Source organism: Pelmatolapia mariae, linkage group LG16_19 (genome assembly GCF_036321145.2).
Source record: "Pelmatolapia mariae isolate MD_Pm_ZW linkage group LG16_19, Pm_UMD_F_2, whole genome shotgun sequence".
Taxonomy (NCBI): domain Eukaryota; kingdom Metazoa; phylum Chordata; class Actinopteri; order Cichliformes; family Cichlidae; genus Pelmatolapia; species Pelmatolapia mariae.
In genome coordinates this window covers 23165995-23289622 of record NC_086241.1, presented here as the reverse complement: position 1 = coordinate 23289622, position 123628 = coordinate 23165995, and the positions used below count along the sequence as shown (strand labels likewise).

At 42.1% G+C, this 123628-nt stretch overlaps 1 protein-coding gene across 1 annotated transcript; it reads right to left on the bottom strand.

Moving 5' to 3' along the window:
- Window positions 1-13805: 13805 nt before the first annotated feature.
- Window positions 13806-104725, bottom strand: dachd (dachshund d). The gene is made up of 11 exons (XM_063499789.1): window positions 103952-104725; window positions 57916-58031; window positions 51308-51460; window positions 37817-37989; window positions 37536-37671; window positions 37249-37380; window positions 22700-22845; window positions 20390-20537; window positions 19545-19688; window positions 18360-18428; window positions 13806-14348 (listed from the first exon to the last, which is right to left on the bottom strand). The coding sequence occupies exons 1-11, from the start codon at window positions 104506-104508 to the stop codon at window positions 14311-14313; spliced, it is 1812 nt and encodes a 603-aa protein (XP_063355859.1). The 5' UTR covers window positions 104509-104725; the 3' UTR covers window positions 13806-14310.
- Between the last annotated feature and the right edge of the window lie 18903 nt (window positions 104726-123628).

Genomic DNA, 123628 nt, shown 5'->3' with positions numbered 1-123628 from the left:
GAACTGCAGTTCATCATATGGTGATAGGTTTATTGGCTGGTGGACTACAAGTGGATTTATAAGGGAGAGGTCAAAGGTCAAATGAAACATCAGAGGGTTGTCTATGTGTCCCACCTGTTAGACATCAAAGACAAACCAGCCACAGTGCTCACAGCAACTGGCATTTAAAACAATTAAGTTTCCTGTCAAGTCCCTGTGATGAATTATCCGGAAGCTTTACCCGCTGTAATTCTAAATCTTCCCAACAAGTGCCTTTGTTGTAGAGAAATTAATGAAAACAAGATTGTCTTTCATAGGAGCTGATCTAACAGCGCAACAGCCAGCTGCTCTTCTTTGGGAATAAAAACAGTCAGCATTAAACACAGCTCGCACAAAATACTTTTTTTTTCCTTTCTCTTTTTTTTTTCCCACCACTCGTGTGGAAAACAAATCAGGCAGCAGGCGCAGTGGCCATCTGTTTTGTTATTTGATATGTGTGAATACATGTTGTAATGACTTTGTTTGTGAATCACTCTGCGCGGCAGAACACACGAGAGCTCTCGAAGTGCTGGAGTGTTCAAAGCTAATCATATAATTGGACACAATAGTCGATGACAAATGGAGACGCTTGGAGCCAGCCAGCTGGGGAAGTGAATATGTAATCATTGTAAAATCATATCATTTTTGCATATTTGAAGACAGCTTAATAGAGTTTGCGTGTCAGCACACTATCAAATGATGATCAGAGACAGTGTTGCTGCATTTGTTTTTCAGATTGTGCTTTTTTTATATATTTATCTGTGCTGTGATTAAAAGTGTTTCTAAAGAGCTGGTTTCTGACGCTGCGTGTTCATGTGTGTTCCATTAAATCCTGAAAGTCAAAGCAGATCTGGGAGAAAATACTCCTCTGAATTAGGAGAAAAGAAGGAGTAGTTAGAGCTACAGTTGTACCGTAGCCTGGGGGGATGCATGGAAAGATTGTGCATTTAAAAGATTAACAAAATTCCAATATAGCTAAAATATATTCACACCGAGACACCTGCACGCTATCTGCTGTAAAGGAAAACATGAGAAATGGACAAACTGCTGACTAGAAGTATTGCTCAATTGTGGAAATGCGCTTTTTCTGCCACTCCATTTATTAGTAGTTAAAATAAAAGCCACCAAACCAAACTAAACACTTTGGTTTTGTTTGGTTTTTTTAACTGTCTGACAAATAATGTAAAATAAAATGTTGACTGAGTTCAAATTAATGCCGAAACGAAGGCGCGGAGTGGATTTTGTAACAGTTTTGTTTGAAGCAATGTTTTCCACAGTTTTACTATATACCATCAGTCTTCATATTGTTCCCATTAGAGAGCACAAGGACATGAAAGAGGACCTATAATGTTATATAGATACTGTACACATCCAGCCTCAGCTGGGCCTCCTCATCTACTGTATGGCATTAGCAGCCAGCAGCTGCCTGCATTTACATCGTTTAGCGTTTCTCTCAGGGCACTTTAATACACTGAACCTCTCCCCTGGTAAACTTTACAATAGGATGTTGAAGGATACTTCTGGACTGCCATAGGAAATGAGAGGCACATGTGCGTGGATGTAGCGGTGCAACGGCGGATTCCCCCCTGCGATGCTGAGCTTAAGGGCTGCACAATGAGACTAATGGATTCCTTTTGTGGACAAAACTAGGTTAAGCACATGAGCTATTGTTTTTATCTGTATTTGGATATGCAATCATATCTTATGAAGAGCAGGAACTGTGTGAGGTATGCACATTAGCAAGGATAGCCTCTCAGAGGTAATCTTTTCCTCTGGCAACTGCAGTCTACTTCTGCATTGTCTTTCGTCTCCATTAAAAGGAGATAATCTAGTGCAAGAGTTTCAAATGCTGCTAAACTGCCTCCAATTGACCCTGTATTTAGCACAAGAAGGAGAGGAAATGTATGGCCTTGATTACAGCTGTGTGTCTATTTTAGCAGACTGTTCTATTGCTGATTCACACACACGGCCAGCCACCATTAAGAACTATAAATAATGTAAGGCCCTCATCTGTGTGTGTGTGTGTGTGTGTATTTTCCAACTCCCAGCTCAGCTAAGTGGTTGAATGGAAACCTTGGCCTCCTTCTTGTCAGGTTCTCCGTAGATCTATATAAGATTTGTTCAAAGTCATTGTAAAGAATAACATTCACAACACTGTTCTGCTCCATGCACATGGCAAAGTTTTTTAATTCTATTAGGTGAAGTGGAATAGGAGCTCCAGTGGGGACCGTGTCAGGTTGTGTTAATATTTAATCCGGTCTCACTTCAGGTTCCGCATGATCCACGGTATTGTCAAAGAAGAATGAGAAAGCAACATTACAAGGCGGATAAAAAGACATGGATAAAGACACCGTAGCTCCAGGACACGGCCTCACTCAGGATGTAGTGTTGTGAAATGCTTGTTGAAGACACTATTATGAGATGCCACTTGCATCTCTCCTCTCTGCAGAGCTCCTTGCCCATAGTGCAGGGCTCTCTGAACAGAAAGCAATATTATGGCAGCTAATGCTAATGCACTTATTTCAGCTGATGTGCATCTAAAGAGAGCTGACTGACAAATTGAATGCACAAGCAGGTAAAGAGGAAGAGAAGAATAAATGTGCATAAAAGTAGGATGCAGCATTAGTCTATAGTGTGTGTGTGTGTGTGTGTGTGTGTGTAGGAAAGAGGGAGAAACAGAGGGAGGGATGAAGGAATGGAATCAAGAGCGAGGGAGGCCTTTCACTTCCTCTGTGTGCACATCACGTCTCCTCTCCCTGAGCTCAATTACAGGATTGATACTCAGAGAGGAAACTTCATCATGTCGTACAGATGTCTTCACTGGGAAAAAGAGGGAGACGATGCATGTTGTCATTTAACGTGACATGGCCTGCGCTCATTGAAAACAAACAAAATGAGAAACAGTCGGACTATAGATTTCATTAAAGGCTAATAATAAATATGGAGCACTGGTGTAGAGAGGGAGCCCGCGGAAGGAAGACTGGAGGCTACTTACTGACAGAAGAAGGAACTGGAGGTTGGCATGCCTGTTGGATAGAGAATTTAACAATTCTGCTGAGTGAATTAATCGAAAACAATAACTTGTAAACAATAATACTCTTTCAGCGAGCCATTCCGCTCCATCATAGTAAACATTTTTTATAACCCAGACAGCTCTATAAAGTGCTTTAGGCATCATTGGGCACAACCATCATTAGTCAGTGCCTGTGTGTAAATCTGAATAAAGCCACTGCGCTGGTGATGCAGCGCAGACACAAGCCCATATCTATTTTACACTGTTTCATTTCAAACGTGACACAAGCAGAGAACACACTCCACAACAATGGCCATGTTTTGCTTTAATTTGATTAGGTTTTGTCTCAGCAAATGCCAAGTCCTGTTTTGCCTCAAGAACATATCTCTTAATCACGTTCCATCCAGGCTGTGTCTTTCATCTAAATCTCACAGCCGTGGCTCACACCCAACTTTATTTCGCTGAAAGGTAGGGGGAAAAAAAAGCACATACACACACATATATACACAAACGTACCAGCAGGCACACGCACACATCCAACAAGGGGGAATACAATGACAAAAGCCTAGCTCTCATCTCTGTCATATAAAGTGATGTTTTGTGTTTAGCTGTGTGCAATAGAGGTGTGTGCGTGTGTCTGTGTGTGTGCTTGCCTCTCTCTGTGTGTGTGTGTGTGTGTGTGTGTGTGTGTGTGTGTGTGTCTGTCTGCAGGGCTCAGATCCATGTTGTTTGGTTTGCTTCTCCATTAAGAGAGCTGTAAAGGAGAGGGAACAGATGGCTGCTGGCCCGCTCTGTCCTGCATCCTCTCACAACTGCCACACTTCCTGTGCGTCCATTAATCTTCTCTCACTAGTCCTGCAGCACAACTTTATTAAAACAACTCAGGAGAGAGCGAACAACAAGCCCGCACAGCTGTCAGGAGCAAAAGACAGAACCATTCGTCCACAGAAGAACGGCCTCGGATTTCGAGACGCATCTGTAAAACAGCTCAAGTAGAATCTGGTTCGCTTTGAAGCAGGCTCTGCAAAGCGAGCGCTGCTGTAGAGGCACAATAAATGCTCATTAGAACGCAGCTGGAACTGCTGTTGTTGCAGAGTTCATTGGCATAGTTTGTCAAACTTAAACGTGTACGGCTCTAGCTCCCTGTCTGGAACAGACTACTGTTTTACTCCACTCTAGAAGCTTGTGGGAAATGTGGTGTACTGGGCACATTTTGGCCTGAGCTAAAGCTTTTCGAGCACTAATAGAATGCCTGTTAAACATTACAGTAAATTATACATCCGAACTTCTTAATGTGATCGTGCGCGCTAATTTGGAACAAAAATGTGAGTCGTTTTTACAGTAACCTTTCCACATAAATGCGTAAATTCTATAATCACACAAGGCCTAAATTTGTTGTCTTCCCTGATTGTTTTCTTGGAAGGAAACAAATGTGCAAATTTGCATGTTTGGCTCTGTCATGGCAAATTCTAACAACGTAGCTCTATTTGGCCCTATGCTCTGTGTCCATAACAGTCAGTGGGTAAATTGAAAAATCAATTCCAATTTAAATTATTGGAATAAAGGACTCCAGGAGCTGAGGATATAAAAAAAGAAAGAAAAAAAACGTTCTTCTTCTAGATCCCCTTTAATTGGAAAGTCATTTCTTCAGGGTATTCTAATGGTTCTGAGGGAAGATTGCAAAATAAAGTTGATGAGCTGGGGGGAGGTTAATAGTGTGTGCTTGTGTTTGTGTGTGTTCGACTGACCCTGTGTGTTTTCTTTGCTCTGCCAGCCAACGTTCAGTCTTCCCCTCCCTTATGACAGAGGCATCAAATGAAGACTAATCCAGTGGGCTCACACACACTCAGACACACACTCCCTTATGCCTGTGGTCACTCGTCTCATCCATCTGTTATCTGGGGGAGTGTCGGTGGCTCTTGGGTCAAACTAAATTAACCATCCCTCGCTCACAATTGTAAAAATGTAATTGACTTAATATAACCAACCCTGGTGATTTGGATACTGTGTCTGTGAGTAATTTTGCAAGAGCCTGCAGATGCCACTTCAGATATGAATCACTATTGTATTGATATTTCAGGAAAAACAGTGGCCGTTTAAAAAATGTATCTGTTACAGGGCCAAAAACTCATTATTCCACAGTAACAAATGATACTGGTTCAATGTCCTGAAAACACAGGTGAAAAAGTCAGACAAGATAAGACGTGAATCATTTACATCACTTTCCGAATTTCTAATTTATTCATAAACTTGAAATGGATCTACAAAAATTCCCTTGTGCAAATATATCTTCTTATTTCTAAGCCCATTGTTTGCTTTACTTGCTCTATGTCATTGACAGATGTTACTCATGTTAAGTTTTAGACTGCATAAATAAACCAAATCATCAATGATATGAATGCAGGAGCATGAAAACTAATAGGTATTAAGGCTTCAGCCACACCAAACAATTGAATGAGTTAGAAAATCTTTCTCTCACTTAAAGACATAAATCACCAACTGGAGCTACTTTGGTAACCTACTACTTTTCTCATCTGAGAATATTAACCACATCACAAAGGGAATGTTGATGAATTTAGAATACCAATTTAGAATCACGTTTTAACCCTTAACTCAGTGTATTTACAGAATTAAACCTTTTTAAACATATATATTACCATTTTAGCAACAGAAACACCAACATATGATACATGTTTCAAGTTTTCAGGGCCCCAGTATTGAAACTAAATATTGAGTTTTATGACACTTAGAAAAAAAACATTGTTCGTGACACAGTTCCCGCCTTTTTTTCTTTATGATGCCACAGAAACAAACTAAAGTAAAAGGAATGACTGTGTCCATCATACACTACTGTGGTGGTGGTGGTGCTAAAAGGCTAGCAGAGGCTGATTTTTGTGTAGTTCCACAGTGTACTAATCTGAAACACAGGTGAAAAAGTCAGACAACAGAAGACATGAACCACTTACGTCAATTCCCGTATTTCCTCTGAGGGCAGGACGGGGTCCCTCACCTTAGGACGCCTAGGAGCAACACCTGAGAGTACACTGATTCCACTCGGTTGAGTCCACTCTCCATTTACATCATTAATTAGAAATAAAATAACCTTCTGTTGTCGCCACAGGTGTAATTAATTATTTTGGCAATTTCCTTCAATACCAAAATATTTTCTTTGTCATGGCGTACAAAAATTAAATAAATGCTTAAAATATAAACTATCAAACCATTTAATGTGTGCCACATATTCAATAATTTATTCATGTTTACTGAGGTAACATAAGATTTAATGAATATTAGGTTTATGTACTGAATAGATTTAAATCTTCACATTTCTCTGTATGAATAACAATAATGATCCTTGTGGCAGAAATCAAATTTCCTATTGACTATGGATCATGTGACAGCTGGTACTCCTACTGGCTTTAACTAAAGAACCCACCTCTGTCCATCTCTTTCAAAGACTGAGGATCCCCACAGTTCTAATGATTCTTTGCATTTCAGAATTTTCTTTCTTCTTCCATCCATTCTTCCATCCAATGTAACTCATTCACATTCACACCTACATCCAAATGTATAATCACCAGTTAACCTAACATGCATGTCTTTGGACAGCCTGAGTACTTGATAACAGCTCACAAAGACATGGGGAGAACATGCAAAGTCCACAAAGAAAGGCAGAATCCTGTATTTAAACCCAGGACTTTGAAGCAACAGTATTAACCACCACATCACTGTACCACCCCCAAAACAGAGGTAATACTGGACTTTGCATCATTGTGGCTCATGATATAAACTTAATAGAGTGCTAATGATGCTGATGTTGATGCTAATTAGTGCTACATAACATAACTATAATTTTACTTAACAAAAAAATGACTTCTTGGACAAACTGTTTGTACTTTTTTTTGATAATAATACATCTTATTTGGCAGAAAATTATGTTATGAAAGGCACCAACACCACAAACACAGTCAGGAAGTTTAATTCAGTGATTTGAATTAACCAAAGTGAAACCCAGTCAGCATCTACCTGTAGTGTAGTGCATCCACAAATTAATAAAATTGAAATGGGGAAATAAAAACCCATAGCTATCATAAAGAGATAAATCAGTTATAGAAACCGAGGCTAGGCCTGTGCTAGATCATACTATCCAAGATAACAGTGATATAAATATTAAAATGATATAAAAATGTCATATCATGATATCGTTGCTATAGCAATGCCATGTTTTTATGTTCCCATGTCTACACAACAAGACAACAATGAGCCCAGGCATGTCTGACAGTGAGTAAGGATTTACTAACTAAACAGGGAGCCACTCCAACAAGCTCCAACAAAGCAGAATATACAAGTAAACTGTTCCTGATAAAGGTGGAAAACATTAACTTGTTGAGGAAAAAACAAACCATTGAGTACAACCAGGCTAAGAAAGAGATACTAGCGGCTGGTGATGTGCAACCCAAGTAAGTAAACAAACCCAGTAAACTCTGCATCACCCCAGCATTGCTAGCTGCATTCGCTAGCTGCACTCCATATAACAGGATGAGCTGATGGTAGATGGGAATTACTGATGTGGTCATATGGTGGAAAACATCGCTTTAGGCAGGTGGTTTAAAAGCTCTATATCTTTAAGATTCATTATGTGGCAATACTGATTTGTTAGTAGGCTAAGTTGCTTTAGTTATTGTTAAACTAAAGTATTAAGCAGTTGTTTTGTGTACTACTCAAAGAAAAATTAAAGGAACACTTCTTAATTACAAAATAGCATCAAGAGGGCATTGTCTCCATGCATACAAGCTCGTGGAGCCCATCCAAACTGCTAAGTACCATTTTGAGTTGCTGCAATAAAATTTTGGCAAAATGGACTAACCTGCTGCATTATTTTTTCACTTCGTTTTCTGGAGTCTCTTTGAATTCAGCCCTCTGTAGGTTAATAATTTTCATTTGCACTAATTGATGTGGCATCCTTTTGTTCCTAACACATTAGCAGGTCAATATAAGGATAGCTATCCAGCACGATTGTTGTGATCTGGTGTGATTTTATAATGTTCCTTAAATTTTTTTAAGGAGGGTACCTATATTAAAATTTCAGAACACTAACTAGGCTATGCTGTCTCACAGCTATTGCATTATAATGCTGTGCTTGTGTCAATAGATTCACGCTTTGAATTAGGTAGTGTGTCATCAGTGACAGGAGCTCATTGAAAAAGAAGGACGGATAAGGCCCTTCATTTACTTATACTTAAACATCGATACACTACATCATCATAAATATCATCATCATCATAGATTTTTTGGAAATATCGTGATATAATTTTGAAACCGCTCCTATATCTGGTTGTAAACACAAACTCTAAAGTCAGTCATGTTAACATTAGTGTCTGTGGAAACTGACTGAACCAGCCTCAAGTGGCCATTTCAGAAAATGTAGTTTATGGCAGTTTTGCACTGACTTAATTTTTCAGCCCAGGAGTTTTAATATGGTGCACATTGTCTGTAACTGCCTGTATCCAGTTAAGTTGAATACCATAAGAAATTTTAGCTAGTGATGTATTATGACTTCCTTTAAAAGAAAAAAAAGTAACTGCAGTCATTAAATGTTGGACTTGAATATCTGTTCCTGTGTTTAGAACATCAGAGTGTTTTTCATCATACATACACATGTTTAAGCAAAAACCCTTATTAATTTTTCCAGGTGTTAACCCATTATCTCACCAGTACAAAATATGTCTTAAATTGGCCCTCCGCAATCCTTTAGTAAAAAATAAAATAAAAAAATACTCCATACAATCTTGTGCACATCACCCTTTTTTACCAACCTGGTCTGAGACCTTTCTCCATCGCCTCACTGACATTAAGGTGGTGCTGTGTAGAGACATTTCCATTCAACAAACTTGTTGACATAGTTATCAGACATCAAAGAGCCTTGTGTCATTTTGAAAAGGCCTTATGAGAGTAATGGAGATGTTAAAGGCCGCGTTGGCCCCAAATATCACAAAAGGATGAGAGGATATGAGCACGCTTTGACTGAAGACTCAAAGGAAGGCATGATAGAAACATAGTTTTAAAAAAAATCTGAAATGCATTCACTAGAGAGAGGGGGGGAAGAGCTCGGCTTCATTTCCGCCTAAGAAGCGCAGAGTTAAAAGGTGGCCCCTGTACAAATGAAACTCAATTTCACGCCACATTATCCCTCCCTGTTCTCTTTCCTGGCTTTCATTTTCATTAAGACCAGAGACAATCATAAATTAATAATTACTGCCGAATGTCTAAGCACAGGCCGCCGTCCTATAGCCCTCCTCTCGCTTCTGCCGTCTTCCATGTTCATGCTTGCAAAATGTTAATTTAGGTAATGTGGCCTGGCTCTTGTCAGATAAAACTGTTTTGTAGTTTCACTAATGCATAATGGTCTATCTGATTAGGTGACATTAGTCCCATCTTTCAGATGATCAGCCTGCACCTTCCTAATGCCTCTCCACAGACTCCAGGTCACCACTGAGTTATCAAGAGACATGCAATATTACTGCCTTCACTAAATGGTCATCGCATGGCTGGGATGATGAGCGTGGAATTAGTTGGGGTTAACAATGCAGTTGACACGACGTTGAAGCATAAATAAAGCTTCATTTCTCACTTGTGCAACTTTTCATCCTTTAAGTGCAAAAAAATCTGTTGCCGATCTTAAGCTGACCATGCAAGCACAAAACATCAACCAAGTACGCATTGTGACATTGGATGAACCAAAAGGATCATGCAGAATAATCATGTGTTCATGATGTCTTCATGAGCACATTGACACATCGAGCCAAGTAAGTAAAACACACAGCTCACAAGGCTTTCAGTGCTTTGAATATGCAATCAGCAGTGTGCTTTCCGCACTACGTTGAAGCAAAAAAAAAAAGGCAACAACACATCTATAATGCACATTTGGTATTTAAAGTCTTTGTGCCTCATGGTCATATTTGTACTGAATTGAATTTATTACAAAATGTGCAGTGATATGAAACATGTAGCTGCAGGGCCTTTTCTCTCACATGCAAGTGCAGGAAAATGCATCAGATAGAGAAATAAACAGAATATCTGAGTAATAGCTGAGAACAGCCCACATCTCAGAAGCTCACTGGAGGTGAGCAGAGTGAATCTTTCACTGCAGCGCAAAGAAGGAACCTTGGAGTCATTTGATGGATCAAGTGGACGTTATGCCAGTTTCTTTCACTCGATAGTGAACTTAAGTTTGTACTGAGTGGAGCGTTGACAGCCAGTGTGAGTCTGAACTCCACGAGAAGCATGGTTTCATGATTGATTGCCCACTGTGTGTCATATTGTTCTTTCAAGGTTGATTGAAACTTTAACCTCATTTTTAATAAAAAGAAGAAAAGCTTGAAATATTTTAGGCCTTGAATTTTTACAATGCAGGACTGAATTATGCAGCAATCAGTCAATTATTCATCTCTGTGGCTGTGTTATGGCCATGCTTTAAAAAGCATGCAAAATGGGAATGGGCCAAGCATGCTGTGTCAACACATTTCACTCAGAATTGCTTACTAGAGAAATTTGTCTTTCAATGTCGATTTTATATTTTTTATGTGCTTTAAAAGCTGTACCTGTTACAGTTACTTGAAAATAATCCCTGTGGATAGGTGTTGTGAATCAAAAACAAAAGCAATAAATCAAGAAAAGCTTGTACAAGCATCTACCTATTAATTTTTTTATTCTGAACAAGTCCCATGGAATTTTTGTTCGTACAACTAAAAAACTAAATGTAGTTCAGAATGTGTCAGGACATCCAGCTCCACATAAAAAAAAGAAATATCAACCAGGGTTGCTGCCTTCCTCTTGGCATTTTTAATTAAACAAGTCCCTTATTTAATGCTTTCAATTTTATATTTGGTTCTTCAAAATCCCCCCCCCCCCCCAAAAAAAAAAACAAAAAACAAAAACAAAACAAACAAAAACAAAAACCATCAAAAAAGAGTGGTCCACCTATGACTTGTATAAAGCCACGGTTCCCTTTTGGTATTGTAGGCATGTACTTGTGTGTGTGTGTGTGCTTAAAATTGGAACAGATGACAGGACAGGACAGATTCAAACCTACACCCCTACAGTATTTCAATATATGGTTACAAGATGAGCTATGGCGGCAACTCAGGTGAAGCACTTTAAATAAAGAATTACAGGAACCTGTATTTCCTTATGTGTTTCATGTGAAAAATCTGAAAATATATAATCTGTTGTGACTAAGACCTACGTATTTTCTGTTATATTATATAAAAAAGGCATTTAATTAATATTTTCAATTTTGTTTTTGTTTCCTAAAAAAAAGTGGTCCACTCATGAGCTGTGTAAAACAACGGTCCCCTTTTGGTACAGTAGGAGTGTACACTGTGTGTGTGTGTGTGTGTGTGTGTGTGTGTGTGTGTGTGTGTGTGTGTGTGTGTGTGTGTGTGTATGTGCAGCTACTTTGTTTCTCCTTCCAAGTGCATGGTCATTAGGTTTATTTTTATATTTATTTTTAAGGACAGTGGAGAGTAGACAGAAAAGAGCAAGCGGAGGATGGCACGCAGAAAACAGCCCAGTGCAGACTCAAGCCTCGCAGGCATCTGCGATGTTTCAGGATATGGATAACCTACTCAACCAGGTGAGCTATAATGGCAACACAGGTGAAGTGCTTCTGTTAAATAATTACAGGAACCTATATTTCCTCTAGTTTTCGTGTGAAAAATGATCAAATGAGTAACCGATTGTGACTAATGACTAAAACCTGCGTCGCAGTCTCACGATTTGACAGCTTTCAAAAACTTTTAATGAATTTGTGCTTACCTCAGCTAGTACTTTAAGTGTGCAAAGGAAATTATTCCACTGTGGACACGAACGGGTCAGAAAACATGCACACAAGGAAAACATATTATGCTGCCGAAACGTTGCCAATATCACACTCACAAAACAAAAAGGGAGCACGACTATAACAGCTTTATGATTTCTCAACAGCTCAGCGAGACCCCAAGTGCTTTTTAATGCAGATATTACGAAGCATGGCCATTCATCGTGCAGGGCTGGTTAAGGGGAGTGTTTTTGTTTATCATTTTAGGACAATATATTGTGAATTAGCGTCATACACACGAAAGTACACATGAAGTAATTTATTTACAGTGAGCTTGGTCACACCCTCATTTGCGTCTTTTATCTAAGATCGGCCTATGCATTAAACACACACACAAGTGAAAGGGCACACTCGCACTTGCATCTGGAGTCAGTGAAAAGAAAGGAAATTGTACACAAGTTATTCCCATCATCTGATTATACACATTTTTTTACTGCTATATAAAGCAAAGAACAATATTTTCATTCATTCTTAATACATAGAAAAGAGTTAAAAGTCTGAAGGCTGATTGTAAATGTCCCTAAAATGAACACAACTATATGACTTAGAAACTCAAAGAAAGCAGATGCCCCCATGTTTGCACAAAATCATGTTTGGGTATCGCAGTGGTAAAGATCTGTGTGTTTATGTTTAGCAATATCAATGTGCAATCTGGAAATGTTACATCAGCATATTGTGGGGCAACCGCTTGAAACACCTCAATGGCACAGAACCGTGTCACAAACATTGGGTTTATCATCAACATGTTAACTTTATTTGAATTTGAAATACAATGAAGAGATGATTCAAGAAGTTATATAAGTTATCAGTGACAACAGACCTAGACACTCCATTGAGAACAAAAAAGAACAAACATTGTGAACATGGGACACTCTCCCTCCTCCTCCTTCTTCTTCTCCTGATTATAACACAAAAGGTCTAAACTGTTTTGCAGTTAAAGGACTGACATCAGCTTATGTCTTGAGAATATACACAGGTGTTTCAGCACCAAAACTCCAAAAGTCTTTAGGGAAAGTAACAGTAAAATTATAACTTTTTTTTTCTTTTCTTATCGGGATATCGTGAAACACTATAAAAAAAACTAAAATAAAAAAAGTGTATTTGTATAGGTCAAACAGGGATTAGAGCAATGTAATCAAATAGCGTTTAGATTTGAAAGGTTGCATCATGACTGATTGTTTTTCAAGCTGACACGACAATAATTCATATTTTTTCTTCTTTTTTTTTAAAAAAAAAAGCATCGAGAGGTGCTGATTTCTGAGTGTGCCTCATGACAAAAATGTACAGTAAATTCCAAGAAATATTACCTCTGTTACAAAGATTACAGTAGTATTGACAGCAAAAAAAACAAAACAAAAAAACTTCATTTTTGAAAGTGAAATGTTTGTTAATTATGTTTTTAAAATCATCCGGGCTTGAGTGAGTCAACCCTAGTATTTGTTCAGCACAATATAGGATTTATTAAATATCATAATTCCAGGACAAACATTTACATGCCTGCATGCTTTCTCACCAAAATGGCAGCTATAGGAAAAGATGACGGCTCAGAGATAGAACGAAACAAAACGGAAAAAAAACGAACAAAAAAAAAAACAAAAACTGAAGGTTTATATAAATGGCGGTATTGTTTGCCTAATAGTTCTACTGCATACACAATACCTCTTAACATTATATACACATACCTTATCAATCCACTCGGGTTCGACTGGAGTGAGTTTTTCCTATCAGCATCATCGGATCTCGTATGTACAACAAATGTAAAAAGGAAACTTGATTGTATTATCATCTAATTTAGAAAACATGAAAATCAAACATCAGTCGTCTTCTTCTTCTTTTGATGAACACATGGATAAACTCACGTTTCCCCTCCCTCCCCCTTCCCACCCACCCCCACACACAAAGGTTCATCTCTTTAGCTTCTCAAAATTCAATTTGAAATACAAAACAGAACTTCAGTCGGATTTCTTCTTCTTCTTCTTTTTTTTTTGAAGCTTTCTCGCTGGCTGAGATACAGTATAAAAATCTTCAGTGCTGTGAATTTATGAGTTATTACCAACCATGTACCATGGGTACATTTTTACTGTGCTCAATATATATGTTTATCCTTCACGTTGGCCAAGCTGTTGTGTCAAAACCTGCTTCGTCAAACTATTTGATAGTTGGCCTCTGCGATGAAAAAAAGACTCCTTATTCTACATTCAAACTCAACCTTGTCCAGCATTGGGGTGAACACAGCATGTCCATTGAACTCCTACAAGCAGCTTGACTTCCTTCCACTACTAAATCTGCCTGGATAAGGGCTCTCGAAAGTCTTCGTGAGTTTTCTTTTCTTTCTTTCTCCCCCCCGCCCCCATTTTTTTCTTCTTTTTTTTTTAAATTCCTCCAGCTCCTCGTGGCCTTATCAGTACATCACTGTGGTTTTCAAGAAAAGTCTTCCATCTGCAACAGAGAACACACAGAAGCCAAAGATTAGCCAACAGCTAACATCCCGCTGACGTAAAAAGCACTACTCAGGATGCGATTGTTGATGAAACCTAACTTTGAAATGTTGCCCTGTAGTCTTTCAATTTCAGCGGCACCGCTATGAATTCATAAACTGATTTGAGGATAAGATTAAGTTAGCAGCCATGACAAATATGATTAAATATCATGCTGACTTTTTACTTTATTACTTCCAACCACTACAAGAAACTTGGTGATATCTGAGGGAAAACACCAATACAAAGTGTGGCACGCTACATCAGCATAGATATATAAACATAGAGCGTACATGCATATTTTAAGGCCAACAGTGTAAAAGCAGTTATAACAATGACGCACGAGACTCATCACACATATTTAACACATCTAAACTGATATCCTTGTTGAACATAATCCTGCACTTACGACGTAAGGCGCTCGCTAAGTGACATTTCCTGCATGGGAATGGTGTTTATTAGAAATGGCAGACATTCCATTGCTACGTTATCTCCAGACACCTCCAACCTAACGAGCTTTGTCCATTTCAGGCAAACACTCTTGTCTGAGTGTTCGCCTGAGCGAGCAGCGCTGCTCCGACACTGAGCTGGTAAAAGCATCTGTTAGGCACAGCTCAGGAGCATGTTTGACGTTTATTACCTTCACATTTCCTCTGCCGGAGAGTGCCACGGTAATGCCTTTAAGAAGCACACCTCTCCATGGCAGTGCGCCTAAATAATTCAATGTTAAAGAGAAACGCGCACAAAGGCGTTTAGCGGCGCGCGTTGTCGGACATGACACAAGCCGTGCAGGACATCAGAGACGGCGCTTGACTACTATTCCGCCGAGCCGCAGAGGATGCACCTGATTACGATGTCTTGGAAACAGAAGAGACAGCATTCACCTCCGCTAATTGAAAACATCCTATTGCTGTTATTTTAACACAAATTTTTGGGGTGCTTTATTATCATCTATATGCTCATTACATTATCAATATTTTATCAATTAGTCCTGCCCTCCCTTTTAGGCTGTGTTTTATGAATTGTGCACAGACGGGGGAGACAACAAAAGCTTGTTGTGTGTATGAGTGTGTGTGTGTATATGTACTGTGTGTTTGGGGGGGGAAGGATGAGGGGTGTACAAACACACAGGCTAATTACCCAGCACTGCTGTAGGTCTCAAAGGCATTGCACTCTGGCTGCCTCTATTCAAGCAACAACCACTGAGTTCTGTGTAAAAGTCATTACAGCATGAATGCAGCAGTAGCAAGAACAGAAAGCCAAAGATGGAGGGGGGTGGGGGTGTTTGAATTTGTGCGAGTGTGTGTGCGGGGGGGTGTGGGTTAGGTATGCACAACTCGACGCACACATGCACACACGCCCACAACAGCAGATCAAGCATCACCTCGCAGTCTGTCTGCCTGCCTGCCCAGCTTCACAGTTGGAGCAATTTATAGGGGTGTTAATGAAAACAAAGAGAATGCGATTATTTGATAGAGGATGACATTTAATACACTGTCGAGAGAGGCTTAAACATCGCGGCGTTTTGCTCCTGACAGATGAAATGATCACGAAAGCGAGGGGGGGGAGGGGGGAGGTGGGAACTCGACAAACAAATCTCCCCGATTCAAATACTTCCTGAAATCGGCGCGCGATATTAGCGCAAATGTTGAAACATCTGCTTTACACACGCGACGGGGGGAAAAAAAAGAGAAAAAAAAATGGCGACGTCTTGACACGTTGTTTTATGAAAGGCTGTCTCATTAAAATATGTTAAAACTTTTCGTATTTTTATATTCAAATCAAGATGAAAAGTTCATTAAAGAGAATAAATATTTCATTAGATGCTAAATAAAACAAAGGGAATTTTTGGCTTCTCTCAGCATAAAATTCCTTTGAAAGATTAATTAATACATGTAAATTATGCAAATTATGCCCATGCAAATATTTTATGAAGACAATTAAGGGATCCATTAATTACAGTCTTTTTTGCTTCAGTGACATTCATTCATTTAATTTTAATTTCACTTTAACTGTTTTGATGTTTAATCTTGCAACAAAGAACTTTATCTCCGCGCGCAGGGTCGTGTAAACTTGCCGAACACGTCGAGTGGGGAAGCGGCAGGGAACCAGAGAAGATACTGGGGGAAGATATTCGCGTGTGCACCGTTGCCAGGCAGTACTGGCGAGGTACAGTCCCAGTAGCTCGCCTGCCTGTGAAAAGAGCCACGCTCCCTCTTGGACCCGATTCAAAACACTGTAAAAGCAATTAATAAACACAGACTGTGTTAATATCGCAGAATTAGAGAAGTGTGACAAAAGACAAATAGAAATAATTAGTTCTCTAAAATTATGCCCTCATTATTTTTTTTTTCCACCCCTCTCTCTCTCTCCCTCTCCCTCCCCGTTCGCCTCCCTGAGTTTGGAGTTGAGAATATACCCACACATTTCTCTCGGCTTTCATGCGAGTGATAGGCTTGTTTTTTTCCCCCTTCTGCTTGTGTAATTTATCAACATCATTTTTTGCCATTTGAGGTTAATTATACGGCGAGGCTTGCAGAGTAGAGTAGAGGAGACATGGGTGGCAGACAAATGCTTCTCTAATTGAACAAAACACAAAGTGCAGCCTGTTATTCGGTTTCCGCCTTCATTCCACTCTTCGAGGCAATGATCAGAGTGATTGAGAGACCACAAAAATTATATGCTCTACGCTCCCATCATGGTGTTTCGAACCGGGATTAGATGAGGAAAAATAATCATTTCGACCCCGACTTTACATCGGAGCAGGACAATGGCTGCTGTCACTTTAAGTGCAAAAGCTTTAACACATTGAATCTGACACAATTACATCACAAAGAGGCAGGCTCTTGACGAAAGTGTGAAATATTAGAAATTAAAGGGGGCTAAATATACTAATTTGGTATGAAATAGAGAGCTATAATTGCGCTGTATCTGGAAGTTATCTTTTAAATGATGACATATGGATTTCCCTTTTTTTTCCTCTTTCTTTTTTTTGGGGTGGGGGGGGTGGGTGGGGGCATCAAACTGTTTCAGATCCCCGCAGTGACTGAATGACATTTAATTAAGGAGGAGTCATTATTTCTCTTGCTACATTTCTCTTATTTTTGCCCTTTCACAAAATAGCAGTTCAAGTTGACTAATCATACATTAAAGAGTTAAAGGGACCTAACTTATTCACAAAGATGAACATTCCCCCACTTTTCACAGCAAATTACATGCAGCATTTTCCTGGATAAATTGGGACCTCTCCCACTGATAAGGGCGGTTCTGAGCAGACGCAGCTGAGGCGTATTAAAGCATTACGTTCGAGTAATAATGAGGATATTCAACCTCTGTGAGGTGTCTTGTATCTGGGTAAACACAGATAGCAGACAGTCTACAGAGGTTATCGCTGGAGCGCCCTTCCCCAAACACATACTGCACCCCCAAGGCTAACAAACAAACAAACCATTAAAAATGTACAAGGCTTATTCATAAAATGGATTGATTTGCCCCGTTTATGACTATCAAAGGAGGGATTCCACTGCTTTTTGTGGTTTTATGACTCATTAATGCCGCCTGAGTTGTAAATAAACAACTTTTTTTTAAAGTCTTTTTTTTTTTTCCACGACCTTACAGCTTAGCTATTTCTCTATTTTCCAGCTCTATCCCACGCGAGTTTTACCTCTTTTCCTAAAAGCATCACACCCACTAAAAGTCAAGAGAAAGAACAATATTATTTCTACAGAAAACCAATGATCTTGACCTAGTGCTGTGGCCCAGATGGTGAGCTGTATGTCTGAACAGCAGGCACAGAAACACTAATGTTCATAAACTGAAGCAGCGTGTGTGTGTGTGTGTGTGTGTGTGGGTGTGTGTGTGTGTGCAAAGGAGGGTGAGAGAGAAAGGGAGTGGGGGGACAACAGAGGAAGAGAGCAAAAGTGAGAGCCAGAGAAAGAGAGGGAGATTTATTGTCTCATCTGAGCCCCTGTACCTTGTATTGTCCTTTCAGCATCTGTTCTCCCACTGCTGCGGTCACTCTCCATCTCAGGGGTCAGAGAGTCTGAGAGAAGAGAGGGATCACCGCCGTTAAACATCCCTGACATCCACCTATCACAATGCCAGTTTCACAGCATCATTCATTCAAAACAAGAGACTAAGATGTCAATCTGTATCTAAGCCGCATGTGCGTCCCGTTTCTCGCTTTAATTACCAACAGTGTTTGGGAGGGTGGGAGAGAAAGAAAGAAATCCTTGATTTAACACTTTGAAATAACAATCTTTTAAACTAAAAACCCCAGCGTGGCTTGATGAAATAAAGCTAGCAAAGCAACGTTACACCTGCACCTAATATGAACAGTCGTGTTTTGATTTTTTTTTCTAATTGCCTTAATAACTCCATACTGCGCACCGCTAGTGGCAGACCAGTGAACTAATGATAAAAGAATGCCACTTTGATACAGCTGAGCTTGTGCATTAATGACTGACGCATTAAAGTGAACGTTTCTTTTACAAATGGAGCTGGGCTTCTGCCAGCTTAGAGCTGTCAGATAAACACAGTGATCAATAATTGAGGAAATGTACTTGTACCTCAAAGGTGCTGGAAAGGTGTGCTTGTCTGTGTGCTTACACTGGGATACATCCCTGTGTAGAGTACTCGTTAGAGCTGAAAACGTCAGCCAATCGGCTTGCAGACAGAGAGCAAAATAAATCATTTGGAACTATTTTGTTCATCAATTAATGCTGATGTTGTCTGTTCCAGCCTTCTACACGCGTATCATAGTCAACTTAATGTATTTTGGCTCTGACAGAACAAAGGTAATCATGTAAAGATATGTCACCATGGATATTTTAGACATGTTAAATGACTAATCAATTAATCAAGAGGCAGATTAAATGATAATTGAAATGACTGGGTGCTGTAATAGTAGTAGAAGGACATAATGAGAACAGAAAGCAAATGTATAAGTTGACTGTGGGAAAGTTGCAGTTGAAATGAGATATGCACAATTTGAAGCAACTAAAAAATGTTTGATGTGGATTAATAATAGATCATTGTTGTTTTGTTTTATCACTCGGGAAGAATTCCAGCATTTGATTTCTTTTCCTTATTCGTCCCTCTAAATTCCACACTTAAGTAGTCATGTACAGCAACACTGTCTCACTGTGGAGTGTCTGACCGTTGAGTGAGCGCATGCTGTCAGAGGGCGAGGGCTGCTTCAGGGTTTGCTCGGCCTGCTCTCTCCTTTTGGATTCATACTCCAGAGCTTCTTGGAGTTTCCTCTTGGCCTTCTTCTCCTTCTTCAGACGCTTCTGAATGATGGCTAAGACGAGGAAAAGACCACAGCGGGAAAATAAAATGAGCTCTGGGGCAAATTAGTGGAGCCTTATTTTCAAATGAAATGTGATTATCACCATACTCTAGCAGAAAGATGGTAATCTTTTTTTTTAGTCAGTGTAGCACACTATTATGGAAAAAGGAAACTCAATTAATCCTAAATATTTTATTATATATAAAGATATTTCCTTAAAGAAGAGATTCTAAGTAAATACTCACTGTGACTTAGTAAACTGCTAGAGGGAATTAAAGCTAATTGAAAAATTTATTGGGATATTTTTCACGAGTTTCTCTCATTAAACATAAACGATACAGTTAGCGTATGACTGTGATGCATTTTACATGAGACTGAGAGTAAATTTGTATCGAGTGTGTATTTCCAATTATGTTAACAGACTAAGAGCGGGAAAACCAGAGCTATGCTATCACATTATGTGCAGCCACAGAAGCACACAGAAGCTTATGTCTGCTTTAATCAGAGGCATTAAACATACATGGAGAATTGCTTATATACATTCAGGAGCGATCATATCTACATAAGCACAGGCCTGTGAAGTCTGAACATGAGAACACTGTACACAGTTGTGCACAAGCCCACCCACCTGCTCTCACTCTCTCTTACACACACACGCACACGCACACGCACACACACACGGCTGACAGTGCCAGGCAGTCGTCAGGCAGTACCTCTGTTCTTCTGCTCCATGGCGAGCTGCTTCTCCAGAGTCTCCCTGAGCTCCCTCTCTCTGAACAGCTCCATTTTCAGCTCTGTCTTCTCCAGCTGCACCTGCTTCTCCTGAGCCCGCGCATTGTCAATTGCCACTTTGAGCAGGCCCTGCACACACGCACACACATACAGAAACACACACCAATGAATATCTACACAGCGAGATATACAGGAAAAAAGAGCTGAGTGGGGGGGCAGAGAGAGAATGATGTGGTCTATTTAAGAGCTTCAAGATGAAGTGACAGCAAACCACACTGAAAGTATGTCACAGCAGCTCTTTGTACTGCCCACAGCACTGAAGCAGAACACAGGGCCAAAAGCTGACTGCTTCTACACGTTTCCTTTCAGTCAGACTGTCACCTGAACTAGCCTTTTACCCATGACGGTGCCTTTTAGTGCAACCTCTTGCTCCACAGCTCTGGATACAGATCTACAAGAGTTTGGGGTAGTTTTTTTTGTTCTTCTTCTTCTTTGTTTTGTTTTTTTTAGATACAGAATACTGATGCGAGTGCTGCATATGTCTGACCCCTTTTGGTCAAAACTGTGAAATACAACTGTTGACAGCTTTAACAAGTTAGAGCTAAAGGAAGCAAATGGTGAAGAAAAGGGAAGTTTGTCAGAAAAAAAAAGAAAAACAGGAAACACTTGAGATTAATTTGGTTAAGTAGAGGGTAAACGATTACTATGGACAACACCAGCTTCTTCTCTCTCTGCAGTAACTTTACAGACTTACACGGCACAGCGGGGGTTCATAATACGAACAAAAATGACAAGCAACTCATCATATACTCCTGACGGTCCTGAATTACATGTTGCACAGTTCTGTGCACGTATAGAAGTGGCATTTTCATCACAATTAGTCCCCATCCACATGCAATTATATCCAATGCACTGGGCTATAGCGTACTAATTGTTGATTCCTCTAACCCCAATTTATTCTAAGTTGCTTTATCTTAATTTTCTGCTTGGTTTCATTTTGTTGATTTGTATATAAATATTCAATGCGAAGATCATTATCAAAGATGACTTAGAGGAGTGTTGGGAGCTCGCAGTGGGTTTACTTGTGCCTTTCTAATTACCACGCAGAGCCAAAAGAGAAGCAGGACTCTGGTGCCAACGGTACAAGTGCAACGAGAAGGGCAGCAGCGTACACACATCATTACACTCAGACAGAAGGCAAATACATTCATCTTTCTGACTGAGGGTGTTTGAGCTGCAGCCTAAATGGAGTTCTGAGCAGATAGTGGTTAAGGTCTGCAAACTGTCCATTCAAATCTTCGTGTCATGAAGTTTTCTCGGACAAAGAAATTAGCTCTTACTCTCTAACACTGACTTATACCAGCTAGCATCAGAAGCCTTAATATTGCAGAGAAACTTAAACAGTAGAATATACTGACAGAGATTTTATGAAGAGCTTTAAAGGTACAATAAGAAATCTTTTGAGGTTATTTATGTACATCGCCTTTCTGCCTGTAGCTAGACCTGCCACATACATAGTACACTTTACAAGTTACTTTTAATTTAAAGATGACAAATTGCTCTTTCAAACTATATATGACCACTTAACATTTTTACATTTGTATTTTCACCATTTCTTTTTTAATTTGTTCTCACTTCTTTACATCTTCACTTCATAATCATTCTTCGCCTCATCTCCTGAACTAAAGTCAGGGCTCTACCATGAAAATGTAGATAAACATGCTCATTTTTTCCCAATATTGTTGCACTTATTACTGTCCCGAGACCCTCCTGTCTCCGGACACCTGACAACGAGCCGGCTAAACAACAACATAAGCTAACATTGTGTTACGGCGGTCACTGTAGCTAGGATTATGAACTTGAATTGGGAGGAATATAACAATATTCAGTTGACTGCAATCTGCTGACATCTAGTGGTGACGTTTTACACACTGTACCTTTAAAAAATCTATAAGAATTTCACATCCTTAATAGGCTTGTCTCAGGCGCATAGCTCTAGCTGTAAGCATAGAAGCTCCACGCACCTACTGTTCAGTTTGCAATGGCCAGCCAATCAGAAAAACTTGATTAAAGGCAGTGAGGGTGAACTGTGGAATTAAACCAAGGTGCGGAACGAGATACAGTAAGTAAGGCTTAAAAAAAAAACCTATGAATCCTGCAAAGCTGATCTAGTAGGGTGCAGCTGGAAACCTTTCCAGACTTTTTAAAGTCTGACCACGTAGAGGCCCTCATATCTGAGGTCAAAGGTTCAACGCAAAGTTTACTACAAGAACACGAGTGAGCAACAATACCTGTATGTTGGTAAGGAGAGTCTCTATTGATGACAGGCCGTCTGGGAAGAGAAAAGGTGAAGGGAATCCCGGAGGCAGGGTCTGTCCAGCCAGTGACAACCGCTCGTAGCTATCTCTTGCTGTTGGGGTGCACATTGGGTTGTCCTCTGCAAAGAAAAACAGTAACAACAAAGACTGATTGATGATTCCTAAAACTAAAAGTTGCTCCATTTGAAAGTAAGTGGTCAGATATGTAAGCAGCTTTTTTGTTGCTAAGCTAATACATATTGATCCTGAATCAAGTTGACCAGCAGCAATGGCTGGGCCTGTATTGATCTCTAGGAGCCAATCCCAGCTATCCTCTCCACTCAGAAATATAGTGGACAGATTGCTCCCTTGGACATTCCTTCATATTTTTTTGCCTCTTCTCTCGACCTGAATGGTGGGGTTGAACAATATCAACCAGGACATAAATCCAGCTTCCCCCATTTAAGAGATGTCATGTGGACTCCAAAAAATCAGAAGCAGGCCAGCAGTTTGACCCCAGCGGCTTGGGCTTCCTTTATGTATGCACGCATGGGTGACTGTCAAACCTAAGATGACATCATCCTCCATTCATCACCGGCAGAAGGGTAGGGCCCTGCCATCTGCTGTCCAGCCTCTCCACCGGGCCTCAGAGGAGGAAGGAGGAGCATTAGAGGGAGGGGAGAGAAAGCAGGAGGCAGAGCGGCAGAAACACGTACAGCCTGGTCAAACTAAAACAGTATGTCAGACAGTGCCGTTTGCTGCCCCATCAGATCTGACACATGTTTTTGCCCAGTGAGCTTTTTATCAAGCCAGGAATTTCTAAGTGTTACCATCTTGCGGAGAGACACTTTATTAAACACATCCAAGTCTAAAAAGGTCTCCACAGGAAGCCTGCGCCATCAGCTGTTTAATTGTTAATTTAATGAAAGGGGGGAAAAGTTTTATTTGTAATGTGGAACCCTGGCTGTGTTGTGCACAGCACCTCTCTGCTCTCATCCAGTATTCATATCTGTTTATGTGGCAGGCTGAATCTTGAACAAACAGCGAGCGGAGCTGAACAGCCCTGCCTCTCCCTCCCATCAATATTCACCAACGCCAGCCAAGTGCTGGGAACAGCTGGTCTTACATTAATTAGTTTAAAGTATTTATTTCACCCATCCTCAGAGCAGATTGAGCAAAAACATTGGAGATTATTTCAAGCATCTGCAAATGCCCTGGAAACATCTCACCGCCAAAAGTCGAGTGTTAGGATTCACAGTTTAGGTTTGTAATTTGGAGATCTTTTTTTTCCCTTCTCCCCCCTTCTCTTCCTGAGTGGGGAAGATGGTGAAATATGCACCGCTGGTCCGTGGAGAGAGTAAACAACCTTTCTCCTTTTTCAGATGGAGTTCACTCCTGTTGATTAATTAGAATGGATGGTTGCCTAATGGATTAAAATTTGTTTATAATTTGACTTCATAAAAATAATGAATTGCCTACTTTTAAGAAGCCACTCCTGCGGTAATTTATTTTGTTTGGTGCAATCCTGTCTGCATTCCGAGGTGGGCGTCTGGGTGGAGATATAAAATGCACCCTCCCTTATACAGTGGCACAACATGAAAGTCCCATTTTATCTCAATAAAGTAACTAATCAAAGATCAAAAGCATTACAGTTGGCTCCAGCTCAGGTTGATATAGATGTATTGCGTGCATTATATGCATGCATCACCCACCTCCAATAAAATCTCCATAACAACTAGAGACGTTAGTAGACCTCGGGGAAAGGTCTGCTGTTGTAGCTTTGTAATTGATTTGTACTGTAGGCACTTTGTCCCTTATTTAGTGTTGGCATTAATCATAAATCATTGCTTTAACAAACTCCGGCTTCCCACTCAGCAGGCCTCCCCTCCAACACAATGTTGGATCACAGAGAATATTTGATGGCTTTGTTGCAGGGGAAACAACCTGTCATGCTCTGGGAAAAGCAAACAGCGTGTTTTGTTCGACAGACTCAAACTACCGTACGGCACCTCTTGTCAAATAACATTTCCACCAGGAGCTGCACATAAATAGTGGCATTTTCACAAAAAAAAAAAAAAAAAAAAGGTGGGGGATTTGGGGGAGCTAATAAGTGGCTAATTTCATCAATATAATCAAAAGTGGCTTAATGAAACTCAAATGTAAATTCCAATGAACACGATGTAAATCCGCTGGTTTCCTCTGCTTCCAGTGTTAAAGCGCCCCCAACTCCCCCACCCACCCACACACCCACCCAACATTTCTCTCTGTGCCTGGCTGCAAATGCTGGCACGTGTTTGCATGTTTATTTCTCACCATCGCTCCAGAATCATTGACTTCAACTTAATTACAGCGACAGGCGTTGGAGTGATGGGGGCCGGTGGAATGGAGTACTCTGTTTCCAGGTGATATTTCTGCACTAGCAAGGCTGCCAACAGCAGCTGTGACAGCCTCTTGTGCTTACCGTACGGTAAAGGTACAGTTAAGGCCCCCCGACTATGAAATACTGTGTGGAAAAACACTCGCAGGTCACCCCTGTCACAAATAACATTTCATGCACAACTGTTTCGGTGGATAATAGGAGCCACAAATAAAAATGGGACGCTGTAAATACAATGCATTCTGAATGAAATGCCATAATTTAAAACAACGTGTCCCCCCCCACCACCGCCGCTGCCACCCTCCTCCCCTCTCCATCCTCCTCCTCCACCCTGTTCTCAATAGCTGCAGAGGGAGTCCTTGACAGTGTGCTAGCAATGATGAATCACCTATCCAGTTAATTTTCTCACTCCTCATGTGTTGTGCTGCTAAAACAGGGGCCCAGGAATTGACTTGACAAACTATGAATGTAAAAAATATCACTTGGAGGGATCTGGGCTTATCTCCAATTTACATGTTATTAGATTTGTGTTGCAAGCGGCACTTGGACCTCGCAAAACTGAAGCAAAAAAGATGGGGCACATGATAACCAGAGATAAAACATGTCTAAAACTCACTTGAAAGCCTTTGAAACATTTGATGGAAAGTCGCAGGGAGTGGAGGGAAGCAGAGGAAACTGGCCTGATTTAAAATGTGACAGACACACATTGCAATCTGTGGTAAATCTAGAAGAAACCTTGGGAAATTTAGCTGCAATCTCTGGATAAATAGCTGTAATTGACCTTGGGAGTTGAAAATGTGCCATATGTTTCTGGTTCCTGTGTTTGAAACTGGGTCCCTCAGGACATTTCAGCTGAGTACTCACACGAAGGCAAGCGTGAGCAGGAGGAGAGGAAGATATGGGGGGGAAAAAAGACACACAAAAAGAGGGAGCGAGAAAGAGGACAGAAGGATGCCGGCAACAGAGAGATAGATGTTTGAAGACGGAAGACGGATGGATAGATAGGTGAGGCACGGTCTGAGGTAGAGGAGGCTGCAACAGAAGAATGAAAGAGTGACAGAGACGTAGAGAGATAGTAGAGAGAGGGAAAGAGAGAGGGAGAGCAGAGGTACATTTGGCTGGCCAGTCAGTGTGATATATTGACAGGTGAAGCCTTTGTCCTTGCAAACCTGTGTTCCTCCCAGCAGGAGAACTGAATGCTAAACCTGGAGGTTGTCAGCACAGGAAACACAAAGCAAGGCAATGCTTTTTCACTGCACAATTACATTTGATTTGACCTGCCAGGGCTGCGGAGAAAACCAGCCTCCTTCAAATGGAGTAGTTATGACCTCTCGGACAGCCATTAGCAGCAAACACAGCATTATTCAAGCTGCACTTAAAGCGCTAGGTTCGGAAAAATCTTGTCAAGGGAAATATCTGTCTTCTCGTACGAACGTGGCGATGCAGAGCTGGGCAAAAAAAAAAAGAAAAAAGAAAAAAAAAGAAGTTGCATGCAATTTGAGCACTTGAAAAAAACATGAGCCTTAGCTGATCTTGCACATGATGTCTGCACTCTGGAGGAAAGGAAAAAAGAAGAAAAGTCAGCTGTAACTGCGAGAGAGTTTTAAACAGGTAGCATAGCATGTCGTATGCTGATTCTAACAACTGAAACCTCTGCAAATGCGATAAAAGCAGGTTTCATTTCCTCGCAGAATAAAATATGTACATGATAGCTTGCGATCAGGAGGATTTGGATGGCTCGCAAGCATGCTCGTCCTAAGCAAAGTGTTTGACGATCCATACAGGACAAATTCTTTCAGAATGACTATCCCTTGCATATGCCGTGCGTATGTACGCTGCGAGGGAAGAGGAAAGGCTCACGTGCTCGGATGTATGCAAAACTCTCAAGCGGACATACACATTCATTACACGCACGCACGGCACACACACTTAATGTGCCCTCATCACATTTAAGCTAATTTCCTTTTCATCACGGAGAGAGGAAAATGAGTGTTTGCCCCATCCCTGCTGGGGGACAAAGTCAAGAGCCCCGGTCGGTTTGGGCTAGATTAACAGGTAACATTTGGCTCCCACTCTCTTATCACAGCATGAAAATCAAACCGCGTGTTTTTCCTCCGTCGCTCTCTCTTTCCCCCCTCCCTAATGTTCCCTTCACTTAGAGATGAAATCGCTTGCTGCACAAACCCATTTGGAGAGAGGAGAGAAGGTGAGTGGGATAATCAGGCTGGCCACTGGGCCGTGTTTCCTAAATGCTCTCCAAAACATTACTGTGCACAGGCATAAAATTAGCACCGGGACCTTAAAATGTTGACATTTAGCATGACTTTTTGGAGAGTGACACCCTCATATTTTCTTGTAGGATATCATTAAATTTCAACTGCCCTATGGCTGTGCCTTTCCATTAATAACCAATTCAGTGTGTCACTTCTCCCTCTCTCGCTTTCTCTCCCCCCTCTCTCTCTCTCCCGCTCGCTCGTGCCACCTTTTTAAAGTAATGAGTCCATTGCTTTGCTTTAATAAATTGAATCGTATTCTCAAGGCCATATGAAGATAGAGCCACAGATGGACAGGCTGCATGGAGGAAATAACCATAAATCCTTTACTGTCACAGAGGCGGTCTGAGGTGACAAAACCTCGATTGGGATCGCGCCGAGATTACAAAAGACACAGTCAAAGGTTGATTCTGTCTGTTAAAACTGTGTTCTCCTAGCAGGGACAAATATACTCAATGATGCTCTCGTCGCTGACGCCGGCTTGTGGTCAAACGTAAGAAACAACACAAGGATCAGAATACTGACAGGTGCTTGTCCCAAAATGTTTTGGAGGGTACGCTATGCATAATGGCACAGATTACACTGTTATGGTGCAGTTAAGAGAGATTTTGTCCTTTGTTTAACTGTTAGCTTGGAGAAGGAAGGGGAGGGGAAAAAAACAGGGAGAGAGAGAAATGGAAACAGCGAGAGCAAGAGGCAAGGGAGCAGGATCCGTGTTGACTTCCATTCAGGAGGAAGATATCTTGTCTTTTTATGCGGCCCATGTCATATTTATTGCATAAAGGTCAGAGTGTTCATTTGTTCAAAGTCAGCGTTTTCCCTCTCTCCTCTCCTCCATGTAATAAATGCAGGGGCTATGTCATTATCGGACCTCTGAGGATTACAGGCTTGGCTGACTGTGATGACTGCATAAAAGCATACAGGACTTTTGTTTCTGCCAGCGCACAGCTTCAAATGAGCTCTTAAAGAGAACAGTAGCGGAGGCAAAATGGCATTTTGTAGAGAGAGACGATCGCAGTTGGGATGGACGAAAGGGGAAAGGAGCGAGTTGGTTAAGGCTAAAGATTGAGGGGCTAAAATCCTCGCTCTTGGTTTTAAGTCAGGCCAGTGGTGGCGGAGCAAAATAAACTTGTGGCTCAGAAAGGGAAATGACAGGAGGGGGGCTGACTTGAGACTTGAATAGATTTCTGTAATTCACCTATCGACTCTGAGCCCAAACTGTCAAGAAGATAATGCTTGGAGAAGGACATCACTGCGAGGAGCTTTGAAGGTGTTTAAACTGTCTTTGCATATTGACCTCTATTGTCCGGGCCCATTTATTAACAGAAGAATCCCAGAGATTAAACTGGCCTCAGCTATCGATTGGCTATTTTGCCCGAATCATTCACATTTCAGAGGGGGGATCATTTGTACTGTACACCCCGCTAAGCTGCCTGACCCACTAATCATCAAGCCATTTATTTCTCTCACTCTTTGTTTAGTTCTCCTTTGTTTGGCATTTATTAATTCATTAGAGCAACTTCTCATGCAGCTTAACTTAGACGGTGACTGGGGAGTCCTGTTTCCAGCCGATAGCAACTTACATTCCAGCAAAATATGCCACCGAATATGCGCCCGACATCACAATACAGATGCCAATTACATATTGATAATTAAGCATTCAAACAAACAAACAGAGAGGAAATCCCCCATAATCACCAGGTTTTAATAGAACAAGTATTAGCTTGGTGTGGTTGGCCAGATAGCCTGCTGCTAGATCAGAGCTTTGCTGGGTTTGGGAGGAAGGGGTGGGGTAGGGTGGGGAAGCGGAGGAGGGGTGGTGGGAGGGGGGAGACACATTGGTGTCATTGCCTGGCATTGCAATCCTACAGGGAGAGGCTCTGCCGTTCTGCCGCTACTGCTGAATGACTGTCGACGACAGCTGGCACTAATCCAGACTGGATACACTGAGCTGCTTTTCTTTTCTTTTTCTTTTTTTTTTCCTTCTCTTTTTAAATGAAGATGAAAGAACAAAAGAGAAAATGGGAAAATGTAAACTTTTAAAGAGGGCCTAGCTTAGGAGCACTTGCTCCGTGGCTGCCTGGTGAGGAAGCGGCAAAAAACTGATGCAAATCCATTAGCGGTCCTGTTTTCACAGTAATAAAAATACTTAAGGGGTTTTAATAGGAGCGACGTGTTAAACGTGTGGAAATCTGTTTTGATAACATTATTCATAACAGTGGCTTTGCGCTGTGTGAATTAATAACACTTCATTTACAGACGGAAGAAAGCTGGCATGGTATTTCCAGTTAAAGAGATTAATTTTTAAAGACCTAATTGACAGGCTGGGGTTAGGCAGGATAAGCAACAGACTATAAGGCTGCAGCTGCAAAGTCAAGGTGACTGGAATACTCAGAGAAAGGCTTTCAAAAAGCAGAATAGAGAGGGAGGGAGTGAAGAGAATTAGTCCTCGAGCACTTTTCCCTCCGCCCCCCATTCTTCCTCTCTTTATTAGGAATGATTTACTTTCTCAGTGAAAGGATATAAAAGCTCAAGTATAGCGGCGTAATTATCGCCGAGTGAAAATTTAAAGGTTTGACTCACAATGTCCTCAAGTCAGCGAGCAGACTGCCAGACGATAAGAGTGACTGTGTTGAACACTCGGCATCCAATCGGTTGTGCTTTATGGGCTTTGCCAAGGAAGAGCACACAAACAGCACTCAGCTCTGCAAGTCTGTAAACATGATGGACTGTGGCAAACTACTAGGGCTGGTGTTTACCTTGGCAGAGCCTGGCCTTGGCATGTTGGTAGCATCGCTTAATTACTGTTTACATGTAAATATTAAATTATACAAACAACCCCACAGAATGTCTCCGAAAGCGCAGAAACACACATTCAGGGTCAACCTTATCTGTCTGCAACAGTTGCCACCGCTACGATAGGCATTGTTTTGAATCGCAAATTTTCTGCATTGTACATAATCTTCATAATTGTTTAGTGCTGTTGTCCAAGGGCATTCAGGTAAATATGTTCCCATAATCTGCATAATAGCAGATGCTCAGATATGTAAAACGCACCTTGTGTTCTCAGAATGAAAAAAAAAACGGGGTTATTGTTCAACAACAACAGTTTCATCAGGATAAAGGAGCGTGAGCATTAACGTCTCCAGTCAAGACAGATAGATGATTGCTTTGATTACGGGGCCCTGCTTTCCTGACGGTCCTGAGCAGCATATATAGTAAAGCACTGGTGCCTACTGTGCATCTCTAGTATGGCTGAGTAAAGCACTTGTTCATTTGCAGTGAAGGGTAACATGAAACAGGCCTGAGCCTTCTGATGGACAGGGAGATTTCACCTTCGCCAGTGAATGATAATGCATTATTAAATTTGCCTCTCTGCTCACTAGATACACTTAGCTGACCACAGCATATTTATCTCCCCATCCGAGGCTCACGTCTTGGCAGGAGAAAGCATTCTGTCACTTTTGAGGCATTTCAAAGATTAAAAAGAACCTCTCTCTTTTCAACGTTCCTAAAAGCATCCCCCCACCCACCCACCCTTTTTTCAGTGAAATGTGATTAGCAGGAGATGGTGTCACGCAATGGAACATTCATGAGAGGGGAGAACAAATATCCAAATGAACTCCCATGTCCTCGAGGAATAGCCCCTCTCTGCACCATCAGCAATCTCTCTCTCACACGGGCTGAGGAAATTTGATTGATCCTCTATTGAATTATTTTTTTGCACTCTTTCATTTCAACAGGACGCACTGACAAGTTGTTTGATCATAAAGCATTATTGTCTGCCAAGTCACATTTCAGGGCTGTGATGGCTAATGATCTTGCCTCCTGACTTAGGGAAAGTCAGGTAGTCAGCATGTGTTTGAAGCTCGCGATTCCAAGGACATCGGGAGGTACTGAGCAAAACACTATACATTAAAAGTCAGGGAGATGAGAGGGAAGGAGCTCGAACTTTTAATGATACTGTACGGCGATACCATCGATGTCAGTGGAATATTTACGAAAAGAGCACAAAACTGACGGCGAAACTTTTGCCTGACCCAGAGTCCCCCGCCTGCCTTTTTATCATTGCAAATGCTTATGCAAAGAAGGAGCAGAACAAAGACTACAAAGGCTAGAAATCACTCTTTTGTCTTTTTTCATCTTTTTTTTTTTCCAAACTATGTTCCCCTTTCTCTCTCTCTCACTCTCTCTACCAAAACCCATGAGCGTCCACAGGTCCTTGGCCAAAGTAGCTGTATGGAAACAGACTGTGATGCTCGTACCTGCTCAGTTTCATCTTTGAGAGTGCAAGCTGGGGCTGCGGACAGTGCGCCTTTGTTTGTCCGGACAAACAAAAGGCGAGACAAATCAACTTTGTCCATTGTGGTCACACCAGTGCACGGTGCATCGCCGACTGCTCGGCTGATAGCAGGTATAGGAGAGGATGCACCACCTAGGTGACATAACGCACCACAGGCTTCCATTTATGCTTGAGAGGAGATTAGGAGCGCATCTCCTGTTGTGTCAACAAGTATACATAACATTCACCAGCGAAGTGCCAATATCATATTACTAATGATTCAGCCGCTTTTAAAATATGGTTTACAGAATCGGCTTACATACTGTACTTGCCTCTGCACGTCTTGTCAGGCATTTTAGCTCGGTGCAAAAGAGATGTGGCATGTTTACCTGCACTTGGGGGTGGGGTGGGGGTTAGAGCTGTTGATGGGAAATTGCTTAAACTGCCACATGTTTTTTTCTTCTTTTCTTTTCTTTTCTTCTTTCTTTTTTTTTTTAAACAGAAAACTCTTCAACATACATACTGTACATATGGCTTGTGTTTCAAACACCTTTTCCCCAAGGAAATAAAATGATAGCCAGTGTTTGATGTCCAAAGTAAGTTTACAGCCAAAAGGCTTCTGTACCTTTCAAATTTCCCCTTGTTTGTCAGCTACCTGCTGTTTCACGAGACAGAGGCTTGTCGGAAGCTATCGCCGCAGACTTTCTGTTTGAAGCAATTCAATTAGTCACATGTGAGATAACACTTCGCTTTCTACTAGCCTTTTTATTTTTTCTCCCCCCAACATATCGACTAATCTCTCTCTCTTTTTTTTCTCTTCTTTGGCAAAATTTGGACAAAAAATAATCAAGTTCAAACAACAGCAAAAAAAGCCCTACCATCTGGTTGCGCTGCACTTGGTGACACAACTTTGGGAAGTGTCTGTTTTATACGACAACAAACAGCCTTTGTCCTTCATCACCAGAGATGACATGAAAAAGATGAGGCACGTTCATAGGATGTGAGTGCTGAGGCATTATAGGGGCTGTCTCTGAGGCGTCTGACTGTTTAAATAGTCTCCATATGAGCCGGGGCACTGCATCCGTCCTCTGCAGCCAACCTGCTCCCCTTCTTAGAGTGCATTGCAAGAGATTAATTTAATGCTCTGCCAGGATCATAAAGATCAAACAAGTGGAGAGATATCATTAAACCATTGGAATGTTATCTCATTTATCTAAACAAACTGATGCGATGAACGGCCTAATTAAAAAGCTCGCCATAAACAAAGCTTCGGATGGGGAGGCCTCTCCCCTCTTTAACAATGGAACACATTTATTTTATTAATCCAATGCATCGTGTATCATATCATTACAGTTCAATATATCTATCATTAATTTTATTCCCTTCACTTAAAGCTTTTATTGGAATTACTTTGGTTATTAGTTGGTTCTAATGTATTGGTTACCTCTGTATTTGGCTGCTACAATCTCTCTTATCTCGCTGCATAAACCTGTGCATGTTATTCAAATTGCCTCATTTATTATGATAGCTTCCTCATGTAAATTGTGCTGACTGCTCGCCCTTGCACAGTCCTCATTAGACTAATGAAAACCTTCAAACGAAAAAACTAAACAACCTGCCAAATAAAGGTCTGGGGTTATTATGAAAATTACAACTGTGGGAGCCGGGAGAAGCTCTCTTCATTAATTCATGCTCAGCAAATTGGTAACTAATTTAGTTGCACTCCTCTGCATTAATGGGTTATTTTATAAAAATGTTTTCCACAGCCCGAGACCTCTGGTGCACACACTGAAGAGCTCAGAATCCTAATCAAGTCCAGTGACATATTAGGAATTGACAATCTCAAAGATAATACAGCGTGTGTTTGCGAGTAGATGTGCGCGGGTCAACTAGTTAGAACTGGCGCGGATTGCTCGGTCATTTGCTTTCTCCTCTAATATTGTGAAGAAATTAGAGTCATTTGTGTTGATTATCTGAGTGTGGAGGAGGCACTTCAGCTGAGAAGGAAGATTTCTGCTGCTGAGGAAACATTCAGTTGATTTATGTGTGCGGATCCTCGGTTAAACCCTCGTTCTTTGTTTGCGTTACCCCGTTAGTGCAAATCTCTCCTTGTTTCGCATACGAACACGCACGGACACACACACACACACACACATATGCTCGCACACGTGCAGTTAGACGGTCTGTGACCCATAAATTCAGCTCATGATCCTGCTAATTATTACTATTCACTGCTTCACACCCTGTGAGTGAAGGTCTAACACTGATCTTCACGTCAGCCTAGCCAACAGGGAACATACAGCCGAATGATTTCCATAGTGGTTTTATTATCATTATCAACCTCACCCCACCCTGCATCACCCAGCACAGCTCCGCTAAAACCAACAGAGAATACTGAAATCTATTATTTGCTTCATTTTGTATTTAATCTGCCATGCTTAGTAGATTTCTATCTGCTTCTTTTCTCATTTTCCTCTTCTTCGTAATTCTCATCAACAACATCGTAATAAAAAGCAATTAATAGCGTAAAGGCTAATCGGCTAATTCTGCATTTTATTTTGGTAGGAAAGATTAAAAACAATTGGTATGTGTGGCAACAAATATCATATCTAAAAATAAATAATTAAGTAAAATAACTGAGATGCAAAATCTGTGTGGAAATCAGACAAAGCTGACATTTAGTTGCACTATTAAATGTTTTTGTAGTTAATTAAGAGAACTCCAGGGGTGTTATTAAATCGCAGCATGTGCATTACAGGGGGCTGATATGATGTTGCAAATGTAAAACGTCCAAAGCCAGGTAAAGACACTTTCAAAGAGATCCAACAAGCAAAACACATGTGTGCAGTTAACCTATTTCTATGTGCCTGTGCAACAATGCGCACTAAACAGAGACATGAAGCCATAGAAGCAGCAGCACAGTCTGACATCACGACAAATTAAGGGCAGGAACAATCTTTAAATTAAAGGTTTAATATTTCTCAATTTTATTGCCAATATTCAAGGACTCAAATGGACTTTTAGGGCCCTTTTCATAAAGCTCTAGAAATATAACATTTTTTCTTTTGATAATGACATGCAGACTTTTCCCTTGTGGATTGTAAGTTTCTTTCAAAATCCGCGCAACGATGACAGTTGTAATGCTGGCAAATGTTGCTGCTGGTACAAAAAGTAAATCTGAGTTTATGAAACTTTTTGCTGCTCTTGACAAATTACACAAACTAGTGTATGACCTATTTAAAACAAGCCAATGCAGCAGAGTGAGCAGAGTGACTTCAGTCATTCATGTCAGGGGGAAAAGGGTTGGTCAGCAAAATACTGTACACACCTGATCTGCAACAGTTCCGCAAGTCTGGTCTCAAACTGCTATGCAGATATATGATATAGCCTCGAAAGACTTAACTTTACTTTTCACAGTTGTGTATGCATGTCACAGCATTAAATTACTGCTAAGATGAGCAATGTAAGTACTGATTTTATAAAAGGACAGCTCTAATGATGCATTCACTCAATGCAAAATACCCAACATTAGCCTGATTGTGCAACAAGAGCTTGATTTTTATTAATGGCTTTATTTTGCATACTTTACCTACGCTGATAAACTGCACATCCCAAGCATTCCAAAAACAACCCAACATCGTGTTGAATTAAGCTTTCATACAGATTGAGTTTTGAGCTGCAGTGAGAGAATGAGCTCAGCCTGCAGCTCACTAAAGATGCCATAGCTAGAAGGAGGCCTTCTGGATAGGTTTCCTATTGAAACGTCAGTGCAAATCCTCAACTGCTTGTTTAAGGGGGAGTAGGTTGCGGTCACTGCGGTTGCCACATTTTGAGAGATTGCTGTGGAGTAAAGTTTGTCAGCCCTCAGGGGTTCCCTAATGGCCTTGGGCCCAATGCCCATTGCCTGTCTTGCCTGTTCTCCAGCTGCCTGTCTGACTGCTGTAAAACTCTAACAGAAAATAACTTTTACTCAAAATGCGAGGAGCGCTCATCCCAACGACTTAAAAGTCCACACAGCACTGCCTCAACCCCCACAATTACACACCTGCCAAGTGTGAAGAGAATCTGATGAACAGTTGATGAAAAATGCAAAGAACCAAAAGCCGCACAACACACACATACAGAGATTTCTTCATTTATTAGTGAGACTAGTGAATGGTCTGTTTAGTAAGAGTGTTAATGAAGCCCATCCACGGAGAATCTCTTCACTTTTTGCTGACACTGTTTCATAGAAATTAGTTGCATCTCAGTAAATAAGAATGGATGGAGCTAAAGGGAAGGTAATTTTGCCTAGCATTATATTATAATTAAGTATTGTGTATATATTGTATGTATGTATGAATGTATGTTTTGAATGTTCTCCTACTGGATGAGTGGACTGATCTTGGTGAAACTTTGGATAAACATTGTCTAGCCCACTGTGAGTGCCACATATGTATGTATGTGTATGTATGTAGTTTGCTAGTTCTTCTAATGTATGCTGATATCAGACTTGAAGATTTACAGGTCCACACTAACTTGATGGCACCAATCTTTAAATATTATCAGTAAAGGTTGCTTAATTTTGCTGGCTGTTCATGCAACTTTCTTCAGACTTATCACTGCAATTCCTTCAGTCCCCAGTAATGCACCTGCATTGTGTGAAGTAAATTTTAAAAAATGGCTGTCAAGAAGTTTGAAAAACACACTGAAATACCAGAGATTGTGGCCATTCAAACTGTAACTGTTCAGCTTTCTCGAGAATTTAAATTACATAATTGAGGAACTGAAGTAATTTGTCATGGTTTCCAACACCAAAACAAACCAAACAGAAAACAAATATGTAAAAAAACAACAAATAACATAAGAATTTTGTGTTTCTACTTACTTTATGTGCTCTTGACTCATTTCAACTATACTACTTTTACTGTAATTTGTGGCCACACTATAGTTTCTCTCCTGTCGTCTGATCTGTTTCCTCAGATATGGGCATGTTTCACTAGCTCTAAGTTCCTTCCCCTACCTCCAAAACATTCTGTCAGGCTAGAAGAAACACTTATAACGAAAAACTGGATAGCCAAGATATCCCTCATCTAAACAACACTTGCTCGAATGCCTGGACTGAAGCCCTTCAAGTCTAAAGTATATTAGAAAAACAGTTGTTCAGACACATGTAGAGCATGTAGTTGTAGACTAACTTTCTCCCAAAAAATCTTTCTAACAAGAAATCTTAGAATGGGAGGCAGAGTCTTCAGCTCTCAGGCCCCTCTCCTGTTGAACCAGCTCTCAAGCTCCTGGTGGACTAGTTTTCTCCACTCACCTCTTTTCTCTCCTCCCCTGTTTATACGCCACTACTGCACTACTGTACGACTATAGTGTGTGTTTGGTCTTGTCTCCCATGGTCATGGCAGATGGCTTCCCCTCCCTGATCCTAATTCTGCTGGAGCTCTCTTCCTGTTAAAAGGGAGGTTTTCCTTCCCACTGTTGCTAAGTGCCTCTCATAGGGGGATTGTCTGATTGTTGGGGTTGTCCTTTTAATTGTGTACAATATAAAGTGCCTTGAAGCAACTGTTGTTATGAATCGGCAGTACATACATAGAACTGAACAGAACGGGGCTCAGACTTGACTCACCTTTATCAGCGTGCATCCTCTTTGCTTCATGGCTCATGTCATGGGCCAGGTCTCCCTCTTTAGGTCCCGGTGCGATGTTAGGTGACAGGCCAAGCAAGGCTTGGTTCATGGAGAGACCATTGTGGTGTAAGGCTGCATAAAAAAATCAGAAAAAAAACATTATTAGCTAGACAGGAGCTTAAATCTTCCATCTGTACAATCTGTAAAGCCCTTTAGAGGGTTTTTTTCCTTTATTTTTTCTTTATTTGTGTTAATAAATGTGCTGTGAAGCAATATATAATACGTACGTATCCTGTCTGAGGAGCTTTCTGTGTGGGCTGGGGAGCTGGACACACTGCTGCTGCGGTGGGACGATGGGTGACTGCCTGGCCTCCTGTTGTCTTCTAAGGAAGGAGCAGGGGAGGGACTGTCCGGCACACGTTCCTGCAACCCCAACAGCCACAAAACCACACATGCAAAATAAATATCCAGCGCAGGCTCGAGTGTTACGCCACGAGAAGGAGGGAACTGTGTTTACAGCAGCCAGCTGTTATTATGACATTGCTTGCTTTCTCTTTTAAAAATTTACCTTTATAACAGAGGTGACCATTCTGGAGGGCAGACTTTGGCCCTGTGCTGCGGCGGCCATATTTGCAATGGTGCTGAGGTGGTTCATCTGGCTCATCGCCATAGTGACAGAGGCTGGGGGCAGGCTGACTGGGATCAGAGGGTGTGGCATCATCATGAAGGGGAGTTCCAGGCCTGAGACACACGAAGAGGTCGTTGGTTACTCAATGATGCATATTATGAGTGAGCTACCCACAGGGGAAACTTGGCTGAAAACTCAAAACCTGCTGGTGTTAATTCAGCAATCAGTAATTCCCACCACTGAGATCCCCTTTAAAATTGGTGTCCAATAACACTAAAGCTTTACAGAGCCAACCGCCAGGAAAAGAAAGGAATAATTCAGATTAATCACGTCTCGGGTATCTTTCCATGTTAACATAATACACATAAATGTTTTACAGCACGTGTTAATAATAGATACTACTGCAATAATAATAAAGAAAATGGGGACGATAACTATACACACAGTCATTCAAAGACCAAAGTTTACACTGCAATAAATATGCATCAATTATTCTATGATGAATAAAAAGGGGCACATTATGGAAATTCTCTCAATATTTACATATAAAAAAATATCTCAGTAAAAACAAGGGCAATCTTGAAAGTCATTACCCAAATGACTAGTTAAACGCGCTAATGACAAACAAGTAGCGCTAGGCTACAGTACGGCAATGACTTTAGGCTAATTATAGCCGTCGACAGTGCAGACCAAGAGACAAAGAGAAGAAGAGAATGAGACTAAAAAAAAAAAGAGTAGGTCGCATTCAGCTCACCCAATAATGTGATTTTCAGGGTTTTTTTCTCTATACGAACACACAAATTATTCCATTACAACATCAGAGATATCTTACAAATGTTCTAAATTATTCAATTGCTGTCTGGCAGTAGACGCCTAATTGGGGAAATTGAAGACATTAGCAGCGAGAAAACGTAAAGAAAGTCTAATAAAGATACTGCGGGTGGGGTGCGGTGGAGGGGGGGTAGTAGCTAGTCAAATAGTGGCCCTGAACTGCGCTTCTGAATGGCTTAATGAAAACAAGCCAACTTTCAAAGGACATGAGCACAGACAGAGGGTCAAAGCTAGGTGTCTGTATCCCCCTCCCCTCCCCAGCCGTGGCACCCCCCTCCTTTCCCCCGCCCGCGCTCTACAGGGACTTTGAACTGGCAGGATCAAAAGTGACTGGGAACAGTTTGGTCTCATTCCTCCGCCACTCAGATGCTTTTCCTCAAATGCTTTAAAGAAAACCTCATAGACACTATTGGATCTGATTGAGCCTCTCTGTAGATTTTTTTTTTAACTCCTTTTTTTTCTGTCTTTCTTGGCAGCCCGGTTCAAGGTAAAAAAGAAAAAAAAGAAAGCTGTGTAGAGAAAAAGGAGGGGAAGAAAAAAAGATAGCGCACTACAGAAAGCTATCCACAAAACAACTCCACTCTTCTTTTTCTGACAAAACATCAGTAGCCAAAGGGCAAGGAGATCTGCATGGCGAAGCCTCTAAAGAGAAGGACACTGGTTGAAAATGAAAGGACATGAGAAGTACTCCTCTCTGTCATTCCCCTCCTTCCAAAAGAAGCATTGATTTCCATAAGAAAGATGGCATGCAGTTTCTCAGTGGCAAGTATTCCCAAACAATATAAAGCAGGGGAGATTAAAGAAAGGCGGAAGCCAAGCAGCACCTTGTATCAGCGCCTCTGCTGAAGCTCAGACTGAATCAATTACCACTCAGCAGGCTAAGCTCAATTAAAAAACACCACAGAGGGCCTGATTGCGGGGGTACTTACTGTAGGACAACATGGAGAGGTCTAGGCTACCTATCAGCCTTTCAAGGCCACTCAAGGGCCAGAGTGAAGAGACTTATTCTGCCTTTGAGGTGTCTCTATTACGCCCATTCAATCAAACGCAGCTACACACACATAAAGGTAGATTTTCACCATATCAATAAAGTATGAAAAAGAGGTGAAAAGTCACTTAAAACAACGCAGGTCTGCTCTTTGTTAGTAACATACCGCCATTTATCTCCCTGTCATATCTTTCTCTTGATGGTATGTGAATTTCATTGATGTGTCTCCACCTGACTGACAGGCTGGCGCGGAAACACAGGACCTCTGTTCGCTCTAAGGGGGTATTAGTCTCGCTTTCAGTGACCGTCCAGCCCCTTTCTTGTCACCCCATCCTAAAGCGATGTTTCTCCCATAAAGACCCATTCAGGCCACTGTAGGGGAATGTGCCACGGGCCAACAAGGGTGCACCAAATCCTTTTATTTATGGCTGAAAGGAGCCAGGTGAGGAGGATATGCATTTATTCAAGGAATCTGGCATTTTCACAAGACAGTTAGAGTGTTTTCATCGCATTCATATGCAATTTCTTCTCATTTTCTTGATTTTTATTCTCATTTAAATGAAACGACTATGAATAATTGCTACAATTTTTTTACGTAGGTAATAATAAACAGAGATTTTTGCTTCTTTTTTTGTCCTTTTCAAAAACCAGAATGAAGAGACTCATTAATCGCTGTGATATTGTGAAGATATTCCAGTGGGCAAACTGTTAGAAACATATTTGTCAGTTTTCTGTTTATCTCTGATATAGAAGTTCAGACCTGATGAGAGGTGAATTCCCACAAGCCCCCCTCCCAACCACCACCTCTCTCTTTCCTGAAGGGCAGACAATGCATTTGGAGTAATTTACCTGAAGTAAGCCTGAGGGACCTGCAAAGGTGAACTCCTATTTACCATCATTAAAACTACAAATCACTTAATACCAATATAAACAGCTCAGCTATTATGTCGTGCAGTGCTTGGGAGTTCACGCATGGATAAGCAAAGATCTGAATCGCGGAGGATGAATTGAATGAATTAAAACAGCCCTTGGTAGCAACATGATTAAAAAGCTGTTACATCAGAATCAAACCTCACGGCTAATGGCAGGTTTGTTACTTATTAAAAAAAAAGATTTGAAAAAAAGTGGGAAAAAATGGATTGACTGACTGTTGAACGGTTTAAAAAAAATGATTAAAACGCCAGCAGTGATTTATTTTGGTGATTCGTGCCGCAGTTAATCCTCATCGACACAGAACTTCAGCCTTTTTGGCCATCTAACCCTACGGAGGAAAATAAGAGGAGAGGAACTAAGCCATTGTCATTGAAAATGGGATGAGAAAGCAGCCGGGCCCCTTACCCTTAACTCTGTTGTGGACAGATTTCCCCTGACAAAAATTAAACTAGCTCCTACTTGGCACTTTATTATCTCTTCAACTGAATGATTTATTGTTTGTGGAGCGAAAGAACCAAAGAGAGGGGGAAGATTACATTTCCAGCCAAAGCTCAGGCCTGATCTCGTTTTTTACTCCCTCTGTCCAGGAAAAAAGCTCCCGACAAACAATAATGTCAGCTGTAATTGATCGGAGGTCGCTGGCTGGGCCTGCAGTAAAAGCGCACTATTTAAGCGACAATCGGCCCCGCGCTCTTCAGACGCTGGCTAATGAAGCTGTCTGTCTGGGCTATTTACCTTCTCTTAAATGGAAGGGGAGAGATGTACTGTAAGAGACAGGGCTGGAGAGGATCTGCCTCTCACTCCCGTGAAATAGGACCTGCACATGCCTCAGGAATGTATAATTGGTTGGCGCAGCCAAAGCTGGGGATCCGGTGCTAATTAAATGACTTGTTTAAAGCCTATCTGTCTTTGTTTGGGAGGCTCTGGGCTTCAGAACAATGCATTGTAAATGCTGTTGTCAAACAAACATTCCTGGTTATCCTTTGATTTGAATTGAACAAGACAAAGGGCTGATTTGCTCACTGCTAAGCCTTTGGTTTTCATGGTGTTGAGATATTTTTTCCTCCCCTCTTCTGATCTGTCAAACTGAACAGGGCCATTCCAGTCAAAGCTGCTAAATGGACTGACTCAGTGCACAATCCATACGCAGCCCGCTGCCACAAAAACAATCTCCGTTTTCCCTCTTAATTGCGCTTGTAAAAATGCCCCCATGTTGTGTATGCATTTCTCCGACAAAGGTAAAGACGGTGGCGCGCACAAGGAGAGTCTTTGTTGTGGTCGTATCAAGGATTTGCACACCGGTCCCAAAAGGAAATGAATGGCTCATGAAAAAGTGTCTGTCACGCGGCGAGACATTTAGAGGTCTCCATAGCACTAATCAGCTAGTCGTCTTTACTATAACTGTTAATCTCCTTTTTTTAAAAAGGGGGGGAAAAGGAAGTCCTGCCACAGAGGAGGTGGACCAAGGGGGTGTGTATGCATCAGATCAAACATAAGACACGGCCTCCATAAATAAGTCGTCTAGAATTGTGGTGCCACTTTAGACTACACAAGTGCATGCTTCCATGTGCTTGCTAGTCCCACATTCATATACACACAGGCAAACAAGAAAACACACACACACACACACAGATGGCAGGTTCAGTCAAGGCTGGTGAGTCCTGTTTCTCATTAAAATGGGGGGAGAGGGGAAGGTTTCGAGCTTTGATGTAGCCACCCACAGCCCTTCAGTGTCATTGAATGAAACTTTGAAGCTTTTTGTGTTTACGCAGTTAATGCTGATAATAAAGCAAACATCTTGTCTTTGTTAAATACCTGCTGTCCACTCACGTATGCCTACACACACGCACGCACACTGCAAACGGGGACATAAAACGAATACATCTTGCAGCAACAAAGAGAGGTAAACATGAAAACACACGGCCGCACGCTCAGACAATGATGCAGTATGGATAATTGTGTAAAGTTACGCGCCGGCGCAAAGCCAGCCAAACATATAAACACATGCGGAAAAAAAAATGCTTTACATTCCAAGAGCTGTAACGATTGGATGAATAACAAGCTATTAACGCATCAGCAGACAAAATATGCTCGACGTGCCAAGGCAAAGACGCGCAACTCAGGTGGGCATAGATTTCTTGATGAACTCCATCACGAAATGTAACAAAAAAAAAGAAGAAAACATGATAAGAAAACATTTCTGCTTTCATGAGGTAACATAATTGCTTTCCAAACCCAAACCGCTGGAGTGTAACATGTGGTAGAAATTATCAAGGAGACAGACAGAGGTGTTTGTCCATTAAGCGCATAAAAATCTAAGGCAGGCAACTTTTATAGGATAATTTAAATCCTCGGCTCTAATAGTGCGCATTCCTTATGAAAATTGGAAGATCAATCATCTCCGTGACAGATCTGTTGTAGAAGAAGTTCTCGCTATCTTTTAGGTGGTGGTGGTGGGGGGTGCTAAACACTTTTCGCCACCGCCCCACCTGTGCTAGTCCCCCCCCCCCCCCCATTTTAGCTGTCTATTTGTCTCTTTGCTGAAAATGTTAACGAACAGGGCAATAATCAAGCCATATGCTTGCATGTGGCAAATCTCATTACAGTAAATGACCTTTACCAACCAATGCCAACATCCTTGTGCTTGATAACACAGAGCTTGCGGGGTGGGCGACACAATGGTGGGTTTTAGTTAACACAGTCATGCGCGGGAGTATGTGTGTGTGTGTGTGCGCGTGTGTGTGCGGTTGGCCAAGACAGCCAGGCCTTCAGGACACATTAGGACACGGGAGGCATTCTCTAATTTGGGTCGGAACCAGGCTCACTTCGCATTTGCCACACGTCACTCCGAGGATCGCCGCAGAATCGGCGCAGGAGCTCCGACGCTGGATCACTCACAATAAGCGGTGGCACGGAAAGTGCTGCGAGCAGAAGAGGAGAGGCGAAGGAGAGGAGAGATATTACTAGCAGCTGTTACTACTGCGGCTGCAATATATTCAAGCCCAATCAATAAAGCTCCTACAGACAGTGACACCCAAGCAGACAGAGGAATCATTTTCATCTGATACTTAGCAAAGGCTCCCCCTTTTAAAAAGATTGCTTTCAGTCAATGACAACCAGTTGTCATTTGACTAAGGCTTCTGAAATGAAATATATTGACGAGTGTTATCAATCACGACCCACTCTGCCATCATATCAATTTAGCCGGGATGGGGGTTGAGGGGTGGAGGGGTGGATGGTGGTGGTGGTAGGGAGGGATCGGTTTGCATGTGGTCATCGGATCATCTGTTTTAATTACAAAATTAGCATCACTACCTCCTGCGCTCTCACTTCCTCCATGACAAGCACCTCTCTCGAGAGAGAAAATCAGTAACGCTCAACCTTTGTCAGCGCGAGGTGAATTTTCCTGGAAATGCAGTTCAGTGTGGACTTCAACTGAGGCAGAGGACAACATGTTAAAATATACATAGATATATATTTGTTTGATTATTTGTCTAGAGATTCTAAATATCATTTATCAAGAAATGCCTTCCTTTGTTTGTTCACCCTGTGAAGGGCGTGCTGATTGTGAAATTCCTTTACGTTGTTTGAACTTGCTCACGCGCTCCGTCTTTATCTTGGTCCCAGAGGAGAGGCTTTGTGATGGTGAAGATGTCTGGGCTCAGGAAGGCTGATAGCTCTATTTGGATGAGGGTTCCCATATCATAATTGAGAGAAGAAGAAGAAGAAAAAGGGGAAAAAAAAGTGCTTTTGCGGAACACGAACAACTTTCTTTTCTGTCACGAAACGCTTTCTGAATCCTTCCCGGGCAATGCTACATTTTTACAGTGCAATCACAGTTAAAAGAAAACGCCATTTCGCTGTTGTCATCACCGCGCTGCCATTACTGTTATTGTGTACACACAGTAATATCATTACTCTATGCTAATGTTTCCTCTTAGACATAATCACGGGGAAATGAGAGCGCATGATATCCAGGCTCTAACGCTGCGCCATCTTAACTGTGCGTGTGAAAACGGCTCCGCATCCGACGCAATCACACACCACGTATATTTCACATCGCTCCGACCTGCGAAAGCTCATCATCACCGAAAGGTTGAATGTCATTTATTACACGTATCACATTTACAGCAAGTGACATTGTCTTTTCAAATTGTGTTGATCTCTTCACTTTCAAAGGTCAGCCCCTTCCCTGGCTAAATTCAACCTGACAGAGAATAGTGAGGAGGGGACAGCCGAACACATGCATCACCCCGGCATCAAAGCGCTCCAAATTAATCTATCCAATTAATGAGGAATGAGGCCTAATGTTGATGAGGGATGACAACTCGACTGGTCAGTTGTTTTTTTATAGCTCTGCTCCTGCTATTGTGAGCTAACCGCAAGAGACAATCAAACAAATATTTCCATGACGCTTTGTCGAGCGCCGCCGCCTCTTCCTCTCCGTAGCGCTGCAACTCCGCTGCCACTCAAAGATGATAGAACTTGATATGGATCATTACGGAAATAATGTTTAATCAATTCCCCCTGTTATTGTAATCTATTTCTGCCGTTGTCTGCGTTTGTGTGTTTTGTAGCTACATCGGTGCGCCTCACAATTTCCCAATCATGCATATTCAAGTGTTACGCTGATGCTTAACAGCCGACGCAACCGGAATTAGAACGAGGACATTAGACTTCATTAAAAAGAGAAATGATTATCAGGTTTATCTTTTGAAATGTCTATTAAAATGTGTGTGTCGTTCTTCACTTATCTGTCACCTGGCTCCCATGAGCCTGGCAGCCTAATAGAGAGATGGTGAGGGCCAAAGCCCAAGAGAGCGACGGAGACCCATCAAGCTCTTCACTCAGACTGGAAGGCTGTCTGTCTGCTCTGCCACTCTCTGTCTCGCTCACTTACCACCACTAGCCCCCGTTTGCCCAGTGCTGGCAGCTCAAAGAAATCCTGTTTTGTCCGGAGAAGGACCCTTGATATAAGAAGATGGGGAGAAAACCCAAATAAAATGTTGAGTTGCATAAATTAGTCAAGACAATAACCTGCCGCTGTAAAAAGAGGTGTTATGATATGTTCGGGAAATGAATTCCATTCAGCCTATGGCTACAATCTAGTCTCTCCAAAGAGCTTTGGCTGACAAAGGCTCCCACAAGAGAGCTAGAGAGGAAGATGGATGAAGTTGCCCCTAGACACTCATATCAGGTCAGTATGTGCTTTATCCCCTAATGGTTAAGGTTAGGATTGAGTAGGGGGTGATACTAGATCTGAGCCTGAGGGCCACTGTTCTAGAGGAGAGGTGCAGGAAGTTGCCACCATCCTCCATCATGGCCCACATTCAGCTGCGCTGGGCCACCAGCACTACTGCAGCTAGCAGGTTGGAGCGCGTAGTTAGCTAGTTGGATGTGTCCTTCCACCCAGAGAGCTTTATTATTAGAAAGGACATAAACAGACTAATTAAATCGCAGCAGTGGAGCTGGGCTGACAGCTGGCACAGAGAATGTGACCAAACAGATCCCTATCAAAGTGCAAGAGCAGTGTCTCTCTATATGGGTCCTGCTTTTGTGTGCGTGGCTTTGTCTGTGTGTGGTGACACGCATGCCTGTATGTCCAGTAAATATACGCCCGGGTGCACGTCACCTCTACCCATTTTAGCCCCGTGTTCGGCTCACATTCGACGACTATCATTTCTCCACTCACACGCGCTGTCATCTTAATGTCTTATTTAGCGGCTTATCGCAAAGCGCACTGACTCTCTTATATGTTCCAAAATTGCACAAATGCTATCCAACAGAGCAGTGAACACTCCAGTAATTAGTGCATGGTCTCAAGCCTGACTCCACTCAGCTCTGCAACATGGCCAAGCACGGACCCCATATAGAGAGGAGTCTAGTTATGCATTGATCTCAGAAAATTAAGGCTAACTGCCCCAGATTGTGGCGTCTTGATGTACCTTCTGGATGAGCAATGTACTATACTTTGTGTTGTTTGTGGCGTAAACACGGTGATTTTTTTTTCTCACTCGCCGCGCTTTAAAATAAATACATGCTAAATAATTAATGACCCCGCCCACCCTAAAAGCGCTGTTATCCGTGCATGCAAAAGGTAAAACCACTGATGATGAGAAAATATGGCCTTAACAAGTCAATAATGGCGAGTGCAACAAGAACAGCCTAATCAATGCGGCTGCAACGTTTGCAAACAAGGACTTGAATTATAACGCCAATAATTGATCCCTTCCATTTTTTTCTCCCCACCCCCTTTCCCCTTCATGTGATGTCATTGTTTATTGACTGCTTCTCACCCGTAAGGGATGATGGGAAGTTTCGGAGTTTGTTTTTTGCTGCGACTTTTGCCCCTCCCACCCCCCCCAACCACATCCAAATACACCACCCACCAACCCACCCTTCCTCCATTTGAAATTTGCAAGCTGTAGCACCAGCTTAACCAAAAAGGATTAAGTCCCATACCCAACTGAGAACACAGATAATGCTCAGTAATTGGTAAAAAATGAAGATGAATGGGACAGCTAGATAAGGACCAATTAGCTGCTGGGAGTGTACAGCTGTGGTCTCCTCACAGAGCGCTCTCAGGGGCCAAGGCCCCCTCTTCCTCTCTCTCTCTCTCACACACACACATACACACGCAGGCACACGCGCGCGCACGCATGCAAACATGCAAGCGTGAGGGTAGGGCTTGCAGAAATTAGCCTGATGACCCTGGAAAGAGAGAATGATGCTTCCTCATCATCTCACCCAGAACCTCTTTCCCTCAACTCCTCACTCAGTCAGGCAAGACTCCAGGTACCTGTCACCACCCGTCCAAACTTCAGACTAGCATGAGGCTTTCCACTCCCCCACCCGCCCTGTTGGGCGCAGGCAGCCTGGACCGAAGCCACAGATGTTGAGACAAAGGGTTTTCAGGTTTTCATGCATCGCTCCTTTTAAAGCTTCGCTGCGATGTTACAGTGTGGACTCGGAAGAGATTTTTTTTTATTGTAGATTATGTTAGCAGTGACAGTTGTGTCTTCTCCTTCTACCGCCGCGCTGTTGTTTAGCCGGCATGTCGTGGCATCATCTGGCTGATGACAGTGGAATTCCCATATCTAATTACAAACAGGATTTCAGCTCCATTAGAGTTGTGTGGTGAGGAGTCAGATGAGTGGCAGGGCAGCACCCAGTGGCCAAAGAGAGACAGAGGGTGAAAGACAGAAAAGTAAGTGAGACAGAGAAAAGAGGACAAAGGGTGAAACCCCCGCCTTATCGTCTCAACCTGTTTTTTTGTTGGTTCTTTTTGAAGCTCCGAGAAACACTTTTTTTTCCCTTTCTGTAACTGGAAAAAAAAAACCCAATTCCTTCTCTTGGAATTGGCAGGTGTTTGTTAGTGGGCAGCTGACAATATTTTTTCTCCCAGTAATGAAGGTTGTGGCTGGGGTCAATGCACTGGGAGGGAATGGCGGGCTGTTTATCCCCCTCAAGGCCAAGCGCCACACGTGTTTTGCTTGGTCTGTGATCTGTAATTGTGGCATTTCCTGAGAGGCGCAGGAACAATCCACATTGTGCTTTGAGAGCTCTCCCTCTGCCCAACTAAAGAGTGCGAGGGAAAATCAAAGAAAGACCCCACACACGCACACACACACACACACCATCCTGCCTCTCTTTACATTTTGATGTCATTCCATCTCCGTATCTTTTTTACCCTTCTCTCCTGCCTCCTCTTCTTCATATATATCTATTTCCTTCTCTCCATCTCTCACTCAGGATGTTTGGTTATTTTGGCAGAGAGTTGAACTGGCTGTTTTTTTCCTTATAATTAATAACATTGATGCAAACAGGAAGGTCTAATTGTGATGAATATTTAATGTGAGGGAGAAACATTAGCCTGTTCAATTTACATCAACACAAAGACAGCGGCAGGCAATCCAACTCTACAAACAGTACAGAGTGTCCTTCACTGGCTGGCTCTGCTGTGCTTTGCTTTAAGCGCTTCACAATACAAGAACTGCTTCAGACAAACACTGAGATGAGGCACCTGTATTCTGTATTTTAGCCCGAGGAGGCTTTTTTTCTTTTTCTTTTCCCCTCCACGGGTTGATGTAGTGGCTCTTTTCTGATTAAATGGATCTATGTCCTTAGTGGTATTATCAGAAGGATGCTCATTATCATATCAATTCCTATCGTGGCTGGTAGCATAATTTGTGTAAGTAAACACATCCGTTTGTGTGGGTCTTAGTTTAAGCCGGTTGATTATAAAACGCCAGTCCATTTCCTCAGAGCAGCTGTGGTCTGAGTCTGTTTAAAAACAGCATGAAGTCATTCCCCAGTCAGCACTCTGAACAACAGTCAGTCCAGTCCCAACAAAAGCCACAGCCAAATGCATTTCCCCTTCTGCTATATCAGTCAACTGATTTATACGTCTCGATTGCTATTGGATAATAGGCTCAAGAGCTGAATATATTAGGGATTCGCACTTCAAAAAAAAAAAAGCAAAAAAAAAAAAAAAAAAAAAGCTCATAAATCAAACCAGAGCGAGCCACTTTATGGAATCTGAAGTAAAATCTGTAATCAGGCTTCCTTGTTAAGTCTCACAACTGTGGAATCCCAAAATGCCTTCATTAAAAATAAAACATGTGAAGCAAAGTCTGGGGCTAGATGAAGAAGACAACATGCTGCTAGCTTGTGTTTCATGGCTCTGCAGTGCAGAGCGGGCCATATATCTCCAGCGTATTATCAGGATGACTCCTGCTGGCCACCCTGTCACAGGAGAGTGCTTGATATAAACAAGAGATTGCTGCGACACCCAGTAATCAATATTAGGATGGTTTCAGTACCAAACATCATTTGTCTCTGCGACCATTCCTTTGACCAAACGAAGCATTAATTCAAATCATAAATCTGAGCTGATTTAAATCCGAGGAGAGTGAGGGAGAGAGAGGGGCCCCTGTCTGACTGCCTGCCCCTAATGATTTATTTTCTACATTTCTGCGAGCGAGAGATTTGTCCATACTCACTGACAGGTCACCTTCAAACGCCAGTGGCAGACTGTTCATCACCATGCAGACGAGCATCTCATCGCTGCGAGTAAATATTAAAGGAAAAGAATCCAATTGATTGTGGATGGGGCCGAGAGGCGTCACTGCCATATATTTCACTCAGAGAGCTAATGCTGTGGCCCATGCACCCACACCTAGAACTGCTCCCCCTTGCCAGAATTATGATTCTACCGGGAGCCTGTGTGGCTGGCTGTGGGCTCAAGGTTACAATTTAAATTGTAAAAAGATAAAACAGTTTCTTATTAGCTCCATTGCCACAGCCTTGCTGTTAGTACTCACATTTATCTTTATTTCCGTGACCTCGCAGGCTCGTATTCTCTCTCTTTTTTTTTTTTTTCTTCTTTTTTTTTTTACACACTCCATTCTCTCGGAGTGATGACCTCACACTTTATGCATTTCGCATTGTTAAATCTGCTTAGAAACACATCCTGTTTTCATCTCGCACGCCACAAGCTCCATGGTGTCAAGTATTATTGTCGAAATGTGTTCAGGAGTCAAGCCATTTATTACAGTAAGTGAATCAAAACCTCAATTTAGCGAGCAAAGCTACGGGGATTACACTTGGTTTATAATTCGGAACGGGCTCATGAATCCGCGCTAACATACATTATCATTCTCTTTAATACACTAAGTGCTCGTGTGTGATATTGCAAAAAATCCTTCTGCATTTTAGGGCTAATAATTAATTGAAATGGCACATAGTGAAAAACCAGAGCTCTCACAGCAATTCAATTAGACCTTGTTAAAAGCTGATAGCTTTGGGAAACTGTGTTCACAGTTTCACTTAGCTATTAGGAGTTGTTTTTTTTTTCTTTCAACATAAAACACTTTCGGAAAAACATGACTTACATTACTAAAGCGGGTATTCCCAGTGCATACAAAATAACTAAAATCAATAGTTTATTGCTTTATAAACTTTAAGAAGGCAGCAGCACAGTGGAAAGAGCATCTCATGAAAGAACACCGTGCGAGTCTTCAGTTTAAGGCAGGCTGTGTGTCTGTGTGTGCCTCTGTGTGTGTATAACCTTTTTATTACTTTTGACAAAGCTCCATTGACACAAGGAACAGTGTGTCTGCTTTAATGACGAGGTGTAGAAACGACCTTCTTCTTTGACATATTTCAGTCTAAACCTGTTCTGGAATTATTGTTATTTTGGACTTTTTAGCCTCGGCTGGAAAGAAAGGAGGCAGGATACATGTAAAGAGAGAATGAAGGGTTTGACTGCCAGCATTGTTTTTTTGCCTGCTGGGGTACCTTTGGAACAATGCATGGAACCGCATAAGCTTTCACTCCTGCAAATCAAAGCAAATTTGCTCAAAATTACTGACAACCCTGACAAAAATGGAACTTGTTTAATAACCAGTCTGCATTTTTTCCCCCTAATATGTGTTGATTCTCGTTTTATACGGCTGAGGATTGAGATGTGTATAATACCCTGCCTCTCTGGACATTTTCTGTCTATTTTTAAACAGATAATTGTGCAGTCTTGGAACAGATATGAGTTCTGTGAGCGTGTGCTGAAACGGTGGCAAGTGTGCAGGTCTTCGCATGTGTTTGTGTGCGGCTTGCATTTTTTTTCCACTAATGCGAGATGTATTTGTGACAGTGTGTGCGTGTATGAAGGGCATCCTCACCGACACTGGAGCTGAGGTCTCCATTCTCTCCGTCGGCCCCGTGGTGGTTGGCGTTGCCGTGGTAGCTGCTCATTGCCTCCAGCTTGATCTTCTTGACCTTCATGGCCTCTGCGATGGCTGCGTTGGCAGCTGCTGCCGCCGCTGCTGTCAGGCCTGGAGAGAAGAGGCAGAGGAGACAGTGCGCTTACAGACCGCTACATGTCTGCTGTGGCTGAGCCACTGCACCTGCGAAACCTTTCAAAAAGCCTCCTTGGCAAATAAAAAAATGAAGGAAAAAAAAAAAACAGGGGGGAGACTTTTGAAATAATAAAACAATGAATAATTTTATACACTATGGGGAATAAGCTCCTGCGAGATCACGACTTTGTTTTTCATCTTCTGACAGGGGATATCTTCACAGCGGGTTATCATGCTGATGAGATGGATCCCCGTGTGTGTGGCAGCATATGATTTTTATGAATGTTTCAGAGACTCTGGCATTCCTCGCCGCTGTGTATTGATGTATTTGTACCTTGATGGAAAAAGATGCAGTCAAGATAACAGCGCATGATGCAAGCACTTTGTGTGTACAACTTATAATAGTGAATGAGGAATAGTGATGCAGTGTGACACAGCGGCAGAGGAGGGGGGGCAGGCATTAAACATTAAGTAAAGCAGGTTAAACGTGAACAGATATAGGTGCTGAGCTGTGTCTTCTGAACCTTATTGTGGAGGGTACTTCAGTGATACCGTCTAATGCATTCATCAGAGCTAATCGACCTGAATAATACCTCACAGTGCTGCTCGCGTTTCTTACAGCAATACATTGTCGTGCCTCATAATAAGAGGGCTCTTCTCACTGTCAAGGCGAGTCATCGGGCACAATGGAATCCTATAGACAGACCAGCAAGTTTAATAGTTAGAGGGCCATGAGTGAAAATTAACTAAGGAATAAAGAAGGAAGCAATATGTGAACTTTTGTATCATCTCTTATTTCAAAATGTTCTGTGGTCTGCAGAAGTATGAAACTGATGAGGCAACAGGTCCAAAGTGGCAGTGAGCTTGGCTCAAATATACTCAAATATTCATACTGGTTTTTTGTACGGAGATGATATGGGTTATTTCATACTCTTCTCAAGAGAGAACCAGCCAACCAGTTGTGGTAGATGGCTGCCACTCTGTGAGCCTGGTTCTGCATGAGGTTCCTTCCTGTTTTTTCCTTGCCACTGTCACCAAGTGCTTGCTCATAGAGGGTCATCTGATTGTTGGGGTTTCTCTGTATTATTGTAGTCTTTACCTTGCAATATAAAGCTCTTTAAGAGGTGACTGTTGTTGTGATTTGGCGCTAAATAAATAAACCTGGACTGAATTGAATTGAACTGAATTTGAATGAATTTGAGAATTTTACATTGATTTACTTGAGGCCAAAGTTAGCTGCTTCGTTAAACTACATGAATACTGACATCACTGAATCCCCTCTGCGATCTCAAAATACATCCCGAAATAGCAAGTTTAGACGTGGTCATCTACTTTAATGAAAATGAACTTGATGTGATTGACATAGTAGGTCTAATATTACAGCCATACGTATGCTGAGCACACTGCAGAGATCATAAAGCACTGGTCTGTCATTGTGGTAGTTCCGGGGTTCTGGTGTATTGAACGTGACTGAAATCTTTATTCATGAGGCTGGTCTCAAACAGCAGGGACAGATAGTGCTAAAGCTCCTCTAGGCTTGGCGTGTCTCAGGAGAGTCCCACGACTCTTCTCGCCAGCCCCAGCAACAAAATCAAAGATGCATGGCGAGAAAAAGATATGTACCTATTACTGGAATCACTCATATCCACAATACGGTATATCACCTGCCCTTTCACTGGGTGCTGCTTGTACTTGATATGCAGGTTTGCCTTACGTTTGACGCAGAACAAAGCGGCGTCTCCGTTTATCATCGCTAAGCTGTCACGTCTCCGTGATGGGACTCAAAGCAGCTATTAGCCATGCATTTGAGAGGAGACACAAGTACAAGGAGCGGTAGAAATCAAACACGTGGCTCTAATAGATACATGCCAGCACATGCAAGCGCAAACAGACACACACACACTGACAAACATGCGCACAAGAGCATACCGGCCTGGACACCCTTTCCTCTCATCCCCAGCTGATAGGCAGATGGCGAGAGTCACTCTGAGCCTCTGACATGGAGGTGCATATAATTTAAAGCCTTGTTTGCATCTTAAAATACATCAGTACCATATTGACGTACAGTATACATCATGTCAGCGAGGGCCCTCTCGTTTGCAGTGGGCCCTGGCTGCTGTTCCATATGCATAGGCTGGGCAGGAGGAGGGAAAAAAAAAGCCATTGCCTCATAAGAAGGTGATACTTCTCCACATAATGAATGTGGCCTCTGCCCAGTCTGAAGGTCAGCCTTCATTTGTGTATAATGGGCAAGAGTCAACTGTTTTCCAAATGAGACGTATGCAGAACAGACTGCCGAGTAAATATTGAAATCACCTCTGGGCTGTTTGTGTGATAAATTCCCCCCACAAATCAGGTGCTGCTAAAAGGAGTGCAGCAATGGAGCTTTTTGATGCTCTCTAACTTGTAGGAATACGGTGGTTTATTGCACTGCAGCCTATCTGTCCTCAACACATATATATAATATAATTTTTTTCTTTAGTCGACTAAACTGTAGAGCCACTAAAGCAAAAAGGAAACGGAAAGAAGGAGGTGATGAGTTTTGATCAAACGTTTAGCGAGAAAATAAAGGCTAGGAAATTGATTCGTACCATTGTGAAACGGATGAAATGATCACTTTTCCATTTTTCATTTATCATTCGCCCGCAACATCCACCCCTGTCTTTGACTAAGTGACACACTCCATAAATCGAAATCTTTGTTCTGATAATTGCTTCATTTCGCCGGATCAATTGTCATATCCACACAACGCACACCTCAATACAGCGCGTGTAATAAGGAAGCCAGGGAGATGTTGGCGCCCAACAACAAGTCTATTAAGCCACTAGAAGTCTAAACGTCAACAGGACCAATCCCACTCGGTGCTAATCTGCATTCATTACTATGCAAACAAAACAATCCAGCCTCATATAGTCCTTCAAAGTCACCTTTAGATTCAGACACTTTTCTCGTATAGACGCGCCGGCGAGTCCGAATCCTCCAGAGCACAAAACTAACAGCGCATCACGGTCGCATGTTGAGAGTCACACCAGCGAGGAAACAGAAAGGGGGGAACATTTCAACAAATAGAGAATAGCATGGTACTGTCACATGGGGAGCACAAAACAGCAAATAACAGAGACAAGGTCTGATGGTAGCCCTTGGAGCAGCTGTCATATTAAATAATAATGAAGGATCTATTAATATGCAAAGGAAGCAGCAGCCGACTGGCTTAACGCTGTCATGCCTCTGCATATTGTCAGGATCTTCATCATTAATTAACATGCTAGCTGCCCCATACCTGCGCCAATGTCAGAACATTCTTACAACAAACACCCCAATGCCTGTGCCCTCCGCAACTAACTCTTATAATTAAATTAAAATCAGATTAACTTCACATCAGTACACAAAAGACCGACTTTTACGACTTTCTCTAGCAGTGATTGCACCCCCCCCCCCCCCCCCCTCCAAAAAAAAAACAAAAACAAAAAGCAAGAGCTTATCTGCTGTGTTTCTGTTCTCCTCTCTGTTAGGGACTGCACCATGGGCAACAATGAAAACACCGGTTATTTATCGGGCAAGCAGGATAAATAGAGAAGAGACACTCCATGTCAATGAGCATGGCCGCCTAATTTTATGCATGGACTGGTGGCAGCACAGCAATGACAAACTGGGGATGGGAACAACGCGACTCTTAGGTACACTAAACCACTTGAACTGTGCTATCCACATCATGACAAATTTAGTATCAATTACAGAGCGTGCTAACCTTATGACAAGCGGCGGACTCAAAGAGGAGGGGCAGAGGCACAAAGAACTGACACTAAATTACCTGGCGCATACTGGATCTATTTTAAAGCAGCTTGAAGTGGCGATGGATTAGATGATCCACTCTGCAGCAGGGGATGACGTGCTAATTGTACACTGAAAGAGGATAAATATTACTGTATGTTTCCACTTACAGCACTCGTGAGAAGAAGGAGCAACTCTCTGTGTCGCTCTTAAAGCGAGGCAAAGCCAGGAGGCATTAGAAAATATTGCTGTTGTTGTTGTTTTTATCGGCAAAGTACAGGATGCACCTCGGTAAGATGTAGGTGACATTCATTTCTCTAATGGTAAATGCAGTACTCTTGCGTTATTCAAAAGATTGAAGCCATATCCAGGACATAAATGAATTATATTGAAGCTGCTGCTTAAGTAGTGGCCAGAGTGTGAGTGGAGGCCACCTCTCCACTTTAAAGGAGATGTCATCTCAGTGTGGTGTCAGTCCACAGCAAATAATCCGATTTGGGGGCCAATCTGCCTGTAATGCATCAGCAACTGGAAAGGCTCCAGCGTAAACCCCCGCCCCACACCCCCTTCCTCGGGGCATGAAGTATGCACACGTTCAGGCACTCACACAGACACACGTGTGCCTTCACACATGTACGAGGGTATTTCCTTAAGTGTAAAACTAAGCACTAACTCAGCACATTAAAACGTCCATTTCTAAATGGAACTGGTGTATGTTAACAATGTGTCTCACATCCACTCTCTGGTCCTGCTGAGTGAAGATGACATTTGTTCTCATGCACTTCTCACGTGTGACCGATACAGCCACCGAACTTAAAGCTATGACCTTAAGTCTGACGCTTTAAAAGAGCTGCACCAAACAAAAAAGGAAAAAAAGAAATAAAGAAATAAAATAAAAAAGAAAACTGTAAAATGGTTAAGTAAGTGAAGAAAGCTGCACGCCTGTCATGCCGCTCTTTAAAGCTGGGAGATGAGATAATTGAACAACTTCCTGCTTCGATCTCAAGATGAAACTTTTTTGCCAGTTTGAGCAATAGTTAACCACTATTACCATATTTGTTAATGCTGCTTATCTCCTTGGAACATCAGCAGAGGGATGACATGTTACTGTGAACCAAACACTTGATTTCAGTACTGTGTGCTCTTCATCCGCAGCCCAAATGAAAAAGGGCGCAGCTATTTTGTGGGCGGCTCGAAGAATTGGTGAAGCCTCGGGAAGAGCTGTCGGCGAGTATTCTGTCTTTCTGTGCAGGCGCTAACTCATCTGAAAAATGAACTAATGTGACATGACACGATGGTGTAACTATTTAAGACAGTCTCTCAATGTCGTTTTTTATCATCAATCAGAACATTTGGACATGACAGGGAGATCAATTAGTCGCCTACTTAGATGCTAACTTATGTGTGGTCAATTATACTTAATTACTAATCTGTCAAAGTCTGTAACTTCCTTGACGTTTAATGCTTAATACTATCATCAAAACAATAAATGGTTTAATTACGACACAGAAACTGGTGCAAAAAGTTCCATCTCGCCACAGTTAGGAAGCTTAAGGCAGTTATGAGAAGACCAAAAAAAAAAAAAAAACCTCAATTACTTTATCTCTGCCCCCTGAATACCCTGACTAAATGTCAAGATCATAGAGTCCCTCTGGGCTTAAAGGGGATGATATCAAAAGGCTTTTCTGTTGCTTTATGTTCCACTAAATAACATGGGTCTTTCTCATCATTGTCCCTCTCTGTGTTCACTTCAGCCTTTAAGTTTGCCTTCTATACTGCTGCGCAGATAGCCAGTGACCTCACCCTATTCCCACAGTTCAAAGCACTGGCCTGCACTGAACCGGCACCCGCGTTTTGTAGTGAATTTCAAAGTGGGTGGCTCTTAAACTAATACGAAAACAAACAGAATTAAAATGTGTTCAGTAGGATCATTAAAAGTGTTCAAGTTCACTATGGAAAATCTGCTGCGGTGCTTTATCTCTTTGCAAAAGTGCAAAAAAAAAAAGAATAGTCGGTTAAATAGAATGCGCAAAGCTCCTTTCGACAGCGTAATATCATTAAAGACGTATCACTAAGGAGAGCAGAATATGCAAAGCAGAGCACTTACAGCCACCAACATCAAAGCAGTCACAATGAAGCCAGCCACAAATAGAACAAAAGCATTAGTTGCAATAAGACTTGGCCCGGGGGTAAGTTAGGGCACAAACGGTTGTTGTTGATTCTTGTGGCGATAAGCTTGCTTTAGCATCACCACTGCCTATGTACATATACCAGTGGAGTGGATTTAATCGCACTAATTAGAATGCACTCAAGGCAAAATGCAACATCTACTGGAATAATCTGAGAGAAAAGATCTCCACTCCAATCTATTCTCCTCCTCTTTGTTTCCGGCGGGGGTGGGGGGTGGGGGTGGGGGGGGGGGGGGGGGGGGGGCAGCAGAGGATCTGTTTTTGGTAAACGAGTGAGCGGCTGGTGTCTGGTGGTTGGATGCATGTGTCACTTTGGACTGGTTGCCATTTCGAGGACAAGCTGCGGGGAGGCCACTCGTAGGGAGGCTGAGCGTGCATGTGCGTGCGTGCGCTTGTGTGTGTGGTAGAGACCTAGACAGAGTGAATCAGAGCCTTAGCAACAGTGACAGAGAGATACAGACCAAACCATACCTGTGGGCGGGATCATGCCGGGGGACATGAGGCCGGGGACTGAGTGGGGCATGATGTGGGGGTTCTCCGGTGATGTCACGCTCTGGGTTCTCTTCGGAGGCCGGCCGGGTCTGGAGCTGAAACACCGGGCAGAAAGAGGGAAGAAGTCGGGTGAGAAATGAGGAGGAGGGGCCGTGTGGGTAGTGCTGGTCTGGTGCTTCGTGGTGGTGGCGGTGGTGGGGGAGTGTTAACATTTGGAGCACTCCAGAATGCAATTCCATTCCAAAGAGCTAACATGTACTGTAAATAAATTTCTTTTCAAGGACAGTTGCTTTCTGCAGCTCAACATAATAGACTTCCATAACTAATTAGATTACACGGTGAATTCATTTCCTTTATTGAAGATCAACCACTTTTTGATGCATTATTCATAACCCGTACCTCGTTACCTGTTCCTCCGTATTAATATCCCCACACTATTTGAATTGCCTCGTTTGCATATGCTAAAATCCAGCGCGCGGCCCTCGGCCTGGAAATTACATGTTAACTTGTTATAATTATTGCAGTCAGGCCACTATTGATTTATGAGACTTTTAAAAACCAAATATGTGTAGTTCTGGTAATGAATGATATTTTAAGGTTCTTCAGGAAATTAAAAGGCAATGGCTGCCTTAGGAAATGTTCTGCTTGCTTGATTTAATGCGTGCCTTAGCTGGAAGGTGGTGTGACAGAGTGATTCAGACCTGTTGGACGGTTCTGATGGGGGAGTTTTATTACACCAAACGAGGGGCACAGATCCAGCCGTGATAAATGACTGTGCCACCTTACTGTGGAGGAGAAAAGGCCTTCAAAGCAGATACACCCCTGACTTTCCACACATCTTACTCATTCACTTATTAATACAGCTTCGAGTTTCAATCAATACCTACTTTGCTGGCTTATAGTTACAAAGAAAAGCCTACAGGCTGAAAAAAACAACAACACAATGAGCATGTAATGGGCCGAGATTCTATAGAGGTATATTCTTTATGAACAAGGGGCTGGATGTCTCAGCTGAAGATGAATTATGGTGACGTGACACAGGTGACATATTGGCTTCATACATTATTTCACATACAATAGTCCATTTCAAGCTTTACCGGGATACCGAGCGCTCTCTATCAAGAAGTGAGTTTGACTCGTTTTTAAAACACCAAAAGGTTTCCAGAGTGTTCTGAAACTACAGGAGAAAAGCTGGATGGATAGTGATATGTATATATCAGTTTTACATACATATATATATATTTTTCTTTTGAGGTACAAGACATTTCTTTGTTCATTCATCTCCTGCAGGTAAAGTTAGTTCACACTTAAACAGTCATAATTAATATGAAGACTGAATTACACCATTTTTTAAAAAGAAAAAAAGGTGTTTGCAAGAACAATCTAGATTCAATCAATGTAACAATAATGTCTTTCTCTAGACTTTATCAACCACTAGGCTGTTTGTGTTACAGTACATTTCACTGTATTTCCCAAAGGCGGTATCTGTAGAATGACGCAGTGTGTTTTAGTTCAGACGCCAGTCGAAATTTATTCAGCCATATCTTGCGAGGTTTATTTACCTCACTCCTGCTAATAGAGTGCACTCACTCTATCTGTCTGAATGTGCTGACTCTCTCATATAGTGGCGCTGGAGGTTTTAGGACTAAAAGCAGACCTTCACCCAACTGTGTCCCTTTGGAGGGGAAGTACGAGAGTGATAGAAAGAAGTAACAAGAGGGAGAGCGAACGGCAGAAAGCGAGAGGAGGGAGAGGGAGAAAAGAGGGAGGCGGAAAGAGAAACGAGTGCCCGCTCAACCTAGGAACGTCTGGAAACGTAATTCCTATTTCTATAGAAGCACCTCTTTGATCTTATGAGAGGGAGAGATCGCAGACAGTTTTGCTGTCATCACTTTCACTTGTACTCTGGCTGAATTATTTATGAAAGACCTCAATAGAGGGTATGTGATGGGTAAAAGGCTTTTTACTAACAATACTAAAAGCAAAAGAGGACCCTCAAATGGACAAAAAAATGTCACATCAACCTTAGATCATGTCAAAGGATGTGAACTCGGGTACAAAGGCCCAGTTAAGTAAAGGTAATGTTTGGATAGGCTGCGAGAGATTCTGTCCCGTGTGTTTAAAGGGATAGCATTTCATCTACAGCCTGCACACAAATAACACCAGCGAGCCATGAAAGCAATACACCAGCTGAAAATGGAGCTTTGAACTGAGGAACCTCCGAGCAACAGGAAAGCCTCTCAGAAAATTAATGCTACTGTCTCCTTTCCTTATGGCTTAGTAGACGTCTACATTTGCAGAAATGGCAAACACTTTATTAAAGAGGGGGTGAAGTGGCTCCTCTGCTCAACGTTTCCAAAGACTGCACGTGTATAATGTTCCCGAACGATTTGCGCCACATTTTTCCAGGCATACGGATCTGTGATGGTCAGAACCATCCAGGCTAATAAGCCGGGTCCAGGGAGGAACTCAACCTGGCCTCAAACAAAAGAGCCAGGCTATTTATCAAGCAGCAGATGCTGATTCCCTAAATAGCCTGGCACAGAAACGGCTCCAAACTAGGCCATTATTGCAGAAAAAAAGATAGCACAACTGGATTTATGATTGGAATTTGTGTACCTTTGCTACATTTCTTATCCGCTGTTGTCTTTTCTAATCTTTTATTTTTTAATTTTCTCTCTCTCTGCTTAAAAAAATAGAAACGTTTCAGGAAATAAGAGCCTCTGAGTTCCAAATTGGGGCTTGTTTGGACAACTTTATTTCTGTTCTAGAGGTCAATCGTGAAAGAATTTTATTTCATGCTTTATTTATATTTATGCTTAAGATATTCAGACCCCCTTATATCTCTCTGGCTTCAATTAAGGAAGCAAAATAGGCCCCACCAGCTTTGGGCTGGGGCCACAAATATGTTACACATCTATTCTCTCCCTTTTTCTTGTTTTGCTGCTATGGTGAAAAGAAAATACTGGTGAACTTTCCCTGAACCAGACTTCCTTTAATGGCCCGGCCGTGTGTTGACCCAGCAGAGTCGGCTGGAACCTGATACTATCCAACACACTACGCTGCGCAGGCAATCAGATTACACGGGGCCCAACAATACACTCCACACGAGTCCAATTTCAGCACTACAATGCAATAAAAGCACAATAATTAAATTCACGTTCTCACCCCGTTTACAGGAAGCCAACACGAGGTGATAGGTATAATAAGAGGCATAATATCGAATGAGATATCAGGATGCTTTTTGATCTCACGGCAAAATTCTGACATCTCGCTATCAGTCTCGTTTCTGACAACGGAAGCAGTGACTGAGATCTTATTACCCAGAACACTGTTAATGCAGTGATTACGATCTGTTATAAATCAATTGAAACCACAAATGTAATGTTTAGCCCAAGTGAGCACACTCCCTTAGTGGATTCAGTTACACACAGAAGTCATCCGCTCCTCCCATCTTCGGATATCTTTAGGAATTCAACCTGATTATGTCAATAGTGGCTCGAGTTTGCAGAGAAAGAGCATAATATTATTTCCTGGTGGTTATGATTGAGCCATTAACCTTTTATCGCAGTCTTTTGTTTGACGTTTCTAAAAGCTAAGGATGAAGATATTTATTCCATTTCCGCCCGGTTGGCCAAAACAAGCGAGTGAATCATTCGTCTGGGGCTTGTGTAAACAAAAGGCCTCTCCAGGTCTCTGCCAATCAGGTCTTATAAAATATTAACCCAATGTCATTGCCCTTTTAAAATCTCTCACCTAGAATTCCCTAATTGTTCCTTTTCTTTATCTCTCCAGTGCAGAGAGTAAATAAATTAACAAAATAGCTTTTATCGCCCTGAGTAACCTTTTAACTGAAGGATTATCTGGGGTTTATTTTTCATTTCTCTCACAGCGATAGCAGAGCATGCCCCATTGATTGGTTTGCTGGGGTGGTGACCAGCCATGAAAACAAGGTCTTATTGATAAAACAAAGCAGTTTCTTACCTTTTAAGTGCCAGGTCAGGCAGAAATTCAGACGCCCTGAACCCATCAGGGGCCTGAATATGCTGAGTGCATTGGTTTTTTTGGAGTTTTTTTTTTTTTTTAATTCAGTTCAATCAAATGGTTTAAAAATATGCGCACAACTCCCCTGAGAGGTTAACTATGTTTTAAAAAAAAGATAGGAATAACATGTCTGTGCTGTCTTACTGCCAATTTAAAATCCCCACAGGTCAGATAACATTGTTGTCTGGAAAAAAAAATAGTGTGATGCTTAACTTTAGTTTGAGAAATGAGTTGTGTTAAAAAAAAAGAGAAGTGTAATGCTAGCAAACGCAGAAGGAACAGGAAGTTGTGCTCTTTAATTTTACATTTGTTTGTTGATTAAACTTTAAGAGTAATAAAGAATTTTACATTTGATCATCGAAATCACTGTTTGAGCAAAAGTGTCGACCGTCCTCTTAAACCGAGTATCTCTGGATGAATAAACAGCATAGCATTTCTCGAGATTTTCTTAAAATCTACAATCAAATTAGCTGAGAATCGAGCGTGCGTGTATCAAAGAAAGCTTAGCAACTTGACAAAATGAAAACCAGCGAGAATGACAGGGCTATATGTTGCTTTCAACAAAACAGGGAAAAAGAAGGAAAAAAAAAAAGATGATTTATATTTCCTGCTGACCTTGGCAGTCTATTCGTTGTGATGATCATAATCTCAGAGTCACCGTGTGATACATGGGAATGCATTCGCTCATCCATCTTTTTCATGCATCCATCTATCCTTACCCTCATCTTGTATCTGTATTTGCATTGAACCTATTCTTGGATTATCTCAATCAGCTTCCCCCTTGCACCTGTCAAACAACGCCTCGCACAGGTAGCCACACGGCACTTATCTGATCTAGATAGCTGGATTACAGCGAGTTTGAGTGCGAGCAGAGAGAAGAGGAAAGAGAAAAAAAAAAGAAAGAAAAACAGACTTTTATTTATTAGGGTTAGGAACAGCTGCATCCGCCTGCAAACTGTGAACCTTTGTTACGGAACAATATATCACAGATCAAATGGTGTGAAATCAAAGGCGGGAGAGAGTTAGCATCAATCCCACTAAAACCCCTTTTAAAGTGCTGTCTGTGCTCTGATCCCTGTGTGGACTAATGTGCGGGGTTGAGATCAGTGGTAGTTGGGAGAGTGGGTGCCTTCCTGATGCCTTTGTCTGGGCTCAGGCCTGATTAGGACCACGCTGGGTGAGACGATCGCAGCGTCTGACGGTACGGGGGAACTCGGAGTCGGTTTTGCTCCTTCCGCTGTCCTCGAGCCCGTGTAATGAAACAAGCAGACTTTGAGAGAAGACCGATGTTACGGCAGCTATAAAGAGCTTAGTCCTGTAATCGCTCTCTATTAGAGCCGTTTGAAGTCTTTCGGTTGTGAAACCGAATCTAAAAAAGATCTGAAATGCGATAAACTGCTGATTATTCCCATGCATCATTAATGTTAAAAGCTGATTTCATAATTGTATGTCCCATAACTACAGAGTCTAAGATTGCTTAGCACCACATGAACAGACTCTGATAATGAGTAAGCAGACTTCCTACATCACGGGAACTGATGAGGAAAGCCTAATTGGTTGACTTTTCCATGCCTAATGGATGATTCTCTTAATTAAAAAGATACTGTACCAAATGTTAGAAATCAGATAGCGCTTAAAGTAAATGCAGTTAATCAAATGTATGAGAATGAGCAGTTCCAGGAAAGCCTAAATGAGATTGGTAGATATGATTTGGCTCCAATATTTATTAATTGCAAGTGCCTTTGGTTAGCAAAACAGAACAGGTCTTATCTTCAAACTGCTAGGAAATTTCATCTAACCGCTCTCACTGATCTCTCTTTTTCATGAACTGCGATGCATATGAAACAAGTCTTCAAAACAAGGCTTTTAAAACTTACCCAGTCAGGGTGCCTTTGAGGATATTTAATTAAAATCTAATCCTGCATTCATTAAGGCTCACATAAATTAAGCTGTCATTCATAAGATTTATGGATTCTCATTTGCATATTGCATACAATTCATCAATTACTCAAGTATGAAAGGAGCGCATTTCCCTTGGAGCTGCCTGCTAGCCTGCCAACATTTGAAATGAGAGAAAGAGCACGACTGTCAGGCATTCACTGCAAACTTTTCCCCACAATGTCTGTGCACTGATTAATCTCATTTTCTAGGCATCCCTTACAAGATTGTACACAGTCCAGCTGCACTTTTCAATTATTTCTCCTGTCCTCTCAACTAACTTTGAAAGCAGGATGGGCTAAATGTGGACTGGGGGCTACTTTGGTCTTTATGTATATAACATGTCTTTTTGCCAGGGTAATCATAAATTAAAGAGAGGGGTTTTAAAGATCCTAATGGAAAGGAAATGTAGTAATTTTATTGCAAATCCCATCAGGCAAATATTCTGCATGCTATAATAGCATATTTCCTGTCACATTTAGAGAAGAATACATCCAGCAGGCATTCTGACAGAGGGAGAAAGCGCAAGAAAAAACAAAAAAAGATAGAGGGGGAGGGTGGACCAATGAGAAAGAGAGTTGCAGTGAGAAAACAAAAGGGGGGGGGGGGGGGAATCTTAGTGCTAAACACATAAAAACTCCCTTTTTGGACATGAGGCTATGGGAAACGCAGTATGGAGTAAGTGCTTAAACCAAGCGGAGCGTGAACGCATCTAAGATAAAAGGTCAGGCAAAAACAAACAGGCCACTCGCGAGGACGAATGGAATTAATTGACTCATTAATATGCATGGCTAATAAAGCTCAAAATCCTAAAACAAAAATCATTGTCAACCATTCCCTTTTAATGGCTCTTATTTTCAGCTTGAGAAGAGCTAGTCTACAGGGTGTATCAATCTTAGGAGGGGTGGAGTTCCTCCACCAAACAGGCTTGGGGTAACCTCGGTGTTGTATGCTCATGTCCTCCCCAGCAGACAAAGGCAGAGTTGTTCTGGTGGAGGGATTAATTGAGAATTAATCCCAGTTTCTGGCAGTGGAACAGACCAGCAGTTAGAAGTGAAAGTCATCCTGAAGGGTAGTTAATTGGTTCCCCATAGCAAAAGCTTTGGAGAACAGAAATCAAGCTGCATTTTCATTAATCCTCCCCATTGTTTTGTGAAATTGTTGTGGAGAGTGACTTCAGATAGAGTCAATAGTTAAGGCTTTTAATTTGCTTTTAATTCTGCCAGTGGGGTGACAATTAACAAACCCCAAAGAACAATAGCTGTGAAAATTATGCGTTCGATTGACTCTAAATGACTCTGAAATCAAAAACCGATAAGCAATTAATATACTGTACTCTACAAATGGTAAGCACCTCCAACATACTTGATGCGCTCCATCTAACTCTCTCACTCTATCTCTACATATACATACATATATATAAGGCTTTTAAGCTTTGGGAATAGGACCGTCGGATTGTCGGATGTGATTAATTACCGGTCCAAATGGACACAATAGACAGAAAGGGTGATGTAATCATAACACGAGGAGACACGGTGGCTAACGGCAGAGATGGAGGAGGAAAAAAGGCACAGAGAAAACGAGAGACGGAGCACAAGAGACAGCGGCGGCTCACAAACACATTCCACGTTCAAGCTAAACAGGAAGACCGTGGTGATTAGCATTAATTGCACTGAGGATTGGAATCCTGTGTGAAACATTAAACAAAAATTATCTACTGTTTATTCTGTTTTTTTCCCCTCATTTTTTTTTCAATAATTAATGAAAAGTAAATACTTTGGAGGAGTCCAAAAATGATCTGGGGAGGAAAAGAAATGTTTACATAATCAGGAAAAATGTTCCTGTCCTCTTTTTCCTCTGTGTGCGTGCGCGCGCGTGTGTGTGTGTGCACACATGGAAAGGTTAGGGCTCAGGCCTGGTTCTCACTGTTCCTCAGTGTTTCTCCATTAGAAGTAACAGTGTCTGTTCCCCTGAGTGCCGACTGCTGGGAGAGTGTTTGCATATTTAGATACAAGCAGCCCTGTTTATGCAGCCCCACTCTTGGCTGCTCAAGTTCACTCCAACGCAAGCCCTGATCAATTTGGCCAGCTGTGCTTTAAATGCTGTTTACAACAATAACATTGTGGCTAACAGAGCACAGCCTAGCCTGCACACACACACACACGCACACACACATCCTTACCAGTGAGAGACAGACAGACAGAGAGAGAGAGAGAGAAGCAACTTCAGAGCGAGTCCCCAGCCTGCACATCCCCAGACGAGCATTTGTACTGAGTTAAAGACGAATCAAAGCCTGACTCCTCTGCAAGACACGGAAGAATTGGATTCCGTCTGTATACATCTGTGTGATCCTTCCGGAAGAATCACTGACTGCGAGCAAAGAGAGAGGAAATAACAAGAACTCAAACCCGGAGTCCCACCCTGACGTGTGGGCCAAGCTGAAGGTGGCACGTTCCAAGTTACAGGCGTCGTTCCTGACGAGTGATTGGCACGGAGCACAAAATAAAACGTCAGGCTCGCTGAAATTCCCACACACACATGACAACTGCTTTCGACAAGGTGCCGCGCACCTCACAAATAACTCTGTTTGGGCGAGACGCTACATTCCTCGAGACTTCGGGGGTTTCTCTTGAAAGCTAAAACTCCATTTAAGCCTGGCAGGAGAGCAAATAGGCCTACTCAGCAGATAGCAGTGAAGCTGCTACTGCTGCTGCTGCCGGTGTGCTCTCGCTTGATGATATAATTCTTAATGTACAGCTTGACGAGACATAAATCTTACCCGAGAACCACCTCACCTGAATTCTTTTCCCGCTCTCCTTCTCTCCCTCTCTCATGATGAATTGTTTGCTACATCTCGGAGACTAAAACCCTTCAACCTCTTCAAACCCGGGTTTCTAATAACGCGTAGGTGCTGGGGAGAGGTGACAGCATGATGAATATCACAACAGACAGCTCCAATATGGGACAATTTTACCAGATCGATATCTCACTGCAATATCACAGAAAAGGAGCTGATATTAGTCTACACAGTGTATTACAGATGGGGTACATTTCTTCTCTCTGCACTCCCAGTGAACCTGGGCTATATTTCATCCACGTCGGCAATGGTTTACACACTCACAAACGCTCTGGAAACTAATCATAGCGTGGTAGCCACACCAGATGCATCTGCTTAAAATTATCCATATGTGTGACGCGCCTCTAACCCCCTTGTTCAACACGGCGATGGACTTGCAAATAAACTGTGAATCACATTAGAGGATGTTACAGGCCATTATTTCTAGCGAGAACAAATGTTTTGTCACATTCTAATAGAGAGATCACAGGCATCATGTGCGCAGCTTTTTAGAGCAAAGCCGAGGCAAAAGAAAGAGGCTTTGTCACGTTTGAAAAGAAGCACGAGAACCTCACAATTAGGCGACAAAACTCTAAAGTTTGTTTGCCAATAAGCTGAAATTATTATTATTTTTTTTAATCTCTTCAACACGTTTTTTTTGTTTTGTTTTTTTCACCTGAAATCAATAAGTCCAAATAAACAATTCCTTTCTAATTAAATGGCGCATACATGTTTGTAGGCATGTGTGCGATCACAGGTCTGACTTTAATTTGCGCTAAGAGTAAATTATGGTTCGGGGAATTCATCACAGTACAAACATTTGTTGAGCCCTAGATGAATAAATCAATCACAAATGCTCTCTGACAAATTAACTGACACTGTTCTCTTTGTCAAGCTCGCCGCTAAACACCGTGGTCAAGTAACGTGTGCCTGAAGAAATGGAATGAGACACCTTTTACTTCCAAGGGAGACAGATGCATATAGGAGAGAGGGAGAGAGAGGGAGAGAAATGAAAAGGAGACTGAAGGAGGGAGCGCAGACGCTGCTAACGCTTAATATCTTCTCTCTCCAGGGGGCCGGGGCTGAGGGCCCCACTGCTGTCAGCTGCAATAGGACCAGTCTTTTCGTGAGTGCCCAAGGTTCGTTAAGGGCTATTAATGGAACACAGTATCCCTTGTGTAGGGAACTTGTCAGTGTTTCATTAGAGACTGATAAACATATAATACATAAGTGTCAAACACAGTGTGCGCGCAGTGTGACGTGGTGGCGGGAGGCGAAAGGGATTTTGGGATTGGAGTGTTATAGTCATTCCCATGCTCTGCGCTGACAATATTTGGGATTTCATAAAGAGGGAGGAGCGCAGTGGACACACGCCGGGACCTGTTGAGCAAAGTGTTTGGCTTTACGGAGAGGAAGTCCACAGTCGGCGGTGCCGCTTCGGCAAACACCGAACTGTATTATATTCTTCAACGGTTATCTGAGAAAAGAGGAGCGCCTTTCTGCACGCGCGTAACTGGTGAAGATGAGCTGGCACATCTCTTCTTACTGCTTAGGCCCAAAAGTACAAGCAAAAGAAATACATCGTATTCAATTAAAGTTCTTTTTTTCACCACTACTGAAACAAAGCAGCCCACAGCTGGGACTCTGGGTCTAGTTCACAAAGTCCTTTTGATCATTTTGTAGCAGTAAGAGAGTTTGGAGTCCCGTGGAGTATGGGACCAAGCCGATCTTATTATGATAATTGGGATACATCAACTTCAGATAGCACTAATGGAGTGAGATTTCAGTGATCAAGAGTGCGTATTCGACTGTAGAAGCAAGTTCACTTTTTTAGAAGGAGGCATTATGCAACGCTCCGGTTGTGTTCCCAGTAGGCAGCTACTGAAACTCCCAGAGCAACCCAGAGTACGCTTTTAGCTTTGGTGTTGGAAGCAGCGCTGCACTCTGACGTTTGCCACCGAAGACAAGTGTTGCTCCGGTGAAGTTAAATCTATTTCCTCACGAGTGAGTAATTGGTCACTATGACTATTAATCAGTTAATCTTCTCCCTTTCTTTTTTTTTTTTACACCCTCTCTCTTCAACAGAGAAATATCAGAGGTTCAATAATTAAAAACGTGTCAGGTGAAAGTCCAACGCGCTTCCTCACACTGTATGTTCTCACATTCCCTGCTTTGTTCATCTTATTAACCTCCTCTCCGCTCGCCGCGCCTTTAAATGAAATCTTTAGCCCCTTACATGTGAAATTAAAACTGCCCTCCCTTGAGCGCTTTTAATTATTCTTCTTCAGGAGAAACTTCCACTTCTACTTTTTGTCAAGGCGGCCTTCTTCCCCCCCCCCCCCTTTTTTTTCCACACTCCTACTCACTGCCCAGGTCTGTCATGCTTCACTCCTCCCCTCCAGCCCGTTGCTCTTTCCCATTTTTTTTCTTCTTTTTCTCTTCTTCTGCAGGTCTGTTTAATTCTCACCTTGCTCTGCCCTTGTCATCAAGCCGTTGAAGCACAAAGCCAGGAGCAAGGGAGTGTTTACTCATTTCCCCACTACATTACCTCTCCTATTAATCACTGCATGGAAACTTCTGGACACTGAAGCATCTCTGCAGTCGCTGCCCCAGCTGCCCCTCTATGCTAACAGGGCAAACTTTACATAAATGCCATTCTGGATATAAAAAAATAAAAATAAAAAACAGAGTGCAGAGCGCACGCTTGCACTTGTTTCTTCAAGTAGGCACCCTTAAGCCAAGACTGCATTACTTCAAAGAGTTAAATATGTTAAATACCGGGGTAATATTTTAATGCCCTTGTGTAAAAGGAAACATAACTACGGCTCTCGATAAAAAAAAAAGAAAAAAAGAAGAAGTTTTGAAGCAAACATGAGCTGGTTGACATTGAAATGCATGATACATTATGAGCACACAGGACAGGCAGAGGTTAGTGTGTCTAATTAATCAAATTTAATTGCATGTAAATTGTACTTTAAATGCAGATGAGGAAGAAAAGCTGTTTTTATTTTTTATTTTTTCCGTCAGAGAACACACCCCCCTGTTACTCTTCACTTATTCTATTTGTGAGATCAGAGAGATGAAAAATGAACTGTTTGCTAAAGCAAAGCTACGTCTCTAATTCCTAGTGTTAAGGTTTATTTAGAGAAACACTTGTTTTTTTTGTTGTTGTTTTGTTTTGGGGGTTTTTTTGCTATTAGTACTAGGGGGAAAAAAATGTTTAGCGTGAAAATTCAATTTGAGTCCTGTGTGTCCACGCTGCCCCATGAACAAGGCAAAGCTGCTGCTGCGAAAGGATTCTTATGAAATTCAATTAACACACCAACAGCTTTCCTTTTCTCTCCTGCCCTAATTCCCACATTCCCGCTGAAATGACTGCATTCCCGGCAATTATGCTAACCGCTCGGAGTGCACCATAAATTTACAGGTCTGGGAAAGGCTGTAACGAGAGCTCCTTAAATATGGGAAGGAGACGTTTGAGAAGATGGATCGCCGTGGGCTAGTGGTCGGCCGGCAGTGGGCAGGGGGAACTTGTTTGTGAAACGCATACTACTAGCTGCTCTGCTTCTTCTAATGAGGCTATGGACATAAGGAACATTATCATTAATGAATGAACCCCTCCTTTTTCCGGCTTTTTCTTCATGTGTGTTTTTTTTCTTCTTCTTCTGCTTCTTTTCTTGCCACAGCCCCCCTGTCCTTTTTTTACTGTTTCACTGGGTAGCCCAAGGCGGCGGGCGGCATGTGCGTCGGCTATATATGGGAAAGAGAAAGAACCCAAAATATTTGAAATGCAAATAAATGAGTAATGTAAATAGTTTTGAGAGAGTTTACCCAGTGAACAATGGCCCCTTATGAGACACAAGTGCGACAGAGGGAGAGAGAACAGGACTGCTGGTGTGGGGGATCGGAGCGGTGGGGGTTGGAGGGATCATCCAACACAATGTGGCCCTTCTCCTAAAGCAACTTGTTATCAGGCGCTACGCAGAGCCCCCCATTCAATCTGCATTTAAATACATTTCAGTCCACTCACTCATTTGCATTCATTTCTCCCATTATATTTGAAAATGGCTAAATGTCTAGCCAGCACAATGTGGGAGCCTATCACCGGCCAGGGGAAGCCCACACCTGACGCCAATTTAGCCTGCTCGGATCTATTCATTGCCGTGGCCTGATCTGACAACTCCAGCTCTTCCCCATCCAGGAGACTTTTCAATTGGATCTGCTCGCGGTGACAAAATTGTTTTTGCTCATTGAGTTTTTTTTCTCCTCTTCTTCTTCTTTTCTTTTTCTGTCCCACCCCCGCCTTTCCATCTTTCTCTCCCTTCTCTCATCGTCACTCCCTCCGTCTGTGCGTCTGGGTGTCTGTTTGGGAGCCATGGGAAAAGGAGAGGCAAATGATTCTCAGTGGCTTCTGATTTCCACTATTTGTTCAGCATTAGGCCCACTTATCTCTGAAAGAAAAAGCAACATGTGGAGAGAAAGTGACAGGCAGAAATTCAGCCTCACTAACAGGCCTATTGTGCCCTCAAGATCTGCATTCAAACACGAGGGGCCCTCCAACTCTTTCTCCCCTCTCTCTCTTTCTCCCGCTCCCTCTCCCTGTCGCTATAAAATGTGCACATACTTGTGCATAGACCTCTGTCACAGTCAATTACTGCTGCTAATCTGTACTGCAATGGAGAGTAAATATTTCATTACTTTTTCAAATAAACAGTTGGTCTGAGCTCATGGAGTGTCATCTATTCTGTGAAAGGAGCTGTGACGTTCACATTCAATTACACCATAAAAAGCCGCCAAAGCTTCTGAAGTAGACTTTTTGTGCTGAGAGCACACTACCAAAATCATTAAGACTTGGTGGCAACATCTTGAGATGAAAAGCTGAGTGGAGAGCCCCAGCATTTACACTACAGCACCTTTTCTTCGGCCCGAAAAATCATCCTGGGAGCGCTGCCCTTGCCTCCCCCTTTCCTCCCCCTTTCCTCGTTCTCTGTTCATCGGCCGGTGTCTACGCGGCTCAGCAGAGACACACAACGTTGTTTTCTCTGCAACGTACTAAGTAGTGTTGTGTGAGATTAGCAGATGAAATAATGCAAGGAGCGGGGAGGGCAGGGCGGGAGGGGGGGGGGGGGGGGGGACTGGCGGGGGGTTGACAGAGAGATCCCAGAGTCTACTGCTCATTAATCACTGCAGCGTCTTTGACCTTTCATTTGCCAAGGGCACTAAGAGAGGAGGAGGAGGGTGGCCGCGGCTGCTAACGCTGCCCAGGAAAGAGGCCGAAGAGAGGAGAGCAAAGGGATAGACGGTGAGGGGGGGGGGGTTGGAGAAGAATCAAAAATATGACCGCGAGATTCTGCCGTGTCGAGTCCAGACGAGATGTGTTCTTAAGGAAGAGTGAAATTAATCAGCTTCGCCAACCGTTAGATGAATCAGGCATTTCCCAGCCCCTAGGAGGTATCAGCTGCTCTGCTCCACTCACCGGGCCTGATAGAGACCGATAGGCCCCCTTTCCCATTTACACATGTTATTAAAAGAATTACCAAGACGTCTGCTCAGCTCCCTCCCCTCACACCAGTGTGGGCTTTGGGAACCGGGTGCTGGAAGTGGCAAGAGGGTGTGACATTAGCGTCAGGCGTATTTTTAGCGTGCGGATGCTCCGCTCTCGGTTTACCAGGTGGGATGACTGAAGGCAGCCAGGCAGCGGTGGTGGTGGTGAGAAAAGCTTGACACACTCCAGCTATTGCAGAGAAGTGCTTGTATATGTGAGAATATGCGTGTGAAAAGAGAGGAGAGTGAGCGATAGAAGTCGTGATTGTGGCCCTGCTTTGGAGACTTGGAGCGCTGATTGATTCGTAGGATGATGCCTGTTATACATCATTACATCTCCATTGTCTGTTGTAACTTGGAAACACACTCCTGTAATTAGATAATGAAGTCTCAATGTTTCGCAACAAGAGCACTATAAAAAAAAATTTAAATAAATAAATAAAGATTCCGGTCTAAATAATTAAGCTACAAATAAGCACGAGAGGAAATGAATGAGAATGATAGCTAATCAAGTGAAAACAACGCCACTTACTGAATCAATACAGGGGAGATGAGTGATGCAAGTGCAGTATAGTTTATCACTGGATATGGTGGACAGTTATTAATATGCATTTAAGCTTATTTTTAACCCTAATTGATGTTCAAGGTTAATCTAATCAGACCAATTGTACCTCTGAAGAGGCTGCTCCAATTTAATTGGCTATTTTTATTGCCTCAGCGAGATTTTAATTGAAACCAAAGGGGATCTAACAACAACTGTGACATGTTGATGTCTGGGGGATAGTTATAAATATGTGACAAAATATGTGCATTATTAATGTGACTTCTTAATGCATTATTGTAATGCGTCCCCAGAAACGTAGATATTACTTTACGCAACACGGGTTTAAGAGTTGGGGGGGTGGAATCAGCTCATCCTGAATATGTCAACAAAATAATACAGTGATGCTTTAATCTGACTCCAGGCAAATCAGATTTAAATTGTTAACATTCAAAAGGAAAAAAAAGGATAACTTCCGTAAGTGTAATGGGAAAAAAAGCTGGCCTCTATTGAGTCCTCACAGTTGAAATGCTGATAAAAAACTGTCAGCGTATTCAGAGCCTTTTGCGCGCCACAGATAATGTGGTTCAAGAATAGTGTTACTACCTACACAAGGAAAGCGATGAGACCATAAAAAAAATGCCATTGATCCCAAAAGAAGAGATTACATTGTGTCTGACACAGGCGTGAACATTAGCATTAGACTCCTGGATCAAATTCTGCACGGCAGCAGTAGCCATTGATGATATCGATCAGAATCGTGGCTACTACGATTATACATGAGCCATCAGCTGGCACTTTTAAAAAATGGACTTCCTCTCCTTCCTGGCTTTTGTAGAAAATTTCTCTTTATCTGTATGAATAGCCCCCCCCCCCTTTCTTTTTGGGCAGATCAGTGATTTTAGACCTAAACGGCTTATTAATTGCAGGCCTGCTTCCTGCTGAAAGATCCACTGAGAATTCAAGGGGACACGGGATTTAGTGCTGTTGGAGTGTTGCTATTTGTCCTCCAAGGGATGACAGTCAGTGTCAGTGCTTTAAATATCAGGCCTATTTCCAGACCTGGAATGACAGAGGTTGAGATAAGTAAACATACAAGGCGGGCCAAACAAGGCGGAGTGAGGGAAAGAGTGAGAAAAGGTAAAAACTCAGGACTGCTCTGTCATCTATGAATAAAATGAGAGTCTAAGCGGGGCCCATAGACCAACAGTAAGAGTGGAAAACACCACCTACTCAAGCCTGACATCTGTATAAAAACAAAAAATAATCTGCTGTCAGCAGAATGTTCAATGACTCCTATCACCCGGCTGCTGATAAAGACTCTGGCCGCTGTAAGGATTGGGCTGTTATGCGAGGGGCTCAGTGGATCGGAATGCATGCTAATTGCCATCAGAAATATGTGGCGAGCCTTACAATTTCTGGCACTGCTCCGCACCTTGGCGAAGGACATGCCAGACGGACTCTAGCAAAACAAAGATTAATGAACAGCGTTGAATCGCTGTAATGCCATGTCAACAGTACCATACATTTCATTACAGAGGTCACCAGTGCGCCGGTGTTAATGCCATGCGAAAAATGTACACTGCACAAGTCTCAGCCCTTTCAGCAAGCTGAAAACAAGAGATAAATATTTTACTTGTTGGATTATAGTATTCCACTGATGTGATTACAAAAAGCCCATTACAGTGGCCAAATGCACATTTACTCAGCCAAAGGTATATATATATATATGTATATATATATATATATATATATATATATATATATATATATATATATATATATATATATATATATATATATACATATATATAAAAACAAGGGGTTTTGTAAATGGAAAAGTTCACAGCACCATCAGAGTGACAGCAGAAGAATATATTCAACGTGTCAGTGTAATTCAGTGTGTCAGTAAAACCTGATGCTCTAAACAGGAGCAAACCTCCCCTTTTAAATAATTGATATTTTCTGATTAAATGTGGCAGTTTGGAGATAATGAATTCTTTATAGTGTGCCTTGAGCAACTCAACAGCTTTGCCCTGTGTGACAGCTTTATGGGGCGTCTTTTTACCCAAATTTTGAAAGTTTAACCTATGTAGATCAATGTGCTTCCTTAAAAGAGTTTAATAAATTAAAGTGCAGGGGGCTTTTTTTTTTCTTTTTTCTTTTTTTTTTTTCCTCAGCGAGCAGAAAAAGCTGATGAGACAGGTTTAGTTTAATCTCAGGCAATAGAAGTCATTAACCATTCTCCCAGGAATTAAAATATAGCTTGCCCTTTTCTTCTCTCACTTATCATTAGCATCACTTTAATCTCCCCGCGTTTCACACTGCTATTTTAATCATTACTTACTGCCTTTTGACAACTGAAGAACATGGCTTCTCCCCCGCTCAGGCAATATCCTGATTTTAGCTGACAAAATGTAGGACATCATTTAAAAATATCTAAATTTCCTCTTCTCTTTTTTTTTTTTTAATTCTTCTAACTTCCACTCTTTAGACCCCTGAATGTCTGCCTATTTATATCAAAGAAAGCACAAAAGACGAGGGGAGATTGAGTGGACGACATTCAAAATGTAATTTGAGTTAGCTGCAAGGGTAAGAAAATGTGTAATACGGTTTATTTGTGCCTGTAGTGTTATTCAAATAATTCCACATATTGCTCTATGTGGGTCATGTAGGGGATTGGGGTTATATTTGTCTGCCCTTGAATCAATGAACATTTACAACAGTATCTCTGGAGCAGAGTATAAATAAAGCATTATGGCCAGTCTCTCAGTGACAATGACAGATGTAGGGCAAGGAATTTTCTTCAACTTTTGTTTCTTTATTGTTACTGGTAACAGTAAAATCGAACAATAGTAGAGGATCTGGAGCATGGTTAATTTGTAAATGATGAAGAATGGCTGAACAGGTGATAGTTTGTTTTTAAAAAATGTGTATTTCTTTTGGGGGGGGTCAAGCTTCACAAAGCTTCATTTTTTTGGAAGCGGACCCACATGACTTGTTTTTTTTTACGCTGCTAATTTCTGTCGTGCAAACGCATCTATGCAAATAGGTGCGTTCTTGCGTCATTACATTTCATTTCACTGATTTAACAATAATCCATCTAAGCTAGTGTCGTTCTCCCCTAAAACACATGAAATTGAACTAATCTGCTTTTCCCTAAGTGACTCACTACTTCACTGCCTTCCTTAAACTGTGCCAAGATTAAAGGCATTACCAAAGAACAGAAACCTCGAGTCCTTTAGATTAGTGTTCAATTACTTAATCCTTTAATAGAATTTGAGTTTTGTCCAAAACAACAAAGTACCTCAAATGCGCATTATTATTGCTGTCAAAAGCGACAAGAAGATTAAGTATAACTGCTACAGGAAGGTTTAAGACTTCAAATTCAGCGCACGTGCAACTCTTTCACAAGTGGGAGAACTGATATAATGATCATTTAGAGAAACATATGGATGGCATATTGTCCTAATGAGCCACACAAGCAAAGGCAGAGCTTGAGAATTCGGAGTTGCTCGAAGACCGCCTCTAAGAACTCCACATTGCGTTAAAGGGGAATAAAAGCAGTTGTTTTTCTTTCCTTGCCATTGGGTGCACGTAAACACGAAACCGGCACCCTCCCTCCCTCCCTTTCCTCTCTCCAAAAAAACCCCCCCGTGCCTCCCCTCCCCTCCCCTCCTGCCGCAATTTAAAAATCAACACTGAACTTGTTCGCTAAACGGTTGGAAGCAGTTTATGAACATTTCAACAATAAAATCCCCTCCTCTTACATCAAAAAGAATCTCGATTCATTTCTGATCTCTATCCAAGTTCAAAGGCTAAGTTAAAGTGATACTTCAAAGAAGCGTGTAATCAAAGACATGCAGCTGTTAAAACAATCTTTTGTTAGTTCATTGTCTTCAAACCAGACTCTTCACAAAATCCCCAAATGAAGGGGAAGCAGAATCAAATAAGTTACATTCAATCATTTTGAGTGGGAGGCTTTGGTGTCATGCTAGAATAACTGCAACACTGAAGATTTACCACTATTTACAGCAGCTGAAGCAGTACAATAAGGCTGGTATCCTGCCGCAGGAAAAACTACCAGGGTCCTCTTAAATATGCCAAGGGCTCGAGGCGCACTAAAATACGCCCCGCACAAAAAAAAGTGAGGCATTTTGACAAATTAAGCACCTAGTTATGAAGGCTGCATTGTTATATTTGATGTTGTAGCCTTGCTTCTCGACTGCAAGGCTCTGCGGCTGTGTGTAAAAGCTGTATAATGTCCTCTCAGTCTTTCCTCCGTGGCCTGCTGCACTGTGTCATTTGATTTCCTGCACAAGGGCAAGTTGCAGCTGTATTAACAAGTCCCTATCACTACTTGATGCCATTGAATTTTAATGCCAGGCCAACCAAAAGGAGGGACAATGAAAAAAAAGGGGGAGCTTTGCCAGTCCACTGGCTTGGCTTAATTTTTTAATATGCGTTAGCACCTTGCTTTAATCCGACTCTAATGTACATCATCAGGGGTTACTGTTGAGATAGAGAAAGGGGCTGTCAATCAAGGCTTGGTCAAATTATACCCAGACTCCATTAGGTTTAAAATAGAGCGATGAGGTCTAGCGTGAGTCAATCAAATCATTTAAGGATGGCTGTTACAGTTATTACGTTCTCCTTGTTATGGAACCTGCTCTTACCTTTATTACCATCGCTGGCGGAGGAGAAAGCGAACGATCGCTGAAATGCACCTGTTGTTTTCACATTACATGTTACAGTAAATTTTCCTGGCATCCTGCTTTATGGTGACCATCATGCAGAAACTAAAAGTGCACACTATCAAGCTACAGACAGGTGATAAATTAAAGGAAAATCCAAAAAAAAAGAAGAAGAAAAGTGTCTTGATAGGATGTTGGAAAACCGGGACAGCTGTAGTGCGTCTCGGTTTCGACTCTACACGTTCTTGGGCATCTGTTGAATGGATGGGACGTAATTCTTCAAAAAATATTCCTTCATTTGGTGTTTTGAGGATTGCAATGGAGAGCTCTGACAAGTCAGTCCAATATCTCCCCATAGGTGTTCAATTAGGTTGAGATCTGGTGACTGTGAAGGGCAGAATCATTTTCCCAATTGCTCTACATGGTCATCCAGGAAGAGACCAATCGGGACAGAAACATTTCATCAAAGCATGAAGGTGATCATAACTTTATCAAGTGATTTACAGTGAAGTGGACAAGTGGACCTTAAGCATGGAAGCAAAATACAGCCCCCGCCCCCTTTTCCCAGACAAAGGATAACCAGGCCACCCAATGCTCTCAGGTTTTTCCTTTAATTTGTCACCCATCTGTATAAACGAGACATTTCAGAGAATACAAGTATTGCATTACAAAGTGATCTTTTTTTTTTAATTACAGCAATCATTAAGGGAGTAGCTTGAGATAAAGTAGAAAGTATGGGAAAGGTAGCTTTAAAAAAATAAAATAAAAAAGACAAAATAATTTTTAAGTTCTTTTAAAATATACAAAGACCAAGTGGTATTACAACAGGAGACAGTTTGGGTTAGATTCAAATTTTGCATTTTTGGTAATATAAAAATTACCAACCTGTAGATGAGAAGATCCAAACAGGAAGCGAGCAAGGTCACCACATGTGAAAAGAGAGAAAAGGGAGGGAAACAAAGTCAGAACAATGAGAAAAGAAACAGATTTTTCTGTCAGGCCTGTAACTTAATAACGCTATTTAGCAAATCAATGAAAGGAACCACAACGTGTTTTATCTCCGCCATAAAGACTTTCACATTGTGTTCTGCTTTTGTTGGCCCAGTCCTCACCAGATCAGTGCAATAGCAAAATAAGATGAGTCTGACGCATCTGTTCTGCGACGCGTTCCACGAACTCGGAGCCAAACGGACAATATGCGGAAAAATTCAGAATACTGTTGCAAAATATTTTCATTTTGGAATGTTTGCAAACACGCCATGAGCCGCGTGACTGCCAGACAGCTCTTAACCACCGCGTTACCAACTAACAGAAAAGTACAGGAAAGACAGAAAAGAAATGGCATCATCATCTCCGTATATGTCACAAGCCAAGAAGATCTATGTCAACCACCAAAAAAAAAAAAAGAAAGTGTGTGAACCTGCCCGCGAGCACGCGCCTGCACGTATGTGTGTACATCCTTGTGTATGTAAGCGAGTCTGTGTGTGTCTGACCTGCTCCATCTGGAGGATTCGAGCACTCGGGGGCTGTCACACAATAGGGAGACGAAAGCCCGCTGAAGGATAACAAATGACTTCATGGCAAAACAGCCATTGAAATTCTTTCAGTATGTGGCATTAAAAACAACTGAACAAATAGAGATAAGAAGGTGGGTAGGATTTGAAATGAGATTTTTCTTTACTCTCCCCTCTCCCTTCCTCTCTCCCTCAGCTTAAAAGCTAAACAAAACAAATGGAGCTTATTACTGCAGATTACCTTACACTGGACAGATTCACCACATGAGGCCTAGCGTAAACAATGTCTTTCTCTCCGCGCACTAACTATGTGCCATTTATAACAGTGAGCAATCATATCCACCGTACCCATAGATAAAAGCAAAATATATCCTGGCCAGCAGTTTAAAAATATAATTGTTTAAGGGCCTGTTTCCATGGGGGTTGCCATAGCAAACACTGATAAACCAATTAGGGTCTGTTGTATTACTGCTTATTTTACCTCTGCATAAACGGCGGCTGCCACAGGAGACCGACTGGATGTGTGTGAGTCAAGGGAAAAGCTGAGCCTTCCGTCTTCCTAACGGTGTCACTCACAAAGTGTTCGGACACGCAGTTAGCACTGCCAAGACCTGAACCATCGTTTCTATTTCCATTTAATAAATCATTTTATTTGAAGGAGGGGTGGAAAAAAAGCTAATCGCGTTAAATGTACTGCGCTGTCCTCTTTAACCCAAAGTTTTCTTGCGCCTGCAGCCAAAGATCCATCCAAATATAGTGTGCACACTTCATGAGAATCAACCAGGGAAAATTTTGGTTAATGCAGCTTTCTGTTGGATGGATGCACTGAATCAGCAGCACCGGAAGTGGCAATTCGATTAAATAAAGCAGGCACATTAACATTAAAATGGGAGAATATTTACATTTTAATTATGCTTGCTTTATTTTTTCCAAAAATGACTTTAAGTATGATTTTTTTTTTCACCATGGGGATGAGAGTGCGTCCTCATAGAGGGTCATCTGATTGCTGTAGGGTCTCTACCTTAAAATATACAACATTTACAAGTATCTCAATCCTACTGTTGAATTGAATTTTGTTTGCATGTCTTCTTTTTTACATTTTTTCCCCTAAAATAGTCCCAATAACATATCAACACTGGCCGGAAAACCTGTGCTTTACCATATGTAGCACAGCATATGTTTTAAGATACAGTTCATCTAGTGGGCCTGGCCTCTCCAAATCTTTTTTTGGTAGGGAGGGGGTTGCATTTTTGGGTGCCCAAAGTTTTGAAATTAATCTAGCAGCCTTGTACCAACTAAACACCTGTGGGTGCTAATTCTCCAGTCAAGTGGTTTTACTCATGCAGAAGAAGATGGTAACACATACTGAAGTGGTCCAGAGTCTCAATCAAACCTCAAATGAAACACAAACTGTGGAAAACAACATGGAACGTGTCAATTTGCACTGTAATAACTTGGGAAGCGTTTGAGTCTTCTTATCGGTCCACAATCCACAATTTTCTGTCTCTTCTGTGTAGTGGAAGTTTCAGTGTATGATTAAGTCACACGGTTCTTCTGTGTTATGATTAGCTAAAAACTGAAGGCTTGTCTCATTGCTCTTTGTCACGGGTCTCTTTCTTTTAAACACTTGTATCCATTTTTCACCATTTCCAGGCATTCTTTTACGAAGCAGATACATACTTGGCTGATCGACAGCAAGCACCGTCATCTTTTCCAGAGATGGACAGTGTCTCAATATTGATTTTAAAGAAGTGGGTTTTGTGAAGTAATTTCCTTTACACCTTTTCAGTGAAATAATTATGTTCAGTGTGTGTAAATGATCAAAAGAGTTGCGTTTAACAGGCAGCATGATCCGCATTAGGTACAGGGGGCAGCAAACACACAGCTATTGCACAGAAACAACCTGCTCAAAATTTATCATGCGACCTAGTCGGCCTAACAATCAGGCGTTAAAGAGAACAAAAGCCCATTCCAAATAAATTCCCACTGTATTTGTGCTGGGATTTGATTTACTGGCCTGTGGGGAGGCACCATTTGGTAGCACAAGAAGAGGCGGGGAGAGGTAGGTGGTGTCTGAGAGGAGAGCGTACGAGTGTGTGAGTGTGTGCGCGCCTTGTGTGTGCGTGTGCGAGGGGGCTGGGCACCAGGGGATGGTGGGTAGGGGGGGTGCTCATGTGCCAGAAGTGTTTATTGTGTCATGGTGATTTATTGAGTGAGCTTCATTTCACTGAATGTTCTCAGATATTTATTTCCCTAAAGGCCCCACAAAGATATGAACAGGCCTGCATCCACATATGTCATCATTGCCCATTTTACAGCGTCAGGAGATTTCTCTCAAACTAAGAGGGGGGAAGGAAAAAAAAAAGAGAGAGGTAGAGAAACAGCTAGTGGCGATCAGGGCACCTCTCCATCAAAGCCCTGTAAACAATGGTACCTCAGCAACACGGAAATGGCATTTTGGAATATGGCTGACGACTTTTCAGCGTTCATCCCTCCTCCTCCTCCTCTCCTCTCACTCATTCCTGCCAAATACATACTTACAGAGCATACATAATTTAAATCGCGACTTTGAAGGCCCACTCAGCAAGACCTCACTTTGAGTGTTCGCCGCGCCACGTCACAGTTTCGAGAATTTCTTAAGCAGAACTTGAGAGGAATCACCGAAGACTCGGGCAGACATTTCCGTCTCCTCGTGCGACATTAAGGGATTGCTGAGGCAGGCGTAGCATAAGATGCTAACTGAGATGCTAGGTTGTATCAAGACTGATGCATGGTTCGAGTTTTATCCTGCTTTGATTCTTCGTTGCAAAAGCACTATGGTGATCTTAAACAGTGCTGCTCTAAAACTTTTCTATGCATATTCCAGAAAATGAGCCTGACAGGACACGTGAGACAAAGCTGGAATTAGTGAACATCAGGTTTGGCAGGAGGATGAACTTGTGTTCATTTTCAGGTCAGATATTAAGACATGAAGGCTTGAAGAAGGAAGGTTAGGTCTAGCTTTTTCTTCTTTTTTTTTTTTTACTTAAATGCACTTTTACCCGACTTTTTCTTTTTTTCTTCTTCTTTTTTTTTTTTTTTTTACCAATAGGCCAATGAGTGTTATGGCAATGTAGTATCTGGTTGATTCTTATTCTGTGGGGGTAGAGAGTGGGTGAGGCAGCCAGATGGTAGGAGTCTTTGATTCTCCAGATGGCTGTTCTGTGTGGTGCTCAGTGACACTGGGCAGGCTCATTGACATGCTGCCTCCCTCCCCTCCATCTCTTCGCCTCCTCTTCCTTCACCTACTCCTCCAACACAGTCGCTGTTACGAAGATGGATACCAGCCCCCTGGCCTCTAGCTGCAGATCTTGAGAGGATGGGATGGGACTTACCACTTAGCCCAACATAGAAAATATCAGTGTTTGGGTTCGTATTGATGACACCCATTTGCCACTGTCAGATCTACGTGAATTGTCTGTGGGAGGCGACTGCTATTGCGGCTAAAATGATTTAAGGAACGAGGAAGAACTGATCTTAGGCTGGCTGCAGCATGACTACGGGGCGAGTTGGAATTGGGGTTTAAATACAGGTCCTGCTTTAATAAATCAATTTCACAAAGCAGGAACATTTGTAAAACATTTATTCGGCTTCTCTCTTTATTAAATTTATGAGAGCCCCATTTGATGGTTATATGATTATTCATTCTATGACTGGCAGTGCTATTTAATAAACTTTTGGACCTTTATATGAGAATACAACACAGAGTATCACATGGTTATTATTAAGTCATTTTGTCTGTGTGTATAAATTATTATATTGGGAGTTGACTGCTGACATAAAGAAAATTGTCATCTTGACCCTCATCATTATTTTTATGGGAGGAGAAAACACACCCTAGCCATACTCACGGCTGGAAATGAATCTACATTCATGCACATCTAAATTAGCCAGTTAAGCAAATCTTGGCCTAATTTGAATTGGACCAGTTAAGACCGTGTTTCTGCACATCAGCCAAGCTCTGGCATTAAACGCTCCCTGCTTTTATTCCCTGACCCCTGGTGCACCTCTCCTTTTGGGGTCATATCATCATTACCATAGTGCAAGCTCAGAGACTGTGTTTCTGTGTGCCTTAATTAATGTGTGTTTATAGGGGGCCACAGGAGTGAGTGCACTTAATGAAACATTGCTACGGTAGCCTCCAGGGTCCAGAAGAGACAGCTTCTCTATTGTGCTGCTGATTCTTACAGGCTGTAAACACTTAATTGATCTGAGGAGCATATTTCACTGCGCGTTCTAGGGAAATCCTTTTTGAATTGGGACTGTTCATGATTACTTTTTAACTTCTCTTTCAGGGAGCTCGGAAAAAAAAAAAATAACACTGTCTGGAGTCTGTTTATTTCCACCAAGAGAGGTTTAATTAATGATAAGTCTGTACATAAAATGAAATGAAAACACAAAAGAAAGGGAGACGGCGAGTAAATATACGGCGGGAAATCAAGCGAAAGAATGCCGCCGTCTTTCCAAGTGTTTCGTGCGATTATGATGATGCCACTGGAAATTATCTCTGCTTGTTGTGATGTCACGTCTGGGAGTCTGGCGTGAAAGTACTGGTGCTATAAAAAGGCCTGGAGGTCCCTGCTTTGTGGCAGATTGCTTTCCTCCAGCAAAGAGTGATCCTGTGTTTGCGTGTGTGCGTCTGTGTGTGAGTGTGTGCAGCAGGGCCGATGACAGGGGCCATGGCCTCCCCACCCGGGGGACCGCCAATGAGAAAGAAGCATTTCCTCTAACATTCCATGGGTCACAAAAACAATTTGCCCAGAGAAAAGTGGCTAAACAGCCACAATCCTACTCAGTGAAGCTTGTGCAGGGCGGGGGGAGAGAAAACGCAAAAGCTAACCGCTCGGTTTTCCTTCAACCTTCGTGGGAAGAAATGTGCTATACCCTACAACGAGGCTGTGTGCTAATACCGCGCTAGCTCCACAGCAGTGTATAATTAATAAGTTTGCTCTGTATGTTCTGAAACTGTTTTGCATTGGAAAAAACAAATTCATTTTTCACGCTTCAGTTGCTTTGTGATTACTGTTAATCGAGAACACAGAATGATTCCCTACTTCATTACCCTGTACACATACCATGTCTGCAGCAAAAAAAAAAAAAAAAAACCCAACCATAACTACGTGACTAACCCCTCTTAGGTGTCCACATCCCAGCGTACACCTCTCCAAATATACCTCTGCTTGAAATGGCCATATTATCTAAATATAAGCATGGAAAAATCAGAAGTTCCCACCCACACAAGCACACACACACAATCATCTGCGGCCCTTTAATCAGCACAGAGTCTGGACTCTTGATAGATAGATATTCACGATGACATAACACCAGGTCGAGTGAAACCTGGAACAGGAAAGCCAGGCAAAGTCCGCCATAAATAAGCGTGAGCTGATAGAGAGAGAGAGGGAGAGAGAGAGAGACGCTGCTGAAGCGCACAGAGCACTTCCTCTGTCTTTCCCACAAGCCACACAGGCCGACTTCTGGGACAGGTACAGGGAGCAGAGCGGACATTCCTCAAAATACTCCCGATCTAGGACAACTGGAAAAAAAGACAGTGACAAGTTGCTGGTGCGGTGTTACTAGGACAGTGGGACAGGAGGGAAAAAAATAAATAAATAAATAACCTCTGTCAAATGGCCGTGAGGCTTGGCGGTGATAAAATGCTGTGTCGCGGGGACAAGAGCCCGTTTCAAACGGCACAGCTCGGGCTTATCCTTTTCACTCATCCAGATAAAAGTTGTCGAGAGAGCGCCGAGTCCTCACTCGCTGGTTATGAAAATGTGTTTAGCGCCAGTCTTTAAGAGGAGTTGATTGGGGGTGGAGGATTCTCCCTGAACACAGTGCTTTCCCTGGGAGAGTGAGGCCAGGTAGTTAATAGGGGTCAGAGCCAGGGCTGAAGTGTAAATTGGCAGGGGTGCATCAATTAGAGGGTGGCAGAGGCTAGGATAAGGAGAGGAGAGAAGAGCTAGATGGAGCAGGAGACAAGCATATAATCTTTATCGCCACTGCAGGACGCTGCAGGAGGTCTACAGAAAGAAAGAAAGCTAAAAGATTGCACAAATTAATGAGACAAAGCAGCGGCTTTATATTCACGTCCAGGGCTCGTCTAGGTTAGCGTGTCGGACTTGATATATTATGTGTAGCTGCAGCGCTGGTGTGTCTCTGAGAAATTACAAATGTGTCTCTGTATTTGCATAGAAGGGACAGAAACAGCCACTTATTCCACCTGGACACGGATGCACCTCAACATATATATAGATATATACACATATATGCACCTGTGTGACCCTCTTTCCCGCTAACATGCATGTTCCGGTGTCCGTGTGAACAAGTTATTCAAAAGAAGAGATATTTAATTATAATATGCTCACCTATCCAAGTGATCCAAATAATCTGAACACTGAGCACTGGAGCAGACGGCCACTACAGAGCTTACATTTGCAATCTTATACCGTTTAAGTGTATATTGGAAAAAAGACAATCTCGCTTATTGAACACATTCACCCTGGAGGGCAAACTGCTACGGTAATGAACACCACACTCTCAGAGAATTACAGTGTCCTTTATCCCGCTGTAGTGGAGGATGAAAAAGGATCTGGCCGACACGTACACACAGGCGGGCACACGCGCACAGGCTCGTACACGCACACGGGACGAGGGGGAAAGTGGAAGAGAGGAGAAAAAGAGAGCAAACATGCATTTCAAGACCCCATAAACCTGTAAACAAAATCTGTGGAGCAGATAAATTATAAACGCCACAATGCAATTAAAGCCGAATTCAATTTGAGCACACACTGTCCATCTGTCACGGTGAAACAAAAGCCGAGAACCTCCATTATTACCAAATCCCTGCTCCCGTTAATTTGCTTGCTGGGAGATTTTTAGTTTCTAGGAGCGAGTCGTACTTAAATGCCAGGGTTGCTCACTCAGGGCTACGTCCTCTGAAAAACAGCCTCCAGATGCTCCCAATCAGCCTTCATCCAACTGCCACCTCTTCCCCACCACCACCCGCCCCTCCCGAATAAGAATATTTTTTTTTGTGTGCCCCCCCCCCGATCCTAATGAGCTTTTTTGTTCAACAACAATACAGCAAAACAAGGATACCTCAGGAGAGAGCTACTATAATCTACATTCTCCAGCTTTTGCTATAACGTGCAACAGAAAATTAGCAGTAAAAAAGGAAAAAATAGAAAGAAAGTGAAAACATCTAGAGGAAAATTTTCTCCTGGAGTGTGCTCTTTTGATCGCATCTGCATGTCTTGCAGGGAATGCCTGAAAGCTCCTCTAACAGGTGAGAAAACAACAGCTGATACAGTCACAGTGTGCATCTAAGATCTTTAGTCAGGCTCTGGTGAATTGTGAATCGTGTACGCTTCCTTGGTCCTGGTGAAACAGAGGCGCTCCTCTTCCTAATCCTGTTTGGCCACTTTAGAATGGCAGATAAAGATCTGTGCCCCAGAATCTGAGAGTGGGGTTCAAGGGACAGAGCTTTCTCTGCTTTATGCCAGCAAGAAGAAAAAGAAGGAAGAAGAAGAAAAAAGACACAACTATCATCTTCAAAGGTGGAAGAGTGTGTCAATTTAAAATCAGAAATGTATCTGCCATCTTTATGCTTCTTAAACTACAATACATCTCGGCTGATTAAAGCACATCAAAGAGGGCTCGTTCGTTCCTCAGAGCAATAACGGGGGAGATTTTAATTGCAAAATGTTAAACCTCACAATTAAAGGCTTTGTGGTAGTCGGATCTAACCCAAACACAACCATTAAGGACACCATACAAATTAGCCTTAACACGAAAGAGGCTCGGGAGGAACAGAAAATGGTAATAAGACGCGCAGAAATGATAATCTCCCATCAAAATCCTCATCTCTGCCCATGCTTTTAGAGAACGAGGACAGAGCTGGACTCTTTTTTTTGTGTGTTTTTGTTTTTCCACAGAGAGGGGCAAGCCTGCTAAGCATGAGGCAGGAGGTGTGGGGGGTTAAAAAAACTTATTGGGCCTCACTGCTTTTTCTTAGACAAACCCATTTTGGACGGGGGAAAACAGATATGCACTGTCCGTAAACAAACAAGTACATACTAACGCACACGTGCACGCGCGTGCACGCGTATACATACCATTGAGGTGTCGGCGTGTCAGAAAGGGCTGCGGCTGCCATGATAAGAGGCTGACAATGATACTGTACGGCTATTAGGCTGGAAATAGCCTGCCAATACAAACAGTTGTCAGGCCAGCCCATTGTCAGGCTGTGGATTTACAGTGAAGCCCAAAGAATTTAGTCGACTGCACTTTCGTAGGTAGTTTCCTGAGAACCTATTCAAAACATTGTTTTCCTTCAAAATACTTGAGCATTAATAAAGAAAAATAAACATGCTGGAAAGGTGCGACAGTAAGTGAATACATAAAGCACGCAGCTACACCACACTCACTCACACATAGCCGCACACACACACACACACACACACAATGCGCACACATGCCTCCTTGTAACAAGCACAGAGCCTCCTTTTACAACCCCTTAGAGTAACAACCGTGTCTAATTAAAATTCACATTTCAACCAAAAAGGGAAAACAAGCCATCTTTGAACAATCCCGTCCGTCCTCGCCCTGGTCATGAATTTCAGATAAACACTGCGATACACAGAGAGTAGTGCCACATTAATTAAAAGCCTTGATAGACGTGGCTTCCATCTAACAGACCTATCAGGAATTAAATTTGTATCAGCGGCAGAAAGAGCAGTTGAGGGGTCCCTCAGGGGGATTAATGAAACAGACTTTCATAGCGGAGTCATCAGAGCCCTGGGCTGAGGGGAGGAGGCAGGGAAGAAAGGGCCAGCAGCAGGATGTCATGTGTGGGACCGTCGCGTCACTGACCTCTCATTTCATACTTTAATAAAGTCGCACCCAGGTGTCCTTGATGCCTTCCAGTTGCCTGGGGCTCTGGGAAAAAGCTAAACAGGAGGCAGATATAACATAATTCCGAATGCCCGCCCCTCCCTTTCTGCGTTCCCTCTGTGCTGTTGTGATATACATCCATGGGCACGCAAGCGCCACTGTGTGCTGCGAGCAGGCACGTATGTCGCAGGCACTTAAGGCTTTCTCGACCGTGCAGATTTTTGGGGCTTTTTATCAAGATGAAACTATGCTTTGGTTGAGAAACCTCGATGTGTTTCCTCACTCTCAAACTCGAGCATTCAACTTGTGCAATCCAAAGTAAGGGTGTTACATCAATTCTTCAGAAGTAGCCTCAAACGCTGCCGAGTTGGTACAGCATTTGCCGTGTCACTTCGGCTTCATGATTTACTATCACTGTGCAGTTGGTTACAGGAAATTGGAACAGTGCTGACTTGCTTTTGAATTGTGGTCGAGACAGTTTTCTGTTGAAAACAGAAGCAGATTATCTCGACGAGAGGCCAGCAGATTTAGAGATGTACAGTATGCAATATGTTATCGCAGCGTAGTCGGCCCAGACAGCTGCTATCTGTCATAAACTCTGCCTATTGTTGGCCACACTACACAGCAACATGTGACCTAATCTAGATGAGCAGCCACTGAGCAAATACAGAGTGGAATGGTGTCATTTTTAATAAAGCTGTTTTATGGACTCCAGTCAACAGAGCCAGAGGAACAGGCTGAAACTTCCTTGTGCAAATGATATGGCAGTAGAAGTTTCATAACTTCCTCTGCGCAGACAAGCCTGTGGCAAGTCTCCTAACAGAGCACAGAGCAGCAGTCACAGACTGAGAGAGAGAGAGAGAGGAAAAAAAATAACCTCAGCCTTATCAAGATTTTCCAGAGACATTTCTTTAATTAGTTTTAATATTTCTTGTTTAGATAATGTCAGCCAATTGACAATTCGGTCCCAAAAGAAACGGGGCAAGGGGAGTGTGAGGGATGGGAAGGTTGGGGGGTGGGGGGGGTGGGGGGGGGGACTGTGCACTTGTCTGATACTGAGAAAAAAATGGCTGATTAAAAAGATTGCTTATTTCATTTGTTTTAACTGTATTTGCATTTTCTGGACAGGAATCAAATACCTTTGCATGCACAAACTTTTGCCGCTGATCGTTATCTCCGGCGCCCGAGCGATATGCCCTCTCCCCCCCTCCCCGATAGTATTTGTTAAATTCACAGGTAAACCGTCGCAGAGAAGAAAGCTATCTCCGAAGCATTAACTGTGTAAACACGCTCGCAACAAAGCCCGCGCTCTCCCCGGCGTTACGTGCTCTCCGCCCGCCGTCCCGGACGTGGAAGCGTTCACGCCGGTGACGGGGCGGCGATGGAAAAGCAATTAAGGGCTGCAGAGGAAAAAAGTTTCCCCTCTCTGTGAGATCTCGGAGAAAACGGGGCTTGGACTGCCAGCCTCACACAAACAATGCTGATCAAAGCACGTAAACATCTGGAGCAATGCATCTGGAACAAAGATATCTATTTATATATTTCTCTCTCTTTCTTTTTGGTTCTTTCCAAGATAACCGCTAAAGATAACCGTATTTCACGCATAAGGGACCACTTAGAAAATGTTTAGACTGTGATACTGTAGCCTACCTGCATATACACCCCCCACCACCACCAACACCACCTGCCTCTCCTCTAATCTTTGTTTTTTCACAATCCTCACTCCCACATTAACACATTCTCTGCTTTTGTACTCATGTCGCCTCTCCCTAACCACCTATCTCTATCCCCCCCCCCCCTCTTCTCTTCTCTTCTGCACACACCTTTTCTCTTCACCGGGCAGCAGGTGTTGAGTGGTTATGTTTACTCCCACCACCACCACCACCATTCCCTCTCACTCTCTCTCCCTGTCTTTCTCGTGGTCTCTCTTTCGCTCTCTCTCTCTCTTTCTCTCTCACTGGCAGCTGGTAGGAGGAGGGAGAAGGCTATAACAGCTGCACATGAGGGCGGGTGGAAAAAAAGAAAAGAAAAAAGAAGCACACAAGGAAAAAAGCTCAAATCCCCTCAGGGTTGTCAACTCCAATCCCCCCCCAAACACACACCCCCAAACCCCACCTCAACCTCTGGCGTTTCTTAACCAGGCAAACAGAGGGGAAAACTGTTGCAGTTGGAAGACATCGGGTGGCTGAAGGGGGGGCTCGTTTTTTTAGCCCTACCTGGTGATCTCAGCCTCAGCGAGCAGGAGTTTGCGCTCCCAGAGGGTCTCTGTATAAAAGCTGTCTAGTAGCCTGCATGAGAAGTGTCCACTTAAATCCACTTACTACCATTTAATCATTTCGAGTTTGAAAAACATGTCACTTCCAAATGGAAATTGTGCTGAAGGTACTTACATCTGTTGGAGAATAACACAAAACAACGGACACCATTGGGGCGGGGGTTTTTTCACTCTTCCCTCTTTTTTTTTTCACCCCTCTCAAAGTCTGAGCACTGTGTCTGCGTGTGTGTGTGTGTCGTTTTCACAAACAGCATCAAAATACATGAGATCAGCTCTCGGGCTTTGTTTGGCCCTGGCAAGGTTAGGCCAGCCTCATTCCAAATTTCCTGAGGGGGAACAGAGAGAAAAACGATTCCATGCAGATAAATCACTCGCACAGATCAAAAGACAAATCAGTGGCAAAGACAAAAGATGCTGACTCGCAGAGAACAATGGAGACAGGGAGATGTAGGTATCAGAGGAGTCGGCCCTAAGATCCCCGGCACCGCTCAATCAAACCTGCTAACCAGGGTTTGCACACTAGGTCAAACAAACTCTGCTTCTGTGAGAGGAAAAAGTGTATTTAAACTCATCTTACAAAGATGGGGTTTTTTCAAGAAGGAAGGGGCTGCTGTGGTCTGATGGTTTAGTTTTGCAGAAGCACAAGTAGAACTGAGAATTGAGTTTCTGGCTTTTGCAAACTCATCTTCTAGTTTTGATTTAATAGCTACCCTGAGAATGGGAGATGTCCCGGTTTGAAAAGAAAAATGGGAAGAGAAAGAAAGAGAGGGGGTAAACTATTTGATATAAAGCGCTGGTATGTGTGGGTAGTTGTGCATCCGCACGTCTGTGCGGCTTGATATATGTGTTCAGCCGGGCTTTCTATAGTTCTGCATCTAAGACAAGAAGTCCTGTCCCATGCAGCCCTTCACGCATCACAGCCCACAGTCTTCTATTAACTTCTTCAATACGAGCAATAAATAAATATATAGAATCCACAACTCTTTACCATGCACCCATCACTTTTGAGAACCGAGGTGTCACGCAGACAAAAAAAAGAAAGAAGACGACGACGAGAACCAGCAGCACCCTCATATTACCTTTTGATCAGACTGCTTCAGAGATATCAGAGGAAGCAACACATCACTTTTAGAGCTCTGTTTAAAAACAATTCTCACAAAGGAAGGGTCATGTGAAAAGCACCTTTTGTGACTTCGCTTGAAAGCATGTTCCATAATGTAGAGGACCAAATTATGTTCAAAAACAGTTCACCATGCACCACTGACAGCCATTATTTGATCCCCTCCTCTGAGATCCATGTATGATAACGCATCAATTTAGATTAAGGTGATATGAAAGAGAAATGTAAAATAGGCTTCAAGAGGGAGGAGCTGATGCATTCGAGATGAATAAAATGATATTAAAATTAACACATTGAGCATCAGCACAGTCACAATTGACCTGTGAAGTGTGCTTAAGAAGAAAATATTATAATTTCCAAGCTCTGGGTCCAGATAGGCCGCGAGAGCTGTCCATAAAATCTGCTGAACTCGTCAAAAAAATGTGGCACAAGTCTTGACATCGGGCTTTATTCGAATATATGAGGAGATAAGGAGACCGACGAGGGCAGAGGATTTACCCTAATAGACTTGTATAGCTGGTGAAAGCCCCATTCGAGGCGTCCAAGGGAAGATCAGTGTGAAACTCTAACTGTTAAACGGAGCTGGGTCGAGCCCTCGGAGAATCTGACCCACGTTCCACACGCTGTTTGCCATCTCCAGTCCAAACATATAAGATTTGATACTGCTGTTCAGGCCTGGAACAGAGGGGAAAAACAAGCCCAGTGCCGCAACAAAGACAGGAAATTCAGCATAGATTCCTACTTCTCTCTTTTCTCCGGCCCCTCTATACCTAACAATGCTGGTAATGGAGAGAGAACAGTGCCCGGAGCTGGCAGAGACACCTGCGACATATTTTCTCCCCCACTCCCGCTCACCCACCCCCATCCACCACCCTCCTCGCTCTTCCCACCCCCTCGACATTAAAGTCCTTCACAGAAATCAGAATTTAATAAATCACCCCAGAGCCTGACAGAGTTTATCTCTGGGGGTCGCCTCCACTGTGCAGAGACTCACAGACAGACAAAGCCCGGCCCGATAAGATGTGAAATTAAATACAGTTAGCAGTTTGAGACAAAGGAGGGAGAGTGTCAAACCGAGCTTTGTACGACGTAAACGGCTGGCTGCTAGTCGGGGCGCGTGCACGTACACACAAACGACACCGAGACGGCGGGGTGATTCATTTCAGGTTTCCTCTCACATTTAGCCTCATTTGCATCATCCACTGTCAACATATCGCCTCTCCCAGATATGTTCAAGAGCTTTCATTAGACGTCCAGGGGATGACATCCTTTTTACCCAGATGCACCATTATTAATCACCAGCTCTTCTCCTATGTGGACTCATCTCCATCACGGATCAAACGCTATCTGCCCGTGTTTCCTTTCATTCAGCAGACATCCCTGACACCAGCCATCACTACAGCTAAAGGAGACTTATGGGAGTGTGTTAGGGCTCAGACGACCTTATGAATGCGGTACATAAGCATTTAGTACTGAGAGGATATAAATGTGAGGATTTGTTCGACACTGGTAGGATCTGTCAGCAAACCTCCAGCCGACTAACACGCGTGCCTCGCAGCATACCAACTGGAGGGCTCTGTGAAACAATTAGTGACACTTTGAAAAAAAGAAAATGAAACATCCAGTATGAAATTGCTGCCTGTTGTTAGAAGCCTGATTGCAATGTCTCCATAAGAGTATACCGTAATATTCTTTTCAATTAGCAGCGGTCTCCAGTTCACATCAGGATATGGCCGACCTCAGCTGTTCAAAGCTGATTTTTTTCCCCCTGCTCGGTAGTTAAGAGAAAGCACAGTCAGGTTTCCAGGAAGAAGGCGAGCGGGTTGCTTAATAGGCTTAGCCTGGTCGTTGGACCTGACCTTTCCCTTTAACAATACCGGGGCCGTCGGGCTCGGGCCTGCTATGGGAACACAATGACCCATGGGTGAAGCCTAATCTTCTCCAACTCCATTCTCTCTGCTGACCAGACAGCCTTCATCCACAGCCTCTCTGTTGCTCCAACTGATGTCTTCCTGCTGAGACAACAGTGCCAAAGAACTGTCAACAGGCCCGGCCCAGCGGGGTCTCGGCTGGGACGCTCACACAGAGCCCTCCGGGGTCCGCAGGCACTGACACTCTGCGCTCAGACTGTGAGTGCCCCTACGCAGAATGTCGAGAATGACAGGAATGCTGGGTGCCATCATGAATCCTGATAACGCCGTACATCTAAGAGCATGATTAGCGGTCTCTGTAGTCAGCCCGTCTATAGATGTTATTTGTTTTAAAATGGGCTGGTGGATATTGTAGGCCTGTCACTGCAGTGCAGCGGCTTGTCATTTCAAATAACCTGATCCCGAACCTCCAGCATCACACGTCCACTGCGCTGTAGCGTGTCCGTGATAATGGCAGATGATTATATTATTGCATATGCGCTTAAAGTTTCGAGTTCAGTAAGCACAACTCCGGAAAAAGTATGCATTAAAAGCTTGCCTTTTGATTTGGCCTCTGTAATTGTTGTAGGAAGGCATCGGTTCAGATAATATTAGTCATTAATGGAAAAATAAATGACTATGCTGTGGAAAAAGCATTACACGTCAAAGAGTATTGTAAATACGTGTTTATACACTCACAGATCCAGACCCACTCAAGAGATTAGCCTCAAGTGATTCTAAATCTCGTCATCCAAAGCCCATTTCTGTGACAAAATGCATCTGATAAAGAAAGAAAAAAGTAAAGAAATGCCTCAAAACTCAATTCAGAGCTGCGCTACTTAAACTTCTTAAGTGTTTGATCTGTGCAGGTGCTGACAAGGCTGTTCATTCTTTTCCCCAAATATTTTCTTGTTTTTATTTTTTTCGCCCCCCTCCCCAAGTTCAAATGATGTGCTGCGAAAGGTTGTTCTTTCTTCTCCGCGCAAGTAAAACTATACAAAGAGGTGTTTGATCTTTGAAATCCGATCTGTATTTCTAGCATTGTCTCCAGTTCCTACTGTGGCATCTTAAAGGTCAGGAGTGAAAGGCCATTTGATAACTACAGAAAGACCTTTCGGCTTTATTACGCTGCCTTTCATCTCCTTTCCTGCGGAGGTTAAAACAAAGCATTGCATCCTTTGAAAAAGAAAGGATAAAATGGATCGCTTTGGAGCCTCAAGCCTCTTTTTTTTTGTCACTAGGGGAAGTCTGGCGTGCAGTGTACAAGGAAAACTCTAGTGGGATATGTTTCTGAGAGCGACGAGTCTTCTCAGGCACAATTAGCATATGTCCTCTCAACCTTCTACCAAACCTCTCAATGAGACCCTGAAATCCTATTGAGATATTATTACCACTCAAACAGGGCATTACACGAAACATCTAAAGCATGCACACAACCGCTCGGTGCACACGCGCAAACACACACGCACAAGCTCAATGACATCCACTTCCCTCTGAATATTCCTTTCTTTTTAATGGTAACCTTGGGAGACGGGCCGCACCGGCGCGACACTTAACAGCCACTAGTCTGAGAAAAATGTTTTTGATATGCTTGTGTCATTTAATCATCCACATTCTGCCGAGGCTGTGCAGGACAATTTTGCAGGATATTAACTCCCAACTAAACCCTGGCTTGTATCATTTGTGGGGCCAGTCAAGCAGGAGTCCCAGGAGGAGCAGAGACTTCCTCCTCACAGTCGTAGTAATCTAAGCTTGACTGGGCACACACACACTCGCACGCAGCTACACACACAGACAAACACACAACTAATAGACAGGTAGAATCAACCATAAAGGAGGGAAGGAATCGGTAAACGTGTGGCACAAATAAAGGCCTTTTACTGACAGTCACAACAGTAAAAAAGAAAAAAAGAGGACGAGTATATTTGTGATTTGGGTGATCAAGTAACAAAAAGAACAACACAGCCCAGGGAGGTTGAAGCAGAGCTACAGCAATTTTACTTCCTTTTCTTTTTTCATTTTCACCCCAAAAAAGTTAGAGATTGAAGAGCATTCGTAAAAATGTCACTTTAACGTGATCCATTTGGACAGCTCACATTGCTTAATGGGGTAGGAAATTCATTTTTTTCTGCTGTGGGACAGACATAGTGGATGATGTGATTCTATGCAAAATATATGAAGCCATTACTAGAAAAATGCATGAGTTTCAATAGTTGGGGGAGTGGGGGGTGGAGAAAGTATCTGAGTGCATGGAGGCTATCCCTATTCTTTACCAAGAAGCGTCGCATACACACACGCATACACACACACACACAATGCAAAAGACAGCAAAGGCAACTGATGAAAACCATTTTTGTTCCGTCACAAAGAACTAGGTCACCCTCTCATAATTGTCAATCATGCAATAAATCTCTCTGTGGCACAAATGAATACAGCATTGGAAATGAGACAAAGCTTATTGGCATGCTATGTCAGCTTGACTCAATTCATCCTCCTTTTCACACAAGACCATTCATATGTGAAGTTGTGCGAGGGTGTCTCTCTCTCTCTCCCTCTGTCTCTCTCGTTCACACTCTAACTCTCCTTCTCTCTCACACACACACACGCATACACATACACTCTCTAACGGAGCGCCCAGCGCCCAGCGCGCACTCGCGCGCAGGCGAACACGCTCACACGCTCCTAATGCGAAAGACACACAGGGTTAATATATGTGGACAGACCATTTCAGCCAAGGGCCGCTTTATTATCATAACTATGTTTGTTTCCATAGAGAACATGTCTCACTGTATTTTCTGCACTACTGTGGAATTACTCGCAACGTACACAAGCGACTGTTACAGCGCATCGCTTTCAAGGGATTAGCACACGTACGGGCAGAGCTTGACAGCTTCTGACGGTCGAAGTTATCACAATCACGTGCAAGCTGTATTTGTTTCCAATAATGATGAACAACTTGCTTTTTAAAAAATCTTTTATTATGAAGTATTAAACTAAACTCGCAAGCATTACCAGGTGTACAGTGGTTCTGTTTCCTGCTATCTGATTGGCCGGGAGCATTGGCTTGACACAGCACTACAGCTCCATCCACAGAGGTTTGTGTCACGTCTCTTAGGACCCGACTGTCACTCTTTAAGAGGCGGGTAATAATAGCCAGGCGCCACAGCAAGTGGTGGCACAGGCGATTTTAAAGAAACATCAGGGAGACGGTGACATTTGAGTCTGCGAGGAGAGAAACCCAAGCGCCGCAACCAATAAAGACTCCCACCGATATTCTCACTAGGCTTACAGGGGAGAGACACAGAGGCAGAGAGTGAGGGGGCGAGAGGCAGAGAGAGATGTCAGTGTTAGATGAAAATGTGTTGACCTGGAGATATTGATACCCCCGTTCATAACCTCTACAGGTGTGCGTCAGGAAGCAGCTCTGGGTGTGGCTCTCTCTGTGGATAAAAGCCAGAGTTGCAGACCTCATTGTTTCACAGCACACTGAGCTGTGCACGGTTCACTTTGAACTGGCGAGAACTGAAACTGAGAATAGAGGTACCCTAAGTAAATAGAAAAAAACAACCACTTTTTGATTGGGCAGATTTATTAGCGAGCTTATGGTGATTTTTTTCTTCTTTCTCTCTCATCTTTTGAAAGACAGATCTGGAGCAATCTGCCGAGCAGCGCCTCACATCAATCTCTGTTGTTAGATGTCTCGTCTAGATATGACCTATTAATGTATTAAGGGTGGCAGTTGTAATAGCATGCACTGGTCTCGCAAATAATCGTAGCAAGTGAGGCAAAAGTGTTTTTAAAAATGTAAAAATAACACGACTCTTCATTTCCTCTTTGCAGACTCTGATCCCCAAGAGTTTCTGAAACTCCAAAAACCAGAGCCATGAGAGAAGCTTAGCATCTAGCCTGCTGGCTCAACAGGGAGCTTATTTTATGCACACTGTTCGCTATAATTCAATGCAACAAATTGACTGCATAAAGTGTTTCTGGTGTCTAAGTGAATTCAAATTCACACAAATAGCTGTGGGGATGTTTTTTTTTATTTTTTATCACAAGGTATTGACTGAGCAGATGCTTTGAACCACCGTAGAATGTGCTGCTAGTCTCAAGTGTCATTAGCTTCAGGGCTTTTCCAGCTAGCGCCAGGTAAAGATTAGATAACAATCAGCCCTTTAATAGATACCGTTGGAGGCACTGGAGCCGTTCCTGTGCTTTGCTGTTCATCTGAAGCTAACAACAGAAGAAGAAAAAGAGTGGAAAGCGATGTCATTTCCTCCCCGGTTTCTTCTCTGTGATGTACCGCTGAGCCCAGCAAGGAACACGGCTGTTGTTAAATTACATGTAACTGTTGGCTCATAGCAGACTCATTGCAGAGTGGCTGTCTGTCTGCGGTTAAACATTCCTGCTAGGATTTTTTTTTTAGAGGCCCAATTCTTTTGTGTGCCTATTTTTTTAAAGATATGTTGAACATATTTAGACATGAATTTGAGAAACTTAACTTTGTTATGAAATTCATTTTTGATTAGTTGACCAGCTCCTCACAATTCTAGATCAAACGTGAAATAACGAAATAGACAAAAAAATAAGATTTCATTTAAATTGCTCTATGCCGGACAAAAGATGGCTTGTGCAGATTCTTAGCCCTTACTCCCACTGTAATGAAAAAAACCGCTGTATAATATGATGAGCATTACTTGAAATTCCAAAAAAAAAAAGTACAAAGGGCTTTTTGTTGGAGGACATTCTTCTCTTAATATCCTCCAATTATTAAGGAGGAGTACTGCATTGAGCAAAAGAGCTCCAAAAACATTGACACTGGAGGAATAACATCTGCATGTTTACTCAGGAGAAGATTCATCCCCGATAGCCTCCACGAAAATGAAGAGGGGGAGAAAAAAACAAGGAGAGGAAATTTGTGGAATCCCATCTGAGATTGCTTCCCTGATGGATTCCTTTTCCTGTCAGCTCAGACGAGAAATGAAGCCGGGGAAAATTAACTCCTGATACAGCTACGCTGAATTAGACAGAGAGGAGGGGGGAAGAAGAAAAAAAAAAAAACCAACAGACTTTTTAAGGATTCCAGCCTTGTCATTTTCAATTTTCTGCTCTTTGGACATGCTTGTATTCAGATTCCCCAACATCTATTCGCCATATCAATCCTAATTAGACAATCTGGGCCCACGAAGGATGAGAGCGGAGTTATTTGCATAATTTAATCATAAATACTCAGTGATACATATTTCCAAATGCATTTGTACAATTATCTTTTCATCCTTGGGGCAAAAGTATTAATATGATTAGGCAATAATTCTTTAAAAAAGAGGGAAAATAGGAAACCAGCAAGTGTGCACTCTTTTTTAAACTCCAGCTTTGGGCTATATGAAAAATTAATTAATTTCTGAGGAAAATCAATTTCTCTATGTGACCATATTAGACAGAGCCAGGCACGGGCCTGCATTCCTCCTCCAATCAGGAAATCTCATCTGCTCCCTCTAACTTCTGTCAGTAGCATTTAACATCCTGGTACGAGCGTCTGTGACTTCTGCTGTGCTCCCTAAATGCGCTGTAATGCGAAAGAGCTCGTAAGTAAAGACGAGCTGGGGAGCTGTGACCGAGGACGGAGGAGAATGGAAATGAGCATGACCCAAAATCTATTGCTGGCGTGTTAGACAATCACTCACAGGTGAAAAAAATCATCAGGTAAAAATCAAACCGAGCTTAATGTGCAAGATTACTCGTGGATAGATGGAGAGATTTTAAACAGCTTAAGTCTAGGGGAAAAAAACAAATCAAAGCTAATGCATGTTTATGGTTGAGGAACGTAGCAAATAAATCATTTTCACGCGCTGATCAATGCAGAAAGACCTGACGGACGTCGGCGTTGAGATTTTAAGCCACCTCGTTTTGCAAAGGAATTAATTGGTAATTCAAACTGCTGTTGCTGTTCCAGTAAAGGCATGCAAATAAGGCAGGAGCATGGACAACTAATGCGTCCAACAGGCAAATTAACAATACAGGCCTCTTTGCCATGCAAATAGCCTCTAAATCCACAAATGACATTAGACAGTGTCAAACAAAGCCTCTCTAACAAGTGAAATCTGTGGTTTCCACAATCTTGCCTCCCACTTCATTTAAAGCTATAGAAATATGATCCCAGAAAGCAGTGAAGACTTGAAGTAATGTAACTTTTTTGTTAACTGAGCTTCTCCGTGGACCTCCTTCTCCCCCCCCCAAAAAAAATGTTTTAATTTGCTCTTGTTCCAACTGAGTGAATGTCAAGTCAATAAAGCAATTCTGATTTTCAAGGAGACTATTTGTTTTGCGGGAAAAGAAAAAAAACAAAACACCTTGCCACCATCTGCCAACTGCACAGTTGACTTGAGCACATGTACTGTACCTAATCAAATTTAGCAGAGCCCCACTGAAGGATTAAAATGCAAAAAAAAAAAGCAGAGAAAGAACGAGAAAGAACCTTAAATGCTGCTTCTTCTTTTTTTTTTTACTTCAATAAAGTAGTAAAGCACAATATGAGGGCCAATTTGGCTTTCAAGAAAGCAGTTCAATAGATTTGGATTTTAAACAGCTTTGTATACCATTATCTCTCTCTATCTCTCTCTCTCCTTCTCTTCCTCTCCCTCTCTTTCTCTCTCTCTCTCTCTCTAATCAGGCATCTGTCACTCTGTTTTTGAAGTTATTATCGCCCAGGCTCCCTCTTGGATGTGGTTGCTGGGTGACGGGTATCTCGGCACCCACTCTGACTGGGAATGATTTGAATGGAATCCAGAAATCTCCCCTGAGTACCTGTAAACACATCCGTGCCTTGTAGAAAACAAATATATTATAAGAGAGCTCAGCAGAAGAGAGGCGGGAGAGAGACAAGCTGGCACCCTCAGTGGCAGCTCACACTGAGCGCTAAACAAAACAATTACCGTCATTTGCAAATATGTGTGTTTAGGCATAAACACTCTTGAAATAGGAACAAGAGAGGTGATAGCTCTCGTAGCACTCGCTGTCATATCAGTATCAATTAGACGCATTTGTTAAAGGAAAAAGGGGCTTTCGCCGTGACCTGTCACTCGCAACACTTCGGAGGAGGATCTGCTCGACTGAAACAAGGCAGGTAAAAATCTATTTAAGGGGAGCATGTAAGTGAAAAAGCCATCGCATTCCCAGCGGTGGGACATCGTCTGGGGCGTGTGGTTAACCTTCAGAGGTAGACAATGATTGTCAATTAACTGCTGTATTTCTTGCGCCCCAGCATCGGATAGCCTTGCCTCTACAAAGCACACCAATGAGAGATATGCGATATCAACTCCCCCCCCCCCCCCCCCCCCCCCCCAAGTCCCGCTCCCGCCCCACCCTCCGTGTTATAATAACCTTTCAGAGAGTTCAAGTGTCACACAGCAATAAGAACCTTTTTCATCCCACCGCGGGGAAAATGAAAAGGAAAACAAGTAGCTGAAACAGAGGGCTCCTGGAGAGGCCAGAGTCATAATGTTGGGTTGGGTTAGGAGGTGGGGGTGTGTGTGGGGGGGGGTGGGATGAGATGGCAGAACCTGCATCAGTATGGGAGCAAGAGCGCAAGAGCGAACACGGCTAATCTGGCACGAGAGTCCTTAAGAAAATGAAGGGGCCGAGAATCGCTATATGCCGAGTATCTTTAAAGATGAGCAATAATCACTACAGGGTAAGCAGACACAGTTTAAACACTCACTGTAAAACTAAGAACTTTAAATAAAAATGAATTCTAATTATTTTAATCTTTTAATAAAACACAGGAAAAGGGGGGGGAAATCCAACACGGCCTTTGTGAACAGCACTGCTTTTATTATTTTTTTTTGAGTTGTGCTAAAGTAAGCATGGTGGGGAACAATTTGGTTGGAGCTTGTTTGTGTCCACATCAAAACTAAAACAGCGGGATGCAGTGGTGCTCTGTGATGCTATTCACATTCACACTGTGTACAAAATGAGACGAGTGTTGTTTTAGCACAATAGACTGTGGGAGGGGGGAAAAACAGCATGTGAAAAAGTAAGGCCCATTGTATAGGAGTATTATTCACTTCATTGTTATCACTCTGCCACTGTATAAAAAGAGTAGTGACATCGTGGTAATGGGGAGAGATGAAAAGCTAAACTATCTCGGGCAGCGGGCTGTTGTTGTGTAACCTGAGCGGGTTAAACGGTGAACTCTTCTTTTTATCTGGCGAGAAAGTCGGTGCACAAACAGCAAATAAATAAATAAAACGAGAGCAAATACTTCGGAGAGGGGACCTGTTCTCACCTACGGGGCAACCCGCGTCCCCGTGACTCGGGCCGATCATTTTGTCACTAGCTATTCAACGACAAGAAGAGCAAAGCACACATCCCCGCAAATAAAATCAAACTCTTTCTAAGTAACAGAAGCCTTTTATCCAGCGGATGCCTCGCTGTTCCATGATGTAATTCTCCAAATGGGGCAGGCAGGCGGGCAGGCCGGGTCTGAGTGATTGATTTCAGCCCAGCACAGGGAGAACCTGGCTGCTTTCAGAGACAATTACAGTCCTGTCCATGTGCCTGTAATAGCCCAGCACTTTAGCGTCATTAAAGCGACGCGAGGCACTGCATTATCCTTTAACCCCATCGCTGGCCATCCCCCCATTGACAACCCGGAGAGTTCAACCACATACTTTGTCACCTGAAGCCCCACGCCAGGCTTGAGAGGAGGATCACCGCACTGTATGCTTCTCTCTACGGAGTGTGTGTGTGTGCGTGTCTGGAGTGTGTGTGTGTGTGTGTGTGTGTGTGTGTGTGTGTGTGTGTGTGTGTGTGTGTGTGTGTGTGTGTGTGTGTGTTTGGGGGGGCTCTGCTCTCTTGATGCTTTATGTAAATGATGCTTAAGCGCCAAAGTGCACAGGTGAGATTTTTGAGACGACTGCAAGTGGGATGGAAATATAAGACTGCAGCATATTAATACGCGAGAATAAAAGGGGGGTGTTTACTGATAGCATAGACTGCAACACAATGCTGTAACATAAATTTAAACATCTGAAGTGCACGACAAGCAGCCTCGTCACTGTAATAACATCACTCTCAGACTTCCTCACAGTGCTGTGCGTGCTGTTTGGATTTATTTTTTTTCTTTCGTTTGTTTGTTTGTCTGCTGTTTTTTTCCCACATGTACCTTTTTAGTTACAGCAACACTTTGAAGCTTCAAATATACTAAATGTTATCACACGTGGATTTCTTAATGACACAAACTGGCAATAAAGAAGAAGAAGAAGAAAAAACATGCTTGCGCAGCAACTTGTGTGTACGCGTCTGTGTGAATATTTGCACGCTGCATCCGAAACTCTGAATTAAGTTCGACCTCACACGGTTGGGGGTTTTTTTCTGGAGGGGACAAAAAAAAAGAAAAAAAAAAAGAGGATGCATGCTTTAAAAACTGAGACTCAAAAGTGTTTATTGCTACCCCTCCTCCCCTCTCCTCACCACCCCAACTGATGTGAGCCTTTCCATCATATTTGCATTTCCAGCTCATTTCTAGAGCCAGGAGATCAATATGGAATCAATCATACTGACAGGTAAGATGGTAAATTTGACCAGGCTGAACCATCCTGTGAGACTGAGCGATACATCAAAGCTAGGAGCAACAGGACAATAATATTTTTTTAAAGGCTTTTAATCAAATATTGATCTTTGCTTTAAATCACTCTGATTTTAAGATATTTTTTTTAAAAACTCCAAAAATAACTGACTCGATCAAAATGGTTTAATGTATTTATTTAAACACTCGTAGTCCTTTGCCTCATTTGATTTAGTGAAATCAAGTATGTTTAATTAAGACAGATAACTGAGTGCTCTCATGAATTATCCTTAGCACTTACAGTGTGCAAAAAGAAAAGAAGGCTCCTCCATTAGTGCACTGTAACCTCCCTGAGAAATGTCATCAATACTAAAGGGGGGGGGGGTGGTGAAAAAAATCATACAAGAAAAAAGCTGGCCCTTTTATTTTTTTAATACTCTGGTTCCTTCTTGTTTACTGTCTGAAAACTCAAGTTCTAATTGAAATCATGCTACCCCCTGTGGCAAGGACATATAATGAGGCATAGCCTAGTTTTATTTCAGTCATTAAAAAATAAAATTGAACTAAAAGCTGTCTAAAATTAAACAGAAATTGGAGTTTAAAAAAAAAAGAAAAGCAAAGATGAGAGGCTCTTATTTGTGGTTGTATCTTTGTGGTGGCAGCTGTATAGCGAAAGTTTATTCAACAGCACTGTGAAACTCAACCAGGGTGTAGCCTACATTATCGATTCATTTGTTCAGAGGGAGACAGGCTATCCATCACGGCACAGCTTTGCCTTGCACGTGTTAAAAAACTTTCACTTAACTTTTTTTCCCCTCTCTCTTTACCACTGGTGAAGTGCGCCGGTCTCTTTCTGCCCAAACACACCAGCCTCGGTGTTTGGGATGGAGTTTGACACACACACGCGCGCATTTTCACACACTCCTTGTAAGAATCAAATGTTAAATTCGGCTAAGACAACTGTACGACTCTGACCGCTTGTTTTGCAAAGGCAAAATGTCTCCCCCTTTCTAGCTCCTGCGCCTTTACGCACGGCCGTGTGTGCGGACATTTAAACCCCCCAAAAAGAAAAAGAAAAATCCACAGCAGAGCTCGCCACTAACCTCGCATTGGTGCAGTCGTTGTACAGGGTCTCGAAGTCTTTTCTGGAGATGAGTTTACAGCGGTTCACGCCGGGCTGGATGGCGCCGAGCCCTCTGAGGATGCGGACCTGCTCCACATTGCACACCACCGGCGTGATCTCGAGCCGCTTCAGCTTGGTGTAGACCGTATGCAGTCCGCCGACCAGGTGCTTCAGGAACAGGTCGAAAGCCTGAGGAAGGCAGATGAGCTCGCAGCCGTCCACGGTGAAAGAGGCGACTTTGGCACCGCGCAACTCGACCATCTTGCACTCGTTGTTTTGCGGTATGTTTTCAACAGGCGACGGGGTCGAGTACACGGGTTTGCTCGGGGGGAGAGCCGCGGTTGGGGTCGGGATGCCCGGGCTGCTGGTTGCGAGGAGCTCTGATCTGAACAGGTTCTGTCCGGGTCCCGATGGGGGGCCCAGGGATGGAGATGGTGATGAAGTTGTCGACGGCGGGGACGTCGTCGCGGAAGGAGTCGAGATTGGAGGCGGTGGGACCAGAGGGTTTGGTGGGATCAGAGCAGCCGGTACGGCCATGGTCACCTACAAGAGGGGAAGAGAGTAGCCGAAGTTCAAAGTAGAAAACCCAGCCTGCCGAGATACCCCTAAATGAAAGAATCCACGAGAGTTTAGCTCCTCAGATAAGTTGGAAAGTAAAAAGAGCTACCGAAAAAAGGCGTGCTGAGTGAGGGTTTTTTCTTTTGGGGAGGGGGGCGAGCGGCGGGACAATGATCAAAGATAGGAGGAGGAATGACAGGAGGAAAATGAGCTGAAAAGTGCAGCTCCGCTCTGTGGATGAGTTGTTGTTGTCACACGGTACAGAGAGGGAGGAGCTAGGGGACAGTGGGAGCCTTTGAAGAGCAGATAACTGGGCTCCGGCCACTGCTCGCACGTTTCACGTCTGTTAAATGATTTCATTGCCCAAAGTAAATACGTTTATGCTGGATCATAAGTTGTAAAGAAAAACGTCTGTTTAAAAAAAAAATAATTTTTAAATCCTTTTTGCCAACATTAATGCAAAGTTCACTTCACCTATGGCGATCAAGAGTTGAGTAATGTTTTTTTTTTACTTTTGCTTTCATTTACGTGCAAATACTAAAATAAATATTTTTTTTATAAAAAAAAAAACACAAACCCTCAAACGCTTAAAAAAACCCTTTTAATTCGCACGTTATTTTTGGTAATTTTTGTCATATTTACCAAGAATGCACACCCATATGAATCACTGTTTAGCAGACTCCATCTGTGAGGAAGGATGTTTGGTCTTTTTATGTGCACATCCAAAGTGGCTGTAACTTTTTGTCTTGTGAAATATTTTTTTTGTAAGAAATATGTGCAGTTAATTGCATATAAAGCTTTTAAATATATATATAAAAAAAAACCCTGTCATGTGAGTTAAGGGTTAAAAAGTTAATGTATAGATACATAAAGGTAGCATATTTTCTGGTAATTTTGCAAATTGAAGTCAGACAGTAAAGATTGATTTCCAACAGCTTTATATCATCTTTCACTTTAAGTGCATCCACTCAGTTTTATGTACTGTCCATCTCAAACCCCATGATACTTTTCACAGGAGTCAGGTGAATATTAAAAAAAATGTCATGTAGGTTAGGGGTTAAAAAGTTCATGAACTTAAAGGTAAAACCTCAGAAATGAAAGATTTAAAATATTAAACAATAATATAATATTTTAGAACTGAATATTGAAGTTAACCCAGTAAGAACACAAAGCCATAAACTCCAGGAAGTGCAGGAAAGAAAGATAAGAGAGAGGGGGAAAATAACAGCACTGCAGAAATGTGCAGGGTCAAGTCCACGTGCAAGTGTCTTGCTGCAGCTCATATACACTTAACTGCACATTTATTTCCAACCACTAAGGTACATCATGAGGTGGAAAACCTCACTTCCTGCCTTTCCTAACAAATCAATCAGTTTACGCAGGGCACTAAATCATGTACGGATTATTTTAAATCAGACGTTATTTTATTTAAAAGATGGCAGGCCATTATTGATTTCCTGGGACATTTGGATACTGTGTACATCACTATAAAATTCTTTGTAATCCATTTCCCAACTACCCGAGATCTCTAAATATCAAACTGGTTGTAAGATAAATGATATAAAGTATACTATGCATATATGTCACGGCTTTCTTATTTTTGTTTTCGCAAACTTTTTGAGACAAATGTATTTCCCATTAGTTGGATTTCAGTTAGTTTCATTCTGGTGAGCACATCAGCACTTATTATGTATTGCACATCTTAAAGATTGTTGCTTATCTGTCTGTATTTGCCTTAATATTCTGTGTATTCCTTATGTCCTGTTAGATCAGTTTTAAGATAAGCAGTGTGCCATTTCAAAATTATCATTCAGGGAAGAGGTAGCTTGTAGTGTAAAATCAATAGCTGCTTAAAATTCATTGCCAGGCAATCCATTTGCCCTTTATGTTGCTAACCTTTCACTTAAATATGCACCATATTAAGATTTCATTATATACAATGAATGTCACAACAGTTTGCCCACTATTTCTCTTGTTTGCATGGGTTAACTGCAAATCATGGCGCTTGTAATGTCTGAAAAATGACTTTCATTAAGAGTATGCAGAAAAAAAAGGTAAACTATATGAGCTTGAGTGGGCTAATAGGTATTAAAAGGCACCACCGGATGTGTAAGATGTTTTAGATACAAAGGCCCTTTAAACAGACTGGATGTGTCTGTCTCCAGTTACGAAAACAGCCACATAGCACAAAAACGTATCCGTGAAGTGGTGAAGCGCATCCCACAATATCCTGTGCATCCAATTCAGCGCAAAAGTGAAATCCTTACCAGATGTAAAATCATGTATTTTAACACAATCTCGAAGGAAAACAGCTTCTGAGAAATGTTTTTTAGAAAGTTTACTTGTGTCTTGAAAAAAAAAAGAAGTGTCTTGACTTTTTCCTCAGGCGTTGCTGACCTAAGTTGTGGCAGCTTGGAGAAACACTTTCAAATTAGCCCCTTGAATGAAGTTCTCTGTGGCCTAATATTTGGTTAACTAAGTAACATAAACAGTTAACACAGTTTTCCTAAAAGTATGCAGAAGTAGAGTACATGTGGATGAGATTGCGGTAAACAAATGACTATGTCAAAATGTAATCACCCCCCCGTATGATGAATGGCATCAGGAAAGTGTTTGAAAATGTATGGATATGGGACAGGACTTGTGTATGATCAATGACACAGTATATTGTTTGATGTAATAATTTATTCACCCCATAAAGCTTTGATAAAACAATGTTGAAAAGCAATTTAAATTGAATTCATTTAAATGTCAATTCTCATGGTTAGGATTTTTCTATAATTGGCTATTTAATTAAAATAATTTTCATAGTCATTAATACAGCCAGCAACTTGTAGCGCGCTGACGTGTTTTAATTACATGGTATTAACAAAATTGATATGCTTTAGAAAGCATGGTGAATAAGAAATAATTAGACCAATCATACATCATCCTCTTATGGACATTAAGTGTATCACAATATAATTGATGAACTTAAAAAAACGAGAAAGATAAATAACTTTAATTGTACAGAGTTGGTGTACAGAGCTGGGAACAAAGAATCATACTTACGATGTATTATATTTCAGAGGCAATTCATTATCTGTAACATCACTTAGCTCTCGGTGCCCAGCACTCTCCCCTAACCTATGATTACATGACATTTGAAAGCAGTGATACTGTGTAGTCTTTTAAAATGTCCTTTTACCCAGTCTGCATAAATCTTCAAAGTGCTTTTCCGCATGGGCAAATAAGCAGAGGAAAAGCAGCTTCAGACATAAGAATCATTTAGATGCTTGGAATAAAGCTCTTATTGATCATGAATATTTGTTTTCTCCAAGGTTATACTGCCTTGACCCCATCTATCCATAGACACCGGCCAACACAAACATGCCACTTGGGGTGAATGGGGGGATGTCAGAGAGCACTTTCTGATGGTGGAGGATGAGTGATAATTTTCGGCACAGTCCACATCAGTGTCTTTCCATGTAGAAAGAGTGGACTTTCACACCTGCTGTCGAGTTGTTGAGTTTTCAGAGAGTGTTTGTTCAGAAGCCCTTACTTTTCATTCACAGAGCAAAATATGATCCTTTGACCTACAATGGCTCATTCATTAACCAGTCAGTGGAGTGCAAATGAGGTATTACTTACTACATTTTTCACGCACAACTCTTTCTCAGCTCCTCTCATCTATGCATTTGTTACTTTTTGTCTGTTTTATATGAGAGCAAATTGAAACTTTTTTGCTCTCGTTCAGATCTCAGACATAGAAACTCTTTAAACTTTTTTGCCGATCTCCTTAAAGAGTTTTGACCTCTCTTTTATGTATAAAGCGAAGGTAAAGTCAGTATTGTTAACCAAAGTGGTCAAATATAAAATAAATAAATGGAAAAGTTCTAAAAGCCATAAAAGAAAGATAAAACGTCACAATCGGCAAGAATTTGGTGAACTGAATTCGGCTGTTTTTTCTGCAGTTGCAACTACTTCAGCAATTTTCTTCAACAACACTGCCAATATGAAACAGAGTAATTCAGTGCAAGAAGCTGTGTGCACACTTAACCGTGACAGACGTGCGCTGAGAGTTTGGGTATTGTAGATGCGCAGTCTTCGACCTCTTCACCCAATTGTTTGGACTCAGCCGAGCTAATAGAAATGCTCCTTCGCAGAACGTATGCGCAATAACAGCTTTCTGGTAATGTAACTGCTCAAAGGAGCAAATGGAACTCAATTCATTTTCAAAGCACCAGCCCCACCAATAGTACCACAATTAGAGCAGTCACGGCCCACATCCTCTAGTGCTTCATTTGATGCCACGCAGTTTCCAATATAACTGGGGTGCAAGAAACAGAGAGATTTGTGGATATCTAAATTGCTAAAGCAGAAACCTGTATAAACAGCGGTAATTACCGGCCCATTGACAGTCTCTCAGTGTTGTGCTCATTCTGCCACAGTCGCAGTGATTAAAATGAATCCTCATCGACTTCTCCATTAAAGCGCTGGCAGGAGCGATCCCGTGACCTTTCCCCATTGATTGAACATAACAATCACAATTCAATTGTAATGCAAAGAGAACATTTGTTATAATGTACACGAGATGCATGAGCCATTTCCTGGGAGCGGAGAAGGGTAATCAATGGAGTGACTCTTGGCGTGATGCAAGGAGAATGAGGCTGTGTTTGCGGGCCCTAATTCATACAGCCGGCAGTGTATGATGGAAAACAATGATATGCATGTAAACACTCAGATTTCTCTCTGCTCATCATTCAGCGGGATAACAACAAATTCTGATTTCTATATCTACATGCTCTACGTCCCTGTGGTTGGCAGTGGTGTACATGCCTGCACTTTAATTCAATCTGAGGTGAAAGTTTGCACCGCAGTCATACTGAGGTATCCCTTCCAAATTGTCTTTCACAGAGCAGGAAATGCCAAGAAGTGACTTAATGCAACATCTGACTCCAGACTACACAATACTAGAAGAGTTACTCAGCTGACGGCTGAGGACTAACCTAAACCGTTACGCTCTTGGAACAATCTCACATGAAGCTATACAGTGTGTAAGTGAGAATCGAGCAAGGACAAGCTTGTATAAGCACAATAACGATTAGCCAAATTCGAGTAAATGAAACTACAACTTGAACAATCTGTGTGCCTGAGAAAAAGAAAAGCATGATAGGCATAACAACCCATGCCGTTCAATCCCCCTTTAAAAGCCGCACTCGATCATGTCTTTCAAAAACTGCCTTATGAAGAGTGTATGCGAATTATGTCCTTAAGGGATTTCTTTTTAGAATCAGGAGATTATAGTTTACACGGACATTAAACAGATTAAACCAGCCAGCTCTCTAAAGGCAGTTTATCTAATGGAGAAAATGTGGTATGCTAATTGAGAAATTCCGATGGTAAAATTATATTTAAACCCCGCTCTCTCTCGCTCTCTTTCTGCTGGAGGATTTTTAGTTTGGCTTGATGAAATCAAATGGCTAATCACAGCCATAAGCTGAGAGACGTTAGCTGAGTGAAACAGTGTTTGCCATGCTAAAAGGTAATTGTCCCGGAAAACTTCATCGATGACAGATTCAATTCCATTTAGTAAATGTTTAATAAATGTTGTACAAACAGGCAGGCCTATCTCGCTGCGCTTGGAAAACAAAGGGAAACTTTAATTGCTTTAATCATCCCTAGCTTTGACGTTGTTATTGGCCTTAAAAATAGCAGTTAACAGAAACTGTCCTGCTGAGGAAATTGAACCACATTTGGAAAGCGATCCGTAATTAAGATAGGGGCATCCCGAGCAGCTAGGTCCCAGCAAATTGTTGTGACTGGGAAAAACATTCCAAGTCATACAAAGCTATTCAATTAACAGAAGGACCCAAGGAAAACAACCTCTCTATTATGTATCACTTACTTTAATCAGATTGAAAGCAATTGTATCCCTTTTTGAAAATCCCTTAACGCAAACATGTTAATTAACAGATAGGAAAGTGGAAAGATGTATTTTTCATTAGTGGGTAAAATAATGTTCCCCTTTAACATCAAGGAAAATCAACTGCTTACTGCAGTTAAACCAGTCAGCGGTGTAAATTCCCTGCCAGCATTTTTATTTAAAACCTCATTAATGTGCTTCAACCCAGCATAGCTGTACCTTTAATCTGCACTAAAAGGAAATAATGCGTTTCCTGCTTTATTTACCAGCCTTACTTAACAAGTGTTCCTGTACAATTAGAATTGTTAATAGATCTGGAAACAAAAGGACTTTGAAGGTGGGAAAGTGCTGACATTATTTCACAGGGGAAAAACACTCTTGAGAAAAAAGATCTGCTGTAAATGTAGTTTCCTGGAACACAGGCGTACTGCAATGTTAGTCTCTCTCATTAGAAATGCCATGCACAGGACATAAATCAAGGCCCGTAAAACATTTCATTGCCACACAACACTAAATTACACACTTGCTGGTTTGCCACACTGATTGTGTTTAAACGTTGTAATTTTACTTTATTCCCATTAAATCTATGCAGAGTTTTACAATCCATAAACAGAGTATCCGTAATAAACGTTAATAAATGTCATAATTTGCATTTGGAAAAAAACACCCCGCTACATTTTTGCAAATATCAATCTATGAACCTTTCAACATTTCGTCAAACAAAATGCTAATTGTACCTTTAGGAATTTAGGAGACAAGTGACAAGAAATGAGATGCAATGTCCTTTGGAATCAGGGAATCAGCTAAGCGGGAATACATTAAGGGAGACACCAAAGCAAAACGGAGGAGGAATGTTCATATAGTGGAAAAAAGAGAGAATGACATTACATATATTATCAATTGGGGCGATTGTGGCTCAAGAGTTGGGAGTTCGCCTTGTAATCGGAAGGTTGCCGGTTCGAGCCCCGGCTTGGACAGTCTCAGTCGTTGTGTCCTTGGGCAAGACACTTCACCCGTTGCCTACTGGTGGTGGTCAGAGGGCCCGGTGGCGCCAGTGTCCGGCAGCCTCGCCTCTGTCAGTGCGCCCCAGGGTGGCTGTGGCTACAACGTAGCTTGCTATCACCAGTGTGTGAATGGGTGGATGACTGGATATGTAAAGCGCTTTGGGGTCCTTAGGGACTAGTAAAGCGCTATATAAATACAGGCCATTTACCATTATACAGATATCCCATTTAAGCAGTAAAACACCTGTTTCACGTGACCCTTTGTTGCTCTGTTTTGTACTGATTCTCCCCACTTTCCTGCTACTTCTTCTTTACTTGATATACATGGAGAAGCTTACCCTCATTGGCTAATCCTTATAGCTTACTATTGCAGGTTTGGATCCCACTTCTACCTCCAGAACTTCCTTAATTGTGGCATAGATTCAAAAACAGTCCCAGAAACATTCCTGCTGCAGATTTGGGGGCGGCACCTTCGTGATGTGATTCTCCTGTTCCACCAAATCCCAAAGGTGCTCTGCTAGATTGAGATCTAATGAGGCCATTTAAGTACAGTGAACTCATTGTCATGTTGAAGAACACAGTATGACATGAATGACCCTTGTGACTCAGCTGCTGAAAATAACCATCAGAAGATGGGCACATTGTGGTCACAAAGGGCTCGACATGGTCAGGAGCAGTTCTCAGAAAGGCTCTGGCAAATAATTGATGCTCGGTTGGTACTAACAGGCTCAAAGTGTGCCAAAAAAACCCCAAACTATTACATTACCACCAACCTGAATTGATGGTACAAGGTGGAATGGCTCCACAGAGAAAGTGCAGCTCATCAGACCAGCAACACTTTTACAGTCCGGTATCATTCAATTTTGTTGAGCCCATGCCCACCGTAGCCTCATTTACCTTTTCTTAGCTGACATTAGTGGCACACAGTGTGGTCTTGTGCTGCTGTGGCCCATCTGCTTCAAGCTTTGACGTGTTGTGCATTCAGAGAAGCCTCTCTGCATACCTTTTTATTGTTGCCTTTCTATCAGCTCTAAGCAGTCTAGCCATTCTTCTTTGACCTCTGCTGTCGTCAAAGAGTTTCTATCCAAAGAACCAGCACTGACTGCGTGTTTTTCCTTCTTCTCTTTCGGACCACGCACTGAGATGATCACACACGAAAATTCCAGGCGATCATCAGTTTTGGAAATATTCAACCTGCTTCTCGCACACCACACCACGCCACGCCACACTTAGAGTCACTTACATTACTTTTCTTCCCCATTCAGATACATTGACTGAACTTCAGCAAATCCTATTAACCATGTTTATAAGAACAGATATTTGCTGTAATGAGCAGTTGAGCAGCAACTTATATAAGAGACAGACTATAAATGTATGAATGCTGTGCATTAACTGAGATTAAATCTATTACTAATGTCATGTTGAAGCTGTTGTGTGCAGTTGCATCAAAGCAAACACATTATTTATTAAATTACAACACTTTAAGTTGTATCTTACATTAAGAAACTGTCAAACTTTAAAGTGTGCTCCTCAGTGTGCAGAAGAGTCTTCTTATATTAAACATATTATATTTAATATGTAATTCTTCCAAACTTACAGTGTAACTTCCTAGTATTAAGCAGTGTATATTAAATACTAACCAGCTTATCAGTGCAATGTTTAAAGTATGAACAATAGGACAGAAAAGTTAAATTATACAATTGTCTTGTAAGTAACAGGCAACTGCAGGCAATTTGAGAGGAAACATTATATAACTTACACTTATTTTGTGTGTAATGCAACATGAGGCCAAACTGGTTAGGTTTGTGTAAAATTACCTAATTTCCCACAGCTTCATAAAGCTAAAACTAAACAGCTGAACATTTGTAGTAATAGAGAAGAAACCATTTTTAATGTAATCATGTTTGGCTAATACCCAATAAGTTAAGGGCGGTATTCACACTGAATCACTGTGTCATTAACATGAACACCAATACATCTTACACTGAGCAGGCCAAGCCAAATAGAAGCTGCTTGCCAGTCCAGCAGCATCAACAGCCATCAGTCATGGAAATAATCGGCAATTTGTAGCAGTAAGTGTGCTTCTTTGTCCACGTGTTTGCTTCACAGTAGGTCAGTGCTTCTATAGTGTGTGATATAATAATTAGAATGTATTTTGTGAGTAAATATGAGAAGTCATTTCTCTTTTTAGTATCCAAAATGCAATACATCAGAAACTCTTGGCAGGGCACCGCCGCGTTCTTTAATATCTCTCAGTTTGCAGTAGGTCACCGTGTTCTGCCGACTTAAACTATGCATCCAACAACAATGATTATTCATGTCATTCTTCAAAGGTCCTTGAGAGAAGCTTGATGCAGCAGCGATTCAACCTTTCGTATTAATTCAAGCTTGGCTAAGACTGTACCATCTGGGCCCTTGTACTTCATGATTAATGCCAAAGAGTTGATTCATATGTGCAATTGGAGTTTAATAAACATGGATTTCGGAGTTAAATGGCACATACAAATGCTCGGGATGAACTCATTCATAGTATCTAATTTGTGTTCTCTCTAATAAATCCTGCACATAATTGCTTGGTACAATCATCTCCCAGATACACAAATATTGGGATTTTGTGATTAGCATAATGTGTTTCTTCCATAGAGGAAATAATCCTACAACTCTAAGATGCCTTCAGACATATGTACATAAGATTCTTTATTTGGTCCAAATTAACTTACTGCGGGTACAGCGTGATTAATACTGGCACCAAAAATAATTACTGTTCAACGCTGCACAGATTAAGCATCGAATAAGTTTTTCCCTTTTAAAATCATGTTGTTTGTAGTAGACATTATGGCTTGGAAAACAGAATTGACTTTGTAATCCTTCTCTTACTTATGCTCTCTTGATCTCTTTCAATGTCACAGTACTTAGTGGAGGCTTCATGAAGGAAGGTGCTACTACTGCTGGTAGTATCCCAGTCTGACACAAAGACACCACACAACAGTGACCTCTACAGGAACAGAGGAAATCAAGTGAATTCCAGTTCATGCTTACTTAACATTAGCCCCAAAATGATCACATTAAACATTTCACTCACCTGATTGTGTTCTACAAAAGCACAATCTTTGATTCTAATAAAGTACAGAATTATATTTGTTTTACTACAAATACCCACAACTAAGAGTGATAGTAGTTTCTAGAAATGTACAATTTATGGCACAACTAAGAAGTTAGATTATTGTTGCTTATTGGCCGCTGGATCCCTTTGGATCAGCCAGGACCAAGGCAAGTAAGAGTAAAGGTGTAACGCAAACAGGTGAGTTTACTGCATATTAACAATTAATGGCCTCCCGAATTCCAATCCCTCTTCTTTTAGCCCAAAACAAAGAACGGTGCCGATCAGTGTCTTTAGTAGCGTAGAGGAAGAATGGGTGGGTGCCAAGCCACACAGACCTCAGCCAAGTGCGGGATCACAGAGGAGGAATGAATGATGCTGAGATAAGGGGCAAAGTAAAGAGGGCAGACCAAACAGGAAAACTAAGAAGGGAGAATGTGCGGGGCGTTGCCTGCCTGAGCAGGGAAATGTGTTGATATGAATACATGGCATTCCTTTTTTGATTCTTGGTGTATTGTATAATCTGGTGTTTTTTGGGGGGTTTTACTGCAGTAATGACCAAAAATATTCCAATTCAGCATGTATCACCAGGGTGTAAGCGGTATAATAAGGCCTCATTATATGACAAAACTGCAACCCTCTAACTTAGCAGAAATATGTAACTTATTTAGTAGAAGCTCTTTTAGTGCAATAATTCCTTTTGCAGATTTGCTTAGCAGAAGCGCATACTCTGATTAGAAAGAAATGAACTATCACTAAGGAACAACACCTCCGAGAAAAAAAATGGTCCGTGGGGGTTAAATATGCAGCTCTTGAGCTAAAGTACTCATGGCACAATTGGAGACCTAAAAAATGCTAAATTAGTAGTTGAGACCAGGCAGAGATTGGAAAAAAGAAACACATAGGCTAATCTGCCTCTTTTCCCACACAAGGGACCGGGAGAACACAGGCTATGTTGTACCCCCCTTTTCTTCTTACCCGAGTTCTCCTTTATGTATTCAAATTCACTTCAGCAGCATAAAATTCTCCCAAGAGACAGCATTGTCCTCCTGCTTGTCCCTTGGGCTTCCCATCTCTTAGTAACATCTCTTCACTCCTTACAATTTATCCCTACACCTATCAGACAGACTTTTTTTTCACAGTACCCTCTTTTTAAATAGTTCAATGCAATTTAATGAAAATTAATCAAAATGCCTTTTAAAAAAAAAGGCACCACTGAATGCATAGCATGTTTAAAGCCTTAATACAAATTATTCTAGTTTTTTTCCTTCTTTCTTTATTAGTAGGACAGTCAGAAACAAGAGCACTGAATCAGCCTTTCACTGGGTTTAACCCCTGAATAATAATCTCGGTTGTGTTATTATGTGTGAAAACAAAGGGTACACACATTTTCCCTCTCTCTGTGTCTCGCTGCATTCAGGAAACTTAGAATGGCAAATTTTACACTGATGGCTGAGTTGCAATTGCAGTTACAAATGTACGAACACTAAACTTTCATAATAACGCGGTCCAAATGTTTCAAAAGGCGCGTAGGTCTGCTCTAGTGAACTTGAATGTGTGGTCCTTGGTGCATAAAGTAAGCATAAGGCCAGCTCTATAGCAATGAGGCTTTACTGAATGAAAAAAAAAGAGGGGGGGAGAGCCAGAGGCGTCAGAGTTAATACATTAACGAAGGGGACGACGAACAGACAAGAAATACAAAGAAGTGAAAGGACGACTGATTAGCGTGGAAGTGAAATAATGCTTATTATGGCTTATATTTTCCGCACTCAAGCGATGATCCAAATATAAGTCGGTGAATCTGGAGCCTCGGCGTGGACGAATATCACGAGCAGTTGCGCCAGGGGCTTTTACTCCGAGAATAAAATCATCACACTTTAGTGGGAGTGTTTCTATCACATTCTAAGTATCACAATATTGTGATATCTATTCACTGCTGGCATGATGCAAATGGGCTCAATGACATGCTTGCCTCTACAAAACTCTCCCACAGGGTTCTAATAAAACAGTACAATTTCCCACTCTCCACTCTCCCTCAGAAATGTAGCAGTCTGCAGCCCTGTGATCTGCCACAGACAAAATGAGACGCAGCAGCTACAACAGAACTGAGACGCAGCCAGAGTATTCCCTGCGCTCCTTGAATAGATAATGCTTTCCTTCACATTCCTTTATTCTTTCAAAAAGAATGCATCAGAGGCCAAATATTAATTCTTCTCGTCATATGGAGGAGCTACACAAGTAGCATACTAGGATGGGCTTTTGAATGATTAAGGGAACACATAAAGGGTTTCTTGTGGCGCTTTGAACTTTCTGCAGAGTTCTGAGCACTCACAACTTATTCCCCACTCTGCAGGAGACTTGATGTTAAAAGACAACATTAATGAAAGCTCTGTAACAGGTAGAGACAGAGGGATTAATGCAATCTAAACACAGCAAGCCTCTTAGAACTGGCTCTGGCTAGCAGGTGAACGGGGAAACACTTTTCCTCACTTTTCCCCTTTCCTCTCACCATGAATCTCCTTTAAAGAAATGCCAATAGATCTGATTGCCTAATTCGCTATTCCCTCCCTTCCTCCCCAGGCCCATAAAGATGCACGTGTGGGGGAATCACTTCAAGGAATGACATTGACTGGGGAAGTGCTGACTTGCACCGCTGTTTGTCTTTTGATGTGAGAGATCAAATCAATGTACACGCCTCTCTCCGAGCAATGTGCAGGCAGATTAGCATTAGCCCGAAGGTGCCTGCTTACACTCAATCATTAGCGTTTACGTGCAACTCTCTAAATAATCAGGATGTACTCAGTGACGTTGTAGGTGCAAAAATAGAAAGAGAAGAAAACATTTGAAGACATTTGGGATGAAGGGTAGTGTGAGGCTGTCATAATGAGAGGAACACCTACCTGAGCCACAGACTCTGCCTGACACTGGCATTTATTATTGGTGTGAGCTGTGTTATTTGTCACTGGTCTGGTGTGCAATGGTGCTTTCACATGGAAAATGCCACAATGAGATCTCCTGAGTGCTTAAGTCAGATGGATTGAATGCTCTTGAGCGCTGATAAAGGTTGATTTTAGGTTCTGCCAACATTATTGTGGGCACACTAATGCAGAATAATTATCATATTTTTTGCTGTCAAAAGCCAGGACGACGACATATTTAATGCTCTAAAGTGTGCCTTCGCGTCACAGGCGAGAAATGAATTCAGGTTTGAGTACGCTCAGGTTCATGTGTTTGTATACTTTCTCAAAAATGCTAATCCTAAATGTCCTGTCACCGTTAAAGCCTCGGTCCTCAAACAATCACTGTGGAGGGGAAAAAAACTATTAAGGGGTGCAACTTTGAGATTAAAAAAGGCACGAAGATCTTGGCAGTGCATTTCTGCCACATTTGAATTCATAATGTTTGCCTGTAACTTCATGCTAATGATCAAAGTTGGGGGTGGGGGGGTGGGATTCTCCTGAGTGCAAGTTATGAAGATGAGATGAGGAGAGAGAGGGGAAAAGGGAGAGGGAGAGAGAAACTGCTTTGCTGCCCTGCTTTGAACACTTTTACACTTTCCAACAAGCTTTGTTTTTTAATTGGCTGAAATTAATCTTAGGGATGTAGATGCCTGATTTGCATTCATTAAAACCCAACCAAAAGAAGTCATGCTTAATTCCAATCAAATTTGCTTAATTATGCATGGCGAGATATTCCCAAATGAGCTGTGGATTTTTGTTAGACCCTTTTTTTTGGTTTCCTATAGCAAATAAAATGTAATGAAGCTGTCTTTTTGTGTTTTACTGAATGTTGAGGAGCGTGTGAGGAGCACCTTGAGCCCGAGCTAGAAAACAATATTACTGCTAAAGTAATTATAAGAATCTGCATTTTTCATTGTTAATTGTGGATGTCAGCGTCATTAATTTTAATTTACGACAGGCAATAAAATTAAGAATACTTTGTGCTGATGTTTTAAATCATGCCTGTGAAAGGGACACATAATGCAACTTAAATCTCAAGTAGATATTGATTGGGGTGGATGGTCTTTTCTATGAATCTTAAATAGGCAGATGCTGGGAATCTGCTTGAGACTTCACTTTTACGAGTTAACTCCGGCACCAGATAGCATGAGTGCAATACAATTAAAGTGTCAGTTTAGGCACACACACTTATGCACACATTCACACACACTTAATCAGCTAACCGCCTAACAACGGAATGATGTCGAACCAACTCCCCTCATAAAGGAGTGAATGTAACAACGCGGTCTTACCATGAACTTCTCGAAATAGAGCTCCACCACGCTACCTTTTCTTTAATCCGGCAGTCACATTAATGCAACTGTTGGATGATCTCTGACTGTTTGTACAGACGGATTGAAAGCAGGGAGAAGGAGTTCGAGGTGTGGTACTGTACTGTGCGGGGTCTATGGGGGATGACATTATGTGTTTCTGCTCCAACACTTGATTTATAGCTTCATTTGGGCCGTGCTTGTACGAAAAACATCCTGCTGCTGCAGGAGCTTTAGTGCATTGTAGTCTGAAAACAAAGGAAGAATAAAATTGATCTTTCTGGACACACACAAAATCAATGAATGGCTATTTCCTGTTCCGTGGCATGTTAGTCCAACTGACTTGCTCAATCCTTGAACTTTCCTTGTGTCCTCATCGCGGGAGAGGAAAGGTCTTCAGAGTTCAGTGGAAACATAAGATGATGTCATTTCAAATTGGCCTTGGGTTTTTTGTTTTTACCTCTCTAACAGCCGCCCTAAAGAGAAAATATCGAAAGCTTATTGTATCTTTTAAAGTTCAAGGTAGACGGGTTTTTTTTTGGTTTTTAAAGCGTTAAATAACACCAATGTAGCCATCACAATCACAAAGGAAAAACATAATAAAAATCTTGAAATGTGTGGGCTCTTTTTTCTTTTTTTAATTCCACGTGTTTACCTATTGTTCTAGAGGATGTGTTTGTACCTGTTGCACAATGCTTTCTGTTCTCCAACAAGGTGATTGTGTTTCCAACACAAAAAGACTCTACAGTGATGTTCAATTGTTCTCTTTGGGGCTGGCTGTTAGCCAGCAGCTCCTTCATGACACATGGAGCTGGTACTATCAGCTCCCCTCTCCTCTTCCTGCCTGCTTTCCTGCCGGTGACTGAGGCAAGTCACTCTAATGCAACAATGATGGTGATTTCACTCTGCTTATCGAAGCGAGTAAGTACTTAAGCAGCTGCTTGTACTTTGATCCAATTTACTTCCTGAATGTGTGCTTCCTCATGCACAGTAAACAGGCCTGCCTAAGTTGTCATTAGTTCAAAGCCAAGGTAAATAGTTCACATGATTATTGTTTGCTCTTTTTTGCTCTCCTTTGTACAGTAACTCTGTTAACAGAAGTGAGCTAACGTGAGCCCTCTAAATATGGGGGATATTTCAGGTATCGGTTTTTATCTTGCAGCATTGCCTCTAATTCAATACTGCCGGCGGAACTCTGGAGGTTGAATGGGAAAGCCATAAGCTGAATACCGCAACCTTTAACATCATTGTGTGCTTGAATCATCCCCAAGGACAGGACAGATAAAAGATGATCAGTAAGAAAATTGATAGCACTGATTTAATAAACATCCTCAAAATGATCTCTGTGACCTGCGGGGAGTGCGGCAGTCACTCGTACTTCGCCTGGGTTAAAGAATCAAGTGCGATGATTCATTTGAGTGACTGAGGTAGTTGAGTTTGATGGATCATTCCTAAAAGCATCATTGCTAATCTTCAGCTCCTCTTTTTTAGGTTATTCACAGATCAGTGAGTTTTCCGGCTAATCCTGGACCTGACGCTGCTCTTGTCTGTGTACATGGTATTCATCATACTCTGACAGGGAGAGTCCTTCAGACGACAAATAACCTTCAGAGAGAGGAGGCAGGCAAGCAGTAGGTGTGCAGTTATTTTGGATACATTTCACAGTGGAGTAGGAAAGCTGCACGGGGAGATGTATGGTGTCCTTGTTGGGTGCGAAGAGATGGACCCCTCTCCGTTTCCTAGCATAATCATTCTGAGCCTCAGCCATGCCTTCGACAACTCAATCAGACAGCCCTCTACCTGTAAAGTGGCTGGGTTGATTTGATTGCCATTTTTATTGGATCCTGGTCACATAAATCAAACCAATGGGGACGGCTGTACAGACGTGACCACTCGTCATTCGCTAGTAGCCTTGGAAACATTGTTTCGGGGACCGCGTGGCTGTCATCGGAGGTAAATCAGGGTTCTGAAGTTTCTTTCCTCCAACACAGGAGCATGGAGTTAAATCATCTTGAAAATTGATGTCACTGTGCCCAAGTGTTTTCACCTATCCCTTAGATAGAGTCCCATCAAGTGGTGACAATGTCAGCACTTTCACCTTTCTTGCACAAAAAAAAAAAAGGATGTTTCCTGTCCTCAGGCCTACGGGCCTGCTGTGGCTGATAAGAACCCTTAAAGTTTTCACCGTTTTAATCATAGGTTTTCGTCTGTTTATTAAAGACGTAGCTTTAAAACAAAGACGTCTGCAAGGCACTCAGACCAGCTAAATCACTCTATTTGTAATGTATCCTGTGTTATATGAAGTAGGCCGCTGTTTCAGGAGGTAAACTCAGAGACCTTGTCTTTAAAAGTTAATACATTGTTCACCGCTAAGCACTGTCTGGTGAGCATTTTGATTCAGTGCGAAATGATTAAGTCTAACATGTCCACCAGCGCTTACAGTGGGAACATATTAGATTAAATACAGGTAGCTAATTTCCTCCTCTGCATGGGTGAGTGGGAGTATGAATGAAAGTGATGTAAAATTAATTTAGACCTCTAAAATTTTGATCACGCCGCGGCTATTTTGGTTCTCATGATGACAAGTAATAGGACGTTGTTGCTTTCTAACCTCACAATATTACCATGTTTGCCTATAGGGCTTTCAGGATCAATTTCATTCAGCATAAATATCACTTGATCTGTAAAACAAATTAGAAATAATAAAAGCCATAAAAATGCACCCAAGCTCTATTGAGATGTCCCTCCTAGCCATGTGTCAAGACTGAAGACATTAATGATACACGGAGGAGAGAAAATTACCATCTAGGATACGTCCAAACCAGTAAACTGGTAAACAAGCTGGCCGTTAGGAGTGGGGATGATTTGAATCAACAAGGGTGAACAGATATGGATACTCGGCGCATTAGTGTTAATAGGAATAGATTATGGAGGGATTTCGTGGAGTGACCTTCAGTGCACTAATTGAAATAGTATTCCGAGTCAGCAGTGGAGTAATCAACTTAAACACAGAATCATAAATCATCATGAATAGCGCTGTCACAACCAAGCCATTAGCCTCATGTTTTTTCCCCAGCAACCTCATGAAAATATCTGCCACACCGATCCGTAGGTTAATAGGAACAGAAATGGCATTTAGAGTCTATTTGGATCAAATGTACTGAGAGCTTGAAAGTAGAACTTTGCTAATTTGCAGGTAATGTGAATTGATGTAGTAAGGCTTGAAGATAGTTCAGACGACGAGTCAACACGATAACAATGTAAGGGGAAAACTCGTCTGCGGAAAAAAACGCAAGAACTCGATAAAGCCTTTTTCCCAACTCTAGTCCTCTCCGTACGTGACCGAGGGAGCCAGCGGTGACTAGATATGTTATCAGGCGGGGGTTAGGTAATCGTGCTGGCTGTGTGTGACCTTTGTCTTTTCGTATTAATTATGTCTGACTGAAACACAATAAATTGCAGGACCTTGCAGCTACACTTGCTCTCTCGAAGGATCTGCAGAGAGCGACCTGGGCAATCATTGCGCAATTCACAGCAAAACAAAATGACTGAGTGTAACGCTGCAGGTTTTTCAGAAGCTACTCTTTGATCTAATCCACATTATTCTAGTTTATTAATATTATCGCTTAATGCCATATTTCAAGTATTGATACACAGTGCTTTGTCAAAGTTTACAACATCTATATTAACATCAACAAGTGTTCTCGCAGTAAATAGCTTTTTAATTGCAACTAAAGTGAACGAATTAGATACTAAACAGTCGCTTAGCGTCAGTAAAACGTCTTTCACACAACAATACCCAGCAAACTTGTCAGAAATGCTGATAAGAGGGCCGATCCTGAGCGCTTACACTGCATTAATCAAATAGCAGGTCTAATTAAAAGCGCTTTAAACAAAGCTTTTTTTCTAAATGTTGCTCAGGTATGGCAATAATTTTTGATCAGCCAAGCCTGGAAGACAAATAATTAGAACTGCCACAGCGGCCTGATGAGTGATGTCAGCATCTCCGAGTGACCTTCCCCTGCTAATTAATTTTCATTCCAGGGAAAAAAGACCCCGTTGTTGCACATTATTAATTGAGTTCATGAAAAGATGCACCTGATTAATTTTTGTTGATAATACTTGTCATTCTGGCCGCCGTTCGTAATCATTTTATGGGTTTTCATCTTAGTGTTTTTCAAAGTTGATCTAAGTCATCTTTACTGGAGATTAATTTGTCCAAAGTAGAGCTGCCCTGTCCCAAAAGACAGCAGGGCCTCAGTGCGTCTCACTTAGATGCCTAGCAAGCACATGCATTTGTTTATTTTTAATTCCCTATACTAAAAATCATTGTAAAAGTAAAAACAGCTAATCTTATTTTTCTGTATTTACTGTATTAACAGCCATCGTCTATGAAGACACTTATTCACATTTACTGCCCTTAACAAAAACTGCATCCTAACCAGTCTGCACCTTTACAAATGGATGGCTGTCAACTGAATATTTTATATTATCTGCATTTTTTCCATTAAAGATTCTGGGTATTACAGTATTATAAGCCATAAAAATTAACCGGAAGACAACAGATATATTAACCTTTCTTCAAAGCTTCAGGAAAAGTTGCACATTTTAACACCTTAACTTGCGAACACGTAAAGTGTGTTTAATGTGGTACTTACAGTGTTGCTTACTATAGGTGAAGTCTTAAAGTATGATTTTATTTTATCTGATAGAAGTGCTGTATTTTGACATCTCAAAAAAATCCTAAACACTACAAATTCAAAGCATGCTCTCCCGTTTAGCCCTTTTACACATAAATTTATATGCATATGCTGTAAGCT

What these genes read in the sequence shown, in the direction of transcription:
- dachd (XM_063499789.1), bottom strand. Translation starts at nt 104,508, where the DNA reads ATGGCCGTACCGGCTGCTCTGATCCCACCAAACCCTCTGGTCCCACCG. An exon ending in TGGTCACCTCTGTTATAAAG is followed by an intron (nt 37,672 to 37,816) that starts GTAAATTTTTAA and finishes TTGGGGTTGCAG; the next exon opens with GAACGTGTGCCGGACAGTCC. An exon ending in AAGCTCCTCAGACAGGATAC is followed by an intron (nt 37,381 to 37,535) that starts GTACGTATTATA and finishes TTTTTTATGCAG; the next exon opens with CCTTACACCACAATGGTCTC.